The sequence below is a fragment of the Gopherus evgoodei genome, chromosome 13 (assembly GCF_007399415.2).
Source record: "Gopherus evgoodei ecotype Sinaloan lineage chromosome 13, rGopEvg1_v1.p, whole genome shotgun sequence".
Taxonomy (NCBI): domain Eukaryota; kingdom Metazoa; phylum Chordata; order Testudines; family Testudinidae; genus Gopherus; species Gopherus evgoodei.
The window spans coordinates 26,961,312-27,081,607 of record NC_044334.1 but is presented as its reverse complement, the minus strand read 5'-3'; the positions used below and the strand labels follow the sequence as shown (position 1 = coordinate 27,081,607).

General features: G+C 47.4%; 4 protein-coding genes across 14 annotated transcripts; 2 read left to right on the top strand and 2 right to left on the bottom strand.

Annotated features, from left to right (window-relative positions):
• Nucleotides 1-3,019: 3,019 nt before the first annotated feature.
• On the bottom strand, nt 3,020-13,472 carry IQCD (IQ motif containing D). 4 transcript variants are annotated; one of them, XM_030583289.1, is made up of 5 exons: nt 13,387-13,472; nt 11,701-12,571; nt 7,207-7,440; nt 4,903-4,974; nt 3,020-3,694 (listed from the first exon to the last, which is right to left on the bottom strand). In XM_030583289.1, the coding sequence occupies exons 2-5, from the start codon at nt 12,418-12,420 to the stop codon at nt 3,422-3,424; spliced, it is 1,299 nt and encodes a 432-aa protein (XP_030439149.1). In that variant the 5' UTR covers nt 12,421-12,571; nt 13,387-13,472; the 3' UTR covers nt 3,020-3,421. The 4 variants fall into 4 exon arrangements, with proteins under 4 accessions (XP_030439149.1, XP_030439147.1, XP_030439151.1 ...); XM_030583287.1 differs by lacking the exon at nt 13,387-13,472 and adding an exon at nt 13,139-13,225; XM_030583290.1 differs by lacking the exon at nt 13,387-13,472 and adding an exon at nt 13,139-13,225 and having other exon boundaries at nt 3,541-3,694; nt 7,157-7,440.
• A 120-nt stretch (nt 13,473-13,592) lies between these two features.
• On the top strand, nt 13,593-70,434 carry TPCN1 (two pore segment channel 1). 3 transcript variants are annotated; one of them, XM_030583270.1, is made up of 29 exons: nt 14,736-14,808; nt 16,311-16,424; nt 18,701-18,823; nt 35,298-35,422; nt 38,266-38,442; nt 39,783-39,896; nt 40,415-40,545; nt 41,134-41,222; nt 42,727-42,761; nt 43,629-43,687; nt 44,457-44,556; nt 45,064-45,180; nt 45,858-45,982; nt 47,659-47,707; nt 47,925-47,988; nt 49,270-49,314; nt 50,447-50,503; nt 50,592-50,645; nt 55,276-55,348; nt 55,721-55,828; nt 58,135-58,206; nt 59,363-59,452; nt 59,996-60,111; nt 60,839-60,885; nt 61,789-61,857; nt 62,523-62,607; nt 63,669-63,805; nt 65,104-65,184; nt 67,548-70,434. In XM_030583270.1, exons 4-29 carry the CDS (start codon nt 35,390-35,392, stop codon nt 67,662-67,664), a joined length of 2,244 nt encoding a protein of 747 aa, XP_030439130.1. In that variant the 5' UTR covers nt 14,736-14,808; nt 16,311-16,424; nt 18,701-18,823; nt 35,298-35,389; the 3' UTR covers nt 67,665-70,434. The 3 variants fall into 3 exon arrangements, with proteins under 3 accessions (XP_030439127.1, XP_030439129.1, XP_030439130.1); XM_030583269.1 differs by lacking the exon at nt 16,311-16,424 and having other exon boundaries at nt 14,721-14,808; XM_030583267.1 differs by lacking the exons at nt 16,311-16,424; nt 18,701-18,823 and having other exon boundaries at nt 13,593-14,808.
• A 79-nt stretch (nt 70,435-70,513) lies between these two features.
• On the bottom strand, nt 70,514-98,845 carry SLC8B1 (solute carrier family 8 member B1). 5 transcript variants are annotated; one of them, XM_030583273.1, is made up of 15 exons: nt 88,173-89,439; nt 82,192-82,344; nt 81,781-81,833; nt 81,041-81,098; nt 79,895-80,000; nt 79,121-79,288; nt 78,828-78,935; nt 78,653-78,715; nt 78,114-78,244; nt 77,060-77,201; nt 76,030-76,151; nt 75,468-75,621; nt 74,444-74,524; nt 73,026-73,090; nt 72,211-72,510 (listed from the first exon to the last, which is right to left on the bottom strand). In XM_030583273.1, exons 1-15 carry the CDS (start codon nt 88,362-88,364, stop codon nt 72,313-72,315), a joined length of 1,794 nt encoding a protein of 597 aa, XP_030439133.1. In that variant the 5' UTR covers nt 88,365-89,439; the 3' UTR covers nt 72,211-72,312. The 5 variants fall into 5 exon arrangements, with proteins under 5 accessions (XP_030439132.1, XP_030439133.1, XP_030439134.1 ...); XM_030583272.1 differs by lacking the exons at nt 73,026-73,090; nt 74,444-74,524 and having other exon boundaries at nt 70,514-72,510; XM_030583274.1 differs by lacking the exons at nt 72,211-72,510; nt 73,026-73,090; nt 88,173-89,439 and adding an exon at nt 98,355-98,845 and having other exon boundaries at nt 74,432-75,621.
• Nucleotides 98,846-99,881: 1,036 nt separating this feature from the next.
• PLBD2 (phospholipase B domain containing 2) lies at nt 99,882-116,630 on the top strand. 2 transcript variants are annotated; one of them, XM_030582976.1, is made up of 12 exons: nt 99,882-100,108; nt 105,217-105,310; nt 106,137-106,295; nt 107,119-107,219; nt 108,583-108,797; nt 109,202-109,296; nt 109,656-109,816; nt 111,498-111,593; nt 112,714-112,785; nt 113,542-113,694; nt 114,624-114,786; nt 115,063-116,630. In XM_030582976.1, the coding sequence occupies exons 1-12, from the start codon at nt 99,897-99,899 to the stop codon at nt 115,228-115,230; spliced, it is 1,689 nt and encodes a 562-aa protein (XP_030438836.1). In that variant the 5' UTR covers nt 99,882-99,896; the 3' UTR covers nt 115,231-116,630. The 2 variants fall into 2 exon arrangements, with proteins under 2 accessions (XP_030438836.1, XP_030438837.1); XM_030582977.1 differs by lacking the exon at nt 99,882-100,108 and adding an exon at nt 100,499-100,761.
• The last annotated feature ends 3,666 nt before the right edge of the window (nt 116,631-120,296 follow it).

Here is a 120,296-nt window from a genome sequence, read left to right as displayed (position 1 = left end):
GTCGTGGAGTGAAAATTACAGCTACAGGCATAAATATACTGGCACATGAAGAGAAGGGAGTTACCTTACAAGTGGAGAACCAGTGTTGACAAGTCCAATTCAGACAAGGTGGATGTGGTCCACTCCCAATAATTGAAAAGGAGGTGTCAATACCAAGAGAGGGAAAATTGCTTTTGTAGTGAGCCAGCGACTCTCAGTCCCTATTCAAGCCCAAATTAACGGTGTTAAATGTACAAATTAATTGTAGCTCCGCAGTTTGTCTTTGAAGTCTGTTTTTGAAGGTTTTTTTTACTGAAGTATAGCTACTTTTCAATCTGTTATAGCATGTTCAGGGAGATTGGAGTGTTCTCCTACTGAGTTTTGTATGTTACCATTCCTGATGTCTGATTTGTGTCCATTTATTCTTTTACGTAGGGACTGTCTGGTTTGGCCAATGTACATGGCAGAGGGGCATTGCTGGCACATGATGGCATATATCACATTAGTAGATGTGCTGGTGAATGAGCCCAATGGTGTGGCTGATGTGGTTGGGTCCTATGATGGTGTCACTAGAGTAGGTATGGGGATAGAGTAGGCAACGGGGTTTGTTACAGGGATTGGTTCCTGGGTTAGTGTTTCTGTTGTGTGGTGTGTAGTTGGTGAGTATCTGCTTCAGGTTGGGGGACTATCTGTAAGGGAGGACTGGCCTGCCTCCAAGATCTGTGAGAGTAAGGGATCATTTTCCAGGATAGGTTGTAGATCGTTGATGATGCACTGGAGGGGTTTTAGCTAGGAGCTGTATGTGGTGGCCAGTGGTGTTCTGTTATTTTCCTTGTTGGGCCTGTCCTGTAGTAGGTGATTTCTGGGTACCCATCTCTCTCTGTCAATCTGTTTCCTCACTTCCCCAGGTGGGTATTGTAATTTTAAGAATGCTTGATAAAGATCTTGTAGGTGTTTGTCTCTGTCTGAGGGATTGGAGCAAATTCGGTTGTACCTTAGAGCTTGGCTGTAGACAATGGATCATGTGATGTGTCCTGGATGGAAGCTGGAGGCATGTAGGTAAGTACAGGAGTGTAGCAAGGTCGAGAGGTGAGGTGCCTCCTGCTGGTCATCCTGGGAATTAGCTCTTGTCCAGCCTGAAGAGCCCTCTGCTTCAGTGTCTCACCTGCCCGAGAGCCCCCATGTCCCTCCTGGATCCCGGTGCCTCTTTACCTTGGGGTTCTTCCTCTGCAGTACCCCCACTCTGGGTCTCCCCTCCCAGGAGAACTCCAACCCTCTACACCCATCTTGCCTCAGTGGCTACTGCCACTTGTCATCTAGCCCCCACTCACTGGGGCAAACTGCAGACTGTAAAGGCCACTCATCACTGGCAAGTGGTTAGGACCTGCTGCCTTTGCCTTTCCCTGGGCTGCCCCTCTGCAGCCCCAGTACCTTTTGTAGGCCTCATCAACGCCTGCGGCCTGGGGGTTTACCAGGCTGGAGCTCCCCAGCTCCCTTTGCCCGTCCCCGGCATTGCTCCACCTCAGGTACCTTGCTCCCAGGCAGCCACGCCCTTCTCCCTCCAGGGCTAGAGTGAGACTCCCTCTGCTCCTGGCCCCCAGCCCTCTTATCAGGGCCAGCTGAACCCTCCTGCTTTGAGTTATAATTTTTTGGTAGCATCCCCCCAAACACAACCCAGACAGGCTGTGTGGCTGGCTTAGGTGAGTCAGGGGGTGGAGGTGCCTTTCCCTCCCCTGACCCTGCCATGTAGAGCCGGCCTGGGCCCTGCTGGCCTCTGCCCCCCGCAAAATAGAAGTCAAACTACTCCTATGCCCAAGAGTCCCCTCCCCTCCCGGCCTAGAGCCCTGAGTTTCCCTCCTCCCCATGCTGGGCCATGGGGATTTTAATAGCATGTCGGGGGGGTGCTTCAGAAAGAAAAAGGTTGACAACCCCCGTGCTAGATAGCCTTGAGGCAAACTACAAGGAACAAGGGTGCATATGCGAGCTGAATGGAGACTGCTATCTAAAATCTCTGAGTAGAGGTGCAGGGGCGCAGATACACCTACAGTGGAGCACCCATAGGGACACGCATCTCAACGAACCATCGTTACTGCACAAAGTGAGTAACTTCCTCTTTTTCTTGTAGCCATTTCTGGCTTTTTTGCCACATTACTTGTATTCACTTAAAATCTCTCTATTATAGTTCATAAACTTGTTTTATTGTTTTATCTAAATCAGTGTGTTTGGAGAATTCCATATGGGGTAACAAGATTTGTGCCTATAATTTCTGTTAATAAAATGACAGACTTTATAGGAGTTTGTATTGTCCGGGCGCGAGCTGGGCAGTGTAAGACATACATTTCTGGGGGAAGTCTGAGACTGGGAGTGTGCTGGAGTCACCCTACAGCGCAAGTCAGGCTAGTGAAATCCTGAGTGTGAGGCTGCAATTGCGACTTCCCTGCTTTCCCCTGGGTGCTGGACTCCCACTCTGTCCCTGCCCCAACTCCACCCCTTCCATGAGGCCCTGCCCCACCTTTTCCCACCCCTGCGCAACTCTGCCCACTCCCTGCCCCTATTCCAACTCCCCCAAATCCCCACCCTGGCCCCGCCTCCTCCCCTGAGCATGCCACGTTCCCACTCCTCCCCCTCCCTCCCAGAGCTTGCAAACACCGTCAAGCAGCTGTTTGGCAGCAGCTGGGCGGGAAACACAGGGAGGTAGGCGGAGGAGCGGGGACGCAGCGCTCGGGGGGGGGAGGAGGAGGAAGAGGGGCGGGGAGGGAGCTTGGCTGTCAGTAGGTGCAAAGCACTCACTAATTTTTCCCCGTGGGTGCTCCAGCCCCGGAGCACCCATGGAGTCGGTGCCTATGATTGCACACACACATAGCTGGGAGTGACTTACATGCCAGAAGCTGTGTGTGAGCACTCCAGGAGTGCAGGCAACAATAGCAAAGCAGTGCAAAGGACACCCCAAGTTAGAGAGCAGAGGTGACACAGCTACTACCTAGTCTAGATCATACTCTGGGTATGTCACATGGGACCGTTGCTGGGGTCTTTACTGGGACTGGAGCCGGAGTCAGTGAGAATTTTGCCATTAGCCTCAGCAGAAGCAGGAGTGAGCCGTAAGTGACTTGTACAAGGTCACACAGTCCATGTGTGGCAGAGCTGGGGAAGGAACCCAGGAGTCCCAGCTCCCAGTCCAGTGCCTTAACTACAAGATCATCCTTCTTCTCTTAAATTAGGGCCAAAAGCAATTAAAATATCCCACCTGGAAGTCTAACACGTTGGCTGACATTTATTTATGATAGAATCACTTTTACATGCCAAATCTGTGTATATAAAAACCATAGACATCCTGGATAGGTTAGTTGGTTGGCTGAAGTGAAGACACCCTAGACAGCTGAGGTCCAAGGGGAAACGTCTGCAATGTTGGGAAGAGAGAGTGAGGGGAAAGGATGGAACTAATTTATTTCTTGCTCTTCTTGCCTTTTCCCTTCTTCTTTCTCTTTGACTTTAACAGTGACCTGACCAAGTAGCCCTTCCAGAAGGCCTGAATGTGGGTGGCAGCACGGACCATGATAGCCAGTTCCCTCTCAGCTCTTTCCTTCTTCTCTTGGGATCGCTTCCTCTCCTCCTTGATCTGAGAATACTCTTGTTCAAGCACAGCATACTTCTCCTTCAGCTCAGCTAGCTGGGCCTTCTCTTCAGTATAGACAGCATCAACTTCCTCGAACTCAGTCTGGGAGGACAGCAAACACCAGACTTATAAATGACATTCATAATATCACCCTAGATTTCGCATAGGTGGTGTCTTTCCAGAAGGATCCCAAAGAGCTTTACAGACTGTATACAAATAGAGATCGTTTCATCCATCACAAATGCATGCAGGGCCACTTGCAGCCCTTATTCTTTTCATCTCTTGGGATGGAATTTTCAAAGAGGTCTAAAAGGAGACGCCCAACGCCAGTGGGAGCTGGGTTCCCAATTCCTTTAGGCTTCTTTAAAACCTGCAGGCGTGGTTCCAGTTGTTACCATCCATTGCCTTGCAAGGCCAGGCAACTCTCAACTTATTAAGCAACTTTTTATCTATAGTATAAACACAATCAGCTGGATGATGGTGGTTTCTTGTCATTATAACCCATCTGTAGGGAGATAACATGCTCGCATGATAGGATAAGGGGAACCAGCAACATTTGTGTGTCAGACCTACCAACCCTTATTTATCAAATTCTGCCTCTGCGCTCATGATGATGGCTTCATGGGCAGCCAGGAACCAGCAGGGCTTGGTGCCACAAGCCATCATGTACTTAGCTCATTTCTGCTTCCTATTACAAGGTTGACAAGGAAGGGACCTACTATTAAGGCCAATCAACAACAATTTTCCAGGTCCCCCTCCTTGGGCCCTTGCTTTACTGTTATCCAAGCGCCCTGTCTTGATCTGGATAATGAAGCAAACATCCACTAAGATGCAAGGAACATGTGAGGAATTAGTGGATTCTAGGAGGGATTAGGTGTTGTGGACATGATTTTAAGACTGTTAAGCTTAATGTGGAAGATAGACAATGATGCATTTGCTGTTGCTCTCCAGACTCTGAGCTATCTGTCTAACAAGTTAGCAGTGATGTGGAAGAGCACTTGATTTGTACACTAGGTGGAGCCAGTAGGGCTAAGGAAACTAACACGACAATTCCATCCAATACACTCAGAAAGCAATCATCCAGTGCTAGAATAGGATAGGATTCCGCAGCTGACATGACCCTTCTCAACAATGCCTATACAGCAGAGAGCAGCTGAACACAAAAGCACAAAAATGGTTACGTGCCTGATAATAACTGTAGTTCTTCTTTGAAATGGCTTGTCTGTATACATCACATGCACCCCTTCTGTGGGATCCACATGGACAAGCCCTCTCGAAGAAGAACCAACTGTCTTGACCACTGAGGGTACCTGTTTTTCTCCCATGTCAGCATCATATTTCTGGATCCAGTTCTCGATTTCCATCTCCACTTTGTACTTCTTCTAAAATAAACGACACAGGAAAAAATGACATTTACAGGCAGCTGAATATAGAAATATAACATGCAGTATGCTGGGATGAAAGGAGCTGTGGATTTGAATCCCAGCAGCTAGTATGCTTGAGTGATGCCGTCTCCTTTCGGAAAGGTTCTTCAGTCCAAGATGTCTTCTTCTCCGACTCTGGGCCTCTAATGGAGAGCAGACATCTTTCACCTACAGAATATGGAGCACGCTTGGTCTACAGCAAGTGGCTGGGATTCAGCTGCAGCACAGAGACACTAGACTGATTGTAATGATGGGGGTGGTTAAAATACAGAAATATTTTGGACTGTTGGAAAATGAGCTGAAAATAACTTGACCTCACTGTGTGATGGAATCCTAGAGTTTCCTTCAAGCTGATGGTATCTGCACCCTATAGAACCACTCAGATTTTAAGGCCAGAAGATCATCTAGTCTGACCTCCTGTATATTACAGGGCAGAGAATTTCACCAGTTAAGTTTACCCATTCACTGTTAAAAGACCCAGTTCCCTACTTGACCACATCTCTTCTGCATGGATGGTATAAGAGCCAGGTTTTTGGCAGGCCCTGATGACCAGCTCCTGCCTTTATATGAGGTAGATTAGCCTATCATAGAATCATAGAATATCCGAGTTGGAAGGGACCTCAGGAGGTATCTAGTCCAACCCCCTGCTCAAAGCAGGACCAATTCCCAACTAAATCATCCCAGCCAGGACTTTGTTGAGCCTGACCTTAAAAACCTCTAAGGAAGGAGAGTCCACCCCCTCCCTAGGTAAGTCATTCCAGTGCTTCACTATGACTGTTCCCAGTTCTTCACACATGAATTCCTCAATCCAATTAAAACATTGGGTCATAGGAGAAGAGCACGTAGGAAGGGAAAGGAGACTTCAGTGGTGAGAAAGTGTGTTTTCTTTCTTCCCCTACTCCCTCAACATGTATAATTGATTGAGCTGAGCAGCTTTTAACAGAAAGCAGAGAAATGCCCTGCAGCTTGAATTTGAGCCGGATGACAAAGCAGGCCTACAATGGATGGGGCTGCTTGGATTTCATACTGCTTTAGAAACTTTCATTTGCCATGTTGGCAGAGTCCCTACACTATGAAGCTTTATTCTGCCTTGGACTGTACAGTGTTTTGAAAGAGCTAGAGAAGATATATAATGTAATATGTTCTGCCTGCAAATTGGTCTCTGCCCATTTGGACTGAGCACTGATTAGAAAAGAAAAGATAAAGTTTTTTAACACTATAGATTTTTCCTGCACAATTCAGCCACTCTCCAGCAGGAACAATACCACGAGGGTCGTATTGTGAGGCCTTGGAGATGCTGGTGATTGAGAGGGCACTTAGCTAAGTGGAAAGTGAGGATGCTGTCTGACTGATGTCATTTCCTCTGATGGTCTCAGATTTCTTCCCTTGTTTCTCAGAATAAGTTTGTCTCCCTTGCACTTTGCAGTAGTCATTTTGGGGCTATGAATTCTGACTGCTTCATTGGCCTACTAGAGCACTGTGTAACCTGTGCTATATATTGCAAGTGTTTTCGGAGGCAGGCTGGCGCCCAGTATGTACATGTCCTGTGGGAGCTATAGGTAACTACAAATAAGACCCTTCGCTGATGGGTTGCTGTGATGCTGCTTTCCAGTGAAATCAGTGGCATGTTAGATCATAGCTGATATGCTCAGCTGCACAGTGATACATTCTGCCAGGAATGTCTGTTAGCAGTTAACAGGTTTCAGAATGGTAGCCGGGTTAGTCTGTATCAGCAAAAACAGCGAGGAGTCCTTGTGGCATCTTAGATACTAACAAATTTATTTGGGCATAAGCTTTCATGGGCTAAAACCCACTTCATCAGATACATGAAGTCTTGTCAACTGTCTGTAATGGGCCACACTCTTACTACTTCAAAAGTTATTTTTCCTCCCTTGGTATCCTGCTGTTAATTGATTTATCTCGCTAGACTGACCTCACACTTGGTAAAGCAACCCCCATCCTTTCATGTATTTATACTTGCTTCTGTATTTTTCACTTCATTCATCCGATGAAGTGGGCTCTAGCCTATGAAAGCTTATGCCTAAATAAATTTGTCAGTCTCTAAGGTGCCACAAGGACCCCTCATCATTTTTGTTAGCAGTTAAGTGGTTAAGCTTAGCAGACAACATGAAGAACTCACAGCACTTTAACAGGTCTGCTTGCTTCTCTAGAACTCCCCTCCCTCGATACCTTTCTGAGAGCCAGCTCTGAGTCTCGATTGTCTATGATGAGAACGTTGAGCTGTGCTCTTAACTGATGTATATCCTGCTGTATCTTGGCACACTTTGCCTGGGAAATTCGCAGCTCCCCTTTCTGGAGTTTCTCTGCTTCCTGCTTCGTGCGTTGGATGTGGCTTTCAGAGGACTTCTCCAGATGAAGTAAGTGGCTTTTGAGATCCCTGATTGCAGCATTCATTTTCATAATCTAAACTCAGGAAAAAGAGGCACCATAAGGAACTGCTGGGTATGTCAAGGGGTTTTCAGATCAAACCTCTGGTAGAATTAAGACTTAGTTACAAAGACACCAGTGTCCTAAGATAAGTAACTACATTCTGATGACAATGAGGACACTGCATTTGCACAGAACTCTGACATAATTATTGGTGCAACTCCCAGTGACTTCAAAGGGAGCAGAGTTGGGCCGACACTGAGGCTTGGTCTACACTAGCGCTTACTACAGTATAACTTACATTGCTTGGAGCATGAACAATCCACACCTCGGAGCGATGTAAATTACCCCATCCTAAGCCCTGGTGTGGACAAGCATAGCTACCGCCTCTCACAGGGGTAGATTTATTATGCCAATGGGCGAGCTCTCTCTGGGTGGCAATGAGTGTCTTCACCAGACACTCTGCAGCTGCGCTGCTGTAGCACTTCTAGTGTAGACAAGCCCGGAGTGAAATTCCCCTCCTCACTGACTCTTGTTGGAAGTTCAGCAGACAGGCCCAGGGGTGAATGGGCAGCACTGAAGAACACCGGCTGTGCAGCACAGGGAAGCTGGCACAGCTGCTATCCATACTGGAGCTGATCCAAAGCCCATTGAAGTCAGTGCAAAAGACTCCTACTGAATTCAGTGAGCTTGAGATCAGGCTTATTGTGCCTGTTCTGTGGCTAGACTGGGCGACCAGTCCTATTGGTTGTCTAGAACAGACAAAAATACAGTCCCGACAAGTGAAATGTATTTCCTTGCTAGCACTGAGCGAACTGCTAAACTGCACTTAAAAACAATGAGTGCATTGAATTACCAGCATGGCTGACCTGAGCCTGAAAATTAGAACTCACCCCCGATGCCTCAGTTCCTCTGTAGATATCCCCCAAGTGCGAAAAAAAGGATGATTATCCTGCCTGACCTACTGCCCTGCTAAGTACACTTTGACCCCAATCATTCAACTGGACCATTTCCAGTGGACCTTAGGGCTTGTGCAGAGCCCCACTGAAATTGATGGGGCTCTAAATGAATGCAGTGTCTGCCCACATGGATCTGATTGCAGGATCATAGCTTTAAATTGTAAAAGAAAAATAACTAGGTGCTGCAGCTAATAGATCCCTATAAAGTCATCACAGAAATGTACCAGTCCAAGCCCAAAAGCTACTCAGCTACCCTTCCCTGCAATGATGATGATGAAAAATCGGCCCTATCACTTACCCCACTAAAATACTTCTCACTCCAGAGGACTGGGTGGGTAGATTTTTGCAAGGCTGTATTAACAGGTTACACTAGATGTCAGCTCATTTACACTGGATTAATAGATTACGCTGGATCTTAACTGGTTTTGGTCTAATTAACATCTACAAGAGTATTGCTATTTTTATTGTACTCTTAATTTTAAAAGAAAGAGATTAAAATGACTTTTTAATTAATCTCTTCTCAAAGCAATGGGAATCCTGAATACTGCATAATGAACATCCTCATGACAAATGGCCTGGCTAGAATAGCTGCTCAATGTTCTTCCTCAGAGCTTGTGTAGTTACCTTACATTTGGAAAGTCAAGCAGAAAGAGAAGTGATTTTGGTTGGCATGCACGCGCGTGTGTGTATGTTGTTTGGAATGCTGATTGGAATGCATTAATGGAAATTTAGATTGTGGTTTTAAATAGTCACTGTGGAGGTCTTTTGGACAGAAAGGAAAAGTTTGGAAACTGCTCCCAGAATTAAAACAAACATACATACATATATATTACAGAAGTTTAGTAGAAATGTTGGGATTTTCTCCGAGGCCTTTTCCACTTGGTTCCCAAGAAATTAACTCAAATCTGGACTCATCACTTAAGAGTTTTTTAACTGACACACAGCAACACTATGCTGAGGTGATCAAGCTCAAATGCAGTGGAGTGGGCATGGAGGTTTACCACAGCTCCAAAGCACATAATAATACATCAGATTATATACGTGTTTGAAAACAAACGAATGCATGTGCTTTACATTTTACATTGCATCATGATTTATAATTGGCTTACTAATTTTTGTAGCCAGCCTCTGTACAGATTTGGAACTGCTAATAAGCAAAGCTGCAGCGGTAAACTTATCACACATCACTCTTCTTACTATTTCTTTATCTAATAACTACATGTTGTTTACAAGCTCACTTGTGAATTTACGCTTTGTCCATTGTTAATCCGTTTCCTTACTTCTGTTTTCTTTCATTGTTTATGCAAAGCCTACAAGATAGACTGGTACCTAGGGTTACCAGCATCCAGTTTTCGACCAGAATGCCCAGTAGAAAAGGTACTCTGGTGCTCTGGTCAGCACTGCTGACCAAGCCATTAAAAGTCTGGTTGGTGGTGCAGCTGGGCTAAGACAGGCTCCCTCTGGTTCCCAGAGGAAGCTGGCATGTCTCTGTGGCCCCTAGGCGCAGGGGCAATCAGGGAAGCTCCATGCGCTGCCCCGCCCTAAGCACTGGCTCTGCAGCTCCCATTGGCTGGGAACCATGGCCAATGGGAGTTACAGGAGCAGCGCCTGCAGATCCAGGCAGCATGTACCGCGCAGAGCTGCCTGGCTGCCCCTGCGCCTAGGAGCTGGACATGCCAGCCACTTCTGGGAGCTGTGTGGAGCCAGGGCAGGCAGGGAGCCTGCCTTAGCCCTGATGCACTGCAGACTGAGATCCTCTTGAGGTAAGCACCACCTGGCTGGAGCCCACACCCCAAACACCCTCCCTCATCCCAACCCCCCTGCCCCAGGTTGGAACCACCTCCTGGATCCCACCCCCCCACATCGCCTCCTGACCCCCAACCCCCAACCTGAACTCCCTCCTGCACCCAAACTCCCTCCCGGAGCCCGCACCCCCTCCTGCACCCCAACCACCTGCTCCAGCCGTGACCCCCTCCTGCACCCCAGACCCTTCATTACCAGCTCCAGCTGGAGTCCACACCCCCTCCCACACCCCAACCCCATGCCCCAACACTGAGCCCTCTCCCACACTCTGAACCCCTTGGTTCCAGGCCTGGAGCCCACTCCTGCACCCCAAATCCCTCATTCCCAGCCCCACCCCAGAGCTTGCACCAACAGCGGGAGCCCTCAGCCCCTCCCACACCCCAATTCCCTGCCTCAGCCCAGTGACAGTGAGTGAGAGTGGGGGAGAGTGAGTGACGGAAGGAGGGGTGATGGAGTGAGTGGGGGCGGGACCTCAGAGAAGGGGTGGGGCAGTGCCGGGGCAAGAGTGTTTGGTTTTGTGTGATTAGAAAGTTGGCAACCCTACCAGTACCCCATATGAAAACTGAAATGACTAGTTAAATAATTAGGGAGGAAGGAATAGTTTGTGTATAAGGCAACGATGGACTGGAAGTCAGGAGATCTGGGTTCTTGTCTTGGCTCTGCCCACCAACCTGTAGTGTGATCTGAGCCTCATTTTCCACAGCTGTGAAATGAAGAAACAATACTGCCTCAGAAGGAGGTTGTGAGCCTTAGGGCCAGAACCTTGTAGGTATTTTGGGGAATACCTTTGGGGATGTGGGCCTTAGTTCATTAATGTTTACGAGGCACAGAGATACTACGATGAAGGCCATAGAAAATGCCTATAACAAACATGTTAAATAGTGAATGTGGAGTCTGTATTAAAAATGGATTTTTTTAAAACAGTTTTTTAGAACTGCCTGTCACTGTTTCACTATCTCAGTTACAGGGAATGGTGCTAGTGCTTCTCAGTGAGAACTGACATTATGGCCCTGATCACGAGGGGCCTTTGTGACTCCCTCTTTGCCATGGTGGTCAGTTAGAAGATATAGGCCACATACTTGCAGGCTGCACCCTGGTTCCCTTATGGATTTGTACAATGCCCTTCCTTTAGCTATTGAACAGTTCAGACACATAGACTAGCATGCTTGACTTCACTGTCACTTTAAATTCCATCAGTATATATATGGCCCTGTCTACATGAGACATTCAACTGTTTTAACCATTCTTAAATACTATTTAAACTCAGTGGTGGGTGAACTGGGCTTGAACTGGCCAATGAAGATGGGGTCAAAACATGCTTGAACCATGTTTGAAAGCCTCAATCTAAATATGCAGTGATTCATTTTAATTATATTTAAAATGTAACAACTGTTTCTAATTCAGGAAATGTTTCAAGAAATATTTCAGTGACTTCCACTTTATGAGAGGCAACAGATTATATTTTAGTTTACTGGCCTTTCCTTCAATGATCTTCCCCTCTAGCCTGAAATGTTTAGTCTTAGTACCACGGTACCTCATTGTCTCGACTCTGGATTGCCGTTGCAAGTTCTGCTTCTAAAGCTGCGATGGTTTCAGTGTTTTTCTTATCCCGGAGGGAGATTTCTTCCATGAATTGAACCTTTTCTTGTTCTTCTAAGGGACTAGTCAGGAGTTTCTCAAGCAAGAAGCCCCGGAACTCTGAAAGGCCTTTGATAAAAATTTCAAATGATAAATCTCTAGCATAGGCCTCATCTCTCACGGCTTGAGAAGCTAGGGGGTCAGCCTGAAAGAGTCTCAGAATATTTCTGATAGAGCTTTTTACAGCTTGCTGATGCAATTGAAGATGGCGGATTTGTTCCTCAGTTCCTACAAGGTCCCCTCTTCCATCTTCCTGCTTCAGACCTTCTCTTTGAAGCTGGGTAAGTAGAGCTTCCATGTTGTTTGAAAGCCGCTCATGCTCCTTAAGGGTACCCATGAGCTCAGATCCCAGTATAGTGCTTAAGTCATCCAGAAATTCAGTAATGTGAGAGATCAGACTGATCAGTTCTACCTTAAAGATGGCCTCATCCAAAACAGATACGATCCTCTTGGTCTCAACAGTGGTAAGTTTTGAACGACCTGGATCCAAGAGCTTTAGTGGGCTTGTTTTGATCGCTGACTTTTTTGGAGTCTGACTGTGTCCCACCGAGGACTTGCTGCTTGAATCAGTAGACTCATACGGTAACTGAAGCATGGTAGCCACCTTTGTTGCCATGTTCTCAGCTAAATGCTTAGAAGTTGAATGTTCTAAGGTGAAAGGGAGCAAAAATCTTCTATATGAGTAGGGCCACAGAGGACATCTCAATCAAACAACATCTCGATCCTCCCGGTGCTTCAGCTGCATGCTCTTCTTTCACAAAATTTACCTTAAAAAAAGTTTGATTTCAGCATTAGCAACACGATATCATTTGGTAAAAATTGTGAATGTTGAATTATACGGGGGCTCTCTGTAGGTTCAGGATATTGGGTCCTTACACCTCTGACAGCCTGTCTCTGTGCTGGAGGTGAAACTATATGTTAAGCCTCCAGTGGCACTGAGACAGAGCGATGAGCTATTTGCTCCCCATGCTGAAAGGCGGAGGGAAAGCTCCCCAGTTCTGAGAAGAGACTGGGATGGTGGTGGGGATCTCTGGTTTCTAGGGATGGGGAAGCTCTTCGGTCTCTCAGGGTCTGGGTTAAGAGGCCCCCTGGTCCCTCTGAAGGTGGGTTGAACGGGCTGGTCTGTCTGAGCAGGTGGGGCGGGGGGCAGGTTGGGAGCGTGGTGTCTCGGTCTCTCTTGGGGGGTCGGACTGCGGCGAGGGGCTCCCCAGTCTCTTGGAGGTGGGAGGGGGGAAGGGGTCCCCTCAGGGATCGGGGGGAGGCTCCCGGGTCTATCGGGGGTCGGGCTGGGGGCAGGGCTCCCGGGGAGGTTCCCTGGCTCTTCCCGTGCTCACATCAAAGCCACCGCCGCCTGCCGTCCTATTTCCAGCGTGTCTCTGTTGCTAGGTTACTGCGTCACTAACCTTTAACCCCAAACGGAGAAGGCGGGGACAGGACCTCCCTGACTCTTCCCCACCCCTCCCCGTAACCAATCGCCGCCCTCTCTTAGCACGCTTAGTCCCGCCCCTTCCATCTCCGAAGAAAGGCGGGGTCTCCAGTGTGTCACCGAGCCTTCTGACCAATCAGAAACGTCACCGCTCACCTCTACTTTGATGCGCGAGACCTCCATCCAATGGCAGGACAAAAGGGGAGAAACCCGGATCCCCTTCCACTCGCCGCGGTAGTGGGAGGGCGGGGCAGAGAGGGTGCCAAGGGGCGATTGGTGGGTCTCTGGGATGGGGGAGCTATCACAAGGCAGCCTGGAGGGAGGCGGCCAATGGGCGGTGCCGGTGGGCGGGGCTAGGCTCTGAGTCGGCGGCTGGCTGAGGCGAGTTGGCGCAGCGGCCGGGGGTGGTTTGAGGGGTCGGTTCTGTTGCTGGACTCGCCGGCTGGGGCGCAGGGCTCCCCGGGGAGCGGACCTGGGTTCTCGCGTGGGCTGGGCGCGGCAAGTCCTCGTGAAACGTGCACGCGGGGGGAGGGGTCGCTGTGTGGGGAGGGGCCCGCGGCCGGGTCGTGTAGCGCGCCGGGGAGTTGCTGGGCAGGTGCGGAGTCGGTCCCCGCGCCTCTCCTAGGCAGGGTGCAAAGCAGCCCCCCCGTGCCGGGCAGCGCGCCTCCCTTCGGCGGGGGGCGCCTGGCACAGCTAGCACTCTGTCCTGGGAGCCTGCTGCTGTTCGCGTGACCTGACCCGGCCTTACCCCAGCTCCAGCCCTCACTGTGACTTACCCCAGCCATCCCCTCGGCCCCCCGAAAGACTCCCGCCCTAACCGCGGGGAGGGTGGCAGCATTAGTAAGGCACGTTTAGGGTAACTTCTGGGTTCTTGGGGATTCACAAGTGTAGTCGAGGAAAAGTTCGGTTAGTGAATCCATGAGTGTGCACGCTCCTCGGACTCCTTTTCCCGTTTCCCCCTTGGAGGCTGCAGTTTTGAAACGGAAAAGCAGAATAGTTTTGGATTTGAAGCCATGTATGAAAGTGGCAGTGTTAAGTTAACTGTATATATGGAGTTCCTGCCTATTCTTTGTTATTCATAAACATCGAGGGATTTACCTGGAATTATTTTCTTTCTGCTCTAAATTAAATCATGACTATTGCAGCTAAGATCATGAGTATTATGGTTGCGAATAAGTAGCTTAAGTTAGATAATTTTTTTTGTTTTAAGAGCCAGTGGCTGGATATAAACTAATGTTGCTAGTGAACTTGCTGTTCTGCACCACTCTTAGCAAACAGCTTGGTAGATTCTTTTTTTGGACTGAGATCCCCTGGAAATGGGTGTATCTTTCTGCATATTTTTAAGTCTAGAAGATGCACCTGATGGAGGACTTTCTGAAGAATATTTTTGACAAAGTGTTTTTGAAAGGTGAACTGCAAAAGACGTTATTTAAAGTTCTTGGAAGAGGAGCCTGAAAGGAAATAGAATGGCTGTGAGCATGGATGATGATGTTCCCCTCATTCTCACTTTGGATGAGAGTGGAAGCAACACCTCAGCACCCAACGAGCAGCTGGATCGGGAGGACCTGCCTAATGAAAGTAAGACCACTTTGTTTTTTGGAGCGCACAGTTTATTTTCAGTCAGATGCCATAATTGGGGTTTGTGTTTTTTTTTTTAATTTGTTTTTTTTCCCCTGTCCATAGCAGTTGCTCTGTATTCTTTGAAATCTTACCAAAAAACCTAATCACTCACAGTATTCGGAGTAGCCTCAAAAAAACCTATTAGGAATTTTTTATTGTTTACTGAAAACTCTCATAATTTTAGTGAATGTCTTGAGTGATCAAGGAGTAGATGATTTGGTTTTTATTTGAGTCTGTGTGTCATGCAGCCTTGGATACTTTCAGGTAATAAATTGGGACTTTCTTGCCCCTAAATTGAAGTTCCTGTTTCAGAACCTTGTTGATAACTCTTAAGTTGACTAGAGATGTCTGTTTCACTTTGTGGATGCTTGGGGAAAGCTGTGAGTAGAAGCAGTCACTATTCATAGGGAAAGAGGACCAAAAAAGGGAAACCGAAGACCTCTTTCCTTCCTTGTTTTCTGCTCCCTGCTTTCTTTTCAGCCTCTGCCCGCCTCCATGAATGAATTTAGTCCTAGAAATGTTAGCAAAACTAAAGGGATTCTGAGGAATTGCATGACAAGGTCTACCTGTCAGTGATTCTGATATCAGATTTCTAAGGGCCTTTCTGTAGTGTAAACACAACCATGTTGGGGGGCTCAATTACTTTATAGTTTGTCCTCAAAAACAGTGGTTCTCAGCCTCTTCTAAGCTGGGACTGCTCCTTACAAAGTAGCCAGTAGTTTTGTTCCCTGTAACTATATGGATAGAGCTGCCTGGTTTCAACCTCCTGGCACCTAGCCACAACCTGTAGGTTGAGAATCCTTGAGTTACAACGGTTCCATTTTGCTGTGTAGATGGAATATCTCCAAGGTTTAACCCATACTCCCAAACCATGTTATAGTTCTGATCTGTCCCAACGTTATAGCATAATTCAAGTATGTGGGTGCAACACAGTTAGGTCCCATCTACTTTACAACACAGAACTGGGCCTTCAGACCTGTGGAGAGGGGGGGGGGTTGTTAGTGTTGATAGTCTGTAAAAACTAGACTGCAATATTTTGTAAGTCGCTACATGCCAATTTTCTCAAAACCATGATACAAAGTAAAAATGGTAACTTAAATACAGGGGTGTGTTTCTTAAAACTGTTGCAGGAGGGGTGGGCAGGAAGGACCTTTTATTGGGTAAAGTTAATGCTACAAGGGTATGAATTTAAAGAAAATTAAATGAGAAGATAGAAGCTGGATTTCCTTTTAAAATAAGAATGTAAAGACAAAATGTCCCCTGGTCTATTTAATTATTTAAACACTGAATAGAGGAAAACACTTGAGTGAGGAGTACATAAAAGGTTTATAATTGAGATTAAGAAACTTCAGAGTACAATATAAAACTCTGCCTGTCATGTCTTCCAGGCTGCTATCACTTTTCTGTCTCTCCAGATTGTCAGTATTCTGCAAAGCTGACTAGAATTTTGTTCCTAACAGATGCAGTATTGAGGTTTTCACACAATGCAGGCAGCAGTCTGAACAAAAAGAATTGTGAGGCTTGATAGTAAGTCTTCAAAACTCCAGCAGTTCAGGAGACAGAGAGGGAGAGAGGTACTGTCATCACTTGAGTCTGTTGCTTAAAGAAATTATGTTGTCCTTCCCTATAGCACATCTTATTTGAGGATCTCAAAGTGCTGAATAAACACTAATTAAGCTTCATAACTCCTTTGTGAATTAAATGAGTGTTATTACCCTCATTTTACTGTGGGGGAAAAACCGAGGCACAGGAATTAAGTGACCTTACTCAGTTACACAGTCAGTCACTAACAGTTGTGGAAAAAATAGCCCAGGACCTCCTGACTTTTAGTTCCTTGTTTTAAACAGTTGGCTGGCCTACTCAAAAGAACACTGGACTGGGGTTCAGAAGATAGAGGTTTTGTTGCTGCCTCTGCTACTGTCCTAGTGGGTGAAATTGGACAAGTAACTTCTCTACTCTGTTCCTCGGTTTCCCCATCTGTTAAATGGGGATAATGATACTGCTCTGCTTTGTAAAGCATTTTGAGATCTACTGATGGAAGAACATTTTTAAAATTTAAGATTTTCATCATATCTCAAAGTCTGATACATAAGTCTTGCAAGTATTGGGCAGCATCTCTCGAGCTTTATAGGCAGTAAATCATACATACATATACATATGATGATTTACCCTCATGTTAGTTGAGGTTCAAGATGTACTCTTCTATATGGAAATTCCTGTTGCATCAACTAGCAGTGCAGGTCCAGTGCATTCAGAGCAGAACATACAGTACAAATGTTATATAGGCAACAATGTTGTTCTGTGTTACCACAATACTTCCATGCTAGTGGATTTATAGCTAGTGGAAAAAGTCAAACTCTGGCTTGAATAAGAAAAACACTGATTGCTACTGAGGCAAAAATAAATTCTAGTAGCAGTGTCAGTGTCCACCCTAGATTTTAAATGAAGCTTCCTGTCTTCAGGCAATTGTAATTTTGCAAAAACACTCATGCCTTTGCTGAGCCTTTCCAAACTTGGGCTCTACTTAAAGGTGAATCAAAGGAAACTTTGGAAAGCCTGAGCCACCCCATTTAATTTGTAATGGGTGGAAAATAGAGAATTATTACCCAAGCTCACTTCTAAGTATGTTCTGGGCCACCCTGAAATTTATAGCATGAGACCTGCAAAGGACGAAGCTGCAGATACTTCACAGTGGTACATAACCCTCCTGCATGAAGATTATGAATCCAAAGTTCCTCAGTTATAAGAAGCTGTGCTGCAGTACTTACTGTGTGAGTGTTCATTACAGGTTCTCAAAGTATTGGAGAAAGTGCTAAACTTCCATAAGAAGTTGGGAATAAAGGAGTTCTTTTTATCAAGTACTCTCTGGTCTTGATATTAGAAAAATCCTATCAAGGAACTAGGAGACTGTAATGAGGCTTTGAGCAAAATTGTCAGATGTGCAGTTGGCTGATGCTCTGTTCAAATAACTCAGAACAGTTTTAGAGTATAATTATGGAATAAGGGCACATCATGTACAATAAACCAGTTCATTTTGAATAGTTTATCTACTTATCCACTTGTAGGCACGTGCCCAAAGCACTGGGCTAGAATCTAGCCCAGGAATGGTTGACGTAAGTTCTGCTGAAATACACCAGCATTCAGGGATGTGAATATCCACTTGCTGACTCCTGTAATCCGCATAAAGCTTGAAGGAATACAAATTTCCTTGTATAAATTCTGGTTCAAGAACATATTTGTGTCAGCAGTGAAAGAAAAAGGATTTTCCCTTCATGCTTAGCAGGGATACCATATCTGAACAGTTAGCATCTCTTTAGGAAATATCCTTGTTATCATCTAATAATGTAACTTTTATAGTGCAGCCAGTGAGTGAGAGTTCCCCAGATGTGAAATTGCACCATATCCTCTGATGTTCCTAGTGAGAACAAGTAGGGAACAGCTTTTTGGCTCTTTTGAAAATACTGTAATCTCCAGCAAACTCTGTGCTTCTGCTAATACTCTGTTCATTGAGGAAACAGATTCCCTGTCAAGGAGGTCTTTGACTTCGCTGACTTTGAAAGTAAATGGATACTAAAAGTTAGTTTTGTAGAAGACTTTGAAAACCTTCCAGGAAATGAAGATATTGATCATCCAAATGGCAGTGAGAGATTTGAAAGGTGACATTACAGATTATGTGGAAATTGATGACTGTGACTAAAGTAATGGGGAGGGGAAGTGAGGGAAGACAAGGCGGTTGCATTTGACCTGATAATTCATGAGATCTGATAGCAGAATCTTAAACTTTCTACATATCATTCAGTATATTTTCCTATAACATGCCTTCTCGTACCACTGATCTCCTCTTAAATAGTTCCAGTAGTGTTGCTTCAGCTACTTCATTTGGAGATAAATCATGGCTTGAGCACAGGTCTGAGAGACAGAAACTTAGGCATGCCAGTCCCAGTTCTGCCGCAGATTCCTTCTTTGACCTAGGGTAAGTCACTTAACCTCTCCGTGCTTCAGTTTTCTCATTGGTAAAATGTGTATTATACCTACCTCACAGTGGGTCTGGGAGGAGTAATTAATGTATTATGAAGGACTGATTTTTTTGTAGTGATGAAGTATTTTTATTCTGTTATATTTATTTAAGGGTGAGATTTTTTTTTCCAAAGTGTATAGGGCAGTTTGGTGCCTAATTCCCATTGACTTTCAATGAGAGGCATCAAACTGATAAAAATCTCTTCCCAAACTCACAACTGTACAGCCTGAATGTCTGCTGGGGTTTTTATAATATGCATCTAGCCCAGATAACTTACAATGGAACTCTTTTTTTTTTTTTTTTTTTTTTTTTTTAGAAAAGCAAATTGCCCCCGAAGGAAAGCTGTCTCCAATATGACTTCCTAAGACAATGTCTCAACCTGGGTTCATGACCCCTATCGGAGGTCACAGAGTGGGTTTAGGGAGGTTGCGAACACAGTCAGCTTTAGATAGCTTTGCGGGACCTGGCTTTTGCCCTGCTTCCTGCCAGTTTACATGGTTTCAGCAGCAGCAGGGGGGCTGAAGCCAAAGGCCAAGCTTAAGGTAGGTAGAGGGTCTCAATTTTTTCAAATAGGGAGATTGCCAGCACAGAAAGGTTGAGGAAACACTGCTGTAGGAGATGGAAATTACAGCAGAGGAAATCAGCACACAAAACATCAGAATGTACTGATTTCTCTCGCAACACTGTTCCCCTGTCACTGTGATTATTGGTGTGATGTGCCCACACCCTGTAAACTCGGATGAAGTCTGGAAAGGTTGGTTTCCAATTTGCATTCCATTCAGGAGCTGCTGTGTGTCTTCTAATACTGAAGAATACACAGTTGTGTGCTAGACTCCTAACACTGAAGAATACACAGTTGTGTGCTAGACTCCTAACACATCATCTCCTTGTGTGTCTGCTTTAGTGAGACAGCAGTGCTTTGGGTATGAGTTTGTAATTATGCATAATTGTTATAGTAAGAGAGAGTAATATTGTTACTCTTTTAAATATATACTCTCTCTTGAATTTAATGTGGTGTCCATGCGTTACAAAAGCATCTGTGGCCAAAAAAAAAAAGTAATATATGACCACAGTGCATGGTAACTATAGAAGAGTAACTCTCAACTTAATCAAGTACTATGAAGGATTGTCTTGCAGTTAGCATGAACTCACTGTGTTTGTCTTGTTTTTTCAGTCGGCGGGCGGGGGCTTGATCTACATTAATTCAGACATTGTGCCTTTCACAGTAGGGCACTTTGTTGAAAAATAACAGCTGCACTGTTGAATGTAGTATAATAAGTTTCATAAGTGACTGTCTTGTCTGTCCCCCAGTGGTATTTTGAATAGTCCAACTTCCCCCTGCTCCCCATCCTACTTGTTTTGCACAGAAGTAGGATGCACAAGATCATTTCATGGTGTGTTATAAAGGATTCCATTATTTACTCCAGGAGGAACTCTGCGCCATTGTGCCATGCAGAATTTTGCAGAAATTAATGTTGCGTGTGCAGAATTTCCCTATTGCCCCACAGAAATGCGCTGCAGAGATGTTGACTGCCAATAGGGGCCGCTGGACCCAGCAGAGCCCAGCTCACAAATAGAAGAGAAGGTCAGAGGGAGGGAGAGGGAACTGGAGGGTTCCCAGTAGCTGCAGTTCCCAGCATGCCCTAAAGGAAAGAGGTGGTGACACAATGCCATGCTAGCCTGGGACTTAGCATCTAGCTGTTTCTCCTTCTGGATCCTTGGGCTCTGAGGAATAGGCGATGTGAGCATCTGGGCTGGGGAGGGCCCCATGGCTGGCATCTGGGGAGTAGGGGGTGAGAGTGTTGGCCCCCCAGCTGGGCTCTGAGGGGTAGGGGGAAGAGAAGCTGGAACTGGGGTTTCTTTAACTCTCTATTCTTGGGGAATTTTTGTGTCTATATTGCAACAGACATACTTGCTGACAGGTATTTTGAAATAAATTACAAAAATAATTGAAACTGGCATGATTATATAGTGTTTTGACAAATACAATTTGCAAAATTTTAGAATAGTGTGCAGAATTTTCAATTTTTTGGCACAGAATCCCCCCTGGAGTAATTATGCTAAAGTAAAACCCTTCTCTTCCCCACTCTATCTCCAGAATTATAAACACATTTCCAGTTTTATACACACATAACGTAAGTCATTAAGGGTATGACAAATGGGGATTGAAGAATCTGGAAGCCACTCATCTCCCCTTTTGTGTAGAAGCCAGCAATGACCTTGATGCTTTGAGAAAGCTATCTGCATTTTTCTTCAGCACATCTTGGCTCTGCATGATAGGAGAACAGAAAAACAGGTTAAGTGTTTCCTTCCCAGGCTGATGGTTTGTGTTGAGGGATGCATAGAGAAGTGCACATGTGTAGTAGTGTCAAAGTATTTGAACAGGTGGTCCTGGAACTATAAAAGGTTTTAAAGAGCTAGAAAACATTCAGACTGTGATTCTGAAATGACAATAGGAAACCCAACAACAGTTGGAAACAAATAGTTATTAGCTTTTCATGGCTTCCCAGGGAAGACATCAGTTTGTTTTTCCTCTTTTTTTATGGTTCCTGTGGATTTTTAGAGCATTTTAGAAGCAGGATGTTTGGTATGGCCAAGTTTGCTTACTGGCAGATTAAAATGAACAAAAGCTGAACATGCTGAGTTAACTCATCATAACCAATATGATGCTCCTCAGAACTTCCTTTGCCCTCGGTGTCTTCACTGAGGGATCCTGCCTGCTGCCCTCAGCCCCCCTGCGTTGAAATCCCATTTTATCCATCTGAATGCTTTAAGAAGCGCTGTATGAACTAAACAGCAGCATCTGTGCAGTGGTTAGAGTTGTTGTTGATTGCCTTTTCCTTATTGCCTCTGGGGTTCTAAGCTCACATTCACCAGGAGTAGAATTTATGAGCCAGAACACTCAATTTCTGATTTTCTAAAATGGGGAAAGTGGAATGAGTTTGAGAGGTCTCCATTTTCTCTGACAGGCTCTGGCTTTAGATCTGCACCTTCCAAGGATTTCCATGTGTTTATAGCACAATTGTGCAATGTGTTTAATAAAAAGGAAATGTTCATCCTAGAGTATAAATCTGAGTAGTTCTTTAAGTGCAACTTTACGTGAACTGTCGAGTGGCTCTGGGATTCTATTGGTACCCATTGAGCATTTGAATGGAAAGCTCAGGCTCCCACATGCCATGGAGGAGACATGGGAACTCTTTCCCTTTGGGGGAAAAGAAAGTTAAATATATCTCTGGTTCAACCCCAAGTTGCTCGGTATTGATGGACAACTTCACAGCTGACAAAGAGGTGCTCTTACAAACCTAAGATCAAATCAGAATTTTAAGAGGCTTGTGTCATGGTCATTGGGGAGGCAAAAAACACTGCTTACTACATGTGAGAAAGCTATCCTGACCTGGTGAAACCTATTCACAACAATGCTTTTATTCTTGCACAAGAGGAAATAAAAAATTATGGAACATATATCAATACAAGTAGATGTGAGGCACTCAGATGCTAGGATGAGAGATGCCTTGGAAATATAAACAAATATGGTACATGCTATTGTTTTTTTCTGTAAATCATAATCTGGTAATCTCTGATGTCCTCTGTGAATTTATTTATATGAGAACAAAATACAGTTTGTGGCATTTACTTTTACCAGTCATGGGGGAAAGCTGCATACAGGAAGATAATGTAACCCATTAAATGTATTGCATGGAATACCTAAATGCATCTGTGCATTGGGTTGAATGAGGGCGATGCTCATAAAACTGAGGCGTGAGCACATAATTCCATATGTAGGAGCAATGAAAAAATCTCCAGGGCCCAGCCGTTTTAGTGAGTTTGGCCTCATCCCATTTCTAAATGCAGATTATATTGCCATTTAAGAGATAACCAGACATGTAAGGAGGTAAAGAGAAGCATTATCTCCTCCAGAGCTAATCCTTTCCAATCCATCAGCTGCAATCATTGGGCTCCAGAAGGCATAGGAATATGTTCCGCTATTTCTAAGCTGGGGTGAGGGAATCCTAGGAAAAATGGTGGGTCTGAGTAGAATGGTATTTCCACTAGGGTGACCAGATATGTTAAGGGGAAAATATCGGGACTGCCACATGGGGGGAGCGGGGGGTAATCAGTCTTTGGTGTTTTCTTGAATAGTAACTGAAGTATCGAGCCATAGTCTAATCCTGCTTGCTTTATTCATGTAAATTGTCCCGTTGATGTCAGTGGGATTGCTTGCCTGGGTGGGGTGAGCAGCACTTGGCACCACAGTTGATAATGACCTCAGAAAAGTGTATCTTGAGGAAGGCCATTCACAGTCCAAATGCTATCCTCTTCACGCAATGTTCCTACAAGGTGACACTGCTAACTCGAGTTGATTATTTTATTAATTTTGTCAACAGTAAGTCATCATTGAAACTTGAAAGTACGCCTTGTATTGGACAGTCGCACCTCTTTACTGATGCCTGGGTGGGGCAGAGACTTAGTAGTCTGGTGGTCATTCCAGAACAACTGGAAATGTGACAGCAATTACTGCAAACTTGCTGGGTGTTACTTGGCCATGTCACTTTATTCCTTGACTCTGCTTTGCAACCTGTATGCACATTAAGTGTTCTGCTTTTGGGAAAGTAAAACCGGCTATAAAATAAACAACATAACAAATGGGAGGGGAGGGAGGATAAAATTGGTGGTAGAGAATGTAATCTAGAAGTTAGGAAACTAGAAGATTGCTAAAGCGCAAAGACACACACACACATCTATGGCCAGCAGAGTTAAGAATAGTATGGATGAGTTTAAGTATATTAGGAAAAAAGGAATGCTAACAATGGGATTAGTCCATTATTAAGTGGAAATAGTAGAATTTTCATTAATGCTGAAAAGGGAGAAGTGTTCAGTAAATATTTCTGTTCTGTATTTGGGGAAAAGCCATATGATGTATTCAAATCATATGTTGATACACTTTTCCATTCCAACAGTAACTAAGGATGATATTAAACAGCTATTAAAGGTGGACATCTTTTAAATAAGCAGGTTCAGATAACTTGCATCCAAATATATTAAAAGAATTGGATGAGAAGCTCTCTGAAACGTTAATGCTTGTATTTGTTTTTTTTTTAACCCAATGTCTTGGAACACTGGGGAAGTTCCAAAGCTAATGTTGTGCCCATATTTTAAAAAAAGTAAATGGGATGGCCCAGGTAATTATAGGCCTGTAATCAGCCTGACATTGATTCCAGGTAAAATAGTGGAATATCTGTTACCGAACTTTTTTTATTAATGCCAATATACATGGATTTATGGGGAAAAAATCTTGTCAAATTAACCTTATCTTTTTATGACATTACAAGTTTCGTTAATAAAGAGAATAGTGTTGATGTAATAGACTTGGTAGCATTATGATATTTTGATTAAGAAACTAAAACAATGCTTCCAAAAAGGTGAATGCGATCCTTAGATGCTTAAACTCAGTGCTCCCCTGTTCATGTTACCTCTGTATTTGGCACTAGTGTGACCGCTACTGGAATACTTTGTCCAATTCTGTTGTCTGTGCTTCAAGAAGGATGTTGAAACATTTGAGAGGGTTCAGAGAAAAGCCATGAGAACCACTAAAGGATTGGAAAACCTGTCTGTTACAACAAAAGATTCAAGGAGTTAAATATATTTACTTTATCAAAGAGAAATATATTGGGTGATTTGATCACAGCCTATAAGTATCTACATGTGGAACAGAAATTTGGTACTAGAGGGCTCTTCGAACTATCAGACAAAAGTATAACGAGCCAGTGGCTACAAGTTGAAGTTAGACAACTTTAGACTAGAAATACTGTTAAAAAAAATTTAACAGTGAGGGCAATTAATCATTAGTACAATTTATCAAGAGTTCAGAGTGGTAGCCGTATTAGTCTATATCAGCAAAAAGAACGAGGATTTTTTATGACACCTTAGAGACTAACAAATTTTATTTGGGCATAAGCTTTCGTGGGCTAAAACTCGCTTCATCGGATGCATGCAGTGGAAAATACAGTAGGAAGAGATATTTTGTTAGTCTCTAAGGTGCCACAAGTACTCCTCGTTCTCTTTATCAAGAGTTCTGGTGGATTCTCCACTACTAGCAATTTTTACATCAAGATTGGATATTTTTCTAAATTATATGCTTTAGCAAACACAGATAAGCAGAAGTTAGTTCAGGGAAGTCCTGTCACCTGAATCACGCAAGAGGTCAGATTAGATGTTTATAATGATCCCTCATGACCTAAAAAAAACTTATAAATCTTGCAGTTTTGGGTAAGCCTCTGGAAGATAGTATCTTTACTCCCTGTTAAATCTTGTTGGGGCTGATCTTACGCAGTTCCTCTTTATTTTCCTTGGGCAGCAGTTTAGTGAGACAAGAAGTCAGGGATTCTCTTTATTCCTTTTTTTACAGGCTCATGGGCTATTAGCAACTTCTTTTCCCCAGTTCTGCCAGGGTAGAGAAGGAAGAGGAGGTGATAATGTGTTCCACAGGTATCGCAAGCTGGAACATATTTTTAATACCACAGAGATTTATCACTATAATTAAGGGTGTATACTTTGTAAAATTGTTTAGCTAGCGCAGAGAGAATTTATAAACAGGTTCTTGTGGGTTCCGTTTTTACTGATTAATGCAGATTTTCCCACGAAACTTACAAATTTCAGATTTTTCCAGTCTATGTTTGTCTTCAGGTGTTAATATCACGTTTTTCTTTTCACTGCCAGTTTTGGATTACTTCATTCTGATTTCATCTTAAGAAATAGTCAGTGCTGACATCTGAAAGCATTACATTAGAAGTGAGCTGCAAAACTGGAGAGAATATTTAACATTCATTTTAACTTACTGTATTAAAGATGGACAGTAGTGGGCGAGTTCAGATATTGTCTTTCTGGATTTCTTTCTGACACTCCTATTAAAAGCTCTGTTTCATGCATTCTTTGACTGACCTTTCTGCATTTATACTGTTAGAGGGAGCTTGCCTTTCTCCTACTGAACACGGTAGGGTAGCTGTATGCTTAAGTAGTAGTCTTGAAAACATGGATCTTACAACTTAAGTTGACTTTTTTTTTTCTCCCTGTTGGAAACAAATTTGCAGACCCTGTTTTCACCTCAGGAGTTAAGATTTGTCAGTTATAAGAATTTATGTATGTATTTATAATGGGATATCAGAGGTCTAATAGGATTACATAAGCATACTACTAGTTGAAAGAACTGACAAAATGGCCATCAAAATCACTTTGTGGAGACTAATTTTATATCTTTATTGTGGTTTGAGGGTTCTCCTTTTTGCAGGATTGATTTTGATCTGTTATGGTCAAAATAAAAGATCTGAAACTTAAAGTAGTTTTGGATTTTAAATATATGCAAAAAGGATCTAGTTTGTCTTTTGTACCCCAACATGTCAAAATAAGTGGGACTATGTATTTTGCTAGTCAGAATCCCCTGAATTCAAATAACATCTGACTTCAGCAACTGGAGCAATGCAGAAAGGAGCAGGTACTTTGTCATCAGACTTTGGATGTAAGAATATTGAAATCTGCCCCTGCTTATAGCAGTTAATATTCTCCCTTGTGATATTACATCCAGAAAGCCTCCGTGTAGGAATTGAATGCCAAGCTGAAAAAGGTTCTGTGGAAAAGGGCTAGGTATGTGACTCTGTGAAGGCAATACAGATGGAGAGCGAGAACTACTGGTGATAAGTAACAATATTTTTTTAATCGGGTGCAACCCTTCATAAAGTGAACAATTATCTTCATACTTTTATATACTAACTATGAATGAACTGGGTGGCTCTCAAACTGTAGTATGTGTATACCAGTGCTCCATAGAAAGCTTCTAATTGGTATTGGTCCATGTAGCAGCTTCTGTCATAGTGAAGCATCAGTCAGTGTTGAGTCAATGATGCCTGCGGATAGTTGTAATGTAGTTTAGGACTCTTTAGGGTTTCCAGAGGTGTTTTGGACCAGCTAAATGAAAGAGGGAACACATTTCTGTAGGCCCTGCATGGCTGCTGTGAATCTAGGACGTGTCTTTGGAAATTCAACAGTGATCAAATTTTCCTGTGATGAAAACTGGGCAGTCAGCACAATTACAGGAGATAAACCACAGAGTGACTCAGAGAGGGAGAGTGAGGGAGCAGGCAACAAGTTGGAATTCTTATTAATAAGTTTCGGAGTAGCAGCTGTGTTAGTCTGTATCCACAAAAAGAACAAGGAATACTTGTGGCACCTTCGAGACTAACCAATTTATTTGAGCATAAGATTTCGTGGGCTACAGCCCACTTCATGCATTTGAAGTGGGCTGTAGCCCACGAAATCTTATGCTCAAATAAATTGGTTAGTCTCGAAGGTGCCACAACTACTTGTGTATTAATAAGCATCAGTGCAGCACCCAAAATGAGGCAACAAACAGCACAGATGCATAAGGGAGTTGTACATGTCTTAATGCAATAACTGAGGTTGCTTGGTTAAGTTTTTATTTTTGTCTTTGCTCTTTTATGCTGTCCTTTCCATTGTTTTTTCATGTGAAAATTCACTGTACTTGCCACAAGGAAACAAGTTTGGATAGGAGATTGTTTAATGACTTGTAAACAATTTCAAACGATAAAAACATAAGAAAGATCCTTTTACAAACTAACTGCTAATTTAATGTTAAGATGTAATGTGTACATCAGGTAACATGGTACCTCATACTACAGTAGTGCTCTAGGAGCACTGTTGTACCAAAAATGAGAATTGTCTTTGGTTCCCTAGAACATTTTAACATTAGCATACCAATATTTTAAGTGTGTGTAGCACAAACGTTAACGCAGATACCATAGACTCATCTAGTCAAACAGTGCAGTTTCTGGGTGTGTTGGTTTTTTTTTTGATATGAGAAATTAGGCAGCATGGCTTATAAAAGAGTTGATGATATATTTAAAATAGCTTTCCATGCTGGGGAGGGGGTCTGTTCATCCTTCAGCATGTGTATTCAACTCCCATTTAAAAGGTTCATAATCCAGTCGTTTGGATGTTAACTTGAGGGTGCCTCATTTTTATGAGGTAATTGTATTGTGGACTAAACACTAAGGCAGAAGTCGAGGCTGCTTTATAATCTTGGTTACAGTTATTGTTAACAGGAAGTACCATCCAGTTTTTTAATGCTAAAATAGCTGAAAATTAAATCTTTTTGAGACAGCATTAAAAGACACCGAGGTGACCGCATAATTTTGTTGCCTGTAGAGGGTCTAGCTAATGAGAGGGCAGGGATTTGCATACTTTGTGGCTGCTAACAATTGTGATTGGCTGAAACCAACCTTTCTTTTTAATGACACGCTGTCTGCATATCATGCTAACCTTTCAAGTCAACATTTTATTTCTCTTGAAACATCGTGGCTTGACAATGCCTGTCATTGGGGACACGCTGTATGTTCTGGGCACCAAAATTACAATAGTAATTTGTTCAGGCAGCTCTGGTTATCTTATTTTTAATCCCTGCTCCAGATGGATCCCATGCATGCTTATTGCACTTACTATTTAAGGTGCTCAACCCATAGGATCCAGGTACTATCATATGAATGTAAAGTACATCAGGTCTTCTCCCAGACAAGACCATGGCTCTCATCCCCTGCCCCCCCAGTAACCAAGCCACTGGCTCAAAAAACCAAAACCTAAACAAACCAATAAAAAACCTCAGGTGACTTGCTTCCCATAGTGCCCAGCCATGATTGTTCCTCCTTCATCTGGTGTATATATATGAGAGAGAGAGAGAGAGAGAGAGAGGGAGATGTAAAATTTAACTGGCAGTCAAACAGCGCTGGTGAGTTGTGCTCTCATTGGCCCACACTACCTATATTATGGTCAGCTAAATGTCACATTGGCAGTGCTTTCCAGGTGGGTTTCAGGGTTGTCTCCCACAGGGTGAGACTAGTCTTGAAATGTCGGAAATATAGACTGTCATGACTCAGTCAGCATCCGAGAAGAGCGGGTGCAGTCTCTTAGCAGGAGAGTCCAGGAGCAGAGATAATTCCATCAAGATCCATGTTGGCATTTGGAAAGCAGACTTCTTCATGATGCTGATGTAACTTCATCGCTCCTAATGCTTCTTCCTGTCAACAGTCGTCACCTCTGTTTTTGCCTGGATTGAATTCTTATTTTATTCAGGTCTCTACTTCAGGTTTTGGGATAGAAGGGCCTCTGTACTGTTTTGCATATAAGCAGGATGTTAATCCACTACAGTCCCATACTTTCTTGCAGTGTCCTTCCAGTGGCTTCACGTATTTGAACAGAAGGGCCAATAGTGCTGATCCCTCTACTGTGATACCCTTAGGACCTGGCTGTACTAAGTGGCTGTTAATTCCTAGCCAGGGTTTGTAGTCAGCTGAGGAGCTAACTAGAAGCAGCTTAAGGCTATTTTGCTTCAACACCTTAAATGGTGTGTTACATCCAGAAAAGAGAGAGTCACAGGGGATATGGTAAGCAGAAGCCAGGCATGGAGATCTGGGGAAATATGGGAGAGGCTCTTATATATAACTTTATATTTATCAGTTTGCTCGTTGTGGGGAGGAGAGGTTTAAAGAAAAACAAACCACCCTACATCAAAGAAATGCAGTTGAAGACTTCTGCCAAATTGATATCAACTTGGATTCAAATGCAGAATGGTGAAGGAGATTTGTCCCAACTCAGAGGGGGATTTCTTTTTTCATTGCTCCGCTCCTTGTTCTGTCATATGGACCAGCATACTTAATACTAGTTTACACATGGCCATGTGTAAGTTGTGTTGGCCTTGATCCACTTCTAAAAGCTGCGTACCTCTTGCCCAAATCTCAGTGGCAGAAGTTGCTTATGCTGCTAACCAATGGCAGGGAACTTTGTTTACTAAAGGGAGCTGTTTAGCATGAGGAAAGTTTTTTTTCTTTGTGCCCCTCCTTTCTCTCTCATTTTGTTTGTTGTTAATGATGGCATATGGAAGCTATTTACACTGGAGCATGCTTTGCTCTGGTGAATGAAAATGTTGGAATCCCTGCAGTATCATTCCAGATGCCTTGTGTAAGCAGGCCAGGGAATGGCTGTGATAAGTTACATCAGTGTGGAGGAAATATTACCATCTCTGTGAGCAGTTCAGCTGGCTTATTTCTTTGCGCCCTTTGTATTATGAACTTCCAAACAATGTTTGGATGTGTTTGGTTGGGAGAGGAGGTTCTTTACATGGATCGCTCAGCACTGTGCAGAATCGTTTCCCATTAGCAGTACACTTGTGGGGGTGAGCAGATTCTGATGCATGCCAAGAAAAGAAAGGGGAAATGCAAATGAGTCCTTGCTTTATAACTAGAATTAATTTTAGAAACTCTTCATCCAGTTGCTAAGCCTTCTGAGAAATCAAAGCATCCTGTCTCTGGTATAGCCGGGACGAACTTTTATCTGGAGCCTTGAGCCGCTTTCCACACAGGAACAAATTGTTTTATTTGTGGGTTTTGTTTTGCAGAGAGTAAAAGGGAATCTAGTTGTTTTAGCTGTTCTTAAAACCTTGAGTAACCTCTGAAGGTGAAAGGAAGCTTTCAGACAACAGAGAGGGGAGAACTTAAATTGTTTGACTCTTCTCCTTCTGCCATCTCCAAGTATCCTGGCATCTGCATCCTGAAGCAAAGACTGATATGCAGTGGTGGAAGCAGCCTGCTATCCACTCTTCCGAGAGTCCCGTGGAGAGATCCTCCTATCTGACTGAGCCTGACGCTAATGGTAAATGCCGTTGCGGCTGTTCCACAGCGTGATGGGAGCAGAGTGAAAGGTTGCATTAGTCTGTGTCATTGTTATCGGGGGAGCAGCTGAGGAAATTAGCTACCTGGATGGCTGCCAAGCTAAAGTCAGAGAGTCACATTTTAAATGTATTATTATTTTAGCCAGATGATACGAGTGCCCTGGGATTCTAGCTCAACTTTCTGGAACCCAATGGGAATAAGCAGATAGAGTAAATGGAGTTCTGCAATGGGACACTTCACTAATCAGTCTTCCATTCTATGTGAGACTAGCATGGAGATGTTTGTTTTGGGCAGAGAGAATACATAGCAGTCTCCAAAAGTGTTTGTTTCTGACTCATGGCTCTGAGAGCTGTTGTTGTTTTTGCACTTGTTCCCCCAGGGACATCTCATTTGTATTTCAGCAGTGAGCATCTTGTGTATAAAATGTTGGAAAAGTTTTTGTTTAACCCAGTGCTGCCTTTTCTTTCCATTCAAAATGTTGGTGTGACTAAATTGATCTGACCTTAAGTTTTGATGCTCTTAAATCTTGTGGGTATTGTCAAGTTTTGTTGGTAGTGAAATATTTTTGAAGAAGAGAAATGAAATAAATCAGTTCTGATATTTTGAAAGCCTTCCAATCGTTTTAGGACTTGTATCAAACTGGGCAAGTCTGAGTGAGTGGATGAGGCACCTGGACACAATCCCAGCCTACAAAGGAGCTGCAGTTTATGAAATAAATAAAGTAAAGTTGCTTTCAAACTGCAGTTGGCCCACGTGTCCTGGTGATATTTCACAATGACGAAAAATAGGAACGGTATAAATATACTTGTCTCCAGAAAGTAGCCATGTACTCTCAGCCAGTTGATACCAGCAGTTAAGAGGATTCCCACAGCTCGCCCCTTACCCTCAGTTCTGGGTCGATTTTTACAGCTTTTCAGAGGTCCCTGTTTATCCCTAACATCCTGCCATAGGACAAATGGATGTTTATTGCTAATGTGTTGAGTTCATTTTTGAGTTTCCATTTCCGTTAATATTTTGTTTGCAGGATATATTTTCAGAAATTTTGTTAAGCAAATTATTATAATGTATTTAGCAAAGATATATATATATTAATGCACTATTAGGATTATGAATTTAAACACTTAAAAATGCAGAAGTAGTAGGTGCCAGTTACAAAACTGTGTGCAGTTAAGGCAACAAACTAGGTTTCCATTATAATTCTGTTTCCTTTGCATGCTAATAACTTTTCTAAACATTTCACCGTTCTGGGCTTGAAATTTCCATTTTAGTCTCTGCTCCGAGAGAGGGGGGTGGGTGGGTGTAACTGGAAAAAAAATCTTCATTCATTTGGGTCGTGGGATGACATTTGGACCTTCTGCTGGGCAGAGTTCCCAATGAGGTCTTTGCTTTGTTGGGCTGGGGATTTGAAAATATAAAGTTTTTTTTATATTGACTGAAAAATGTATATGTGCTGAGAGGTTAGCAAATACTGATGAAACCATGGTCCCTCTGTAAGTCCACTAAACATTCTCTCTGACCAGGATACTTGGCAGCTTCTGCTGTCAGGCTAAAATTTACATAAGGAAGCTGGTCTCCTTGAAATATGCACACATGCATAATCCTTTTAAACATAATAAAGCAGATCCCACAATTAAAGATCTCTAAGAAATTTTTGCCGATTTATAATCTTTCATTTAAAAAATGCTGCACCTGTCGTGGATAAATAGAAATCTTTGGGCTTCAGCATTCTGTTGCATTGCATTCATAGAAGCTTCAGTGGAGGAGAGGATTAAATAGTCACCAAATTCATCTACATGTTAAAAAAGAAAAGAAAGAATAGACTGACTGAACATTGCATGTTTAGATCACTTTGAAGTTTGGGATCTCAAAGCTTTTTATGGTCACTCTGCAGCTGTGTTTATGTTCATTTGATTCCAAGTTAGAATGCAATTGTCATGCTGCATTGACACAATTGCTGTCAGTCCCTTGCATGCCATGTCCTTATAGGCAGTTACTTTCAATTACTTCTTGGTGTGCTCCAGAATATTTGTCAGGTCTACCCAGTGCTTCAGAGGGGTACTACAGGAACTGAGTCATCAGTTTTATGGGGTTATTCTGGCATTTGAGAAGGACCTTGCTGCAAAGTGCCTCAGCAAATCTGCATGAACATTATAGCAAAGAGAGAAGAAATGAAAGCACAATTACAGTTTCCCCATACCCCCAGATAGTCTCATAACTAGGGCCCTACCAAATTCATGGTCCATTCTGGTCAATTTCATGGCCCTAGGATTTGAAAATTAGTTAATTGCATGTTTCCAGTTTACATCTGAATTTTCAGGGTATTATAACTGGGGGGGTCCTGACCCAAAAGAGGGTCATGGGGGGAGGGGGGCAGAGTGTCCAAAAGCTGTTGTAGGTGGGTTGTGGGATTGCCACCCTCACTTCTCTGCTGCCTTTAGACATGGGATCTGAAGGCAGCATCCCTGGAGCTTCCTGCAGCCACAGGAGGTTGCTGGAGGTGTAGGTGGGTCTGATCTTCCCCGTGCTGGGAGCGCCCCAGCCAGGGGCTCCTAGCTGCTAGTCCCAGCTAGAGTGAGTTGGGACAGGACTTGCTCTTCCCCTGCATGGTCGCTCTCTGGGGGAGATCAGACCTACCTACACCTCTGGCAGCTTCTTGGGCTGCTGCCCAGTCCCAGAGCTTCCTGCAGCTGCAGGAGGTACCCGGAGGGTGGGTCTGATCCCCAGCATGGCCACACTTGGAGGGAAAAGACCAAGTCCTGTCCCTCCCCAGCCCGGCTGGGGCTAGCAGCTAGGAGCTCCTGGCTGGGGTGCTCCCAGCAGCATGGTGGAAATCAGACCCACTTCCAGCAACTTCATGCAACTTGGGTAGGTATCCAAAGGCGGGTATGATCTCCCCCCCAGAGTGGCTGTGCAGGGGAAGAGTAAGTCCCTTTGCAGCTGGAGAAGAGGGCACAGCAGGAGCCCTCGGTTGACATGCCCCCTGCAGCCCTGTCCCTCCCCTACAATAGCTAGATTTCATGGGGGAGGTCTGATTTCATGATCTGTGACACTTTTTTCCACAGATGTGAATTTGGTAGGGTGCTGCTCCTAACACAGAGATTAAGAATTGCTGCATAGAAACTTTGAAACAACAGGACTGGGGCTTTTGTAGAGGGAAATCCAACTACTTCCCATGCTGAGACTTTGGCAAAACTATTCTTATGTGTACCTCTGTAAGGAAACTACCATGGAGGAAGATTGACCTTGTAGTTAAAGTGCAGGACTGGAATTCAGAAGAACTGGGTTCATGTCTTTGCTGTGCCAAGGGCTTCTTGTGTGACCTTGGGTGAGTTACTTAGACCTAACGCTTTAAAAAGGTGACACGTGAATTTTTGGTACACCTCTACCTTGATATAACGTTGTACTTGGGAGCCAAAATATCTTACCACGTTATAGGTGAAACCGTGTTATACTGAACTTGCTTTGATCCACCGGAGTGCCCAGCCCCATCTTCCCAGAGCGCTGCTTTATTGTGTTATATCGAGGTAGCGGTGTATCTCTCTAGTTTCTGGGTATCCAAACCTTAAAGGAACCTAATTTTCAAAAAGGATTGACTGAGCAACCATCAAAAACTTGGACATCTGCAATCACTGATTACTTTTGAAAAATTAAGTCTTAGCCTCTCTGAGCGTCCGTTCCCATCTGTAAAACAGAGATAATGATCCTCTTGGACATGGGGGGTGTTGTCTTTGTGGTAGTGCAGTTACAACCTCCATGTCAGCAAGTATTTGGTTTTCACACATGCCCACCAACAATGTCACTGTCATAGGAAGTTTGCTGTGCTATAACTTGTTTCCTTGCTTTTTAGGGTTTGAGTTGGGGAGGAAATATTGCAGTTATCCCTAATACCCTTTTTTATACACGGATTTTGTCTCTGGAATCTTTATATAAATGGTAGCACACTGTTTGTGTGGCTCTTTAGAGATTAAAAAGACCCCAGAAGTTTTGAACTAACCTAGAACATGAAGATAGACAATTAACTTTTTCTCTTAGGCTGTAAGATGGGGATATTGATATTTACTTGTATTGCAGGAGCGTTGTGCAGATGAATTAATGACTATAGAGCGCTCTGAAAATATAACACTGTCTATCAATGTTAAATATTATGATTTAGTTTCTATTGCTTGCTGTAGCCCATTACTCTTCCTTAGTCTTCCCTAGTATTTGGTCTAAAAATAAAGTTTTGCGATATTTTCTTTGTTTTTTTTCTGGGTTGCATGCCCCCTAAGAGGTTTTCAGAAGTTTGCCATCTCCTCTTAATTTGTTGCTCTTTATGGTAGAGGTATGAACCTGAAAGCATTAATGTCATGAACCAAGAGACCATCTTCTTATCTTAAATGGGCAGTTGACTCTGTTTTGAGAGAATCTGGCATATCCTGTTATAAGATGCTCATGTGCAAGCATTCAGAAGTCCTTAACTGCTGAGTTCGAGAGCTGATCATAACATGCTAGCTTTTGAAAGCTGCTTCTTGTGAAGAATCATTTAGCCAGTGTCTACATTGTCACTTGGTGCTTGTCACTTGTCTTATTACATGATACCTGACCTGCTTGTGTTCTAGACAAGGCTGGTGCATTCTCTTGATCAAATGGAGCCTACTTAATTGTACGTATCTATCTCTCTCTTCTCTCCCACCCTCCCCCCAATCTTACGGATACAGATGGAGGCAGCTATGACATTGTTAATGATGTGTCTAGCCCAGCAACAGGGGACTACCATTCTCAGCAAAGATCTGCAAGACACAACTGGGAAATGAACTACCAAGAGGCAGCAATCTACCTCCAGGTAAGGCCTGCTATTCAGTGTTGTGGTAGAAGTATCCACCCTGTGTTTGAAATTGTTCATCAAGGGCTTGTGAACAGGGCAGTAACCCTTTGATGTGTAAATTGGTAATGTGGGCTTTTAAATCATAATCATTAAATATAGAAAACTGTATTTGTGAAGTTTCGAGGTTGCAGGGTTGATTCTCTATATGGGAGTGTCTCCTTATAGTTAGAACAAAAGATGAGGACTTGGGAGATTTAGGTTCTATTCCTAACTCTGCCAGACTCACTGTGTGATTCTGAGAATCATTCAACCTCATTCAAGTCTAATGTGAACTCATGTTTATCTTGGAAGTTTGCTGAGTTAATACATTGTCTGTCTGATTATGACACATACAGTAGAGATCCAAGAATTATTCTTGTTGCTGTCTTGACCAATTGCCATATTGATGATGTCCTTGAAATGAAGTAGACATAATTTAAATAGCACTCAGATTGTGTATCTGAATTAGCAGCTTCAGGCTAGAGTTTGCTATCTGAATAAGAGGGCTTAGCAGCCCGAGAATGTTCTGAATTGGTTAGTTACCAAAAGGCAGAATTTGGCTCTTTTTCATTCCGCAAGTTTGTTTTTGGTAAGGCCTGGATAAGAATGCCCTGCTGATGTAAAGCTCGCTCTGTCTCTGAGTGGGAGCTTGTTTCATCTGGTTTAGGTTTTTTGTCTTGTTTGCAATCTGGATCACCAAACTGACTGTTAATATGCTAACAGTTAAACAGAACATGAGCTTGCACTTAACTGTTGAGAATTGGCTCTTTCCTTGTGAGATGACTACATGGGATGAAGTCCTTACATAAGAATGGCCATACTGGATCAGACCAAAGGTCCATCTAGCCCAGTATCCTGTCTTCTGACATTGGCCAATACCAGGTGCCCCAGAGGGAATGAACAGAACCAGTAATCATCAAGTGACTCCATTCCGTCGCCCATTCCCAGCGTCTGGCAAACAGAGGCTAGGGACACCATCCCTGCCCATCCTGGCTAATAGCTGGACCTATCCTCCATGAGTTTATCTATTTCTGTTTTGAACCTTTGTTATAGTCTTGGCGTTCACAACATCCTTTAGCAAAGAGTTCCTCAGGTTGACTGTGCATTGTGTGAAGAAATACTTCCTTTTGTTTTAAACCTGCTGCCTATTAATTTCATTTGGTGACCCCTCGTTCTTGTGTTATGAGGAGTAAATAACACTTCCTTATTTACTTTCTCCACACAGTCCTGATTTTATAGACCTCAATCATATCCCCCCTTAGTCATCTCTTTTCCAATCTGAAAAGTCCCAGTCTCGTTAATCTCTCCTCAGTGGCAGCCGTTCCATACCCCTAATCATTTTTGTTGCCCTTTTCTGAACCTTTTCCAATTCCAATATATCTTTTTTGAGATGGGGGCACCACATCTGCACACAGTATTCAAGATGTAGATGTACCATGGATTTGTATAGAGGCAATATGGTAACTTCTGTCTTATTCACTATCCCTTTCTTAATGATGCCCAACATTCTGTTCGCTGTTGACTGCCGTTGCTCATTGAGTGGATGCTTTTGAGAACTATCCACAATGACTCCAAGATCTTTCTTAAGTGGTAACAGCTAATTTAGACCCAATCATTTTATGTGTGTAGTTGGGATTGTTAGCTCGCATTTATAGTGTCAATCACCTCTTAATGGAAAAACTGTCCTGTGGACCTGACCTCATCTCCCACTCCTGACCACAAGTACCAACCTCCCATCCATAATTGCTTAACATCCTCATAATAACTGCAGCAATTGCTTGCCTTACCTAGAAATGTAATGTTACGGACATACTTAACATATATTTAACCGTCCCAGTTGGCAAAAACTAGCCAGCACCAGGTGACAACTTCAGACAAACCAGCAAGTGCTCTGCAGGTCACCACTGGTCCATAGTGTGCGAACCTCTAGTTTAAACAATAGAAGTGGCTGCTTGATGGTCTTATATTGAAAGACTGAGAGCTATTTACATGTAAGCTCATTGGAACCAGAGCAGTCTTTTTTCTTATGAGCTAAAGTAGTCATAAAGCTACTGCTGTAAATCAGTTGCAAGCAAACTGTTGGAGTGGAGTAACTGAACTTTAATGTTGTTAAGATCCTGAAGCAAGAGGGAATGACACATCAGCGTATAGACTGCTTTAATTTTTTATGGTCTCCAGCTTCCCACATTCCTTTCCAGAATGTACTGGACAGTATTTGGGTTCTACAAAAGGATGTTCCTTGCACAATCATTTTGTGAGGTTGCGATAAGAAACCATGACTGTTAACCAGTTGGCCCTGAGCTTATCTGAGTTCTTTAGAGTTCTGTCCTGGATAAGTTCATCAGTTTGATGTGGGAAGTCACAAATGTGGAAATTAATTAAAAAACCCCAGAGTTTATTTGAAGTGTTAGCTAAGTTTCTTTGGCTACCCTGCAAAATGACCTGGACACTTCCTTTTCCTAAGAAACTAATAGCTTTCTAAAAGGGAAGCTCACCGCTCTTAATGTATTTTGTACTACTGAAATATATATATACAGGAAAAAATGGAGTGTGCCTCGTGTATAATACATGTGATGTTACCTACTGGTTAGAGCAAGGCCTTGGGACCCAAAGCTTCTGAGTTCTAGTCCTATCTCTGCCACTTGACGAAGACACTTAACTCAATGAATCAGATTTCCAGTCTGTAAAATGGGAATAACACTACTTCCCTCACAGGGCAATTTATGAAACTAACTCGATGTATGTAAGATTTGTGTTCCTTGGTTGGAAGGTGCTCTTGTAGTGTAAAACATTAGTAATGTTGCTGCTATTATTATCTACAGGAAGGAGAAAACAATGATAAATTCTTCACCCACCCCAAGAATGCCAAAGCGCTGGCTGCCTACCTCTTTGTACACAATCACCTTTTCTACCTAATGGAGCTGATCACGGCACTGCTGCTCCTGCTGCTGTCCCTCTGCGAGGCCCCTGCTGTCCCCATTCTTCGCCTTGGCATCTATGTACGTAGTTCAGTCAAAGAATGATGACGTGAGTGGATGGGCACAGAGAGAAGGCAGCAGCACCAGAAATACCATCTGGTTTGTGTAAGGGCATGGGGGGCGCAGAAGCAGTGTTGTTTTGCACTGGATATGGATAGAGAAGAATTCCTTTTCCATGAGATCAGGCTCACTCAGATCAACGAGCAAGACAGGATGTGTATGATGCTTTTAAAGGCCACCATCATCCCAGACCATACTACCCATGATGTATTCAAACAAAATCATTAGCAGCTCTTAGAATGCAAACATTTCAGATCTTTGTCCCCTGCTGTGTTTGAGAATAGCATTCTAATCCCAGCTCTCGCTCAGATTCCTCCTGTAATGTGGACAAGTCGTTGAGGCACTGTGCCTCAGTTTCCCAAGGGTTATAATGGATATAAAAATATTTACTTCGCCCTGTTTGTGAGAATTCATTTTGAAGTGCCTTGAAGCTATATGGTTAAATTTTTTTCAAAGACCCATCCTCTCTTTCTGTGGGTGCAGTGTGTCTGCAAAAATGAATTATGAGTGCAAATCAGAGGACTTGTGTGTCTACCTCATTGTGGCTACAGATCAGATAGTGAGAAGTGCAAGCACTCTGATTTGTGAGTGCAGCTTGCACCTGCAAACAGAGAAGCTGACCCTAACAATTAAGTGCTAAGGCTTATAACCATGGTTGTTCAGAGTGCTATTTCTGATCATCCATAACTTTTTCATATATGCAGGCTCTTTCTCCATCAAGCTCTTATTCCCGTACTGCATTGGGAGGGTATATGCCAGACTTGGATCTTTCAAAAATAAATAAATAAATAAAAGCCATTTCTGAGTTACAGATGTGCAAAAAGTGTGCTGAGCTAATTTACATGGAAATACTTATCACGCATTAGTAGCTCATAAAAATGGCAAAATAGTTTTCATTGACTGTTTTTTTATCACATATTATTTCTGGGATAACACCAAACAGAAAACATTTTCAGTCAAAGGTAACCCTTGTTAGAGAAAGTGCTAAGTGATATAAGGCTGGATTTGTCCAAAGTGCTCAGCAGCTGTTGTCAGTTAATGCTGAGCATTAATCTAACCCTTAGAATATTAGTGCAAGGCTAACTTTAAGAATGTTTAAAAGACAGAGGACTGTTTGTTCTGATTTTGCACATGTTTTCAATCTATATTCAGGTCTTCTATCTCTGTAGAAAAAGCCTGACTGCTACAAAGCAGAGAGGTTTGTTACAGAAGCCACAAGCTTCTTGAGAAGGGAGAGTAAAACTCTGGTTTCTGGAACCAGTGGAAATGAGAAGTAAAATTTACTGGTGGTCTGATTGCAGATCCATGCCACCCTGGAGCTCTTTGCATTAGTGGTTGTGGTCTTTGAACTTTCTATGAAGATGAGATGGATGGGCTTTTACACCTATATCAGACACAAAAGAACCATGGTTAAGGTAAGCTGCTTGCCCCACTGCCTGCCTGTCTTCAGTGTTGTTTCTCCTTCAATGTCTTCTGTAACCAAAGAATCAGAATAAATATTGGGCTATTAAATATAGGGCATTTGAGTTGTCTCCCAACTTATGTGAGCTATTGTCCATGTCTGAATTTTGGGGTTCTTTTCACCGCCTTAAAAATCTTTCCCTGGTTATCACAGTACACAGGGATACCAGCTATCTATGAACATGTACCACTCAGGATACACTTTCACAACTTTTGTTTCCTCCACTCTGCGAATGCTATTCCATTGTCTGGCTGTTGAGAAATGGCATAAGAGTAATGCAGGCCATGCTTTCTCTGTCTGTGTCTGAACACTACAACTCTGCTCTTTTGCTTTTCTCTATACTGGCTGTCACATGTACAGTTCAGCCAACATAAAGAAGATTTTTGTCTCACTAATCGGGAATGGGGAGGGAAGAAGAGGAAGTTACCGTTGTAATGCTGATCACTTACCTTTTGTTCTCCCTCCTTGCAGACCTGTGTGCTGTTAGTGCAGTTTGTAGAAGCAATAGTGGTTTTGGTGCGTCAGACCTCGCACGTCCGGATAACTCGAGCTTTGCGGTGTATCTTCTTGGTGGACTGTCGCTACTGTGGAGCCGTCAGAAGGTGACTGGCTGCCTGGCCAACTGGCTGATTCCTGCAGTCATGACTGAGAAGGAGATCAAACTAAAGCTTTGTGGTTGTCCAGGCCTTTTTCATAGAGACTTCATATTTACCTTGGAGATGTGTGAGAGAGCAGAATTGTAGCAGGGCAGTCTCAGAAATGTTACTGTACCTTTTAAGTCTCGTGTTTTGGTCCTATTGGGAGGCTGTATGTCTTAACCCTGCAGAAAGAAATTGACATGGTGAAACTTGTATCACATGCATTACCTGAAAACTAACTGCAAAGAAACTAAATATGGCTTGGAAAATTACTTGATGTTCTGGGGACCGTATAGCATTGTACTGCTGCATGGGAGACCTGGGTCTAGAGAATGAGTTTGAGATTCTTATTTCTCAGAGCTAACAGAACTTAACAATGTGCTAGAAATCCGGAGCATTCCATTCCCAATCATTGATGTGAGAGATGGAAAAAGGCTGACTAGATTCTCCAGTTTATCAGCTTGCCAATGTACAATTGATCTATCCTCACTGTCTGGTGCCCATGCACAGGTTTCAGTTTAAAATATGGAATAAATGTTTCCTCCTTTTCAGAAACCTGCGACAGATCTTCCAGTCTCTCCCTCCTTTCATTGATATCCTCCTCCTCCTCCTTTTCTTCATGGTGATTTTTGCCATCCTAGGTAAGTTGCCTGTGTGAAAAGTTAAGCTATCTGCTTTCTTGTATGGCACCTTGCAATAATTATTGTCTATGTGCCACAAAAGAGCAGGGGGGAATGTAAAGCTGAATGGACATAAGATGTCTTGACGAGTGCTTCACTTCCTTTCTGTCCGATTCACTTCATAATTATCTGGGAGGTGAGGGCAGGTGAAGAGTTGGAAAACATAGGAATCAGGGATTTCCGCCCCATAAGTTAACATCACAAGTGACATGAGAAATAGGGAACTTTGCCAAAAGGAGTTCTTGTATGCTTTATGTGCAACTTCCAAGTTCTGCTTAACCAACTTCAGACTGCAGGTTCAATTTAAATGTCTGAAAATTACTGTCTGTACTGTGCCTTATACAATGCTATCCTCAGAGAGTCTCAGAGAATTTGCTTTTCAGAGGGGTCATTTGAATGTGTGTTAGTAAGTACAAGGAGTCTACAGTATTGGAACTGGCACTGTGTAGTGTATACAATACCTTTTCACCTTCATGGTATTAGAGAGCTTAACAGTTGCGTGACTAAGTATGCCAAGGATGGTGAGCTTTTGGCACACAGTGCCTCTTCTGCAAAACAGTCACTGCCCAGACTAAGGGTCAGCCAGTGTGTCCAAGCTTACAGCATGCCAGGTCTTCAGTCAAATCATGGGACTTTGTGAAATGAAAGCATGCTCTCTAGGTCTCTTGACACTTTGTAGCACTAGCTGGGAAAGGCTCTGAGGGGATCTTCAACTATGGGGGCAGGTGCTAAATCTTTGGACTGAAGAACCTCTTGCTGTTTTGGAGAAGGAAAGAGAGTAGAGGAGAAAAGGGAATAAGAAAAGTGGGAAGGAGAGAGGAAGCAGAGGTTTGAGAAATGGAAGAGAAAATAAAACCAATCAAGATGGAATAAAATCAGTAATGAAAGGGGGGAAAAGAGAGAAGGAATGCCAGATCAGGAGAAAAAGATTCACAAACTCAAATCCTGCTGTCTTCTGCAGAAGCATGTCAGTGCTGGTGATAAGGGCATGGGACACCTTCTCTCTCCCTCAGCCACCTTCTCTCCTGATACTTTCTGTCTGTCGTCTTCCATGCTACTCCTTATGTTTACAACAGTGTTCCAGATTAATCTGGGATGGGGATTGTGGGTCTGATTCTCACATCTTCTTGTCCTTTACGATTGTATAAAAATGTGTGTACAGTGCTACCAAATTAGGATTCCCCACTCACTTGCACCCATTTAGCATAGGTATAAATGCTGACACAAGGTGTCCGTGCAGTGGAGAATGAGATCTTATATCTTCATCCTCTCTAAAGCACTGTGCACATGCATTATGCTGCATATTAGATGTTAGATATTAACTAGCAGAGCGTTTAGCTGATGTTCTTGAGTTTTATGGCCACGATTTGAGGATAGCGACTCTTCGTTATATTGTTGTTTGAAATTAAATGTTTTGGTTTTGGGTTTTTTTCCCCTTTCCCATTTTCTTCTTCCATTTCTCTAGGTTTTTATCTGTTTTCTTCTAACCACTCAGATCCCGTAAGTAAACAACAAATTCGTCAGACTTAGCTTTTTAAGACCCATTTGGTCATCTTGAAAACCAAATTCAAATCGTCTATATGGTATTGATATTGTTTTTCTCCTGAATGGATTGTCTCTGGGGGTGCAGTTTTTAATTGGAGTTAGCAATAAGGAGGACAGAGGGCCGTGACTGACCATTTATTTTTCTTAAATGTAGTTAACCAAGGATCAGACTCCAATGGGAAAAAGTAAATGATACCCCCCTCCATGGCAGGAAATCCAAAAGGGGACACTATATATTTGTCACCCCCTCTTCTTGATGTCTGAATCCAATCAGGGCAAACCACATCACCCACTGCACGCAACTGCATGATGCACCAGCCCATGACACTTGTGGGCTGGTGCATCAATTTCCTTGATGTACCTTGCTGCCCTGCTATTAGTGCTTCTGCCCGGATAAGTAAGTGAACATCCCCAATAAAGAGTTGTGATCCCAGCACAGCTGCTGGCAACCTCTTGTGATACACCAAAACTGGGATACTGGATCACAGGTTTAAGGGAAATAGTACTTTTCCATCCCAAGTGGGCGGCAGTTGGGTCTGCAGTGAAAGAGTGGTATAAGAAACTATTCTCCTCCTCCCAACCTATGATGGCCTTACTGCTCAACAGCCACAGGTTCCAGCTGCCAAGTCTGACCACTATTGGTAGTAACCTACAGGAATGTGCAGGCAAGCTTTATTTTTTTAACTCTTCACATGCCACACCTTTATGTTTGCCTGCAGAAGGGGCACGCAACTACATGTCAAGAGCTACTGAGAGAGGTTAGGAGATGAGTTAAGGAATTCTGTCAGTGTGGGGCTGGTTTGTATTTGTTTTCTCTTTCAGTATTTCAATACCTTAGAGAACAGCCTTGTGAATCTCTTTGTTCTTCTGACCACTTCAAAGTAAGTCCATGCTTCCTTTTTACCAGGGCTCCCTCCTTTCCCCTCACCCCTGGGAAAAAGTCTCTCACAGCAGATCTTTTATTTGTGAAACCTCTGGGTCTGCCGCTGTGACCTCTTCTTCGTAGCATCAGAGCAGCGTTTCCCAACGGGGAACCTGTACTTCACTGCAGCCTAATGTTCGATGACCCGCCCCAAAGGAACTGCTCTAGTTCACCCTTAAGTATTCTGAAGCCACTGAAGGGGAAGGATGGTCTCATTGTTAAGGCACAAGTCTAAGAATACAGAGGTCTGAGTTATGCTCCTTTGTCTGCCACTAACACACTATACAGGCACGGGGAAGTCACTTCACCTCTCTCTGCCTCTCTTTCCGATCTGTAAAATGGGGATAATGATGCTTGTGCATTTTCTAGGGTGATTGTGAGGATTAATTAACTTGCAATCCTTCGAATAAGATCTCTGTAGAACTGCAAAATATTAAAACATAAATAAACCATAAATATTTTGTAAGTTTCTGTTGCCCATCAAACTTTGGGGATGTTTAGGGATACATAATCTTCACTGCATTTCAAACTCTTGCAGCTAATGTATAGGTTCATAATGTGTATATTGTGTATAGCTACATAGTCTGCATAACCATATGAGGATGTTGATTTGTTTATTCATATACACAGTTCCTGTACATAGTATGATCATCTAGTCAGTGTGAAATGCTGTATGAATGAGACTATTCTGGCTGCTAATAAGTTGGCTTGTATCTTTTGGGGGGCAGTTTCCCTGATGTGATGATGCCATCTTATTCCCGGAACCCCTGGTCCTGTGTCTTCTTCATAGTGTACCTCTCCATTGAGCTCTACTTCATTATGAACTTGGTAAGTTTCTTACTGCGGCTGGGACTCCCCTTCCTCTCATTTTGATATTGCAGTAGAGTTCTTCACCTGTCACAATGGTTTGGTAATAGTGCCTGTTGTAATCTTTTGTGGTGTTGTGACAGGGTCTGTCTGATTAAAAACAATTAGTCTCCTTCCCCTGTTCTTCTGAACTTATGTCCTAGTATGAACAGTCACTGTACACACTTCTTTATGTGACTCATTAACGGTAATAGGAGCTGTGTAGCCAAATACCTATGCACCATTTAAAAATGTAACTGTGGGTGTGTGCCCTTGTTAATCCTTTGGTATCCGGGTTCCTTAGAGATTCTTATTAACTCTACTGTACCTTGCATTAGCACAGCACTTAGCAAAACCCATACTGCTGGCATCTGTTGTGCCTCTCTGTGGTGCTTATTCATAAGTGTCAAGATGCCATGTGGCATAAGAGGCCATATGCTGTAGCGATCAAAGCCTGACTTCCGCGTTGTCTCATCTGTTTCTTTTCAGCTTCTTGCTGTGGTGTTTGACACTTTCAGTGATATTGAAAAGAGGAAGTTCAAATCGCTGCTGCTGCACAAACGCACAGCCATACAACATGCCTACCGCCTGCTTGTCAGCAAGCAGGTAAGGGATATTCTCTGTGTGTGCAAGAAATACCCAGCCTGTGTCACTAGAAACTGTCACTGACACCCACTAGTAGCACATCAGAAGACACTGAGTGTTTAAAGAGGTGGTGTTCCACCAGCAGTAATTGATGACAAAGTTCAATGTGGTCAGAAACCTGAAGGGTTCAATAGATACAGGATGGCTAAGTGGCAACGAAAGGGAATGTTAAGCCTATAAATATATTTTGCAAGTTGTACACATGCAGGGAGAAGAGGGATGGTTTAGCATGGTGAACTGATGGTATAACAAAGAGTAATGGAATGAAATTGAAACGAGAAAGCGTAGGTTAAGTATCAGTAAAAGTATCTGGGCAGTGAGCTCTGTTAGGCTGTGGAACCGTTTCCCAAGGGAAGTGGTGGAAGCCCTATTGCTTGGCACTTGAACTGGACAGAACTTCAGTGCGAGATTCTTCTCTGTTCTTCCACTGATCTGGAGACCGAGCAGAGGAGCTAATCCCAGGAGACTTCCTCTATCTAGGTTCTAGAGTAATAAGTGAGCGTGTGCCTTCTAGAGGTGGTAGCAACAGCATCTTGTCCTGACAAAATCTTGCTTAGAAGCAGTCCTAAGAGAGAATTATATGTTCCTATGCTTCCTCTTACAGCATCACTTATGGCAACCCCTTTCTGTGTTTCTAGAGACCGTCTGGTATCTCCTTCAAGCAGTTTGAAGGGCTGATGCGGTTTTATAAGCCTCGAATGTGCGCCAGAGAGCGTTATCTAACTTTCAAAGCACTGAATCAAAGCAATACAACTTTAGTCAGGTAGGATGCTGCTGCTGTAACCTAGAAAAGGGCGACATTCTACAGGATTCATGACACTGTGGGCCCATACCATGTGTCAGAGGGAATGATGTGGCTTATCAAGGAAAATCAATCCCAGAATGCAGGCTTAGATGCAGCCTGGGGTCGGGAAACACTTCTGGGATTCTTGCCTTCTTGGGCTATTGGAGGTGAATTTGGGCTTGAAAGAAGTGTCAAAGTGATAATCCCCTGCTGCTTTATGATCTTCCCCATCAGTAAGTGACTTTCCCTTCTGCCCCGTTGGAGAGACAGTACTGCGATGATAGCCATTAAGCAGAAGGAGATAGGTGAAAAACAGAGGTCCTTGGAATAAAAGAGTGGGGAAACTGAGGACCCTGTTTGGACATGAGACAACCAAAGAAAGGAAAACTTCTGCACATGCAATGCAACTTTAGCGTAACGTGTTCCCAGTTAACCGGCAATTGGTTATGTCCCCTGGCATGTCACGAAAGCACCACTCTCTTGGAGTTCCAAAAAACACTGCAGAGCCCTGCATTAAGAGTCAGAGTAATTCTTGCTGAATCATGTTGTTGGGTGGGTCCAGTTAACTCCACTTTGGCTATAAAGAGATGAGTGTGTCTTTTGGGGAGAGAGTCCTAGAATGATAGGACAAGGAAACCCTGAAGGGAAACTCAGGGCATAGCTAAGCTTGGGGTGAAATCTTAGAGTGACGCTTATGTGGTTGTAGATAATGGTTTTCATTTCTCAATAAAACTAAACCCCCAGGAAGGGAATGAATCAGGGTGCGAGTTCAACATCTGTGTGCTCTGTTGAGGATGGGATAGGGGCCAAGAGTCAGATTGTTAAAGATTTTAGGTGTCTAAAGGTTCAACTAGGCACCAAGTAAGATTTTTTTTTCTTTTTCAAATCTGCATCTTTAGGCATCTAAACACCTTTAAAAATCATGTCTTTGCACCAGTTTTATTGTTGCTCAAAAGTTTAAAACTACCTTTTTAATACAACCAACCAAAACCTAGTAGGAAAGGAAGAGTTGTGCTTCCAGGTTGATTCAGGTCCCGTTATTTGTAAATGACGTTTTTCAAACCACACAATTGATCGCTCAGCTGTCAGCTAGGAGGTTTATGCAAACCTTAATATTGGTGACATCTTACCTTATTTATTTATATGCATGTAGTGCATACAAGTAAACATGCATATAAATAAATAAGGTAAGATGTCACCAATATTAAGGTTTGCGTAAGCCTCCTGGCTGATAGCTTACAATATAAGTGAAATCCAGGTTCCACTGAAATCCATAGCAAAACTCTCCTTGAGGTTCAGCGAAGCCTAGATTTCACCCTCAGACTGTATCAGTCTGTCAGGCCTTGCTACAGAAATGTGGTGGTCTTTACTCTCTCCTGAGGCCCACTTGCATTTAGGAAAACCTGTGACACAAACAGTGGATGAGCTGAATGTTGATTTTTCATATAATTTGAACAGGGAATTAAGAGAAATTAAGGGAACTTCTCCCAAAAAGAAGGTCTGGCATGGAAAACCTTCCTCCCTCTCCCACAATCAGGTGACACAATTAGGCATTTGATATACTTAAATAGTGAAGCGTTTGGTTCTCATGATGGCAAAATCCAAATACCACCGAGATTTGATCTGATTCACCCTTTTATCTTTCTCTCTTACAGCCTAAAGGATTTCTACAATTTCTATGAAGTTGTTGGCTTAAAATGGAAGGCAAGTGTTACATGGAGGAGAGTGTGAGGAGAGAAGGGGATGAGGACTGGAGGGAAGTTTATGGAGAGAAGGTGGAGGAGAAATCAAGACTGGAACAAGACCGATATCACATAGGGAGAAGATGGGTCTTGCTCCATTCTCTTATGGATGTAATTTTGACCTACTTTGATAAATTTCTGCTCATACCTCTCGCTGATCAGGTCTGTTCTACTTCCAGGCAAAACGAAACCGCGAGCACTGGTTTGATGACCTTCCACGGACAGCGTTTCTTATATTTAAAGGTAACTTGCTGTATGGATCACTTGATGATTACCCTGTTCTGTTCATTCCCTTTGAAGCATGTGGCATTGGCCAGCGTCTGAAGACAGGATACTGAGCTAGATGGACCATGGCTCTGACCCAGTATGGCCGTTCTTATGGTCTTTTATGTTTTAAATTCAACATGTGCAGAAGCATGTATCTGTTCAAAAATATCTCTTTTCAAAAAAAAAAAAAAAAGAGGCCTTCTGAAAGAATACATTCTCTGTACACTACCCCAAGCTTAAATACAGTAACAGTCTAAATACTCCAGATAAACTGCTGAGACAGGCACAGTTGCTAACTGCTGATCCATTCAAAAGGCACGGTATTCTGGCCTGTTGGAGGAGGACATCTGTCACATAAATATATATTCTGTGTACTGACCCAGAAACCAACTTTATAAAATAAGGAAAGTTTCTTAGCAAATACCTTGAACCCACCCATTGCTGGATTCATCTTCTGGTACAGCATGCAGGGGGGTCTGATGCAGCGATCCAGCTTGCTGGAGTCTAGGAGATTGGTTTCTCAGTATCCGAGGCTGCAGCTCTCCTCCAACAGCAGCAGGCTGTGGAGTGGATTTGCAGTCTCCGAGGGGTTGCTGGTCTTCGAAGTCTCTGGTGGATGCCACATTTGCACAGAGCATGTGCAGTTGCTGTAAAGGAGAAAATAGAGGTTATAATGTGTCCTAGATACAGCCTTAAACATAATATATCCTCTACATGCCACTGTTGCAAATGTCCCAGTTTTTCCTTACCAGTTTGTATCCCTGGATAAGTGGGGTTTTTTTTTGTTTAATATATATGTAGGTTAGTGAGGGACAACTAGCCTGAACCAAGGATAGTGCAGGCAGCTACCGGTACAAGATCCCTATGCAGCTGTGCTAATACACTTTAGCCCGGAGTTAGAACACTTCCTCTGTTCCAGGACTGGGCAGAGACTGACATCTCCATTTGAACTGTGCACTGGTTTCAAGATGTGGGCAAATTTGGAACTGCAGTAGGGTGAGAACTGTCACTTGAGTTCTAGGTCAGGATTTGAACTCAAGGCATAAGTGAAAGACATGTAAGTGCACTATTGCCCACTGTCCTACCTAGACCCTGTGCTGAGAACGGATATGAAAAATGAGCCCAGTTAATGTTGGAGAGGTCATTAAATAGATACGGAGGAAGAAGAGGGAGTATTTGGTACACGTGTGAGTTTATTTCTGAGTATTTTTTGTAACAAACATCTATTTGTTTGTAATATTTCCCTTCTTCATACAGGCATTAACATTCTGGTGAAGTCCCGAGCATTCCAGTATGCCATGTGTAAGTGTGAAAAACAAAATCTCATGATTTTACCTACTCGGCTCTCTTTGTTCTTCAGGGCGGGGATTCTTTCTGCTGTGTGTTTGTACACTGCCTAGTGCAATGGAACCTGATCTCTGACTGGAGCCACAATACACACAATAATTCCTGTGCTTATCTGCGATCAGGGAAGGAGTTTGCATGTGTGTGTGCGTGTGAGATTCTCATAAGGACTAGTTTATACATTATTTTAAAGTGTGTTTTATGGGACTGGTTTCTTCAGAAGCTGGCTCTTACATCCTGTTGCATTTCAGAGGGTGCGTGATTACACTTCACATGCTTTCAGTTTTGACACCGCAGCTGAGGATGTTGATAAAAGGACCTGACTTGATGCACAATGCTCCCGTGGTTTGCTGTACTTCAGAAAGTGCAAATAGCTTAATTCCAAGGGGTATTGCTTGGAGTTTGTACTAAGCAGAGCAGCAGAATTGCTCTCATGCTCTTCTAGAGAGGAGAGCATGTTTGACTCCTGGTCCCACTTGTTACGCTAATCTCTAATTTTGATTGAGTTTTATTCTGTTAGAGAAGTGCCCCTTTTGCTGATTATGATGGTAAAATGAAGGAAGAAAAAAAGAGGAGTGAAAGGGAGAGTTCCTACATCTTGGATCCTCCTGTGTCCCAATGGCTTAATGGTGGGCGCTACAAAGAGGCCTGTGGGAGCCTTCTGATGGTGCTGTATCCTTCCTGCATTGTAACTGAGCTGGGAGCTATGTACGGTCCTGGAACAATTGTGCAGAGATGGAAAGAAACTGGAATATAGAAGTAATTCTAAATAATGTACCAGGAAAAATAACTGGTATGTCAGACTGAGATTCAACAATACACTTTTTCTTCTGAGGCTCTCAAAGCATTTTACATAGGTGGATAAATTATTATACTCATGTTATTTACTGGGAAACCGAAGCACAGAATGTGGGGGGCTTTCATAGTGAATGGGTTGCGTAACCTTGGGAGAGTTGGAAACAGAACTTCGATCTTCTGATGCCTAGGCCTGTGCCCTAACCATTAGACAACACTGCCTGCCTGAAAGTTTAGAAAATTAACATCTGATTCCCAGCAACTTTTCATTGCAGCAGTGTATTTTGTTTTCCAGATACTGTGGTAGCTGTGAATGGGATCTGGATTCTAATTCAAACCTTCATGCTGCAAGGTAGGATATACATGGTTCATTTCTTGACTTGTCGTCTTTCATAAGTTTGATCAGCCCTCTGAGAAGGTGCTGTTCCTGTGCCTTGCAGGTGGGAACTTCTTCCCCAGAGATGTCCCGTGGAGTTACATCGTCTTCCTTACAAGTAAGTTGCTGCGCCAGACCAGCACTGCCTTTTTCCATTACAGCTGCGGAAGGGTATATTGGGGTTTCTCAGTTGTGCATTTTAGTCATTCAAGGGCTTAAAGTATCCATTTCCTTGGAAGCCATTTTTCTCAGTGCCTGGATCTGAACAGATTTTATTGACCTTGCTTGGTTGTAAGAAATGCCTCTGGTAACCTTTGGTGTGCTGAAGAGGGAACCTCTTGCACCCCTGCTATCTATGTAATGAGATGCAGCTAAATGGGAATGTAGTTCTGTCTCAGCCCCTAGTAACATTGCCCCAAAACCACACACCCATCTGGTTTTCTATTTTTACCCCAACCATAAACTGTTGGACATTTACTGACCCCGTCCATGCTCACGTTACTGTCAATGCAGACTGGGTAACATTGCATTGCCCTCTTGGTAGAATTATCATCTTGGAAGCATATCTTGAACCAAGACCCTATTTATTTCCTGCTCTGCTAATTGTTGTTTTGTGGAATCCTCCTCTTCCCTTAATTATTTTCACCTGGAATCTTCTTCCATTTTCCTCCATGGTACTGCCATTCCCTACCTTTGAGTCTGAGCAGTCCTCCTTCCATTCTGGAGGTGGCGACTCTGAGACTGTCAGCACCACTTCAGACAAATCGGAGGCGCTCTTGAGAGAGCAGTATACTGCTGCCCCTCTCGCAGAGGCTGACTGTACTGTCAAGCACTCCTGAACAGAGCAAGGCAAGAGTGAGTCTGACCTTTGATCCCTATATGCCAGTGTGTTGCTCTGCCATGGAATTCATTACTTATCCAAGTGAGTTCATCCTCTCCTATAGGTGGTGATTATTTTTCACTGCTGCTGCTGAGCAATTCTACTGAAACAGAGCTAAAGCTGTTACTAAGTAAAGCTGACAATTGCAGTAAAGGTGACATTGGGAGAATCCAAATACCTGTTTGCTAACCTCTCACTTAACTGCATGGAGAGCTCCTTTGGCTACAGTTGCGAGCAGAGGAGTTGTTAGAAAAGTTGAAGTTAGAGAAAATGTTCATTGTTTGTTTTATGAGGATGTGGTGACTTGTTTTTGTTTCCCCTGGAGCTGTCCTAATTATTGACCTCACATGAAGGCAGACAACTAAATATTGACAAATTTTATAGTGCTTATATGCTAATGCAAGAAGCCTAAATACTAACAGGGGTGAACTTGAGTGCCTGGTATTAAATGAGGGTATTGGTAGAATAGGCATCACAGAAACGTGGTGAAACAATGATAATCAATGGGACACATAATACTAGGGTACAAAATATATAGGAATGACAGAGTAGGTTGTGCTGGGGTGCGCGCCAGTGTATGTGAAAGAAAAAGCTTAGAATCAAATATAGTAAAAATCTTAACTGAATCAGACAGTACCATAGAATTTTTGTGGATAGAAATTCCATGCTTGAATAAGAGTATAGCGGTTAGAATATACTACTAACCATCTGACCAGGATGGTGACTCTGATTGTGAAATATTCAGAGAGGTTAGAGAGGCTACAGAACCCAAAAATCCAAAAATAATGGGGAATTTCATTTATCTCTATATTGACTGGGTTCATGTCACCTCAGGATTGGGTGCAGAGATAAAATTTCTAGGCACTATTAATGACTGTTTCTTGGAGCAGATACTCCTGGAACCCTCAAGGGGAGAGGCAGTTCTTGATTTGATCCTAAGTGAGCACAGCACCTGGTCCAAGAAGTGACTATAACTGAACCACTCAGTAATAATGTTCATAATGTAATTACATTTTACATCCTTGTAGGGAGGAACCCACCACAGTAGCATTACCTTCAAAAAGGAGAACTAAACAAAAATGAGGCTAGTTAAATAGACATTAAAAGGAACAGTCACAAGAGGGAGCTGCCTGCAAGCTGCATGGAATCTTTTAAAAATACCATAATAGAGGATCAAACTAAATGTTTCCTCCTCCCACACACTCCACCCTCCCCCCCAAAAAAGAAGGTAACAGGAAAAGCCACCATGGCTAAACAACATACTAAAAGAGGTGGTTGGAGACAAAGACATCTTTTAAAAATTGGAAGTCAAATCCTACTGAGAAAAATAGAAAGGAGTGTAAACACTGGCAAGTCAAGTGTAAAAGTTAAATTAGGCAGGCCAAGAAAGAACTTGAAGAGCAGCTAGCAAAAACCCCAAAACTAACAGCAAAAAATTCTTTTTAAGTACATTAGAAGCCTACCAAGAAGGGCCACTGGATGATCAAGGCCAGTGGACAATCGAGACGCTAAAGGAGCAGTCAAGGAAGACAAAGACATTTCAGAGAAGCTAAATAAATTTCTTGCATCGGTCTTCTCTGCAAAGGATGTAAGGGGGATTCCTACTGAGCAGTTCTTTTTAGATGACAGATCTGAGGAACTGTCTCAGATTATGGTATCTATAGAGGACATTTTGGAAGAAATTAATAAATTAAACAGTAATAAGTCACCAGGACCAGATAGGATTCACCCAAGAGTTCTGCAATTTCACATCTGAGTTCCTTCCGAACTACTAACTGTGGTATATAACTTATCACTTAAATCAGCCTTTGTAGCAAGTGACTGGCAGATAGCTAATGTAATGCTGATTATTATTATTATTTTTTTTTTAAAAGGCTCCAAAGGCAATCCTGGCAATTACAGGCCAATGAGCCTAACTTAAGTGCCAGGCAAATTGGTTGAAATTATAGTAAAGAATAGAATGATCAAACACATAAATGAACACAATATGTTGGGGAAGAGCCAGCACGACTTTCGTAAAGGGAAATCATGCCTTACCAGTCTTGGAATTCTTTGAGGGTGTCAGCAAATGTGAACAGGGGTAACCCGGTGGATGTAATATACCTAGACTTTTTCAGAAAGCCTTTGACAAGGTCCCTCGCCAAAGGCTCTTAAGCAAAATAGGCAATAATGAGATAAGAGGTAAGGTCCTCTCATGGTCATTAACTGGTTAGAATACAGGACACAAGCGTAGGAATAAATGGTCAATTTTCATAGTGGAGAGAGAGAAATAATAGGTTCTCCCTAGGATCTATACTAGGACCAGTGCTATTCAACATATTCATAAATGATCTGGAAAAGGGCGTGAACAGTGGGGTGGCAAAGTTTGTGATGACACACAATTATTCAGGATAGTTAAGTCCAAAGCTGACTACGAAGAGTTACGAAGGGATCTCACAAACCTGGATAATTGAAACACAAAATGACAGATGAAATTCAGTGTTGATTAATTGCAAAGTAATGCACAGTGGAAAACATAATCCCAGCTACACATACAAAATGATAGGGTCTAAAATTTTTTTTTTACCACTCAAGAAAGAGATCGTGGAGTCATTGTGGGTAGTCCTCTGAAAATATCTTCTCAATGTGCAGTAGCAGTCAAAGCTAACAGGATGTTAGGAACCGTTAGGAAAGAGCTAGGTAATGAGACAGAAAACACATAATGCCACCATATAAATCTATGGTATGCCCACACCTTGAATACTGTGTGCAATTCTGGTCACCCCCTCTCAAAAGAGATGTATTGGAAATGGAAAAAGTACAGGGTAGGAGAACAAAAATGATTAGGATTATGGAACATTTTCTTTATGAAGAGAGATTAAAAAGACTGGGATAGTTCATTTTAGAAAAGATTTATGGGGGATATGATAGAAGTCTATAAAATCATGACTGGTGTGGAGAAAGTCAATAAGGAAGTGTTTTTACTCTTTCACATAACACGTGACTCAGGGTCACCTAATGAAATTAATAGGCATCAAGTTTAAAACAAACTTAAGGAAGTACTTCTTCACACAGTGCACAGTCAACTTGTGAAACTTGTTGCCAGGGGATGTTGTGAAAGCCAAAAGTAGAACTGGGTTCAAAAAGGAATTCAATAAGCTCATGGAGAATGGGTCCATCAATGGCTGTTAGCCAAGATGGTTAGGTACACAACCCCTTACTCTGGGTGTCCATAAACCTCTGACTGCCAGAACCTGGATATGGATCACTCAATAAATTGCCCTGTTCTGTCCATTCCCTCTGAAGTATCTGGTCTGGCGATTGTTGGAAGACAGGATCCTGGGCTAGATGGATCGTTGGTCTGACCAAGTATGGCCGTTCTTATGTTTTTATTCCCAGATATATAGAAATACTTTGATCACTGAACGGTTGCCTGATGTCATAATGTTCTACCAGTTCAAGAACTTCAGAGTGCCCTCGTGGCAGTGTATGAAACAAACAGCCTTCCTCCACCCTGTTTAAAACTATCTCCCATGGTCCGATGAGCTCATAGATATGATTCTTTATTACATTCCATTGAGGTTAAATTGGGCGAGTATGTGGGAGTGAGTATGTGCCCTGAAGTTCCTCTGGATGACTGACTCGCCTTTCTTATAGGCACTCACTCTTGTCCAGAGATCTGAATGTTTGGCACAGTAGCTAAGGGAGAAGTTAGTGATCTAGAAGAAAAGTGGGGCCCACTTATCATCCCCTTGAGGATAAATATGAAGGAAGGAAATGGGAGCTTATTAAATGTACGGTCAAGAAACCTACATGTTCAAGCTGCACATAAGGAATGGTTAAGGTGTGACTCATTTAAGGGTTGATATTAGATTCTCTCGTTTTGCAGTCTATGGGGTAGAGCTGCTCCTGAAAACCACTGGCCTGGGACCCATTGAGTATCTATCTTCTGGATGGAATCTGTAAGTGTGCTGCTTGTGAAGAGTGAATGGGGGCTGGAGGCATAATACCCAGAGCTGTTGTGCTAACCTGCATTGCATCAGTATCACTTGAGCAATCTGAATTTGAATCAGCTGAATTTGGTGGGGATCTAAAGAGAGAGAACTCAAAATTGCAGGATTTGAGGTGATAGATGCTGGGATATAGTTGCCTTCTTTCAAAAATGGTCTTAGGCCGATAGATTAGAAAACTTTATTTCAATAGAGATTCTGCAGGAAATTCCAGTACCCCATCACCTTTCCCTTTTGTCTTCTTTTTGAACTAGAGTGCCATGAGCACTCTGCCCCTCGCAAGGCTAAACCGGGCCATTTCTGCTCTCACGCTTCCTTTTCCAGCTTTGATTTTTCAGTCACTCTGTTTGCATTTCTGGGTCTCCTGGCGCTGGCATTTAACATGGAGCCATTCTACTTCATCGTTGTCCTGCGACCCCTTCAGCTGCTCAGGTGAGACAGAAAAGGCACATGGGGAATGGGAAAATAACCAAAACAGCAGAGTATCAGGGAGTAGCCATGTTAGTCTGTATCCAGAAAAACTACAAGGAGTCCGGTGGCACCTTAAAGATTAACAGTTTTTTGGGGGGCATAAGCTTTTGTTGGTAAAAAAACTCTCACTTCAGATGCGCCTAAAGAAGTGAGATTTTTTTTACCCATGAAAGCTTATGCCCAAATAAATCTGTTAGTCTTTAAGGTGCCACCAGACTCCTTTTTGTTTTCAAAGCAGCAGAGAGAGGGAGGTTTGTTTTTCCTTCACCCCAATCCAGGGCTCAGCTCACTGGCAGGACCCAACTGGGAGGGTTGCATGGTTACGTGACTGTATCACAAAGGAACTGGAACCCTATATGGATAATAAGATTATCTTGAGTTATCAGAATTAATTATGACAAACTTCAGAAGGGATATTAAAGCTCATGCCTCAGGGCTTAACCTAGCTTCTGTTAGAATCCTATGTGCAGAACGCTGTAGGTCCCAGAAATGCCAATCATTGAGGCAAATTGTTGTCTACTAGTTAAAGCAAGTTGCATGAGTTCTCTTCTCACTTCTGATACTTGCAGTGACACCTTGATCAAGTAATTTAACATCTCTGTCCCTCAGAAAATGGGTATGATGATGTCTGCCTCACAAGATTCATTCATCCTTGTAGAGTGCTTTGAGATCATCACAGGAAAGTTCCATAGAAGGGCAAAGTGTTCTTTTATTAAAGGTGAACTAATATCTAGTTTTTATGTAGCACTTTTCACCAGTAGATCTCAAAGTGCTTTACAGAGAAGGTCAGTATCATTGTATTATCCCCATTTTACAGATGGGCAAACTAAGGCCCAAAGAGAAGACATGACTTGCCCAAGGTCAATCAGGAAGCCTGGCAGAGCTGGGAATAAAACCTGGGTCTCCTGAGTTCCACTCCAATTCTCTATTCACTAGGTCACACTGTCTAGGATCCCCACTTGCTAATGGAGCACATGTGAGGATTTTAAAAATTGGGTTAGTGAAAGGAGAAAATGGTTTCTTTTAAAATGTACTCACCTGCCAAAGCCTGCACTTGGAAGTCTGTTTTTCGCTTGTAATGGTTGATGTGTGAGGAATGCAGTTTTCTCCCATTCATTGTTGCAGGAAAAAAACAGATAACTGAGCTTCTGTCTTGGTAAGTGGGCTCACCTTTAAAATGTGTTCTGTAAATGCTAAGTATACACATGTTAATGATGTAGGCGCTCATGATTTATAAATAATTATTTATGCATGATGCTTTATTGGTAAAACACTGTCCTTGTCCTAAGAAGCATAATCCTGCAAATGCTTATTTGTAGACCTTGTCCGTCATCACATGACAGTGGGGCTTACCCATGAGGGTGAAAACTATTTAAGTAAAGATGGTCTGGATCAGGACCTGGGAGGCCTTACCTGTCCACTTTTGCTGTGCCTAAAGTCTAAATATCCCAACCAAGTGAAGGGGAGGCAATGGGACCTAGTGGATATAGGACTGGTACCTGGGAGACCTAGGTTCTGTGTCTGATTCTGTCGCTGACTTGCTGTGTGACCTGGGCAAGTCACTTCCTCTGCCCTGTGCCTCAGTTTCCCCATATGTTAAATGGGGATAAAGATACAGACCTCCTGTAGTGAAGTGCTTTGAGAGCTACTGATTAAAAGAGCGATGATATTATCCTGTCCCACTCCACTTCTGGGGAAATTTATCGGTGAATAATGGAAGTGCAAAATAATTCATAGATTCTAAGGCCAGAAGGGACCATTGTGATCATCTGGTCTGACCTCCTGTAGAACACAGGCCATAGAAATTTCCCAAAATAATTCCTAGAGCAGATCTTTTAGGAAAACATCCAGTCTTGATTTAGAAATTGGTAGTGGGAGAGAAACCACCAAGATCCTTGGTAAGTTGTTCCAATGATTAATTACCCTCACTGTTAACAATGTATGCTGTATTTCAGATCCAAATTTGTCTAGCTTCAATTTCCAGCCAGTGGATCATGTTTTATCTTTCTGCTGTCCGTGCTTCCCTGGCTAAGTGCAGGTGTACAGTCCCCAGATTCTCATCAGTAGCATCACAGCGAGGAAAGTACATGGTTGGTGGTCTGCTTTGGTGCAGCCTCCACATGGACCCTTGCTGAACCTGTATTCAAAATGCTTCTCTCTTGGCCTTGTTTTGCTTGTACATGCTACTTGTCTTTATGCAACTAATAATAAAACAGGCAGGAATTGTCCTCATGTAAGTAACCACTGGCTTTTCATCCCTGCTTCAGGCTCTTTAAGTTGAAGAAGCGCTACAGGAATGTCCTGGATACAATGTTTGAGTTATTCCCCAGGATGGCCAGGTATTGCACAGCCCTGCTTGGAGGGGGAAAAATGGGCAACATCCCAAAGAAGCGTGTACTAATATGGCGCTGCCATTTCCAGGATACTAAATACCTGGGCTGGGGTCAGAGTAGAAGCGATCCCTTTTTTTATTCTTTCTTTGCAGTGCAATGCAAAAAAAATACATAAAGAGCTCTCCAGCACACTAGGCCTAACACCTTCTCCACATTAACCCTTTTGCTCCTGAGCACAAGGGCAATCCCACTATGGCACTTGTTTGGTTTTTAAGTGATGGCTTTTGTGCAAAGAAGCTTTCACAAAGGAGATGTTTCCTTATGTCCTTAGTACAATAGGGGACCAGAGAGGTTACAGTTATTGCGAAGTGATGTGGAATGCCCTTTTAATTAGTCACTGAGATAAGTAGCCATTGTCCGTGTATGACATCACAGTATCTTATTCCCCTGCTGCAGAACTAGCTAGGTGTTCAAACATTACCAACTAGGCTTATTTCTGAAGCTGTTCTGACATCACTGCTGATGGTCAAGGAAACAGAGGATAGAGCAATGTTGGCTTGTGCCTCATTAGAGAAACTGAGTGGTGGGGAGGGGGAATAAATATTTTAATGGCTTAGTGGAAAGGAGCAGATCTGTAAGGAAAGAAGGGTTCTCCAAGTTTCTCAGTGCTGATTTCTCACCAAGGGAGTGGTGCAGAACTCCATGACTCTGAACTTTTAAAACTAGTCTAGACAAACTCTGCACGTGTTCCATAGGCAACAAAACAGCATTGCAGGGAGGTGGTCTAGATGCTACACTAGGGTTTACTGTAGATGGTAGAGATGGGAAACTGCTTAGAGAACAGCCAGTCTGAGTGACTTAGCTTTTTCTCTGTCCTACCAACTGGTGAATAACAGATTAGGCTGTGTCTACACTGCGCACCTTACAACAATGCTACAGCGCTCTCCTGCCGACAAAATAAAATCACGCCAAACAAGGGGCAGTAGCTTCATCGGCCGGAGAGTGTCTCCCGCTGACAGAGTGCTGTCCACACTGGTGCTTTTCATCGTTAAAACTTTTGTCGTTCAGGGGTGGTTGTTTTTTCACATCCTTGAGGGACAAAGGTTTTCATGATGAAGGTGCAGTGTAGACAAGGCCTTACTTTTGTTTCTCTCTCCTCCAGCCTGGGCTTAACCCTGCTGATCTTCTACTACTCCTTTGCCATTGTCGGCATGGAATTCTTCTCTGGGGTTGTCTACCCAAACTGCTGCAAGTGAGTACCCAGCAACGCCCTTCCTCTGAAATAGCTTTGTTAATAGCCTGGTTCAATGCCAAGCCAGGAGCATTGTCTCTCATATCCGTATTTTCCTATCAAAAAAAGGCCAGTGGATGTGTGTTTACTGAGAGTGGTTGGTCTGAACTGGGAGGGATTCCCAGTAAAAGAGAGACTTGCCACTCCTCTCGCTGAGACTCAGTGCAATGATCTTTACTTACAGTTTGAGAAGGAAGAGGGGTAGCAATGTGCTAGTTGGTAGCTGAGTATTTGAATCGCTGCCTGAAGCAGTTGAGTGGGATGTATGCTCTATAATGGCACCACAGCAAAGCACCCATGTGGTATGTAGGATGCTACAGTGCCCCTGTCAGAGGTACCACTTTAGAGAACGGCATTCAAAATGCAACAAGTGTTGGCAAAAAGCAAAAAAAAGCTTCCCTGCCCACAGGTCTCTAAGTATGCCGGTATCTGTCAGCACCTGTAGCTTTGCACATTTTTCCAGAGCACCTCTCATTGTACGTTTGTGCTGGCTTCTCTAATCAGCACAAGTACAGTTGCAGATGCCTATCGCTGGGTGAATAACACGGTTGGAAACAAGACCGTGGTGGAAGAAGGTTACTACTATTTGAACAACTTTGACAACATTTTGAACAGCTTTGGTAAGAGGAATATTTACACGTTGGTTCTTATCCAAGATAACTGTTGACCATACTCCCTCGCATCTACTGCTGCTGAATGCAGAACGACCCTATGTGAATTTGGTACTTATGTAGGGGTGAGACTCTTAACCTAGCTTGCATAACACCCATCCATGCTTCCTTCTAGTCCCCAGAATTGTACCAATGAGTGTCAGTCCTGGTCCACAGTACCCCTTCCCGTTCTAACCCTGCTACCCACGTGTGGCTGTGCCAAATGACCTGCAGGGTGTGTTGTGTTTGTTTTTGTTTGTTTGTTTGTTTGTTTGTTTTCCTCTTTTAAACATGAGTCAGGCCTGCAGGAGGAGGAGGCGGCTGATAGTGGTGGGGTTTTTTTTCTAATCTTTGTGTATCTGTCCAGAGTCTTGCTTAGCGTGGACTGGCATGGCAGACTCTGGTTCCACTAAGAAATATGGGCCAAACTGTGCTCTGTTATACCATTATAACTCTAGAGTCACTCCACTGTCCTCTGTAGGGTGACTTCAGATTCACTGCATTGTAACTGAGAGCAGAATCTGTCTCCTGTCATCAGCACTCAAGTATTTCGGTCTCTGTGGGCTATAATGAAATGAGGTATCTTACGAAGAAAATGGGAGAAAACACGTAATAGGGGAAACTGAGGCATTGAAATGACTTTGAAACAGGTCAGGCTGGCTAAATCACTTGTTTTGTCCTTTCTCTCTCCATACAGTTACGCTGTTTGAGTTGACAGTTGTCAATGACTGGTACATCATCATGGTACGTAGATCTTGGGGTACTTAAATGTAGTCAGCATCAGGGCTGTGTCATCAATTCTTCAGGGAAAGATTCTCTTTAGCACAGATCCTTTTTCATCACTCTGATGGAAAATGGCCAGCTTTGGCTCACACGGGTGGCACTGTTAGCTGCCTGCCAGGAGCTGTCCTCCCCAGTACCATCACTCGGGTATTCTGACCCCACTGGCTGGCTCAGCACTGTACCTTTTGGCTCTTGTACAGCATGTGATACAGCTATTGAGCAATTCTGAATGGTTTAGGGAGAAGATGGAAGATTCTGAATGCTGCCCTTTTACTTCATGTATTGCTCAATGAGGTTTCTCATCAGTCTTCTGATTTCTTCTCTCCTCCTCCCACCTTGCTCTATCTGGTCGAATGACTGCCATTCTCTGTAATACTATGCAGGAAATCTGCATTAGGAGTAACCTCAGGATCCCTGATCTAATGAATTCTGAATGCATTATGGTAGACCTGTTGTACCTTCGGTGTAAGGGTCTTAGTGACCTCTTCAAGCACCTCTGTACTATAGCTTGTCCCAGGCACCATGCTGTATATTGTTAGCTAGATATGTAGAGAGACTGCTGTCTTTACACTTTTCTGTAGCACTCATCACCATTGTGTGAGTATTTACACTTCAAAGTACTATATGGGAATCTGTGTTCAATCCTTTAGGGGAAGGGCTTCAGGCCCAGGGACCTGCTGGGACTTTGAATATGGTGGATGCAGTCCCTGGGGTTAGATACATGAGGTGCACTACTTGTCCTTTATGTCATGAGGTACAGATTTATATTTTGGGGACCGTGCTGCTTTGTCTGTTCTCAAGGGGACTGATGGCAGCTTCCCTCCTCTTTGCCTGCCACTGAACTCCTCCCTCTTCTGCCCCTAGGAAGGGGTGACCTCGCAAACCTCTCACTGGAGCCGCCTCTACTTCATGATCTTCTATATCGTGACCATGGTAGGTTCTCCGTGCACTTTTGATGGAAAAATCTCTAAATGCCAGCGGCAGTCTTGCTGCACTCTAATGGAAGAATCCATGGCCAATTAGGGAAGTTCTCCTCTTTATGAAATGTAGCTCAGAAAGAGGCATGTGTCCAAATCACTTACACTAACTTTGGTATGGCAAAAACTACAAGTGTTGCCAGAATCGACACATTGTGTACAGAAGCTCCTTGACTTATGCTAGTGTTCTATTCCGGAATGCCTTGCATAAGTCGAGTTTTTCATAAGTCAGGAATGTGTCTCTGACAATTATGTTTCTCCCCTCTCACCCCAAAAAGAAACAAAAACAAAAAAACAACTTATGGAACTTTTTCCATAAGTCCACATTTCTGTAAGTCGGGTTTGCGCAACCCAGGGAGTGTCTGTGTCTGGATGGGAGTTATAGTGGGGGGCATCACTGCATACATCTTGTCATACCGCCCATTCCCAGTTCACTGGCAGGCTGTTACACAAACACACCACCTAGACTCATGGATTAGGATTTGTACACTCCCTCTGCTGAAAGGAGGAGTGAAGGGAAGCAGCAGGAATTCAAGTGCAGTTCAGTTAGAACCAGACTTGGAAGGACGCTGCAGTTCCAAACCTTGTGACGTTCTCTATTCATTCTGGCTCCCTTCCCAGGTGGTGATGACGATCATTGTGGCCTTTATACTGGAGGCTTTTGTATTCCGCATGAACTACACCCGAAAGAACCAAGGTTCAGAAGGTTAGTGCCAGGCCTGGCCAGCCTGCTGGTCTGTATATCTTTGCTCCCAAAGTCTGGCTTGTGCATATGAGAGAAAATGACTGAACAGGAAAGGCCTGATTTTGTAACCACCTTGCATGCACCCACAAATCTGTGGTTGCAAATAACTGCAGTTGCTGTATTTAAATATCAAGCTGCCCGATTGCATCCAGCTCAGGTAGCTGAATATCCAATGGCAGCAGTTGTAACTGTGGTTATTTGCACTCCCAATTGAGTGCACACAAAATAGGCTATGAGGTATAGGTCCTTCTTTTTTTAAAAATCAGACCTTTGGCCCCAAACATCATAGGAACTAGAAAAACCCTCCCAGTCTGACTTATCTGCCATCTCCTGATTGGTTGTTCTTTTCTAACTTGTTGGTAAGATGTGGCTTCCCTTGCCAGCTCTCGCTCTGAAGAGGTTGGGCATATGCCTCTAAAGGAATAAGTCAACACCTTGACTGGCTTCCTGTTTATTCCTGTACAGTCAGCTGTGTGCTATGAAGCTTCAGAAGAGTCCCAAAAATGATTAAAGGATTGGGAAGCAAGCCCTGTAGTGACAGTCTCAAGGAGTTTGATCTATTTAGTGTAGTAAAGAGAAGGCCAAGGGGTGACTTGATGGTTTATAAGTACCTACGTGGGCAACAACAATTTGATAATGGGTTCTTCAGCCTAACAGACAAAGATATAACAAGATTCAGCAGCTGGAAGCTGAAGCTAGACGAAGTCAGGCTGGAAAAGAGAAGTAAACCTGTAACAGTGAGAGTAATTAGTCATTGGAACAATTTCCCAAAGATTGTGATGGATTCGCCATCATTGGCAGGTTTTAAATAAAGACTGGATGTTTTTTTTAAAAGATATGCCCTAGTTCAAACAAGAATTCATGGATGTTCTCTGGCCTATGCTATATGGGAGGTCAGTCTAGATGATCACAGTGGTCCCTTCTGCCCTTATCACTGAAAACCTTTAGGATTATTGCCATTGCTGATTTAAAATTGTGACTTCCCAATGTCTTCTCCTTGTTTTCTTTCCCTCCCTCTGAAGAAGACAATGGCATTGTCCTGGAGAAGGAGATCTCCAAAGAGGAAATGGCAGGCGTAATTGAGCTCTACAGACGGAATTGTGCTGCCTCTGAAATTGCCCCGCTGCTGAAGGTCATTGCACAAATGGACAAATATGAGGTAAAGAGAGAAGCTGGGATTCAGGCCACAATCCCTGCACTTCTGTGGTGCAACATGCAGAGGCACAGCTGTGGGGTTTAAAGGAGCTCTTCTGCTAGGGTGCAGCAGGAGCCTCTTTCCACATACGCCTTTGGTTCTTGTTAGAATCTGCTGTGTAGAAGGGACTCTGGATTGGTGCCCTGCAGATTAGCACTTAAAACTCATTGCACTGAAGCAACTGCAGTTCAATTCCCAGGGCATTGGGCTGAATTCCCACTGTATTCCAGAGAGCATTGATCAGGACCTATCTCACTATACAGAATATACATTGCTAAGAGCCATCCTGGCCAGCTGACCCCACTGGAAGGAGCATTCTGTTTTCTGAGCGTTCCTAATACTGCAGTTACTATCCTGTAATTCACCTGTGCTGCCCCATCTATTTTTTTTACCCGACTCACTATTGTACCATTGTGTCCATACAGTTCTGAAGCATTGTGCAATAATAGAACTCTGTCAGTTCCAAGCTTCAGGCTTGCTTCTCTGTAGACAATGGCAATTACTTGTACCACTGGTATCGCAAAAGGGATATTGTCAAGTCTGAAAATGAAGTGACCTTGGAAACTCTTCCCTTCAAGAGCTCTGTCTCTCATGATGCTGGGAGACTTTAAACTGATCTTTGTAATAGCTGGAATTTGCCCCTTCCATCCCACCCCATGAATTTGTAGCCACCAGACTTGCTGTACTAGATAACAGCATATTTGCATCAGTTGGCTTGCTGCATTTCTCATTGCTGGGGTATTTAAATGTTGAGCAATTGTACACACAGGTAAAATTCAGATCTGGAATCTTGACAGTTACATCTGCCAAAGAAGAGGCAGTTTTCAAGATATTTGGTCTAAAAATGGCTCTAACCTCAACCATGTCCATTTAAAAGAAAAGTTTAAATAACAGTCCAAATAAGAAAGTTAAACCAGTAACTGTAGGGATATTCTTAATACTTCTCAATTATAAATAACCCAAAATAAACCAGTAACTGTAGGGATATTCTTAATACTTCTCAATTATAAATAACCCAAAATGGTGTCACAGAAACTTAGGCTGTTACTCTCTGCTTGTATGGGTTGAAACTAACAAGATCCCTTGAGTAAGCTAGCAGGTATAGGTGAACGAGGAAAGTTTAGTTAGGCACAGTCTCCCTCAGGAAACTTGGATTCTCATCTCACCACTGACCTAGTTGTGACCTAGTAGGGCAGGGAGTTGTTGAAGGACCTGGGTTCTTTTTCCCATTGTTATTAATATCTCTACTTTTGTCTTCTCAGCAAACATCGATGCTGTTTCTGGGATGGAGATCGAGGACCAAAAGTGACTTAAGTATGAAAATGTACGAGGAGGAGATACAGGTAGGAAACATCAAGTTGCAAACATCCTCATAAGTTTCTGATTAGCAGGACACTGTCCATTAGTTAGAATGTTTAATCATTCTTTAAATGTTGGGAGTCTTCCACCCAGAAGAACCAGACAGCAGGATGCTCTGCAGAATATACAGTATATAAAGGTCATCTCACAATATTCATAACCTCTTAAATTTATGTAGCCCCTTACAGACCAAAGTGCTTCGCAAACTGTGCGTGCCACTGAAATGAAGTGTGCTCCAGGGTGAAACACAACACACATTTACCAGTGCTAGCAACATTGCCTGGCAGTTCAGGGCAGGAGGTGAAGAATAAGGATTAAAAACACCTAAGCTATGGCTACGCTACACAGCTTAAGTGGTGCAGCTGCTCTAAGCCAGGGGTTCTCAAACTGGGGGTCACGAGGTTATTACATGGGGGGTTGCAAGCTGTCAGCCTCCACCCCAAACCTCGCTTTGCCACCAGCATTTATAATGGTGTTAAATATATAAAAACATTTTTAATTTACGTGGGGGAGTGGGGGGTCCACACTCAGAGGCTTGCTGTGTGAAAGGCATCGCCAGTACAAAAGTTTGAGAACCACTGCTCTGAGCTAATAGGAGAGAGTTCTCCCATCACCTTAATTACTCCATTATGCAATTACTTAATTACCATGAGTGGCAGGAGAAGCTCTCCTGCTCACACAGCACAGTCTACACCAACGCTTAGGTTGGTATAATTTAAATCACTCAGGAGTGGCTTATTCACACCCCTGAATGACACAAATTATACCAACATAGGCTGTAGTGTAAACGTGGACCTAGATTAACTGATGAAGCAGTTCCTGATAATATTCTTCAACCATAGAAGGTCTCTGCTGCAAAGGACAGTTGTTTTCATGCTTCCATCTTTACCAATTTCTTTTACGTCAGTTATTAGTCTTATTTACTCCATTAAATAGCACCGTGATAGGGTACCCTTGTCCATGTCAGATGGAGAGACCATGGTCTTAGTGGTTATGGAGGCTGAACTCCACTCTTAACCCTGAGGTACTCCTATCATGCTAATCCTCTGTAGTCAGTCTGAGCTGTGGGCATAGACTATTTCACCGCTTGAGCAAGTGGAGGGTGGCATCATCCTTCCTTCTCTTGAGCCTGCCCTCTCCCGCCTCACCTCTCCTGGGTCAGTTGGCAGGGGCTCACTAATGAGCAGTGCAAACTGTGGGTGCACTCCGGCCATTTGATTTCCTTGGAGGCTTAGTGTGAAATCACCAGGGCTGACTGGAAAAGAAGCATTCCGTTTGATGAAGAATGAACAGTTTGACATGGGTCACAAATGTTGAACTAAACAAAGACCTTTCAGAAATGAGAGAGCAAGAGACTGACCAACCACTCCAAGCTACCTAATAGTCCAGTGGTTAGGGCATCTCCACGTTTGAGACCTGGCCCTGCCTGATTGAGCAGGAACTTGAACTGGGATCTCCTACGAAACCACCGGGCAACTACTTGTTCTAAGGGCGCGTGGGCACTCGCGCTCCCCAGTGAAAGTTCAGGCGAAACCAAAACATTTCCACAAAATTTTGGTTTTAACAAAAACCTCTTGTTGAAAAGCTGCTGACATGCTCTAAACATCAGGAGCCTTTTCAAACACTGGTAGGCTCGTACACTGAGAGGACTGCACCAGAAAAATCCCTCTCTGGAGGGAAGGGGCCATTAACTCCACAGGAATTTGTCACGACTAATTTGATGATGATGGATGCCAAAGGAGTTATTCTCTGCATCTTTCTGGTGTCCCTTCTCTTGCTAGCAGTGTGATGACCTGTGGCTCCTACAATGAGTGTTACCCTGGTGCTTATCTTTAGTGTTGGTCAGAATTTCCTGAGAATCTTCTAATTTATAGCGAATGAAATGACCAGTCTGTCCTTAGCAAATGAATCTTAAACGCCTGCAAAGGAGGCATGTCACTGAAAGATGAAACACCTTTTCCCCAGGATTTCCCAGTGCATCCTGCTGTTGCAAACTGCATGTGGGGTGATGGGTTCAAAGCATTAACCAGGAGTTGAGAGCTCAGGGCTTCCATCCTGCAAATGTTAGTGATGCTCTAGTTAGCTCTTTCCTGACAGCAGCTCCAGTTGTATCCAAACTCTGCCTTGGAGGAAAAACAGAGTTTTATAGAAGCCTGAAAAGCGAGAGTGTAACTAAGCCCTCGCTATTTACTACTGCCAAAGCACTTGAGATGTATTGGACCCCTCTTGTGTTTCACAGGGAAAGGGGAGAGGGTGGCTGTTCAGGACAACAAGAGGGGCCTGAAGGAGAGTTGTGTGGTATGGCAAAGAGACTTCTCTCATTGGGTGTGTTCTTCCCTCTGTTCAGGAGTGGTATGAAGAGCATTCCAGAAAAGAAGAATATCAGTGGCAAGAAGATGTCTTCCCGTCCGGCAACCGCATGCTGTCCTCGGGCCTCAGGCAGCGCTCGCAAACAGTTACCTAGGCCAAGCTAGTGCAAACCATTCTTCTATGCAATAATCCCGTAGTATTTTATAATGTATATAGATATAGTCAGTATATCAGTCACGTTTTGGTTTTAAACATCTCTTCCCCGGAAGACATCATGAGTTGCTTTGAATAAATGAAAAGCAAAGACTCGGAGGACTCAAAATAGGACTGCTGGAACCAAAAATATATATATGTTATAATATAACCCTTCAGCAAGACCCTACACTGCAACTGTGACTGATGACCATCTGGTGCAGAATACTCTGTTGTTCTTCCTGGTTTATGCTTCCCCAACACAGGCCTACGACTAGTTTTACCAGTCGGAAACCATGGGGAGGGATATTTAATCCTTTGGAAGAAGGAAATAATACTGAACCCGGCTGCTAATATTGAAATCCTGTGCTTAAAATATAGTTTATTTAACCCATTAATTCTTAAGTAAAAGAATCAGGGAGCAAGTTTGTATTTCCCTCCCCAACTAGTATCCAGCAAGGTGGGGTTGGATGAGAAGTTTACCACTTTAATCTACACCCATTCTGCCTCTTCCTAACTACCTAGGCTTAGTGACCATTCTAGAGACACTCCCTGTTTCATTCCTCAGTAGATCATCCAACCTCTTAAATCTGTTCTTTGGAGGATGGCTGTAGAACTGAGCTCCAGTAGTTCTTTGGATCCTTACTAAAAATTATGAAACTTGACAGAGTTCTGGAGCAATGCCCTTGTTGAAGCTATCCAAGTTCTCTCTCTAGTGTTCTGTGCTATGCAGGCTGGGAGCCATTTGACAAATCCCAAAACTCTGGTGATCTGTTAGTAGGTGAGATGCAAATTCCACAGGACGGTGATTCTGAGCCTTTGCCATTCCACCCTCCAGTTTATAAGCGGAAGATCTTTGCCTGGTATGAGAATGAGACATCACAAGGTTAGTGATTGAGCTTCATGTGGGGCTGGATTGAGAAGTGCTGGGGAGGTGTGTGCATATGCGCCTGCACAGCACCTCTGTACAATCACCACCAGGGTAATGTTGCCTTTGATTTCCCAGGTAGGTTGATGTGACCACAAGGGAACTTTTCTCCTTCTTTGCCTTCTCTCTTGCAAAAACTTTGCCAGCTCTGGGAACCACTGTTTTATGAATCGGAGCCAGTTTGGGAAGCTTTTCTAATGGGAGAACTGGACTTAGAGATGTGGAAAACTCTTCCATCCACCTGTCCTTTTGTATCATACATAGTCAGCCTCTGTTCTCTGCTCTGACTTGCTCTGTGACCATGGGCAAGGTCACTTAATCTCTGTGTGCTTCTATTTCCACACACTGGGAGTAACAAAACCCACTTGGGTAAAGCACGCCACAGTCTGTGGATGGAAAGTGCTCAGTATTATAAAAACATGTAGTCATGGCACATGTGCACTGGCAGGTCAAAGGAGAGGTTGCCATGGCATCTCACCTTTTAAATTTGCTGTCTCGGGTGGGTAGATCCCTCTAAATGAAGTGAGAGCTTTTAGGAATCCCTTTGGCAATCTGCACTCCAAAGCTATTGCATAGGAAATGCCTCCCTCCTAAATCAGACAGCATTAATCGTAAGGTAATGCCCCCTCATCCTTGGAGTTATAGACCCACTGTGAAGGACCATATTGCACTATACTGAGGGAAGGGAAAGCGTTTCCACAGCTGGCTGCACTGTTCATTTAGGAGCTGCTCTGCCATTCCCATTATGGCCTATGGTGAGATTTTTTTCAAAAACATCTTAATGTCTTAAGAGCCCAGTTCCTGATGGCTTAAGTCTCACATGCTTTTGACAACCCCCGTCCCCCCCCTCCCCCGGGTAGTGGTTCAGTGTGTTCTGGGTAAGTGAATGAGATGGTAGTCACCATGCCTGCACCCACTGCATGCTGCTTGTCCTCGCTGCTGCATTCTGGCATTCATTGGATTCTCAAATGAAACTCTTTGCTTCCTTTCTGTGTGCAATGGACTCCGGAGTTACGACGTGACCCTTGAGCCCTGCCAAGTTTGCCTCTTGAGAAACCGGGGCCATTTTCCAAATCGTGTAGATCACGTCCAGGGCACTCCCTGATGAGGAGCACTGAAAATAGCACATCTGCTGCTACACATGGAATGCTAGCTCTGGTGTTTCACTCTACACTAGTCTCTAGATGCTGCACAAGCACAACTCCTATTGCTGGCAGGATGGAAAGCACCAGGATTGCAAGGGTTAAAAACAAATGCAGCTGTTAGGGAAGAAAAAAAAGATGATTTTCAAAGCCATCATTCAGGCCTTTTTGCACTCCTGGTGGGCACGGGACTATATGAAGGGGGTATGAACATGCAGAACATGGAGTTTTCGGGAGAGACCTCGTGATGAAGGGTGCACAGGATTGCTGAAAGACGTTTTCCAGAGTAAAAGTGCTACTCTGCCTTCTGTGGTTTTATTGCTGAGATTTGGATCTGGCCTGAAATATGCGCTGTATTTTTTTTTGTTTGTTTGTTTTTTAAACTGAGGAGGTTTGTAGCAGTTACTTTTTCCAAATGACTTAACAGTCGCAAGGGAAAAAAGTCTGAGTACGGGGCATCCCCTTCCAATTGTCCTCCCCATCCCCTTCTTAGACACTGACTTACTGTGACTACAAAGACAATCATTTTGTAGGGATAAGGGAGGAAACACTGCAGAGTTTTGTACGCTGGTGGTTTGTTTATAAATAACTTTATGGACATGTCTGTACAACAGTCTGTAGATTTTCAGGCACATTAATAAAAACATCCTCTGCTACATAGAGAGCTGCCTCAGCTCCTCTTTCCTGTGTCCGTTTCAAGAACTAGTTGGTTTGTGGGTGAGCTACTGGCAAACTGAGAGGATCCCTGTCCTCCTTAGATTGCAGTCGCTAGGTACAGAGACCCCCCCTCCCGTTGCCCCCACTCTAAAAGCTGCCGGAAACTTCTGCTGCGATGCATTTAAAATGCTAAGTAACCCTAGGAATTTGTAAACTGGCTGCTCCCTTTCTCCAACCCACCAGAGTTATCCCTTGTGGTCTAGAGTGAAATTTTCAGAAGTGCCTAGATCCCATTTTTGTATGTGACTTAGGAGCCCAGGTCTCACTGACTTTCAGTGCAATTTAAGATTCGAAGTGCCTGTCACTTTTGAAAATGGGCTTTTTTTTTTCTCAAATATTCCTTTAGATGGTTTTTAAATCTTGTGCAGATTTGGCACCTGAAAACAATCTCTTAGAACTGTGCAGTTCACTTTTCTGGGCATTCGAAGCGGCCACAACTCGAACCGTTAAGCTTTTATACATGTTCACCACTATTTCCTCTCCCCCTCAGGCAGTCTCCACTCCCTGGGCTGCCTGTATGTTGATGGATAAGTTTATTTCACCAGGCTTCTTGCCATCCCTGTTGCACAAGGCCCATGACTAACCCTTGTGGTCATTCAGTCCAAGCACAGTGCTGACACAGGATTAAAGAAAGTCATGACAATGCAATTTCCTAGAAAACCAGGATTGTTTTTTTCTTTAATGGCAAACTAATCCACATGTGACTGCTGTTCAGAGGTCCTTCACTATTGAAGGGAGACGACTGCTACTTCCCGTCAGCACTAGAGCAAATTTAAATGTACTCCCAGTACAGCTGGGTATGGTACAAGCTTCTGCTACAGCGCTGCTGCATTTGCCCCTGTAGCGATCTATTTCCCCACTGCTCCATGGCTGGACAGATGTGCTGTAATAGCTCCTGTGAGCCCAGTGATGGACCACGACCGCACTATGCAGAAACCACTGTTTTATTTTGCAGCCCTTCCATAAAGCATCTCAGCCTAACCTAGGTTTCCAAAGGCTGAAAGGGTACGTATCGAAGCCACTGGAACACTGAGAAGTCTTTCAAAGTTGCACTGAAACAGTCATTTCACAGAATCGCTTTATTGTGCCATGAATAACGATCACTTGTCCTATAGGGGGAAGGGTAACACCTCCCCCTTTCCGTGCAGCTGCAAAATGCCACTTACGGCAGCAGGGATTTAAACTGATCCCCACTTGTAATGTAATGCAAAGCCTTCCTCTGAAAACCAATCTTTAATTAACAAACCAGCCCCTATTCTAAATCTAAATAATCCCTTTCCTTACAAAAATCAATTGGAAATCAGTACTGGCAGTGGAGTCCCAGGGACGAAGTCCAGGCAGCCCTAGGTTGAGCTCTCATTTGGCTGGGTAGCCCCTGGCCTAGAGGATGGCTAAACTGAGCAGCAATGTAACCTCAACTCCTGATGCTCCAGTTTCCTTTCCTGGGGTGGCAGGGTCACAGGAACCTTAGTGTACAGGATCCAAAGCACACACCCTCCAGGTGGGATGTTCCAATGGTAGTCATGCCTTCAGCGTAGAGAAATGGATACGTTTCCAGAGCTGAGCTCACCAGGAAGGGAGCTCCGTGTCCCTCATCTCCCCGGTGGCGTGTCCTTCAATGAGTCACTGGGAATAGAACTGGTCCAGCCAGCGAATGTGGAAAGTCTCATGCTAGTGGCTCACCTGCATCTGGCCCGTCCTACCGTCGCCTCTTGCCCCTTCACCATCAGCAGGTTGGTCCAAGCCCTGCAGGCTCATCAACCCGCTCCCACCATTCTCACCAGAGGTGCTAAGAGACAAGATGGCATCCGGTGGCGATGCCGTCAGAGGGCAGGGAGTTGGATCACCTTGAACTCCGTCAGCAAAGCTACCGTGAGGAAAGCCAGGTAGTAGAGGAGGAGGCAGACTCCGTACCCTCGGCCCAGCTGGAAGCACTGAGCCGGCACTGTTATGAAGGAAAACACCAGGCTCAGCCCCAGTGCTCCAGCTAGAATCCAGACCAGAAGACCATCCAGCTCCAGCTGAGAAGGGAAAGGCAAGAGTTAATTCTTGGTGCCACGTGGTTACTTCAGGAAGCAGTACATCAATACAGTGCATCAGCACTCTGGGTTTCTATACCACCAACCAATCTTGTACAGCCAGGAGCCACCTGCCAGAAATAGATTCCCTTCTGAGACTCCAAGAACAGGGATTCCAGAAGTAAATCCTAAAAGGGATAGGATAATCCTTGTCTCCAATGAGGGGCCCACCACTCTATTTGACTCTAGATGTGGAAATGCTCTCCCTTCTCTCTCAGCTGTGTCTTCACCCACAGCTCCCACCATAAAGCGATGGGTGTTCATCCCCAGCATACAACTACACGGGGCAAAAATTCAAAGCGACCATTTACCAGCACAGAAGTGGAAGCTGTAACATGGACATTGGTTGTTTAAGCCAGTGCATCACCTAACCCTGCTCAGAGCAGATGAGTAAAAGCAAGACAAGCCAACTCACCAGCGCACAGGAGGAGCATGAAGTCAGCGAGAGACAGCCCTACCTTTACCATCAGCTGGCCACTTGTCATCTGCAGCAAACAGCCCAGTCCCACTCCCACCAGCATATCTGTGGCCAGGCTCAGGGAAAAAAAAACCCTGCAGGAAATGGAATTAGCCATTAGGGGGCAAAAGTGGGCCAACAAACAGCTGGATTGTCTGGTGAGACATGGGCTTGACCAGTCTAACCTGGCGAAGGAGGGAAGGAAGAGACAGCTGAGACCTGTCCGCCCTGATTCCCTGGAGAAAGGGCTTGTTTCTCCACAAAGTCCTACAATCCAGGGCCTGCAAATGGCTCAGAGACCTGGCTACAGGCCAGCTGCACCCCAGCTCTCAGCTGCTACCATGATGGTGGACCCTACAACTAGCTGAGAGATCAACTGAGCAGGAGTAAAAAAGGGCACCTCTAGTGCTGGGTCCAGATGGCTCCTCCTGGGGTGCACACGTTCCTCCCCTGGGCAAATGGGCCTGGTTTTCCTTACCTAGCCAGACTCCCTGATTGCAGGTGCTGAACTTTCAGCACAGCCGGGGGGAACCTAGGGCCTTGGTGCCAGGAACTCCTGGGGTCTAATCCTGCCCCTGGCACTAATTTGCCATGTAGTTTGGGCCAAGTCACAATCTCTTTCCTCCCCTCTCCCCCTCCCTCCACCCCCGTTTTCCCATCCGTGCAGTATAGCCACTGCTGCCTACCAGCCCTGGATCCTACAAGGGTTAACGGTCTGCATGCCACACTGAACACCTGAAGTTCCAAGTCCAACTTAATCTGTGATTTACAATTGGTTCGGCTTGTGACTATGTTGGGCAGGGATGGTGGGTGGGTCACTGCACTAAAAATCAAAGCTAAGCCCATGCTAACACCAGACAGAGTCCATGTAAGTTTCCTTGGCACAGCTCTGTCAGAGTGCCTCAATCATACATCCCCTTCCTAACCTAGGCTTCACTCTGGAAACAGAGGGCTCGTGCATCCAGCCACCCTACCCACAATCACACCTCCTGTGAGGGGTCCTAGACCAACTGCAGTTGCATGGGACTTCTATACGTGTCAGCATGCAGAGGTACACACTCCTAAGAGACGAGTGTGAGGTCTGCACCAGTCTCTGATCCTGACCCCAGCAGCTACACAGCTAGAGGGAAAAAACAGGGAGTTGTGCCCAGGGATTTTCCTCTGCACAAGTTTAAAAGTTTAATAACACCTAGCTTTTATCAGCTCTCAAAGCGCTTGGCAAAGGAGGTCAGTATTGTTATCCCTGTTTTACAGATGGGGAAATAGAGGCATAGAAACTTGCCCAAAGTCACCCAGCAAGTCAGTGACAGAGCTGTGAACAGAACCCAGGATTCCTGCGGCCCGGTCCAGAGCTCTATCCACTAGGCCATGCTGCCTGATTTAGCAATTGCCCAAAGGAGTTCAAGCTTGAAAGGATACTGAAGATGATGCCCCCAAAGCAAGCAGCGAAGGCCATGCGGGGGTATCCGTGCCGCGCCATGGTAAGGTCTGAGAAAGTGTCTGCAAAGGAAGAACAACAAACATCTGCATGCGCCAGTGTTGCAGATGGCAACCTCTAAGCTCATGAGACCCAGCGCAAGGAAGGCTCAATCTCTTAGAGGTGGGCTTTTTTTGAGGTGTCCCTAAGTGGGATTTGGATGCTGCGTGAATGCTTTTGTGGTTGAGGACTGGCTCACTCCTCAGCCATGCAGTCCCAGCCATGCTGCACAGAGGACGGTGTGTATCTGCTGCACAGAGGACGGTGTGTATCCACAGGTGCACTGGAAAAGTCCTGGGGGAGATGCAGCCCTCATCTCCTGGTTTAGATGCAGGTTGCACCAGAAAACTCTCGTGCATGAGTTGGCACAGCCTGCTGGGAATGGAGCCCTGGCACCTCCATGGAGACAAGCAGAGGACACAGGCTAACAGCTCCTAAGTGGTCTGTAGCACTGGAAGCTGCTTCCCTGCCATAACCTCCTGCTGGAAATGCCACCACGTAGCTACCATCATCAAGAACAGTGAGATCAATACAGTGGCAAAATCCTGTATTTCCCAGTACATGGCAGCCTTTGTGCCTTGCAGCATATGTGCTGCGGGGAATCGGTGGCAGGACTGAAGGGGACATCCTCTATTAAGGATGCCACATGTGCAAAACAGCTAGCGGCTGCTCTTGGTGTAACGGTGGCAACGGAAGCCACAAAGATACTGCCACTGTGAGGCATGAATTCCAAGCTTAACCCACCATGTGGTCCTGCTGGAGAACAGAGGGGCATGAGTCCTCCACCCACACCAGCTGCTAAGGTCACTGTGCCGGGGTTTGGACACAGCTGACTACACGCTGGACCCAGATTAAAGTCCCTGCTGCTTGGCCTGCCCCTGGCTCCAGAGCCAGCAAATGCTGCCCGGGACCAGCCAGCCTGCACTGGGAAATCCTCCTCTCTGCCACGCGCATAGATCCGCTCACCGCCGATGCTGTTCCCCCAGGCCAGCAGCGTCAGGCCCAGCACGGTGTTGCTCAGCTGGAAGACTACGCCTAAGGTCCGCAGGACGTTGACCACTTCTGTGGCGACTGCGTTAATCCACAGGGCGCTGGCCAAGAAACCCAGGAAGGCGAACACCTGCCAGGAGAGAGAGAGCGAGCGCAGGGCCACACTGAGATCAGTGCCTCCAGGCTGTGTGGAAGACCCCCTGGGGCAGCTCTGTAATGTCCTCCTGACCCCCTGGAGCAGCTCTGTAATGTCCTCCTGACCCCAGCGCTGGCGCATAGCCTGGCTCCCTCTCTCAAGGGACAGTTCACCAGCTAGCATTGCGTCGCAGTGAGGCTGGGTCCCTTCCCTGCCTGGCTTTCTCCACAGGCAGCCAGAACATGAGCCAGGCCTGTGGCTGGGTAGAAGAGGGGCAGATGGGCCGGAGTGGGGTCCTCGTGGCCACAGAGCTGAAGGATTGGGAGGGGCGGTGTCCCCCTGGGCCACAGAGCTGATGGGCAGGGAGGGGCGGATGGAGGCTGTGATGCCAGGGGTCCTTACACAGTGATACTTGGGTGGCTCCTCGTTCTTTGTAGTGCAGAAGACAATAGCAGCCAGGAAAGCACCAATCAGGATTCCCAGGCCCCAGACTGGGAAGACCCCCTGGATTTTATACAGCCCATCTGCAGGGGGGGTGGGGAGGGAGAGAGAAAGCCATGATGAGGATTCGCACGTCCCGGTGCTGGGAAAACCTGGTGCCCAACTGGGCAAGGTGGGCACCAACTGCCCCTCAGACCATGGAGGGACCCACCAGGGACCCATGGAAGAAAGCAGGGTCTCAGTCCTCAGCTGAGCTCAAGGATGGGCTGCCAGGGGGCTCCAAGCCCCCGAACCTGTGGCTGGTCAGGATCCTTCATACAAGTTAAATTAGCCTAAGAGCTTGTTCTGGCCCCCGAGAGGCAGTTCTGCTGGTGAGGACTCCCAGAGTACAATGCACTCCACACTCACCCCACCTCTTCCCCCAACACCACTTGTATGGGTGGGATGGTCAGAGCAGCTGCAGCAAAGCCAAATATACCAGCTGTACAGCAGCTGAGGATTCCCCCCAGCACTGAAATGCAGCCACCTCTGGGTGGGTTTGGGGGGCGGGGGGGGAGGAACAGTGCTGATTGAAACAGTGCACAATTATACTGGATTAGGGACATCTTGGGCTAAAATCCCTCTTCTTGATGGGTTTTTTTTTCCCTACCCAGGCAAAGCAAACAGGGCCTCTGCTCTCCTGGCAGCCCCCAGCACAGTGCTCAGTTTCTCTAGCTCACCGCTGAGAACAGCCGAGCGGCGCCCAGCAGAAGCTGGGACTCGAGAGGGAAGTGAGCCCCGCGGCCTGAGGACCAGTTGAGCAATGCCGCGACTTCCTGAGTGATCGCTCCAGCGGCCTTGGCCCCAGACACATGGTGCAGCTGCTGTGCTTGCTCCCTTCGATTCCAGCTGCAAAGCCGGGCTAGCTGCACCGCCTATGGCCGTGGAATGCCCGCACGTGGGACCAGAGCTCTGCCAAGGGGGTACTGCTGGGAGCACGCCAGGTTCTTACAGGCACCAGATTTCAGCGTGAGGATGCAGACCAAAGGGCTGGTGATCAGGTGCAGGCAGTTCAGTGGTCTTTTCCAGTTGTGGTCCTCCTGATCGGGATCCACCACGGGCACCGTGAGCAGCATCACGAACTCCACCGGCATCTGGGAAGAGACCGCCCCCAAGAAGGCAGCTTACATGAGGTTGAACTTGCAGGTGGGCTTTGGAGAGAGCAGCCTTCTCCACGCGGACCCCAGCCTCGCAGAACTCCCGCTCTCCAAAGCCAGAGGTTTGCGGGGAGAGCTCTCGTGTGGCCCCCAGCAGATCCCCACAGAAACACCGGCCAACGTTTTCAAAGGCCGATCCCTGCCGGCCTGGTGCTGGCCTGTTCTCAGTGCGGGGTGGGGGGCTCCCTTTATGAAAACAGGCCGTTTACGGAGGTGCCCAGCCGTGGATTTGGGCTGCCTCCTTACGTACCCAAGTTTCACTGTTTGGGCTGTGACTTCTGCGCTTGGCCTTCCCCTGCCTGGAGAGTTCTCTCGGCTAAGAGGAGTTTGAAGGGCTCAGTGCAACCCTGGGGGACCCAGCCAGACTCCTGGGAGTGACCCGGACACTTTGCCGGTGGATGTGGGGTGAGGTCTTAGAAAGCGACTGGTGGAGTGGGAGCCAGGAGCCTTCACTTCTATCCCCAGTTCACATCCAGGCCAGCTCTGAGAGATCTGCCTACTGGACCAGCACCCCTACCTTTGTGTCCAGCAGATACAGGGCAAGTTGCTCCGGGGATGCATCATAGCAGGCTCCTGACAGCTCAGCCAGATCGCTCAAGTGTCCAGCCTTCATGAGCTGCACTCTGAGAGGCTGGTCCCCTCCCTGTGCTGAAGGGAGACCTACAAAGATTCTCTACCCCTGTTGGGAGTGGGCTGGCAGAATGAGAGAGGGGACCTGTCTATGTCAGCAGCAAGGATGTTCTGTTTCCTTGGGTGTCTCATGTCTACAGCATGCCCCAGACTGCACCCTAAACCTAGCTTCCTGTCCCACGCGCTAGAGGAGTCACAAGGGGGCTGCGACCAAGGCACCTTGAAAACCTTGAGGAATCTCCAGTAGCAGGATTTCCTCCTCCACTTCCTGCGATCCAGAGGGTTCATGGAGTTGGTCAGGATCTGTAGAGTCCCCTCCTCGGAGGGGAGCAGGGGCCGGTATTCCTCCTCTGCAAGAGAGGCACAAAGGCTGAGCTGGGCTGGCTTTCTTAAGCTTCACAGACTACAAGGACCCTGCTGGACTCTATGTCCCTGGGAGGCTCTTCTTCTTCTGTCCAAAATTTGCCAAGGGGATTGGTGCATGATCAGCCCCTTTTGGGGACATGGGTGTAGGTGCTCGTTCCTCAGCCCAGCTCTGGCCTGGGACAGCTCTGTCCTGACACAAGGAAAATCCATTCTCCCTGTTCACCAAGCCCCAGGTTTCTCACTGACTGAGCACAAGCATGGCCGACTGGGGAGCCACTGAAATAGCACAGATGCTCACGGCCCACTCGGCCTACTCATGACGATGGAAGTGGACAATGCTGAGCACGTCCCGGTTGGCCCCTGCAGCCCCACCTGGCCAGGAAAAGACCTACCGTACTCCTCACGGTGAACGCTGGAGGAGAGGGAATCCTCATCTTCTGGGTCGGACGCATGATCTGGAGGAGATGAGAGAAGGGGGAGGTGGGTATGTTGAAGGAGCTCAAGAGCGTGAGTGGCTTGTGGAGACCCAAGAGGCCTGATGGGTCCCCTGCATGGCAGCTCTCTTACCTGGCTGGCCAGAGCCGGCAGAAGACAACCCTTCCCCACGTTGCCTTTTGTGAATCCAAGTGCAGATCACGACTGTCAGAACGTAGAAGATGTACAGCCCGAGGTAGCCTGGCCAGAGAGGGGGAAATAGCTTCACACTCAGCCTCCCCCGTCCACGCCACCCCCCTCAGCCACAGGATCTCACCCTCCACCAGCTGCTCCTTTGCACCCCTCAAAAGCGCTCCCCCAGGTGGTGATTATTGCCACTGGCTCCCTGCCCCCCCAGATCTGCCGGCTGCAGGCCAGTGACTTACTCAGCGCCCCTGCCAGAGTGATCCTCCGGAAGTACAGCATCGTGAAGGTCAGGAACACGGCCACCATGTAGAAGATGGCATCCCTGAGGAACGGCCTGGAAGCCACTGTGAAGGGCTTGAGCAGGGCGATCCCACCGGCCACCACCGTGGTCACAAACACGCCCGCGCCTGTGAACACAAACGGGGCCAAGTCAGCACCGCTGGGCAGCTGGCAGGAAGCCCCCTTCCCCCAGCTCCCTGGCACTGAGCTGCTGGCAACCTCCCGCTGCCCTGGCAAGTCTGCAGGTGGGCAGCTGGCGAATGGAACACATCTGGTATCAAGCCCAGGGCAGAGGGACTTGGTTGCAAAGCCACCGCTGAGTTCCTGCTACCTCAGGGGACCAGACCCCTCAGAGCAAGGAGCTGACAGGCACTCTGACCCTACAGCACCTCCTGCTGGCCACGCCCTGCATCAGCACCAATGATTATCTCAGAGGAGGCCACCCTGTCTACTGGAGAGTGGGGCTGGGGGGACAGAAGTCAGGACACCATGCCCACCACATAAGAGTAGTCTATACCAAGATGCTGGGGGTGAGGGAGAGTTGGTTAGCAAGGCACCATGCTGCGGGCTGGTGCTATGAAACCATCGGGCCTGGAACGGATCCAGGGAAAACACCTCCCAGAAAGGAAGCTGAGCCATGGGCAGTGGAGAGAGGAGACATGCATGGAGAGGGACTGACAAGCTGTGGCTGGGCCCCCTGGGGTCCTTGGGGAGGGGAAGGTGCCATTCCATACCAAAGAGAGCGCCGATAGCCAGCCCAGCAGTCCGGGGGTCGGAGAACGCCACCACAGCACTGAACACATCGGGCGCGCCGTTCCCAAAGGCCAGGAAGGTGACGCCATGGAGAGGAGAACGTCAAGGAAGAGCTGACACTTCACAGTCTCCAATCTATTCCCCTCCCTCGCTCCTACCATGTGCAGACAAGCCAGCCCCGGGCCCACAGGAGCGCCGCTGCCTGCTCCAGCAATCCGGGCCCTTCCCCAGGAATTCCCACGGGGGGAGCACAGCTGAGAGAGGTAGTCTGATCTAGTATGCAGCACATTGGAATGGGAAGCAGGAGCTCCAGTTTGCACTCCCCACGCTGTCACTAGCCTACTGGGTGACTTCTGTGCCTCAGTTACCCCTTCTGTAAAATGGGGTAATGCTGTGGCCCTCTGTTGGGAAATGTGTGTCTGCATGGAAGCTAGTGCAGGGGACCAGAGAGTGACACTGCCACAGCGATCAGAGCCGCATGGCCCCCGGCCTGGCTCTGCAACAGTGCATGAGAGTCTGGAAAGCGCTGACCTCGCTCTGCTTCCATTGAAGTCCAGGGCAAAACTCCCTCTGGCTTCACCAGGAGCAGTTAGTCAGACCAACACTGAGGGCTTTTGCAAATCTCCTGCCCCCTTACGCTATCTCGGCAGTAGACCTCTGAACTCTTTGCAAAAGAGGGTGAATAGCAGCCAAGACCCCATTGCACCTGGACTCATGGAGGCCATCCTCTTTTCCTGCTCCACTCTTACATACCAGCCCTTGGTTCAGAGGTTTGTCCTGTAGCTAGTAGCTGGCTAGCCCAGGGAATGAAGGTTAATGTTCTAATGGGTTCCCCACAAGCCATCATTTCCACAGCTTGGAAAATGAATCAATACGGCTTGGCTTTGGCCAGGTGGCCCCTGCCAGCACAGCCCTGGCCCGAATGCCCCCCTCGCTCATAACTCAGCAGTGCCAGGGCTGGGCTCCTGCTCAGTCCGTTCTCGGGACATTTCACTTCCTCAGGTGCTTCCTCCCCAGTGGTGGTGGTGCTCTGTGTTTGAAGCTGGCCCTCACTGGCTTCCCCAGCCCGCAGAAAGATCAGTTCTCTCAGCCTCCGTGCCCCGGGAGATGGGTGAGCAGAAGGATACTGCTACGTTGTGGGCCAGTCTCAGATTGGTGGAGATCGCAGATAAATTGGGGCAGAAGCTGGAGAGAGAGAGAAGACAGAGGCAGGTACAATCGAACGATTCACAAGTCCTGGAGTCGGTGCGGGGACAATCCAGTCTGCGTTTTAGCAGCAAGTAAATGCCAAGGCTTGGGCCAGGCAGGGGCTGGTGACCCAGTGAGGTGTAGACAAGGTGCTGTGGAAAGTTCCTGCACTCCACTGCATGGACCCCCCCCACACCCCAACTCTGCTACTCCAGTCCCACTCACCCTCCACACCCAGCTCTTTCGATGCCCCTCAGTCCTAACCTGCAGCCCCCCTGCATCTTAAGTGCAAACCAACAGCCACGAGGGTCCTCCACCGAGCCTGTCAACCTCATTCGGTTTGTGACTTCTTAAATTAGAAGCCCCCGTCTCTGTAGGGGACTCCTGAGAGAGGAGTCAGACGCTGCCAGCAGAGCACGGATCTGCCATCCCTCTCTCACCGCAAAGGAGGCCATGCCTGGGGAATGAGGGTTTGAGGCAGCTCTGGCTGTTACGGCATCCAGGGCAGTGGTTGCAGGGAGTGTAACACCCTGCTGGCCACTAGAACAGGTCAGTTTCTAGCCCTGCTCAGCCCTAACCTTGGCTAGACGGACAAGTGAAGCTGTCCTGGCCAGGAGGTTCTCTGCCTGCAGCACCCCGCTCCCTCTGGGGGGAGGAACCGGGCCCAGCAGCTACTCACAACTTTTCAGCTGTCACTCCCAGGATAAGGAACAGATACAGCAGCCAGAGTGCCTGCAATAAGCCAACAGCGAATTAGCAAAGGGCAGGATAGAGGCAAAGATGAAACCGGGGGGGGGCTTCTGGGTAAATTCCCTCTCTCCCCCCCCCCAAAAAAAAAAAACAGCAGGAGAAAAAGGGGACAAAAAGAAGCAGCTAATGTTTGGCACTTAGCTGGACCCAACACTTTCGGAGCCTCTCCCTGCTCACCCCTGGGTGTCCATAGGGCGAGGGGCCAGGTCACACCATGGTGTGTAATGCCCTGTCTGTCTGTAACACTGGCCAGTGGGTGAGTCACTTCCTCCTTCCAGCTCTCCCTTCGCAACCTTCCCTCAATCCCTCCCTGCAGGGCCTCCCCGTGGATGATCCTTACATATAGGGTCACCACCAGCGGCAGCAGCCCCGAGGGGAAGACGCAGAAGACCCCGTTCAGGTAGTTGAGGAAGCCGCTGTCCATTTGGCAGTCCGGGGTGGTCCAGATGAAGTGGCACCACTTGGAGCTGTTCTGGGTCCGTACTTCCCAGCACTGCCAACAGAGGAGGAGTCACCAGTCAAGTGCTAGCAACACGCCCTGGAAAGCCAGAGTGCAGCTGAGGCCTACCTGGAAAAGCCTCGGCCTCCTGGGCACTCTGAGCTGGTAGGTAAATGGCTGCAGGATGGTGTTTGTTGCCCCATACTATTACCCTCATTAAGAGGCGGTATGACCTAGGGGGTAGAGCACTGGCTTGCGGCTCAGGAGACCTGAGTTCTATTCCTGGCTCTGACTCTAACCTGCTAGGTGACTTTGGGCAAGTCACTGCCTCTTTCTGGGCCTCAGTTTCCCCACCTGTAAAATGGGGATAATAGTGGCTTCACTGGTCAAGTGCTTTGATTTCTAGTGCTGAAAACTGCTCTTACAATACTCGCTCGTGTCACTTGTATGACAGTAGGTGCCAAGCACCTGTGAGAGGCACACTCTGCCCTGAGGAGCACACAAATCTAAACGCCAAGACGATGAGGGAAAGGAAACTGAGGCACAGAGCGAGGGGCGTGCCTTCCTCAAGGTCACCCAGCAGCAAAGTGACAGAGCTGGCAATGTTACAGGTGCCCATCACCATGGTATCTGACGAGGGCCTCAGCAACACTGCTCAAAGGGGGTCCTGGAATTCTCCAGCCACGCTGCACCCCGGAAGTGGCAACTGCATCACTCTTGTGTAGCCGAGGCTCCAGCATTTGTCTAATGCTGGCCAGAGCGTGTGGTGAAAACCCCTCATTAAAACCCCACTTCTCCCATCCCTGCTGACGCCTGTGGAGTTGCACCTCTGTGGAGAATTACAGTTCCCCTTTTTGCCTGCTTTGGTTTGGCCTAGCTACAGCGAAGGCACAGCACGTGAGAACACCTCACCAGCAGCAGGGATCGAACCTAGGCCCTCTGAATCTTAACCCAGGACCTTCTGCTGCTGGTATGATTTATTATTTGTATTGTGGTAGTGTCTAGGAGCTGTCCCAGTCATGGATCAGGACTCCCTTGCGCTAGGTGCTGTACAAACACAAGAAGGAAAGACAGTCCCTCGGGGAGGGGAGGGGACAGAGCACCACCCTGAGTGGGTGTTGCATATACACCAGAGAAAGGAACCAGGTCTGTAACTAGGGGAGGGGGGCAACTGAGCTGCAGTCAGGTTCCCCAATGTGATGTTTCTAGGGCAGACTGCTCCTGATGAGAATTTTTCATCCTCAGAGCCCTTGTCTGGGTGGAGGAATTTCTTAAATTCTTCCCGCACTGGCTTCATGGGATCATTTTACACTCACACTCACTCGCTCTCTGCAGGACCGTTGTGCCAGCCAGAACACAAGTGTCGCTGGGGCCACCGTCTGGGCAGGCCCCAGTTAGGGGCAGGAGGTGCTCCCCCCTCTTTGCACATCAGGGGAGAGTGTGAGCATGGGGAATGCTGGGGTGTGTTTGCCTAGCCTGGAGCATGCAATGCGTCATTGGGATATGATGAGCGACTGTGGGGAAGCCAGGCCTTTGACATTGTGACATGAGTGCAGCCTGCCTGGCTGCTGGGTTAGAAAGTCCTCAATGGAGACAGAATCACCCAGGCAGAGCTGTGTTTACAGCCTGCATCCAGCCAGAAATTCCAGCACAAAGATAAAGGTGACCAGGGGCGTTAACCTCCCAGCCTATTATTCACCATTTAAATACAATGCTGTCATAAACAGATAGCTACGGGTTAATGTCTCTTTCACCTGGAAAGGAGTAACCTGAAACACCTGACCAAAGGACCAATCAGGAAACAAGACTTTTTTTCAAATCTGGGTGGAGGGAAGTTTCGGGTGTGAGTTCTTTGTTCTTTGTCTTGTGTCTGTGCCCTCTCGGCTATGAGAGTGATTTTTCTATCTCCTGGCTTTCTAATCTTCTGTTTCCAAGTTCTAAGTACAAAGATAGTAAGACCATAGGTTTATATTGTTTTCTTTTGTATTTACACATGTGTAGTTGCTGGAATGTGTTAAATTGTATTCATTTTGGATAAGGCTGTTTATTCATTTTTTTCTTTTAAGCAAATGACCCTGTATTTGTCACCTTAATACAGAGAGACCATTTTTATGTCCTTTTCTTTCTTTTTATATAAAGCTTTCTTTTTAAGACCTGTTGGAGTTTTTCTTTAGTGGGGACTCCAGGGAATTGAGTCTGCAGCTCACCAGGGAATTGGTGGGAGGAAGAAGTCAGGGGGAAAATCTTTGTGTTAGATTTGCTAGCCTGACTTTGCATACCCTCTGGGTGAAGGGGGGTGGGGGAGAGATTAGCGCTCTCGGTACTGGTGTTTTCCAGGACTGGAAACAGGGAGGGTGGCGTCCCTCTGTTTAGATTCACGGAACTTGCTTCTGTGTATCTCTCCAGGAACCCAGGGAGGGAACACCTGGAGGGGAGGAGGGGGAAGGGAAATGGTTTATTCCCCTTTGTTGTGAGACTCAAGGAATCTGAGTCTTGGGGTGCCCCAGGGAAGGTTTTGGGGAGACCACAGTGAGCTAGGCACTGTATAAATCCCTGGCTGGTGGCAGCGTTATCAGGTCCAAGCTGGTAACTAAGCTTGGAGGTTTTCATGCCAACACCCATATTTTGGACGCTAAGGTTCAGATCTGGGAAAAATGTTATGACAAATGCCAGCATCATTAATCACCTGATCCCATCTGAGAAACACCCAGCTACTGTGTTGTGTTAGACAGGCCCAGCATGGCCTGGCCTGACTGCATTCCCATACATGGGGAGACCATCCAGTCCCGGATGGGTTTGATTGCTGCAGTCCTGATGACTGAGGGCAGAAACGAAGCCACCTGGTTCTGTCAGAATGGCGCAGAAGTGAGTCACCACAGTGCCTGGGCCTGCACTGGCAGTCTGCTGTGAAGGGTAACACTTTGCTCTTACCCAGCTCCTCCCAGCAGTAGATCCTAAAGGTTAGGATCTTTACCCCCACTTTACAGATGGGAAAACTGACAGCTGGCCTCCCCTAGAAAATTACATCAACCCAGTTCCATTGCTTGGGGAAGAAGGGGGTTTGCAGCCCTGAGCGATGTAGTTACATTGACCCTAACCCTCGTTCATTGACCTAGCTACCGCCTTCAGGGACCGGAGCACCCCTCCCTCCTGGGCAGGGAATATCTACATAGCTGTGCTGGAGCGTTTCAAATGTACACAAGCCCTGAGGCACAGAGAGGGGAACTGACTGAAGGTCACCCAGCAGGTCAGAGCCAGGAACAAGACCCAGGTCTTCCACCTCCCAGCCCTCTATCCACTCGGCCACCCTGCAGATAGGTCAACCCTGCTGGGCTTTGAACCCCCGGTTTTATCCTTTCAAACCTTATGTTTGGCCCTGTAAGCCATCCTCTGTGGCTTGACAGAGCTGCTTATAGAGAAGCTTGGTGTCTTTGGTATGAAAATGTCAGTGCAGGGGGAAGTCGGGAAGACTAAAGAAAGTACACGCCTGGTCCAGTCCGCCTCAGGCCTGGCACCACAAAGGAAAAACTGCACTGATTTGTTTTCAGCCTCTGAGTTAGGCTGCTCTGGGGAGGGAAGGCTGTCGTCAGTCAGTCCTGAGTTAGTGCTAGATGCTAACGAACTGAACCACATGGGATAGCCCAAGCTAACTGTCAGAAGAGAGCAAGCTCCTAGGAATTCCCATAAGTTTGTGGATGCTGCTGGCATCCTTTCCAAGTCCTTCCTCCTCAGAGAGGCCAGGATGAATGCACAGCTCGCTTGCTCTCTCTCTCGCTCTGCTCTGCTCCGCAAGGACAGGTTCTGCTGGGGATCTTCAAAAATCAGCTGGAGGCATCAGCCGTAAGGCGCTGGATGGGTTTCCAGCCATGTGCTGGGCCAGAAAGGCCAAGAGTTTGCAGTGCACCATCCTGCAACTGCCCAGCTTTAAAAGGGGCAGCCGTCTTGCAAATCCGGAGAGCTAGACTTGGCTCTGCGCTTTCCAGTGGCATAAAGCATCTGTCTCGGGCCTGACCCTGCCTTGGGATAAGAAACTTTAATCCCATCAGTCTGATTACAGTCTTCCTTCCATGTTACCTCCCTAAAGCTTACCTCAGTGGGTGTTCTAGGAACCCTCAGCTATAGAAATTAATGCTCCATACCCTCCAAAAGCAGCATGTAATCCCACCCTTTACAACTGCTTATTACTTGCTAAAGGACCTCGGTTCTTCTCTCACGCTCATAGGGCTTTAACAATTTCAGAGGATTCGCTCATGATTTATACCAGTAGCTGAGAGTGAACAATCATGGGGGTTAGAGTTGATACTGTCCAATAGCAGGCAAGGCTCAGAGCCAAAATTAGAATACAGCTCTTTAGGCTCCACAGCTAACTCATGCCCTTCACACATGGCACATGCCCCATGTCCTGCATCCACACAGTATCTAACTCACTGGGTCACAGCACCTTCCACAGGATCTTAATTGTATTAAAAGTTGTAAGAACCACAAAATGTTGATGTTATGGGGTTCACTTATTTCTTTCAAGCTGGCTGGCTCTTTAAAGCGGCCTGGCTCAAATGAACTCAAATTTGACTATTAATGCTACCCTGGATCCCACCCGAGCCAGCAATTTTCAAGACCATCCAAGTATGCATGTGGATTTTAGCACATTTGGAAAAATCATGTGCTTGGCAGAAAGCTAGTCTTAACACACGCCACCCGCCCGATAACGAAGGAACAGGTCACTTCCGCTTAGCACCAGTTTCTGAGCAACTTCCTGACAAAAAGCACATGGAAAGACTGGCAAAAGTCCCTGGCCTGCCAAACCAGCATAAAAAAGATACAGGATCAGCAAATTTCTGCAGCTGCTAGCCTTGGAGCAGTGGGGTGGGGGGAGAACATCCAACCAAGGGAGGGGCTGGACTACCTCCGCCAGCACCAGCCAGCCTGAGGAATTCATAACCCTGTAATTCAGGGACATGTTCTCCCACGACCAGGTCAATGATGGCTAACGCCAGAGCATTAATGTGCGGTTGGGAAGCAGTTGCATTGCTCCTCAGCAGCCTGTCTCAATCATTTCCTCTTGTTAATGCTCTACTCAATGGCATAATATTACACTGCACTCTAACAAATCGGTGAATGGAACTTCTGCTTGGCTGGCTGCTCCCTGGGTCTGACATCGACCTGGTGACTCGGGGGGGCCTGTGACCAAAGCAAGCAGGACAGGTCGCTATGTTAATAAGCTTTGACCAGAGGCCGCTATTTCTTCCTTCCAGGCCTCTCTATAGAGTGACTGTGGGCAGGGGCAGGTCGCTCACCTTTCCTATCCTATCGCTTATTTATTTACAAGCATGAACACTGACCTCACTTCTCTTACTAATACAGATGTGACCCGTGCGGTGCCCAGTCAGTTCCTGTCGGCTTGCTTGCCCATGGCAGCTTGTGGGTAGGTGCAGGCACAAATGCCATCCCCCAGTTTTGTCTTGGAACTGCAAATGCTGCGCTCACTTCCAGCTAATCTTTCACGGTCTCGGCAAACCAAGTGCAGCATGGCTGCTGCTCCAGGAAAATACCAGCTCTTCGCTGGTGCTTTCCACTCGTACGTCTCAGAGCACTGGACAAATAGGTCATGGTGTAGACTCCCAGTGAAGACCTGTAACAGTTCCACCCCTATTCTCTGCTGGGGCAATTCCCTCCTCTGGAGGAGGCACATTACGTACCACAGGGAGGGATGTATTAGCCATGCACTAGAAGTTATTCTCAGCTGATGCCAATGTAGTGCTGCTGATTTACACCATAGGAGAATCTGGCCCCAGAACTTTAACATCCTGAGGAAGTTTTCTAGCACTTTTCTAGGGCTCCGTCAATCTGAACTGTCCCTGTACCCAAAGATCTCAGATACTTACATCTGCAGGGCTGCCCTGGTGCTGGGCATACCGGATGCCATCAGACTTGCTCCCGATTTCCAGCTGGGGGGGCATTTGGCTCCCAACACCCCGAGATCCAGCGTCGGCTCCCGAAGCACCAGCCCCGCAGCTCAGCATCCAAAGCACCCCCAGAATGCAGGAAGCCCTCCAGCTCACAGGTCCCAGGGCCATCCCGATGCAGTGTCTGGGCTCCTACCGTGAAGCCAGGCCCTTGGCTTACGGCACCTCAGCTTCTCTTCCTGGATCAGTCGCCTCCAACATCTGTTTCTTTGGGTGTCTAGGATGTTTGGTCAATTTTGCAATTTCAGCCGTTGATGGAAATAGAGAAGTAACCCAGCCACTAATGAATGTTTTTTTTACCGCCGCAATGCCTGGGATTCCTTTATACGCCGCTTCCTTTGCGGAGAGAAGAAGGCGAGGATACTAAAGTAGGCAGAGCTCCTTAACTCCACTCTCAGCATCCACGCAGGAGCCAAAGATGAACAAATACAAGGAAGTTTTTTAAAAAAAAAAAATACTACAGCGAAAGTAACCCAGGCAGAATGTCCTCACCATCAGCCCAACACGGTCCTGGCCGCAGCATGGCACGGAATGTGGCTGTCTCCTGTCTAACCAGCCCCAGGAGCCTTCAAAGCCCCCGGCCCATTCTGCAGGCACAGAGGCCTGGACCCTCCTGCAGGTTGTGGCTGGGGCAGGGGAGTCACAGCCTGGCTTCCCTGCACTGCCCCTTCTCAGCTGAAGGTGTGCAGCACGGGGAGGGGTGACCGGGCCGGGGGTTTATATCCAGGCTGCAGGACGCCGCAGGGAGGCGAAGGGTTGCAAAGGGAAATCCGGTCCCTCCAGCTTGAAAGGTGTCACCGAAGCCTGTGGATTTGTCTTCCTTCCCGGGGCTTGCAAAACGCCAGCCTCAGCACGCCGGGGAGCAAACAAGGCTGCGGGGGGGCCCGGCGGGTCTTTCAACCGTGACCCCGGGCGCCCGCGCTGCGGGATAAAACTTGGACATTGCAAAAGTTGAACCGGGCCACCCCTGAGCTCACCGGCTTTGGACCCTGAGCCGCGGCGCCGGGGCAGCTCGGCCGCCTTTAATCCACGCCATAAACTTTCCAAATACGAGCCCCCGGGGCGGGGCCGGAGCGAGCCTCCCTCCCCGCAGCCAGATCCGGGCTGAATTGCAACGCTCGCCCGCTGGCTTCCTGCACAGGGCCGGGCTAACGCGTGACCGGGCTGTCGAGTCCCACGGAGCAGCCAGGCAGCCGCTCCCCTCCGCCTCTTCCCTCTCGCACACGGCCAGGGCCAGCCTCTCTTAAAGGGCTAGACTCCTTTTTCCTCTCGGTCCCCCTCCCCGCTGCCCCCCACCCCCACAGATCTCCGCACAAACTTTGAACAGGAATGGTTGGGGGGGGTCATGCCTCTGGAGTTTAATAACTTTTCTCTTTAAGCATCCCCCTACTCCTCTAACAATAATCACCTTAGCCATCTCAGCCTGGTTTACAAAGGTGGGTCAATAGCAACACCTTCCTCCTTCTCAGGGGGAAACTGAGGCACCAAGCGGGGAACTGATGACAGCAGGTAGGCAGCCAGTGACAGAGCTAGGGATGGCATGTGAGCTGACTGGAGATGGACAGGGAACGGTTTCCCCATTCAGTTACGTTTTTGAGATTTTGGACGTTTTTCCCATCCCAACGTGGGACAAAATATCTAAATTTTGAAGTATCAGAGGGGGAGCCGTGTTAGTCTGGATCTGTGAAAAGCAACAAAGAGTCCTGGGGCACCTTAGAAACTAACAGATGTATTGGGTCATAAACTTTCGTGGGTGAATACCCACTTCGTCAGACGCATGCTCCAATACGTCTGTCAGTCTATAAGGTGCCCCAGGACTCTTTGTTGCTTTTTACTAAATTTTGAAAATGTTCATAGACTGAAAATCCCTCCAAAAGTTGGTTCAGGTCAATCCAAACCTTTTGGTTTGATTTCAACCATTTTTTTTATTTGTTTGAAAGTCCTATCATGTAGTTTACATTTTGAATCAGAAAGTTGTTTCAAACTGGAAAACTGAACATTTTAATGTAGAAAATGTTGAAAACGGGACATTCCAATTATTTTGAAGCTTTTTATTTTTCAAACCTTCTTCAAGTTGAGAAATGTGTCCGCACTGACCGTTGCCTGCGAAAGGTTTTGGTTTTGGCAAACTGGCTTTGCCAATGAAAAATTCCCAACGGGCTCTAGCCCTGAGCTTGCAAATGGCCAGTAGGACTGCTCGTGTGAGTAGCTAACACACATGCAGGACTGGGGCCTACATCAGACTGTATTTTGTTTAGGGTGACCAGATGTCCTGATTTTATAGGGACAGGCCCGATTTTGGGGTCTTTTTCTTATATCAGCACCCCCCACCCTGTCCCGATTTTTCACATTTGCTATCCGGTCACCCTAATTTTAATGAAACCTTACGATAAACAGAACCTGCTCATAAGGGACTCATAGTGAAACTCCTTTGTAAGGAAGTTAGAATAAAATCCCAGGCTTGCTTCATTGCATTGCAAGGGGCAAATTGCAGCTCTGCTTTGAGGAAAAGTCCTGGCAACACTGCCCCTACAGATGAGCCAGGAGGGCTTGTGATTGAAAGCTGCATAGCCAAGACCAAGCTGCATTCAAACCCTCGAGAAGCCAGGCTTTATTAGCCCGATCATGGCAGTCCAGTTAGGCCCCGTCTCCACAACGGCGTTTAACTGTGTTGCATCCAGGATCTGTTCTTGTTGCCGTGACAGCAGAAGGGGGCCGAGGAGGACTCCACCATAGCACCTGATAGGGCAGTTATACTGGAGCGCCTGAAATCCAGGAGGCCTCGGGCCATCCCAACTTGCCCAAGCATGGTGGGTGGCTGCCTCTACATGTGTATACACCCTATATTAATTATTATTTGTAGGAGTGCCAGTGCCGGACCAGGGTCCCATTGTGCTAGGTGCTGCAAATAGCTATAGATCAATACAGCTTTATAGAGATATACAAGAGGGGAAGGGATAGCTCAGTGGTTTGAGCATTGGCCTGCTAAACCCAGGGGTGTGAATTCAATCCTTGAGGATTTAGGGATCTGGGGCAAAAATCTGTCAGGGATGGTACTTGGTCCTGCTGTGAAGGCAGGAGACTGGACTCAATGACCTTTCAAAGTCCCTTCTAGCTCTATGAGATAGGTACAAGGGACTGCTAAGCTGTGGCGTATGTGTGGTGTTCGGGAGCCACTCTGGGCACAGTGGGTTTGAACGAGATCCTCTTTCTTCGGCGGTGCAGTTCCCATGCCCCTGCATAACAGAACGGGGGCTTCGGCAGCACATTTCCCAGCTGGGAATCTAAACCACCGTTCCCAAGACCCCAGTATGAAACAGGAAGAAAGACTTGGCGCGTCTCATTGAAATGCACTCAAGAGGCACCTTACAGACTGCCTAAAAATGCATCATTCCAGTTGGCAGCCAAGCACTTCTGTAATCCGCACTCTTGTCGTGCCAAAAAAGTTATTGACACTGAAAACTGTAGAGCCCTTCTGTGAGTCAGCCCTGACTCCCATGCTGCTGACCTTGGAGCTGTACGCACCTTTCTCCCTTGGGCCAGTTTCCTGATCTCCACAGTCCTTCAGCTCCTCAAAGTTTCACTTGGCTTGCTTTGCTCTGCCTCTCTGAACTCCAGAGGGTGGGGCTGTCAATGGCGGGACAGCCTGTCTGAACTAGGGGGGGAGAAGGGGTTGTGATTAGGTGCTGCTGTCGCCTCATCACTAATTCATACCTCCTCCTCCACCCTTCACACAATGCCCTAGTTTTCACAGGTCTGAGGGACATTGAAAAAGCCCGGAATTACTCCAGCTACAATGCAGCATAGTCTCCTGGTGCTGCAGCTCCTCACTTCTTCCTGCATCCAGGTCTGGGTTGGGCAGCCCGTTCCTTTGCCCGCCAAGGGCAGTAAAATGCTAAATGATAAGACCCCAAACTCTACTGTGATCCCTAACCCGAGCAGTCACCTGGGGCTAGGATTCCCAATGACTCCGGTGTACAACCGTGCAAGCAATCTGTGGGCACCAGTTGCTACATGCCTAATTTGCAAGCACAATTACTGTGACTGGACGTGCAAATTGGATCATTTCACAGGATTCTGATTATTTGTGCCTCCAATTTGCAAGCTGCTTAGGAACACAGGACTGGAAGGGGCCTCCCTGGGTCATCAAATCCAGTCCCCTGCTAGCATAGGCAACCACATCATGGGCTCAGGCTTGATAGCTGCATGTGCAAGTAAGGCCGGTCACGGCAGACACGTTCTGCATCTATGGTTCCATGCCTTACGTGACAGGGCGTCAGTTAAGCCTTGGGGGGGCAAGAAGATCCTGCATCTAGGAGGATGGTGTGAGCACAGGCTTAGAAAATGGTGGTGGTCATAGGAGGCTAGCAATGGGATGGAGCATTGTCACTTTAAAGGCCTTGGATGAGGAGCCTTGTAGTGCAGGGTGGGAGCAGGACTCCTCCACCTTCCAGCCAGCCGGGAGAGGTTTTCAGAAAGCTTGTACCATATATGCCAGCTTTCCTCTGGAAAGAGTGCTCAGGGACGGAGGAAGGAAGGCTGAGCCAGGAGGCTGGGCTGCTGCCAAGCAGGAGAATGGGGTCCATGGAAGACAGAAGTGTTGGTGATGGGTGTGAACTATGGCGCTGCTATGGTGGATTTCGTGTTTGGGACACTGAGGATATTTTGAATTACTTTGGGCTCCTGACCTGAGAGAGAGCCCTGAGAGAGCCTATACAGGGCTCCCAGGGATTCCCGGAGAGATGGGCAGAGGGAGGGCCACAAGGGTGTGCCTGGCAAATAGCCACTCCGTAACACCTACGTTTTAAAATCTGGCTCTGGATGGGCTGTCCTGGCTTCTGACAGACAGGCAATGTCACCATCTATTAAACTTTAGCAATAGCTGGATAGCTTGGCTTGAAACGTGGGGGTGAGCGGGGTGGCTCTGAATCCACCAGAGCACATCACAGCTTACAGAGACTTTGCCTGTCTACATGAGGGTTTGTATAAGTGTAGCTACACTGGAGCGGCTGTAAATGAGACGCTCTCTGGCTGATTGTGTGACCCACGATCCCTTTGACTAGTACGCAGCTAGCAATCCAAAGGCACATCCCTGCCATGTTCCGCTCTTCCAACTTCCCCAATGTGCTTCCAACTTCAGCACAGGTTTTGCTTTTCCAACTGCCCCAGTAATGCTGTGTCTGCAAACCTCAGGGGTGTTGAACTGAGTCTCCGTGACAGTCACATGCAGGATACACACGCACCGGGTGCAGTCACCAGATGGGGGCCTCCACCAATTGGTTAAACCCACACTCATGCCCCACTCAACCCATCATGTGAGATTCTTCCCTGAGGACAGTACATAGAGCTTCTCCAGATCCTTCCAGGACAATCTGGAATGATCCCAATGTTGGGTCTGAAGTTCTTATGAACCAAGACTGCCAGAGAAGCCCACGCCAGAGAGGAAGCATTTTCTAACAGTTAGAGCAGAGGACAGGAAGTCAGGACACCTGGGTTCCCTTCCTAGCTCTGGGGAGCAGCAGCAACCCCAAGGGATTGGACCAAAGATTAAGGGCCTGGTGATGACAAGAGGCCATCACCGACTGTGTCTTCAGCCCCTCCATAGAGCAACTGGCTGGAGCTGGGGCAGAGGCGCTGGTAGTTAATTGTTAATGACTATTATTGATGTCAGGCCCATAGGCCCCAGTTACATTGTGCTAGGTGCTGTACAGACACAGGACAAAAAGACAGCTCACCTGGAGAGTCCCAGGTGTCTGCATAGGTATCCACACAGTTGTCCCCACCTCCTTCTCTTGTCATGCACTCGGCTCAGCATACATTCTGGGATGGTTTTGAATGAAAGGTCACAACCCAAGCCCTGCTTGCTGTTCTACTCTGCTTCATGGACTACACTCATCCCCATGATGGCTGAACCCCCGGAGAACATGCTATCGGGATATTACACATCGGGCTGCTTAGGCCATTCTGAACAAACAAGAGGGCATGGGACAATGCCTGTCGAGACCTTGGCTTTAGAACAGTCCATAGCAAGTATTGGGCCCAGTCATCTACCTCTTGTTCATGGGGAGGGGTGGCGTGTTCTTTATGAGCTGGTTCACCTCAAATGGCACCTTCTTTTTCTTCCACATTACAAGGCAGAAGGTCTTCAGCCAAGGGCACCAGTTCATGTATCTTCCAGCAGGAGGCGCTGCAATCATCTCTGGCCCTGCCCTGCCCAACCAAACCTAAACCATCTTGAATCTCCAGCCTGCCTTGCTCCCACCTGGGAAGAAGATCATCCACCACAATTGATTCTCCTGCATTGCCAGCGTGAGGCCAAGTCCTTGTGCTTGGCTTTGATTTTGTGCTTCCTGCTTCCTCCCCCTCCCAGTGCTCATGGGACAACATGGATCAGATAAGAGACCTCTCAGGCCGCCAAGGGAGCTGATAATGGGAAAACAGAAGCCTGGCTGTGGGCGACATGAGAGCCTTAAGAGCTTAAAGGGTCAATTTCCCACCCTGTTAAATTGCCCACTAAAATCACATGCCTGTAAGGGGAAAAAAATATGCTTTTAACTGAGCAAAAAATGAACCCAGCCACCCCGGGGCACTGGGTTTGTTGTGTTCAGGAAAGTTACAAATGCCTTTGCCGTATAGATCAAGCCTCCCTGAGAACTCAGAACTGCAAAAATGTGCCCTGGTGCCCATCAGAGAGAGCTCACAGCAAGATCTCCAACCGCTGATGTGATTTCAAAGCAACACTCTTTGCTCCATGCCCAGGGCATCACAATGCAATGTCAGGAAAGCTTTCTCCATGCTGTGCAGTTCTCACCCCGGGCAGGGCCGGCTCCAGGCACCAGTAGAGGAAGCACATGCCTGGGGCGGCACATGCTAAGGGGCAGCATTCTGTCCTTTCTTGGGCGGCATAGTTCGGGCGGTAGTCCCAGTGGCTTTTTTTTTTTGCTTGGGGTGGCAAAAATGATAGAGCCGGCCCTGACTATGGGGAAGAAGCACAAGTTCCGACTCACCTTTTTGTGCAATATTTCCTGCTCGTGGGCAGCTGGAGTAGGACTCAGGACACCTAGTTCTATTGCCACTGACATAGGCAATTTGCCCCTCTCTGGGCCTGTCTGTTTCCCCTCCCACCCTCTGTCTGACTTGTCTCTTTAGACTGTAAGCGCTCCGGGGCAGGGACTGTCCCTCGCTGTATGCTTGCCCAGCACCGTGGGATCTCTATTTTAAATGGGGCCTTTAGGAGCTTCTAGAATAGAACTAACAAATACTAATAAGGCTCATTAAAAATCGCTGGCAGCCTGAGGGGGCAGGATATGGCCTAGGAGTCTGAGGATAACTGGAGTTGAACCAGAACAGTGATTCTCAACCAGGGGTACACAGAGTCTTCCAGGGGTACATCAACTCATCTAGAGATTTGCCTAGTTTTACAACAGGCTACAGAAAAAGCCCTAGCGAAGTCAGTACAAACTAAAATTTTATACAGACAATGGCTTGTTTATACGGCTCCATATTTAAATGTAAGTACAATAGTTATATTTCAATTTTATAATTACTATTTTATAGTATTTCTGTGTGCTGTCCCTTGTATTAATTTAGTAACTTAAGGCATTGTTTATTACTTTATGTTAACTTTATTTTAAAACTTTGCTGTGCGGTAATAAGGAAAGCCCATGTTTCAAATATTAGTTAGTGGTTAGGATTAGAAGCAGAGTCTACATTTTTGTTGCTTGGCAACCTTATCTTTAAGAAAGTTAGGAGTAATTCCAGCTGTTGCATTTCTGAAGGGCAAAAATAATTAATTTACAGGATTTATTTAAAGTAAAGTTTTTAACTTCGTTTTCTCTTGGGTTGTTGTTTTGTTCAGTTTGAAATTGCTTTATGTTTTGGAGGTTTTTGTAAAAATTATAACTTTAAACTTTTCAAACAAAGAGAGAGCAGAAGTGGGGAGAGGTGGGAGACCTGAGTCAAGAGAGATTAACTGGTTTAAGGTATGTTAAAATACAGGCAGCAGCCGTGAGTTTAGCAAACTGAGGAAGGATAGAAAGGAAAACTTACCGAGTATGTAGAAATATTTGAGAAAGAAGGGTCTATTTTTAGGTATGAACATGGATTCTGTGGGTTAAAGCAGCTTGGAACTCGCACCCCGGGTTTGTGGCTGTGACACTTTTGTATTTTTGTGTTTGACTTTGTAAGCGAGTCGTTTTTAAGTGAGGTGAAGTGGCGGGGGGGGGGAGGCAAATCAGACTCCTGAAAGGGGGACAGTTGTCTACAAAGGTTGAGAGCCACTGAACTAGAAGGTTAGGAGGGCAAGGTCTTAAAGGGTCAGAGTACTTCCAAGGGACCACCCGAGGCCAAGGAGAGAGGCTGAGAGCCCATGTGCCCTCTTTGGCTTCTTTCACAAAAGCCTGATATTTTTTGTTTTTCTTTCTCAGATGTCCCTACCGAGGGCAGCTGCACGGGGAGAGATGCAGCTCTCAGACAACCAGGTCCCAAACAACCGAGGGCTTTAAAATCATTCCCCTTGGAAACATCCTGGAACCAGTGCAGATCCCAGAGCCAACACGGGCTGGAGTGGGTGGTGTTTGTACTGAGTCCATCCAGCAGAGGGCCCTGGAAACCACATCTCAGGTGCATCTGAGTCAGAGAGGGAAGGTCGCCAGTGACTCTGTTGTTGCTTTTTACAGACCCAGCCTAACACGGCTACCCCTCTGATGCCTGAAGCAGCAGGTGTTTCCCCCGAGTGAATACAGTCTCTGCATGTTTTTTGTTACAGCTGGCAGGGCTGGTTCAAGCAAATCTCAGACACTCTTCAAACCACGGAATTGCACTGTAGTGGCAGAAACCAAGATCGAGCCCGGGGTAAAACGCAGCCCTATTGAAGTCAAGGGGAAAACTCCCTCTGTTTTTTCAAACAGAGCCAGGATTTCATGCACTGTGCCACCCTCCCTGCCCAAACTGTTCTGCCAGGGCTGCTTGGCATGTTCAATACATATCACCTAGATCCTCCATGGTATAACCCCATCAGCACAAAGCAGCCCGTGCGCCAGGCCTTGTAGCACTGGAGCTAGGTAATAAAACAGCCTAATCCCTGGTGGGTGAATCTCTCACTACCTCTTGTCCGTCTTGTGTCTGACCTGGCTCTGACCTGTGTGGTTGTACTACATCATCCCTGCCCAGTCAGGACCTTTTGGACCCGCTCACATGCATCCTTACACCATGCCCCTTCTACCCAGTGAGATGTTCCCCTGATTGCAGAGTTGTCTTGCTCAGGGGCTGGGAGATTGGATTGGCTTTAACCGTCACAGAATCTGCAAAGAAGCCAAGAACCAACCCTGACGACAAGGAACAGCCCATCTGTGGGACAGCCTTGCCCCTCTGTCCCTGGCAACTTGACTCTGCCACTGGCTTCTCCCTGTTTGTCCTGATCTATTACCAGCCCAAAATGTTCAAAAATCATGTGAGGGGCTCACCAACAGTCCCGAGATTGGCTTTATAATCATGAGATTACATACAAATACTAGATTTGCTCTTCTCTTTATTCCCCTCTGCTCTTTGAGCCCATAGGGGGCACTGGGGTCCAGGGGCAGGACGTCCAATAGGCTGGAAAAGTCTGTGCCTCCCCAAACAGCCCACATGACCCAGCCCATGCTCCTCCCAAAGCCCCCTCCTGCTTGCCCTGTCCTCCTTGGCCCCAGCCCAGGCAGGCTGCTCCATTTCAGTGGGGCTGGAGTGAGGGCTGCCAGGACGTGGGGCAGCTGGGGCTGCCCAGCACTGAGGGGAGGATGGGGGCTGGGGCCATGCCTCATGGTGATCGGGGTAGGGGCTGGAGACACTGGGACTGGGGGAGTCAAGGGGAGCCATGCACTGCCTGATCTGCACTTGGGGGCTGGGAGGACCACATGTTACCCAGCGCTCTGGGACTCAGGGTGGGGGCTGGCAACCACAGGGCTGGGGGCTCCAGGCTCCAGTGGGGGAAAGGGGTGGGGCTGCAGGGGAGCGGGTATGGCCAGGGAGGGACTAGACTCCCCCAGCCAGTGGTTCACCCACCACCCATGCTGGGGTCACATTTTGAAGTTTTCACCATAGCCATGAGGACTAGAAACTTACTTTTTCTTTAAGAATGAAGGCTGAAATCATCACACTTCCACTTGACTCCAGGAGCTGGGGCTTTAAGGAAAACACTGATTATCCTGAGACTCATGACAGAATCATGAGAGTTGGCAACACCGGCAGCCGGGTTCCCTGCAGTTGTGTTTGGTGCAGCCAAGAGACAGGGTGGGTGAGGTCATAGCTTTTACTGGACCAACTTGCGTTGATGAGAGAGTTCAGACAAGCTTTCAGCTACACAGAGCTCTTCAGCTCTGGGAAACGGACTCAGAGTGTCACAGCTAAATACAAGTGGAACAGACTGTTTAGCATAAGTAGTTAATACACATTTTGAGGGACCATTCACGGTAAGGTGTCTCATTAACACCCCATCACAGGGAGAAAAGGAAGGGTGGGGAGAAGCAGCCATGGGGGTTATTAGTGGGTTACAGATTGTTCTAATAAGCCATAAATCCAGTGTGTCTATTTGATCCGTGATATGTAGTGTCTAGCAAAGTTTTGAATTTAAGCTCCCAGGCTCCTCTTTTGAAGGTGTTGTGCAGGTTTCCTTTGAGGATGCGGACTGACAGGTCAGATGTAGGGCAATTGCTTTGTAAAGAAGTGTCCCCCACAGGTGATAGGCAAAGAGAAGACTGAGAGGGGACATGATAACAGTTTTCAAGTACATAAAAGGCTGTTACAAGGAGAAGGGAGAAGAATTGTTCTTCTTAACCTCTGAGGCTAGGACAAGAAGCAATGGGCTTAAATTGCAGCAAGGGCGGTTTAGGTTGGACATCAGGAAAAACTTCCTGTCAGGGTGGTTAAGCGCTGGAATAAATTGCCTAGGGAGGTTGTGGAACCCCCATCAATGGGGATTTTTAAGAGGACGTTGGACAAACACCTGTCAGGGATGGTCTAGATGATACTTAGTCCTGCCTTGAATGCAGGTGCCTGGGCCAGATGACCTCTCAAGGTCCCTTCCAGTCCATCTTTTATCATTTCCCTGTGTGAGTTCATTCGAGCGCATCCTGATTGTCTGGTTCCACCAACCCACTTGTTCTTGGGGCATTTGGTGCACTGGCGGAGGTACCCCACATGTTGGGATCTCTCAAAAGGTGCTAATGGGGCTGTTGATCCTCAGAGCAGTGGCGAGATGGCTGCAGATTTTGCATCTGTTGTTCTAGCAGGGTCTGGTGCTGCTTTCAGCTGGGGTGTCCTGGGCCGTGGGGCGCTTCCCGGCAGGCCAGAAGAGGAGGCTGGGGAAAGCTTTCTTTCATGCTGGGGTTGCCACGGAGGATGGGGTGCGGGTGTCTGATGACAGCCCCACGGGGGTCCAGGCACTGGAAGAAGATGCCTGTGGCGATGCAGCCTCACACAGCCCTGCCTGGGGCCCGCCAGCTCCTCCTCCGCCGCTCGCCCCGGGCGTAGCTTTGCAAGGGGCCGCCCCCGCCCCGTCACAGCCAGAGCAGCGCTGCGCAGCGCGGCGAGGCGGGGCCGTGCACAGCCCGGGCGGACCAGGACCAGGAGCAGGCCGGTCCCGGCGGGTGCAGCCGGAGCTGGGCAATGAGCAGCCGGAGCTGCCCGGCCGCCGCCGCCCCCATGGCCCTGCTGCTGCTCCTGAGCCTCCTGCCGCCCGCGCTGCCGCTCGCCGGGCCCGAGACGCGCCGCAGCTCGGTGCTGCTGGACCCCGCCTCGGGGCAGCTGCAGCTCGTCCCGCGCTGGGACCCCGCCGCCGTCGCCTGGGCCAATCTCACCGACCGGATCCAAGACACGGGGTAGGCGAGGCTGGCCGGGGCGGGGGGTGTATGCAACCCCGGGGCCCGATCCGGCTGATCCCGGGCGAGCCCAAGCTCGGCAGCTGGCAGCGAGCGAGCCTGCGCTGCGGGGCTGGGGTTTCCATCGCCGGTGGAGGGGGTCGCTCCTTTGAAGGGGCCCCTCGCGGCTCTCGAGGCTGGGGTGCGGTGGGGGCGAGGGTCGGGTCCTGGAGCTGCTGTGCCTGGGGGAGTTTCTGCTCCGGGGCTGTTCGAGCTGGTTTCTCTGGCCTTTTTCCATCTCCCCCCCCCCGGGCCCTGTGCTGGCAAAAACGGTTGGCAACAAGATCTAACTGTGTCTTTTCTCACCCCCACACCCCTTTCGCTTCTGCTTTTCAGTGACGCTTCAGTGCCCCTAACCAGGGGCTCAACTCAACCACTTCTGCAGCATCAGGCCTCTTGGCGCCACCTTCCCGCAGTCCAGCCCAGGGCCTTTTGTTCCAGCCCAGTGGCCCCACGCGCGTTTGATTTCATTTTCCATTGCGGTTATTGTGTTCCGCTTGTGGCAAGGCCCGTTGCAAATCGCCGGCGTGAGGAGAAATCCCCTCTTGCCGTTAAAGGGAGAGTAATGCGGCGTGTGCAGCATCCGTGCAGTTCCACCCTTGAGACCGCTCTGGGTATGTCCACCTGGCAGCTGGGATGGTGCCCTCCAGTGCAGGGAGACCGATGCAGGCTCACCGCACTGGAGCGAGTGCGCTGGCAGTAGCAGTGTGGCTGGAGTGGTGCGGGCGGGGGCTTTGGCTCGCCGCCCAAGTACAGTGCCTGGATCCCTTCGACCCTCGCAGTGCATATTCCGCTAGGCCACGCTGCCGCCTGTGCCACGCTGCTACCTGCAGTGCTTTGGCTGGAGCAGAACAAACAGGCTGTCTACCTGCAGTGGGAAGCACGCTGCCAGCTGCGGTGTGGTGAAGGCCTTGCAGGCACATGCATGTGCACATCTATCTGGGTTGCTCGTGACAGGGATGCTGTCAAATGGCTCTTCCTCTGTGTTTTAGACGTTATTATTCCTATTGCAGTAACACCAAGAGGCTCCAGTTGGGATTGAGCCTGTCTTAAAGCTTTATGCTGCTGCCTGTCACCATGGTATCTGAGCATCAACCATTTAGAGCCTGGAGCTGTGTCAGGTGTTGTACAAAGACATGCTGAACGACAGCCCCTGCCCTGAAGAGCTTATGGTCTAGATCGGGGTAGGCAACCTATGGCACGGGGCCAAAGGCGGCATGCGAGCTGATTTTCAGTGGCACTCACGCTGCCTGGGTCCTGGCCACCAGTCTGGGGGGCTCTGCATTTTAATTTAATTTTAAATGAAGCTTCTTAAACATTTAAAAAGCCTTATTTACTTTACATACAACAATAGTTTAGTTATATATTATAGATTTAGAGAAAGAGACCTTCTAAAAACATTAAAATGTATTGCTGGCACGCGATACCTTAAATTAGAGTGAATAAATGAAGACTTGGCACAGCACTTCTGAAAGGTTGCCGACCCCTAGTCTAGAACAGTGGTTCTCAACCAGGGGTACATGTGTACTCCTGGGGTACACAGAGGTCTGCCGGGGTGCATCAACTCATCTAGAAGTTTGCCTATTTTTACAACAGGCTACCTAAAAAGCACTGGCAAAGTCAGTACTACCTAAAATTTCATACAGACAACAACTTGTTTATACTGCTCTATATACTATACACTGAAATGTAAGTACAATGTTTATAGCCCGGTTGGGTGATTTTATAATATGATAATGTGAGACAGTCAGCAATTTCTCAGTAGTCGCGTGCTGGGACACTTCTGGATTTTTATGTCTGAGTTTGTAAGCAAGTAGTTTTTTAATGAGGTGGAACTTATGGGACGCAAGACAAACCAGACTCCTGAAAGGGGGACAATAGTCTGGAAAGGTTGAGAGCCACTGGTCCAGAATAACAGTCTGAAAGGGAATGGGGTAAAGATGCATCACTGCTGTCGTGATGAATATTTTGAAACTGAAGCTGCTTCAGCTTTTCTTCTCAATTTGAAATAACTGATTACAGGAAAGAACCAGCCACCTTCTTGGTACAATCCTTGCTCTCCAAACTCTGGTTCTGCTTATGCTAGTGTCAGCCCCAGGTTGCGGCGTAATGCCCCTTATTCAGGGCACCTCTGTCATTCCAGCGCCCCATCATCTGGCTGGTGAAATGATCTGGTATTGCTGGCAGGCTAGGAAATTAAATGACTTCTAACCATCAGAGGAGTGAAGTTCTGGAACAGCCTTCCAAGGGGAGCAGTGGGGGCAGAAGACATATCTGGCTTCAAGGCTAAGCTTGATAAGTTTATGGAGGAGATGGTAGGATGGGATTGCTAGAATTAGGCTATGAATTGATCTTTGAGTATTAGTGGTAACCACGCCCAGTGGTCTGTGATGGGATGTTAGATGGGATGGGATCTGAGTTACTACAGAGAATTCTTTCCTGGGTGTCTGGCTGGTGAGTCCTGCTCAGGGTTTAACTGATCGCCATATTTGGGGTCGGGAAGAAATTTTCCTCCAGGGCAGATTGGCAGATGCCCTGGGTTTTTTTTGCCTTCCTCGGCAGTGTGGGGCCTGGGTCACTTGCTGGAGGATTCTCTGCACCTTGAGGTCTTTAAACCACGATTTGAGGACTTCTGTGTCTGAGCTATTGGTTAGGAGTTTGATACAGGAGAGGGTGGGTGATATTCAGTGGCCTGCATGCAGGAGGTCAGACTAGACATCCTAATGGTCCCTTCTGACCTTAAAGTCTATGGTTCTATGACTCACCTTAGGACAGCCCTGACCTGACTTGTCCGCTACTGATGGAGTCTGGATGCTCCAGGTTTTGGGTGAGCATCCCTGATTAGCCATGGGTGTTTGTCTGAAATGCATTGTGGGACATCAGCTAGCCGAACAGAGTCACAGTGTGGGTCTAGCAAAGCAGCAGGCTGCGGACGATAAATGCCCCTTTTCTTCTGCCCTTCAGTGCAGTTAGCAAGGTTACTGAGGCGAGAGGCTACTTCTTGCTGTCTGGGTCAGGGTGGACATGTTGGGCAGTCCCGTCTCCCAGGTCCAAAGCTGGCCCCGAGAGCAATAAGTAACTGCATTTCACCAGCCCACCCCAGGGCTGTCATGTGTGGCATTTTCCTTAACCCAGTGTAGCAGAAATTGTTGTTGTGCCTCACCGTGTGCATGTAAAGAGCAATCCCTCCGTACCACAATAAAGGTGGCTTATTTCAGATTTAAGCAAAACAAGAAATCTAGTCTCTTTAGATGAGAGAGCAGTCCGTGTTGCTAATCCCAGGTATTCAGAAGTCATGTCAAACACTCCAAAAATCACAAGAGTGGTGTAAAAAAATCATGATTTTAAAAATAATAATAATAATAATAACTTTAGGGTTCTTTTTATTTATCTTCTGGTGTCGTAGCCTTGAGGCTTCACATTTTCAAGCTTTTCTCTGCAACTGTGAGGCCTGGAAACTTACCTTTAGTAAAATAAAATTTAAAAAAAAAAAAAAAAACAGCTGAGAGTCTAGTGATCACATGACTCCAGGAGCTTGGGCTTCACAAAAAGCACCCAGCGTCGCTGGAGTCGGCACTACTGCATTTGTTGCTCCCTCTGGAACAGTTTGCAGGGCACAATGACAGCTGCCTCCCCGCAGCAGCCGCTCTGCTGTGTTTAGATCTTACGGTGACATACCTAGGTCAGCTGGAAGAAGGAAGTTTGGCTGCTGGTTCTGGCAGAGGTGTGGCATTCAGGTCTGATTTGCTGTGTGACCTTGGTCAAGCTGCTTCTGTGTACCTAATACTGGAGGGGTTAAGCTGCGCCTAGCACTCTGAAATACTTAGCACCAGTACTGCCTGGATGAGTATTGTACTATCAAGTCACCCCTAATAGGATCTCGCTGCATTAACAAGTGGGATCCCATTTTGAGTTGACTCTAGCACCTGTAGGGGGAAGCTCACAGTACCAGCATCCCACCATACCCGTCCTAGGGGCCCTCTGTCTCCAGGGCAATCGGGCTGGCACCAGCACTATTTCTCTGATAACTGACTGAATAACTCTCCTTCTCCGTGGGCGCTTAGCCAGCTGCAGTGGAGCCATGCGTTATCTCGGTGTGAATATCTACCTGCCTGAGCCAATCGGAGTTGCTGGTGCCCTCCTGCGCTGGCCTTGAGTTTTGCTCACTGATCCCAGCAGGGTTGATTCAGGGGCATGAGCTCCTGGCCCTGTTCTGTAGGCTGGGGTCAGAGGCAGGAGGCTGGAAACACCGGTTTCTCCCATCAAAGTAATCGAATGAGCTGGATTGGGTTTTTTGTGATGTGAGGGGGAGGTGCCTTCTGCTCTCCAAAGTGACCCAGTAGCTCTGTGGGTACAGAAAGTACCAGGTACTGCTGGCCGGTGGGTTTTATTTGCTGTTGGTGGCTGATCCATGCGGGGGCTGCAAAGGGGTGCCTATGAGACGGATGGCCCTGAGCCAGCTGCCAAAGGCCCTGCCCCCTTGTATTTCCACTGGCCCCTGTGGAGGGCCCCCCAAAGTAAAGACTCTGTCCACTGCTAATCCTCCACATCTCACCTCCTGAGGATTTTTTTTGGAGTGTGTGGGGGGGTTGAATTAGCGAACGCGTGTGCAAGTGCAAAGCACTGTGTGTAGAAGCCCCTGCAGTGCTGGGTACCATGGAAATGCCAATCCCCACGTAAGGGGCAATGATTGTGCAGACCCTTTAAGGGCAAGCAGAAGCTTGTCTGGTCCCCCCCTCTGCTTCCTCTTGCCCTTGATGTCCACCTTCTGGAGGAATACCCCAGTGAGCACCTCCCCCGGTTCCCATTGAGCCCCAGCTGTGTGGGGGCAGAGTGCTGGGGGGTTTCTGGGAGCAACTCCAGACAAGGCAAACAAGAAGCGAAGGACGGACAGGCCCAGGGAGGGGTTTGCTTTGTCTCGAACTGGAGCCTTTATTTGAAGGACACTTCAGATAAAGTAAGATGGGAGCCCAGGGGGAGGGAGTGCATTACCATGGGCCACATGGAGACTTTCCATTGTGTGTGACTTTTTTTTCCCCTTGTTCAATCGGTGTCTTTGCTTGGTGCAGGTGGTCCTTCCTGGAGCTGGCCACCAGTGAGAAGTACAACGACAGCCTGCAGGCCTATGCTGCGGGACTGGCTGAAGCTGCTGTGTCCGAGCAGGTAAATGATGGTGCTTGGTAGAGGACAGTCAGACCCATGGAGCCTGGAGCTCTGCTAGGGTTGGTCTGTAGAGCCCCCTGGTGTCCCAGTCCTAGGTTCCCCCCGCCCTGCTATGCCACTGCACCTCAGTCTAGACCAGGGGTCGGTGACCTCTGGCACGCGGCTCGCCAGGGTAAGCACCTGGCGGGCCGGGCCAGTTTGTTTACCTGCTGATTGCGGCTCCCACTGGCCATAGTTCACCACCCCAGGCCAATGGGGGCAGCGGGAAGCGACGCTGATGAGGGATGTTCTGGCTGCGGCTTCCCGCCATCCCCATTGGCCTGGGACAATGAACCCAGTGGGAGCCGTGATCGGCCAAACCTGCCAACCAGGCAAGTAAACAAACTGGGCCGGCCCACCAGGGTACTCACCCTGGCGAGCAGTGTGCCAGGTTGCCGACTCCTGACCTAGACTCAGGCCCAGCTTAGTCCATTTCTGGGCCTCTCCTATCACAAACGGCCAGTGGTATCACAGTTTAACAGCTCGCTTGTACCGGGAGGGCGAGGCTGAGATTCTAAAGCTCATTTCACATGTGAGCTAAGCTTGCCCGAGACTGAATCCTATAGAACCGCAGGGTGGCTGGATTGCCTCTCTGCTCTCCTCAGCTGCCTCCTGCCCTGTGGCTTGTCCCTGGCTCTCCAGCCAGCCAGCCAACAGGAGATGCCTTAGCGAGGAAAGCCTGGCTTCACCAGAGGTGATGGAGAACCAGCCTCTCACTCCAGGACATTGAGTGGATGGAAAGGGATGAGCAGGCCCATGGTTACACTGTGCCCCCTTCTTCCTCCAGCTCATCTACATGCACTGGATGAACACCATGGTGGGCTACTGCGGCCCCTTTAAATACCAGCCTGACTACTGCGAGAAGCTGAAGAACTACATAGAGACCAACCTGGCCTGGATGGAGGAGCAGATGGAGAAAGGAGACGATCCAGAGTACTGGTACCAGGTGAGTGTATGCTGCTAGGGGTGGGCAGTGCCTTGCATTTATATGGGTGTGCTGGTTGCTGTCGGGAAAGGACAGGTTCTTTGGGCCCAGGGCTGGAGTCTGAGACGCCAGTTCCCACCGCTCTCCAACAGGGGCCCCAGACCAGGCACCTGCCAGTAAAAACCTGGATGTTGCTCGACTTTAAATACAAAGGGTAGCCAGGAACTGGATGTCACTTGGTGCCATGAGCTGTAAAACTGGACCCCTGGCCACTTATGGCCATTAGAGCCCCCCTGGCTTTTTAAGCAAATGCAGGACTGAAGTTAACCTGGGTGTCCTGGCCAGATTCCAGCTGGGGTGAGTGGATCCGTCCTTCGTAACTCTTTCCTCTGCAGCGTGAGCTGGAGAAGTTCCTCCTCACTTCCCCTCCTACAGGACGTTGCACGGGCAGCGTTGTCTGGGTTGTTCTGTATGGGCAGGAGGATGGATTTCAGGGGTGATCCATAGAGCGCCTGATCCATCAATGAGTTCTCACTCGGTCCAGTGGCCTCACTTGGCCGGCAGAGCCCTTAATGCTGGTGGAGAAGCGCTCTCAGCCTGGATCTGGGGGTCTCCAGAGGTGCTGGGCTAGAGGTTCGGGGGAGATCCATCTCGCAGGCTGAGTGGCGTCATCAGGAGTCACTGAGATGCAATTAAACACGGAGGAGCAGGATGTCCGTTTTTCAGAGTAGAACTGCTCCTCCCTTTAGATTCCCCTTTTACGATTCTTGTTACCAGCCCCTCCCCTCCGCATGTGGGGCCCTGTGCGTGGTGGTCTCACGTGTGCCTGTCCCTCCCCCTACAGGTGCGTCTGGCTCTGCTGCAGCTCAAGGGCCTGGAGGATGGTTATAACGGGCGAGTGGCTTTCCCGACTGGACGATTCTCGATCGCCCCGTTTGGCTTCCTGTAAGTCCCTTTGGGTGTGAGGCAGGAGCTGGGTGATTGGACTTAACTCTTTTGGTCCTGGCTGATGTCAGGAGCAAAGGGGGAGCTGGAGACATGGGGTGGAGTGAATGGGGCGGCTCCAGCGCAGTGGGGCTGGGGGAAGCAGACGGATGTTGGCCTGGTACGTGCTCAGCAGCTGCGTTCGCTGGTGGCTGTAGGGAAGAGCTGGGGCTGCGTCCCATAGGCATGCAGCAAAGGGAAGCTGTAGGCTTTAGGGATCCACTATAATTCGCATTTTACAGAGGGAAACTGAGGCACAGAGAGGCGCTGTAATTTGGTCGTATAGTGAGTCAGCAACAGCACTGGGAGTAGACTCAGGACCTCTAACTCTGTGCTTCTGCTCTGAGCCCTAGATGGCACCCCCACCACATGCTCTTTAAAATACAGGGTCCTGGTTGGACATGGGGACTTGTTGCTGATCCCATGTCTCTGCAGAACCCCCTCCCCCCAGCATCTACTTAGCTTGCCGACCAGCCAGCATGCCCTGGCTCTCGTCGGTCCTGCAGAGCCAAAGTCGCTGAAGAAGAGTGAGGCCAGATTTGCTTCTGCCTCACGTATTGCTTGCTGGATTCTGAATGTAGGCCCCCTCCTGGTTAGCCTGACTCTGTGCCTCAGTTTCCCCATTTGTAAACCAGGGAGAGGAGTTGCCTCCTCCAAGGGTGCTGAGAACTGCTTAACGTTTGCATGATGCCTGGATGACTTCTCTGGGCTGACACCCCAACATGGAGAGGACCTCCCATTTTAATTAAAATATGATACAGTCCGCCAGCTACTTTAGAGTACCTCTGCCCGGACCCTCTTAGCCCTTCCTACCCACAATGCATTTATATCCAGGCAGACCGCTCCCAAATACACACATGCTCCCAGCCTTGGGCTCGAACAATGTACTATTGCTTCATTAGCCCCTGGGGCTGAGGCGAGGCCTGAGTCACTGAAGCCAAAGGTCGGGAGTTCTTCCCCCCATGCCCTGTGTCTGCATTTGCCTCAGGCTGCAGTTTTATGACCGTCACTAGGGCTTGCGGCTTATCCATGGTCAGATAAGGCTGCAGGGAGAACTTGTGGGGACAAAGAAGGCATCATTACATCATTACGGCTATCGCATGCAAATGACCAGGATCAGGAGGGTGGAGTTTCCTGCTTCCTCCAACCCAGGGAGTGGGCATAGCTGGGGTAACCAATAGCAGGATTCCAGCCAGGGTAAGGGTAGGTGGGCCAAGGGTCTACTCTGCTTTGGCAAATCCTCTGTCTATGCTGTTGGGGATTGTTATGAACCGAGGTGTGTCTGTTCTCCTTCCCCCCCCCGCCCCCCCAAACCCCCGTCCAGCTTGTTCCAGCTGGGTGGGGACCTGGAGGACCTGGAATCGGCCTTGAACCGAACGGAAAGCGAGCACATGCTGGGCTCCGGGTCTTGCTCTGCGCTCCTCAAGCTGCTGCCCGGGAACCAGGAGCTCTTGGTCTCCCATGACACCTGGAACACTTACCAGTCCATGCTGCGCGTCATCAAGAAGTACACGCTGCCCTTCCGGACCTCAGCCCACAGTGCGTAGTTTGGGTAGGGGCCTGGGAGGTAGCCATGTGGGTCGGTGCCAGGATCGGTGCTCCTTGGCCCTGGGCAGGAGGAGGGAGGCAGGACGAGGGGGTGATAAGGCTGCAGGGGTATGCATGTGTCCCGCTACCAGGAAGTGGGATTGCTGGCTGCCCCGTGGGAAGGGCGAGAGGGGTAGCCCCAGACTGGCACTTCCAGACCCCACAAAGATGCTGTGTAAGTTTTCCTGCTCCTTATGTAAAGAGAGAGAAGGGTCCCGCTGCCCCTGCCCCCGCCGCTGGATCTTGCTGCCGCTCTGGGGCGGAGTTTGCTGTGGGAAGCTGGCAGGGCCCGTCTCTGGAGGTGATGGGGCATGGCCTCTGCACCCCTGATGGCTCCCTGCCATCTGCTCCCCCAGGTGATGACATGATCTCGGGGCACATCCAGACATTCTCGTCCTATCCCGGCACCATCTTCTCGGGAGATGACTTCTACATCTTGAGCAGTGGCTTGGTGAGCAGCTGCTGCCTAGATCCTCATCCCCTGCCTCCCTCCCCCCGTGATCCAGCTGTCCCTGAGTTCTGCCAGCTGGGGATTGAGCCTCCTGCACCATTGCTGCTTTGGGATTCAAAGCAGGCCCTGGGTTGCTGTCGACACCAGGAATCCTATCACCCCGGTACAGAACCAAAATCTCCCTCTGCCTGCATACTATCCTGCTACTGCACTCTTCACATGGGCAATGAGGCAGATTGTCCCTCCAGCTCTGCCTGTGTCACTCCCCTGCCCCATTGCCAGGAGTCCAGGTCTGGCCTCTGTTAGGTCACACGCATCCTTGTCTGGATTCGCTTATGACTCTGTTCTGTCCCCTGCAGGTGACTTTGGAAACCACCATCGGGAACAGCAATGCTGCCTTGTGGAAGTACATCCATCCAGAAGGGAGTGTCCTGGAGTGGCTGAGAAATATAGTGGCAAACCGGCTAGCCAGGAGCGGGGCCGAGTGGGCTGCCATCTTCCAGCAGTTCAACAGTGGCACGTAAGTCGACTAGCAGTCATCCAGAGCCTCCTGTCGTGTCCCCCTTGCTCCCCTCCCTTTGGCAGTGATGGGATGGGTGAGTTCAGTCGAGCAGGAAGATCTAACCTGTCTCTGATGCCAGGTTATTGCACAAGGTGCTCTGTGGTGATGGCACAATATCATGGGGCATCATGTGACCTTGTGACATGCCTTGGCCACGTGGTGCCACGTGTTAGTTAATGTGTTAAGTTTTGGCACATTGCATGATGTCAGTGGCACTGAGACCAAGCAGCAGACTTTAGAGGCTGCTAATCTGTGTCTGGTCTGTATGTGCACCGCTGCTGGTGGAATTATTCTTACTCGTCATTGTCATCCTGTTTATTACTCTAATGTCAAGAACCCAGCTAAGATCAGGGCCCCTTGTGCCACATGCTGTACGTACACAGTAGCAGACAGTCCTTGCCATAAGGAACGTATATGCTAAATAGCCAAGGTAGATCAAGGATAGGGGAAAGGCACAGAACACTGAAACTGTTCAGCTGTGTGTCATAGGACCTGTACTGCTAAGGGAGTCTCTCCTCTTATGCAGATAAAAGGGGCTTCTGGTTTTGAAGGAGGAGGACCTGAGTTCTGTCTCCATTGTTGCTTTGAAACTCAGCCTCTGTGAGTTGGTCCAGGGACCATCGGGAGGTCCTAGGTCTCCATGGATTTGTAACAATAAGTGAGTCCATTGCTCTGGCCACAGGGCAGTTTGCTTGGCTCTCAGAGCTGCCTGTGATGCTGCAGGCATTGTTTATGGGACAACTCCTTCTGATTGCTCTGCAGTTTGTTCTGAAACCAGCCCCAAACGATGTCCTGACCTGACATGGCGAGGAGGTGAGAAGCGGGGGCAGATGAATGGAAATACCAGAGTAGGAGGGAATCTCTTTGTTTGAAACCTTGACTGTGTTCAGTTTGTTCTTCGCTGTGGTGTCTGTTTGTCCACTGCAGTCACGTGAGAGTTGCCTGCAGTGTAGCCACACAGGGATCCTTCAAACAGGAGCATAAGAATGGCCATTCTGGCTCAGACCAACAGTCCATCTAGACCAGTATCCTGTCCCTGACGATGTCCAGTCCCAGGTGCTTCAGAGGAACTGAATGGAACATGGCAATGGCAGGGGAGGGATAGCTCAGGGGTTTGAGCATTGGCCTGCTAAACCTAGGGTTGTGAGCTCAATCCTTGAGGGGGCCACTTAGGGATCTGGGGCAAAATCTGTCAGGGACAGTACTTGGTCCTGCTGTGAAGGCAGAGGACTGGACTCAAGGACCATTCAAGGTCCCCTCCAGCTCCATGAGATAGGTATGTCTCCATATAAAAAATTATCAAGTGATCCCATCGTCTAGTCCCAGCTTCTGGCAGCCCCAGGTTTAGGGACACTCAGAGCAAGGGAATGCACTCTTGGCTAACAGCCATTGATGGACCTATCCTCCATGAACTTCTCATTCTTTTTTGAATCCCGTTATCCTTTGAGCCTTCACAACACACCCTGGCAATGAGTTCCACAGGTTGACTGTGTACATTTATTAACAGTAAGGAAATCACATGCCAAAGAGTGTAGCCATGTGGTGACAGTATAAGTACACCAGGACTATTACTTGACATTTCCTACCATGGCGCACGGGCACTGAACGCCAAATGCTTCCCCTCTTGTCTCTTACCCAGGTACAACAACCAGTGGATGATAGTGGATTATAACACCTTCCTGCCGGGCAAAGCTGGCCTCCAGCAGGGGGTGCTCACGGTGCTGGAGCAAATCCCGTAAGTACCTTCAAAGGGGAACATCTGGCTGTAATGTATCAGAGGATAGCCGTGTTAGTCTGTAGCCACAGAAACCACAAGGAGTCTCGTGGCACCTTAAAGACTAACATTTATTTGGGCATAAGCTTTTGTGGGTAAAAAGCCCACTTCTTCAGGTGCATGGAGTGAAAAGTACAGCTGCAGGCATGAATATACTGACACATGGAGAAGGAAGTTACCTCACAAGTGGAGAACTAGTGTTGACAGGGACAGTTCAATCAAGGTGGATGTGGTCCACTCCCAGTAATTGATGAGGAGGTATCAATTCCAGGAGAGGTAATGGACCACATCACCCCTGATCGAATTGGCCCTGTCAGCACTGGTTCTCCACTTGTGAGGTAACTCCCTTCTCTCCAAGTGTCAGTATATTCATGCCTGCAGCTGTAACTTTCACTCCATGCACCTGAAGAGGTGAGGTTTTTTACCCACAAAAGCTTATGCCCAAATAAATTTGTTAGTCTTTAAGGTGCCACCAGACTCGTTGTTTTTTCCGGCTGTAATGTTATCAAGCTGTGAACTCAATCCCTGTCCCAGCCCTCCTCATGGGCTCTGGAGAGCGATAGGATGATGCCTGGTTTGTTACAGCTCCACCCCCCCACGCCCAAAGGAGCCTGTTTCCCCTGCTCTGGGTCTAGCTGTGACACTTGTGTTTACAGCACAGCCTTGACTGGCTGAGACCTCCCCTGTTGCTCTGAGACGAGGTCACATTCCTTGTCTTTAATGCTGAGGCTGTCGCCTGGATGCGGGGGGGAGGGTTCTGATAACAGAGGTCTGGCTGGCTCCCCCAAGGCTGGCCAGCTCATTTGCACCTGGCTGGGCTCTCCTGCTGGGTTGCGGGTCAGTCCTGCTAGGTGCTGGTCAAATGTGGAAGCCCTGCTGAGCTGGGGGCCTTGGGGCAGCCAGTGGCTGCCTGTGCTGGGGGCAGCTGCCCATTGGCACTGGCTGGGCAGTACTCTGGCCCCCGATTGTCCCGGTTCTTGGTTATCCGAGATGGAGGCTGCACTCCTGCTTTCCCTGCATGCAATCTGCTTCCCATTTGTGTTCTGATCTCTCATGCCCTGTCTCGTTGGCTCTCCCTCAGGGGGCTGGTGGTCGTGGCTGACAAGACAGAGGAGCTGTACCAAAAGGGGTACTGGGCCAGTTACAATGTGCCGTAAGGAGGTTTTCTTCTCTCTCCAGTCCAACCCCCTGACTTAGGGCATCTTACTCCAGGGAGGTGGGGGGAGGGAAGGGTCAGCTGGGTGAATAGGCACCCAACCCCTGGTGCCATCTCCCTCACTGCCATCCGTGGGGTGCTCTTCCAACCACACTGAAGGCCTGATCCAAACCCTGCTGGGTTTATGAGGAGCGTTCTCCCCTGCTCCCCTCGTCAGCTAGGCCTGGGAGTGCTGTGCTCTCGGGGAGCTGTGCTGCCTGGTTCCAGAAGGGGGCAGCACTCAGCTGTTAAGCGAGAATCCGCCTTTAATTGCTGTCTGGCAGTTGGCATGGGGTGGGCTTGGCAGCTGGGTGACAACCGGGTGGAAATGCCCCTTTAGAAAGGGCCTTGCCCTGATAGGCTGTTCTAATAACACCTCCCTGAGTGGGTCTCAAAGCGCTTTACATGACCCCCCTGAGGCAGGGCAGGGCTATTCTCCCCCTTCTGTAGGTGGGAAACTGAGGCACAGAGAGGCTAAATGACTTGCCTCTGGTCACACTGGAAGTCTGGGACAGAGCAGGGAGTTGAACCTCCAAGTCCTAGGCGAGTGCTGTAATCACCCAGCCATCCGTTACCTTCCCCCATCCCTTTGACGCCTGGCCTGGCCTCGCCTCCCTGGGGTGGGGGTGGGGGTGGGATTCCTTGAAGCACATGTACAAAGGCAGGAGGGGTCCCTGCTCAATCTGTGTGTTACTTTCTCTTCCCCATCCCCAGGTACTTTGAGCAGATCTTCAACACCAGTGGCCAGCTGGAGCTGGTGAAGAAATACGGCGATTGGTTCACCTATGACAAAAGCCCCCGGGCCCAGATCTTCAGGCGCAATCAGACGCTCGTCCAAGACCTGGACTCTATGATCCGGCTCATGAGGTGAGGACCTCTCTGTGGGGAGAGGGAGCTTGGCGACGTCTCGTGCCAGGAGGACGTATCGCTCATGGGAAGAGCGGCCCTCAAGACACAAGCGCTCCATGTGCTCTGGCACCTTGGCATGGGCAAAGGTGTGCGGGGGAGATGGGCACAGATGAGGAACCAAGCGATGTGTTTGTGTGGGGGCAGAGGGAGAGTGTTAAAGGCTTTATTATTGTAGGGTTACCGCTTATCCTGATGTTGACAAGGCAGCTGTGCGTGCGGGCCACGTGGAATGCTAACAATGGGTCCTGGCACATCCTTGGAGCTGATGCGCTGTCACTGCGATGATCGTGTCACGGCACAATGATGCACTATAGCTATTGTCTCAAAGGAGCCAGCCCCTCCTGTGTGTCAGGCCAGGGGACGGTTGGGGCAGGTGCAGTTACACAGAGAGGTGGGCTCAAAAAGCCAGATCAGGAGCATCCTTCAGCATGGAGATGTTTGGATCCTGAGGGTTTCCTGAGGACTGTCTCTGGTTACCAGGCTAAGCTCTCAGTGCTTCCCTCCCGGGGCTGATCTCCTGATCACCCTTGACCACAATCTCAACTTCCCTCTGCCCCCTAATCCAGCGAGGGCAGAGGTTAGATCCCACCTCCATAGTTCCAGGAGCCTGATCCAATGCTCACTGAAGGTGACGAGACTCTGCCCTGGCAACGTTGGCTTTTTGGGTCAGGCTCTGAGGGCAGCTGCTACAGCGATGATCCTGGTTTAAGAACTTAGAGCAGAATCGCACCCTCCATCCCCAGTTGAAACCCAGCCTAGGGTCTTTCCCGCTCCCTCCCTTCCAGGGCAGAGCTGCCCCAGTGGCTAATCCAGGCCTGCACCTGGTGGGGCCCAGCTCTCCTCCCCTTGGAGCTGCCTCCATTGAACGTGTTCGTGCTGCCTCTCAGGTTCAACGATTTCCTGAAGGACCCGCTTTCCCGCTGCCAGGGCTGCGACCCACCCCAGAATGCCGAGAACGCCATTGCCGCCAGGTCGGACTTGAACCCCGCCAATGGGACCTACCCCTTCGCTGCGCTGCGCCAGCGGTCGCACGGGGGCACGGACATGAAGGTGAGAGCCACGGGGAGGAGGTGATGGGGGAGTCTGTGTTAGGTGAGCTCATGCTCCTACGGGGGGGGGAACCTACTGCAGCCTCTGGCTCTGATGGTGGATCCAGAGGTCATAGATTCGATCCCTGCTGCTGACAACTCATGGACTCAGCCTCGTTCGAGCGTTTCCGCCTGTCTTGCCCCCGCGTGGCTAGAGGCTGTCCGGCAGGACCTGTGCCCTGAGATGTTCCCACTGACTCTGCAGAAATCATCAGATGCTTGTTTTTCTCTTCCCTAGATCACGTCCTATGCGATGGCCAAGGGCTACAGCCTGATTGCCGCCAGCGGGCCCACCTGGGACGACGTTCCCCCTTTCCAGTGGAGCACCTCTCCCTATAGCAACCTGCTTCACATGGGGCACCCTGACCTTTGGAAGTTCCCCCCTATCAAGATCTGGTGGGACTGAAGTGGAGACTGGATCCCCTGGCGCATGTGGCCACGTGGGTTGGAGCAGGGGTGCTGAGGGTGTGTCCCGTGTCCCTGTCTGTCTCCTTTTGGTCTGGACTCTGGCCTGTCCGCTGTGGGGCTGCTCCGCCCCCAGCTGCCTTTCCCCTGAGCAATAAGGGTAGAATGTCTCTCTCTGCAGGGGGAGCACAGGGGATACCTGGAGTGGGGGGAAATGACAGAGGGGGCAACATAACGATCTTGGGTACAGTGCAGCTACTGCATCAAATTTAGCCCTGGTGTAAGTGGCTGGAGTTCGGTGAAGCCGATGGTCATTGCACCTGCTTCTGCCAGGCCTTGGTTTTTCCCAATGGATGTAGCTTGTCATTTTGCTGCATTGTCTTAACTTGCAGGCTGGCTTCTCATCCTCTGAACAAACTGACGCTCCCCAGAAGCCAGGGGAACCCCAGCCTCTTCTCCTGCCCCCTAGTTCCCCTCCTTCCCTGCCCCGCTGGTGGTTCCGTCACTGTCACTCCCGCCTCTGAAGACCGGAGCTGCCACCAGGTCCCCGGGGAAGGAGGAGCTGCCTGCTGGGATGGTGAAGCTGGGACTCCCATGGGCTGCCAACTTGTGTGGTGGCACCGAGAAGCGGGCGGGTCCATGCTATAAACCCGGGGGGTGACCCATGGGAAGGAGCGCTGGCGTTCTTGGTAGCGGAGGTGGAGCTGTCCCCTCTGAATGTAATGTGGGGGTGGGGGTTGCCTCGCCATCTCCTGCCCCTCAGCGCTGGGCCTTGGGGGTGTGTCGTCCTAGCTGGTGGCTGGCAGCCCCAGGAGGATCGCTGGTAAAGTGCTGTCCAGGGGGCGGGAGGCCTGTGTCTCTCTGCACTGCACTCCAGTGCCCGGGACTAACTGCTGCTGTTTTGCTCATGCTGCCTTTGAATCCTCCGCTGCTCTTTGATGCAGCTGGGGCTTGGGTGATGCCCTTGGCCTTTGCTTTGCTGGCATCAGTCCAGAGGAAAAGCCCAGCGGGCTGCCCGCAGGGCACGGCCTCAACCTGAAATCTTTCTGCTTTTCGCCTCTTGTGCCCACTTCCTCCTTAGGTCTGGACCCACATGGCGCCACAGGCGTGGGGCTTGTGCACATGAGGAGGTTTTTGCCCGTTAAAGGGGAATGGAGCAGAGTTCGTCAGGAGACCACCAGGGCAGACGTCACTCCCCTCGAAAAGGGAAGGCTTAAAGCCAGCCTCAGATGCTCCCTGGCCAGAGGCCTTCTCACCCCCTTGGCTTAGATGCCAGCTGGCTCTGAGTGGCTTGTGCTGGGTCCCCAGTGCAAACCCAGGAGTTCTGGAATCGTGTATAAGCAGGATTAAAAGAGCTGTTTGGCTTGGTTTTAGTAATAAAACTCACGGAGTTGTTTCTTGCCCGGCTCTCGGGATGAGACAAGGCAGGGTGGGGTTTCAGCTGGCCTGAAGACTCTTAGATTGGTAAGGCCCAAAGGGACCATTCTGACCATCCAGCCGAACCTTGTAGCACACGGGCCGGAGAACTTTGCCCTGGGATTCCTGCTCCAGGCCCATAACTTCTGTCTGAGCTCATGTATGGGGTGCAGAAGATCTCCCATGAGGTCGCTTTTCCAGCTAGCAGCAAGGGCTCCTAGCTGCTGTCTGCTGCTCCTTCCTCTCACCATCACAACCCCGCCAGCCCTTTCTGGCGTGAGCGTGCAGATGCACCTGCACCACTCAGCCCCTCCCCTCGCCCCCAGCTCTGATGCTTTTACTGCTCGCACAGTTGGGTGCATCAATGAAAGCAGCAATTCAGCACAACTGGGTCGCTCGGTCCATGCTGCTCAACTACCGGAACGTGATGGGGTGGAAAAGCTGGGCAGCCATCCCATCCTGCCTCAGCTGCTGGGGCCACGGGCAAGAGCTGAGGACAGCTATCCAGCAAGATCTAGGAGGTGGGAGGCCTGGCTAACCCAGCTCATAGGCTCAGGTCTGTGGGGGCAGCAGATGAGCTGTGTTAGAAGCCGATTGTGGCCCAAGGGGTGTCTTGGAGCCAGGGCCCAAGCAGGGTACGGCCATGAAGCATGTGGGGCAGCAGCTGTGTCCCAGCCTTAGTGCCGACCTCTAGCATAGACCCTTGTCTGCCCAGCCAAGCATCTGGGACTGCTTTGGAGAAAAGCAGGGAATGCCCCTGGGTTAGTGCACCAGCTGGCAGCTTGGAGACTTGCACTCAATTCCCCATTGCAGCACAAACCTCCGGTGTGGCCTTGGGCAAGTGAGGAAACCGCTCTGTGCCTCAGTTTCCTCATTTCTGAGGTGGGGATAATAGCCCTGCCCTACCTCTCAGCGGTGGTATGAAGATAAATACCTTAAAGACAAGGAAGTATTCAGTGATGGGAGACCTGAGAGTACCAGAGTTAGAGCAATGGTAATGGGGCCTGGTTGTGAGATTTCTAGTGGTCCTAAAATGATTGCAAAGTCCTCTTAATCTAGATTCCTTGATCTGCTCTGGCAGGCAGGGAGCAGTTGGGAGTGATCACTTCATTGGGTTGGGGCTGATTAGCTAATATTTATAAAATGTGTTGAAGGTTCTTCTAAAGGGTTCACGAAGGGCTAAGTCCATCTGGCTCCACAGCAAAACTCAACCATAAGGGAGAGATTTCCTTTGGGAGGCTTTAATCTTTGGCTAATTAGCTGCCCCCTCTGGTTTAGATTCTTGGATTAGGGAATGCGGCAAAGGAGTGGCAATGTGTTCATCATGCCCTTCAAAATACCTCAGGGCTCGGGCAAAGCCCCTCTGTAAATTCAGTCCATGCTAAAGAATCCACACCCTCCAAATCTCTCCTTATTGACATAATCTTTCTAGACATGGGAACGTACAGGAAAAAACTACTTGATTATCTTTCATTGGACTAACTTTTGTTGGTGAAAGAGACACACTTTCTGTATCATAGTCTCTATGCTGCTAACTGTTGAGGGAGATTCTTTATGCACAAGTGCTAGAGAATTGTCAAGTTTTGTCTGGCTGTTTTTTCCAGTCAGCAGGTAGTTTGATCCCAGGTGCTGCCCAGCAGCCAGTTTCCTCTAGCTGGGACCAGCACTTACTGCAAGGGGGCTGTTGATTGAGGGGAAGGGGAGGAGGGTTGGGGCTCCTTGCTTGTGTGGTACAAGCACAGAAACTCCTCCAGCCTCTGGCAGGCAGGGGGACTTATCCAAGCTGTTCTAGGCAATGGGTTAAGAAGAGCAGGGAAGGGACAGACTCCAGATACCCCCTTCACCCAAACCTGTTAGGACTGAACATCAGATTCTGCCCACCCCCAGCTCTCATCTTGTCTTTCTGGAGGAGTGAGAGGATTCTAGGCCTAGCAGATGGCTGGAGGTGGGGCCCAAAAGAACCCTCACTTTCCAGCCGCTCTGGAGCCAGCTCAGAGCCTTGTGCATCTCCAGCTAAAGTACCAGCCTCCTACCTCGAACCCCATCAAGCCCTTACCTGGTTTACCAGTGTCTTTCCATGCAGCGGTTTCTGCTGCCAGCTGCCCTCAATGCTACTCCTGCAGAATAGCGGGGGCGGGGGCTTTTGTGTTTCAATGCACCTTCTAGTTTTTAAACAAAAACTTTTATTTTTTTTACTGAATAAACATTTTTAGTGAAATTTTTATTTTGGTAAACATTTTACAGCCTTTTTGGTGAAAAATTCAAAACTGAATGTGGAATTTCTTTTATTGTGAGGGGGGCTTTTTAGGTTTTTATGTCAAAATCCCAGTTTTGCTGAAACCCAAACATTTGTACAGAAAATTGAAATGTTTTCAGGATTTTTTTAAAAACTGAAAAAATGTGCATGGGCCGATTAAGAAAACAATGGACTTTTTTGGTGTTTTGGCAGAATAATTAGCATTTCCTTCCCTGTTTTACTTCTCACCCTTCAGTGGTCTCGCCTCGGTCAGCCCTTCAGGCTCGGTTGGGTGGGTGAAGGACACCCCAGCTGAGAGTGTTTGTTCAGACTCTCGGTCTGTCTGTGTCTCTACCTAGAGTACCTATATAAGGAAAAGAAATTTGACAGTAGCTAGAGGACTTTTTAGACTAGCAGACAAAGGTATAACAAATCCAGTGGCTGGAAGTTGAAGCTAGAGAAATTCAGGTGAGAAATGAGGGGCACATTTTTAACACTGAGATTAATTCACCAGTGGAACAATTTACTGTGTGTTGTGGTGGATGCTCCATCCCTTCAGTTTTGTAAAATCAAGATGGAAGGTTTTTCTAAAGTGCTGCCTTCTTTCAAACAGGAATTAATTCAAGGGCATCCTGTGCCTGTTATACAGGAGGTCAGACTCGATGTTCACAATAATACCTTATAATTGATGAAGCGAGGGATGGTACTTAGCATAGTGATGGGGGCCAGTTATCTGAGCACTTCACAATGTGTAATGTATTTATCTGCACAACCCCTCACTGATCTGGCACAAGAAGCTCGTGGGTTTGGATTGAAAAGTCACAGGTTCAACCCCCGTGCTGACAACCCACCCCCCAATGGCATCAGCTTACACTAATGCCATGAGAGACCATTGCTGTCAACGCATGTCTGTGCAGTTCCCTCCTCTGGAAACCCCAAGACACCGTTGCAGAGAGCTCCTGTGTGGGCCAGTCCACGGCAGAATGGATGTAGGGTATAGATGGGGAATCTCAGTGCCTGCTTTTAAATCCAGCAACAGCTGAGCAAGAGAAGGGGGGGGAGAGGTGGGGTCACAGGGAACTGGTCGATCTCTTTCCTTCCTAGAAGGAACCCCCGCCCCCGGATTCTCAGAAACATAGAATGGAAGGGGACAGGACAATTTTGCCTTAGCTGGAAGAGCCCAGCACAGGGATAGCCGTTTCAAAGACATCATCACCCAGTGTTCCCAGACACATTTCTGTTTGACTGAGCAGAATAGGTTGATTTCATGGGGATTAAAAAGGGAAAGATCATAGGGGTTTTAAAAACCCCTCCTTTACAGACCAGTGTGAATCCTAGTATCAGTAATGCCATCAAATCAGGGGGATTGCTATTGTGTCTTGGCACTTATTTATGCTGTTTGTTTCCTCCCGGTG

Excerpts from the sequence above, each read along its gene's own strand:
- IQCD (XM_030583289.1), bottom strand. The coding sequence starts at position 12,420 with ATGGCAACAAAGGTGGCTACCATGCTTCAGTTACCGTATGAGTCTACT. Across the intron at positions 4,975-7,206 it reads CAGAGCTGGCTCTCAGAAAG|AAGAAGTACAAAGTGGAGAT; the intron begins GTATCGAGGGAG and ends CGTTTATTTTAG. Across the intron at positions 3,695-4,902 it reads CTGACATGGGAGAAAAACAG|ACTGAGTTCGAGGAAGTTGA; the intron begins GTACCCTCAGTG and ends CTGTCCTCCCAG.
- TPCN1 (XM_030583267.1), top strand. The coding sequence starts at position 14,697 with ATGGCTGTGAGCATGGATGATGATGTTCCCCTCATTCTCACTTTGGAT. Across the intron at positions 38,443-39,782 it reads TTCTTCGCCTTGGCATCTAT|ATCCATGCCACCCTGGAGCT; the intron begins GTACGTAGTTCA and ends GTCTGATTGCAG. Across the intron at positions 63,806-65,103 it reads CACAAATGGACAAATATGAG|CAAACATCGATGCTGTTTCT; the intron begins GTAAAGAGAGAA and ends TTGTCTTCTCAG.
- SLC8B1 (XM_030583271.1), bottom strand. The coding sequence starts at position 88,364 with ATGGCCCTGGGACCTGTGAGCTGGAGGGCTTCCTGCATTCTGGGGGTG. Across the intron at positions 81,099-81,780 it reads GGAGTGACAGCTGAAAAGTT|CTTCTGCCCCAATTTATCTG; the intron begins GTGAGTAGCTGC and ends CTCTCTCTCCAG. Across the intron at positions 78,716-78,827 it reads TGCCGGCTCTGGCCAGCCAG|ATCATGCGTCCGACCCAGAA; the intron begins GTAAGAGAGCTG and ends CATCTCCTCCAG.
- PLBD2 (XM_030582976.1), top strand. The coding sequence starts at position 99,897 with ATGAGCAGCCGGAGCTGCCCGGCCGCCGCCGCCCCCATGGCCCTGCTG. Across the intron at positions 109,817-111,497 it reads CAGCAGTTCAACAGTGGCAC|GTACAACAACCAGTGGATGA; the intron begins GTAAGTCGACTA and ends TCTCTTACCCAG. Across the intron at positions 111,594-112,713 it reads ACGGTGCTGGAGCAAATCCC|GGGGCTGGTGGTCGTGGCTG; the intron begins GTAAGTACCTTC and ends GCTCTCCCTCAG.